Source organism: Platalea leucorodia (genome assembly GCF_965183815.1).
Source record: "Platalea leucorodia genome assembly, chromosome: W".
In the NCBI taxonomy this organism is placed as follows: domain Eukaryota; kingdom Metazoa; phylum Chordata; class Aves; order Pelecaniformes; family Threskiornithidae; genus Platalea; species Platalea leucorodia.
Genome location: NC_138859.1, coordinates 10,045,145 through 10,162,874, shown reverse-complemented (window position 1 = coordinate 10,162,874; position 117,730 = coordinate 10,045,145). Strand labels below are relative to the sequence as shown.

The 117,730-nt window shown below is 40.8% G+C and overlaps 2 protein-coding genes across 4 annotated transcripts; one reads left to right on the top strand and one right to left on the bottom strand.

Annotated features, from left to right (window-relative positions):
• Positions 1–7,044: 7,044 nt before the first annotated feature.
• LOC309601795 (kinesin-like protein KIF2A) lies at positions 7,045–80,810 on the bottom strand (the record flags this gene model as incomplete). 3 transcript variants are annotated; one of them, XM_082334923.1, is made up of 21 exons in its annotated part: positions 7,045–7,130; positions 12,504–12,639; positions 15,010–15,111; positions 16,722–16,872; positions 17,997–18,110; positions 19,910–19,977; positions 24,516–24,626; positions 27,966–28,170; positions 28,848–28,990; positions 29,229–29,320; positions 29,729–29,792; positions 29,937–30,027; positions 30,806–30,968; positions 34,254–34,308; positions 37,273–37,368; positions 40,386–40,486; positions 41,064–41,186; positions 52,411–52,465; positions 52,930–53,049; positions 54,359–54,453; positions 80,747–80,810. In XM_082334923.1, the coding sequence occupies 21 exons, from the start codon at positions 80,808–80,810 to the stop codon at positions 7,045–7,047; spliced, it is 2,235 nt and encodes a 744-aa protein (XP_082191049.1). The 3 variants fall into 3 exon arrangements, with proteins under 3 accessions (XP_082191049.1, XP_082191050.1, XP_082191051.1); XM_082334924.1 differs by lacking the exon at positions 17,997–18,110; XM_082334925.1 differs by lacking the exon at positions 17,997–18,110 and having other exon boundaries at positions 41,121–41,186.
• LOC309602037 (kinesin-like protein KIF2A) lies at positions 48,000–50,125 on the top strand (the record flags this gene model as incomplete). Its single annotated transcript, XM_082335323.1, has 5 exons — positions 48,000–48,154; positions 48,933–49,023; positions 49,168–49,231; positions 49,640–49,731; positions 49,970–50,125. The coding sequence occupies 5 exons, from the start codon at positions 48,000–48,002 to the stop codon at positions 50,123–50,125; spliced, it is 558 nt and encodes a 185-aa protein (XP_082191449.1).
• Positions 80,811–117,730: the final 36,920 nt, after the last annotated feature.

Genomic DNA, 117,730 nt, shown 5'->3' with positions numbered 1-117,730 from the left:
GAAATAATTCTAGCTGATCATGTACAACAGCGTAATGCTGAATGTTCTGACCCAGAGAAATTTAAAAAAATGTTTATTTTCTCTTTCCCCTTGTTATCTGTTCTCCCTCAGGTTTTTCCTGCCTTCTACTCATCCACAGTTACCTGGAATGGGTATTATTCTGGGTTATTGGCCTCTCTCTCAGTATCACCCCTCACCACATGGGAATAAAACAAAGCCTAAATAGCCAATGCAATTGACTTCTCACTTACTGTTTATTAAATAACATGTATTTAGCTAGGAAAACATGCTGTCATTCTTTATGACATTAGGGCTGTGTATATTCCCATATTTAGGTGCTCTTCCTAGTAACTCCTGAAGAGTCTATTCTCCAGACAACTTAGAGATCTCATGCTACGTGCTATATTTGTAGCCCTGCAGCTGAGCTTTTTTTAACCAAACAGGGTAACGGTGCTGCAAAGCACACTTGCAGCTTCTGTGGGAGCTTGTTTTGGGCACAGAGGTCTTGCTTTTGTAGGGAAGATCATGCTCTGCTCGTAAAAACTGCGATTCTTAAGCTAAATCTACCAGCAGAACCCGAAACAGCAGCAGCGAGAGAGCCTGCCGCAGCTGCCGCACGGTCTCGCCCCACGAGTGACCTGCTCAAGGATCTCTCATAAATTAGTTTTCACTGTTTCCCTCCCATCCCTTTCTAAATGACATTCACACTCCTCTGTTAGCTGATTTCAGCTTTTTATTGAGCTGCATGTACCTTTCATTTTAAAATTAAATGATTGCTTGAAACTGGTTCTAGAAAAAATACTGAAATGCCATTTGTTCTTAGGCTGCCTTATGATGTACAAATGTCATTCTGGAAGTAGGTCCGGGAACCGGTAACCTGACAGTAAAGATGTTAGAGAAAGTTAAAAAAATAAGTAAGTGTGAATTTCCCCCCCCCAAGCTCAAACTACATTGTGGCTTAGACTATGGCAAACAGAAGGATCTTCAGCTATCTGATTCAAATAAATAGAATTACTCTATGGATATTTTTCTTAACATTTTCATAATTTCAGTGAGTTTTTAGCTGCTCATGTAAATCTTGTATGGTTTTATCAAACTATATTGCTGTTATCCATTTATGTGATGTCTTGCATGTTTTGTGGTGGTGGGGGAAGGTGCATAGCATAATAGGAAATGTTTCAGAATTATTTAATATTTTAGCAATAGTTACAGGGTTTTTTTACAATTTGAATTTTAATCCCAGTTAGGAGGAGTTATATAAAGTTGCAAATATATACTTTGTTTTCAGGTTATTGCTTGTGAAATTGACCCTTGATGTCATATAAGTCACTTTCTAGCTCAAATAGAATCCAATACATAGTGTTAGGAGCAGGGCCTGTTGAAGCCTTAGACTGCAAGCTGTGAACTTTCACCTAGATACGCTGACCGTATGCTGAACTCCTTCCTAGCTACATGAAGGAAGGCCCTGAAACCGGTGCAAACCAGGAAGATAAGGGAAACACAACCATCAGCAGAAGCTGCAGCTAATCAAGATAGCAAACAATCTTGAAATCAAGGTTGGAAATATATTGGCACACTGCCACAGGTCACAAGCTCTTCTGAAGTGAAAATTTAGAATAAAACTAGGGAGCTGTTTAAAAAGAACGGCTCTGTGTAATTATTACAGGTTGGGTTTTTTTTTGTTTTTGGATTTTTTTTGTTGTGGTTTTTTTTAGTTTTGTTTGGTTTTGTTTTTTTTTTTAGTAAAGATTAACAACCACTTGAGTAAAAAAAAAACCCCACAAAACTAGTTGAAGCTCAGTTTTCATTCTAAACTTTTTTTTTTTTTTTTTTTCAGGTCAAGTGCTGTAGAACAGTTGCTGGATCATAATTACTGAATTCATTGTTCCTTACATAATACAGTAAGTTCCTTTTTAATATATTAAATTCTACTTCTGTGTACTGTGACCTAAATACTAACGTTTATAAGAGTAAAAAATTAGCATTGAAAAGCTTAACATGTCAGTTTTTCCAAGAGAGTTTGAGGGAGGGAGGAACCTAACTCTTTTCTTAAAGAAAAATCCAAAAGGGTCACTAAATTACAGTGGAAAAAAAAAAAAAAGAAAACTGAATATATGGTTAATATATTGGCTGTACATGTCTCAAGGACTGGCTTTTACCAAAATCTAGTAAGAAAACGTTTTGTGTCTGCTTAGCAATACTGTTGGTGATTCATTTATAGTGAATGAGCTGAGGTGTAAAAATTTAGACACAGAATACAATAATCCATACAAGAAAAAAATACAACTTAAATCCCTTGAAACAAGAACCATTCTAAAAGCAGGAAAAGAATAGATTATTTAAATATTAACCTTTTTTTCTGTGCTATGAACAGAAAGCAAATTTGTATCCTATTTTCTATTGACATGAAATACTCGAAAACTTCAAAATTGCAGAGAAAATAGACAGTCCTAAAAAATACAGGTTACTTGGAAAAATGAGCCCGTTCAATGGATATAGATTATTTCATTAGTTTTTTTTTTTTCTTTATGCCTTCCTTTTAAGCTTCTTCAAATTCTATCTGCATCTGTACCTATGTAGCACAGATTAGTACTGGGTTACATAGGAATAGTACTAACCCTGTTTTCCTCTCAATCCTAGACACTCCTTGCTTCCAGTCCTGAACATGAAGAAACATTTAAACCCTATATATATTTTAACTGCTGCTTACAGTATTGAGAAGCAACTAGCTAAAGATCACTACTTCTGGTATTTGTGTACTAGACCCTTCTGTGTCTCCTCTAAAAATGGCTCTAATAACAGAATTGGATATTATAATTTCCCTGGAGACTTACTTAGCCCTTCCCTGTCTGTCTGTCTTGAGGATTAGGCCTTAATCTATAGCATAATTTGGAAATTTTAGTAATTAACTGCTATATTCTGCTCTTACTTCTGGTCAGTTAATTTAAGTGGCAATAGGAATCCTCTCCTAATTTAAGATAAAATTTCCTAGCTGCTTCTCAGAGTAACAATTAACATGGCTACTGCTCTTTAAAGAAACATAGTAAACCTGGTAGGATGCAATATATATAACTGCACTGGAAATATACCTGCATCTCTAAACCAGTAAATTTGCTAATAACTTCTAGTGTAAAATTTGTAACAATTCTTTATGGCAGTTGAACAGTGATGGCTGCTTTCATGTTATTTTCATATGTTCTTTGCCAGCCAGCATGTCTTAGAAATTACTTAATCTGAAATATAAATTAGTAGAAATTGTAACATGAGTATTTCACTTTTTCAGACTGCTGCATGGCTTCAATTCAGAAGACATCCATTTCTCATGGATTCTATGAGAAGAATGAAAGTTGTTCTGTATTTTGTCACCTAAGTCTTACCTAAGCTGGAATGTCTGCAATGAGACAAGCTCTTCTCACAAAAGCAATGAATGGAATACAGCGTACACACTCTGGTTCTTATTGAGAACATGCAATTTTATCACAGATAATAGGCAAGAAGTTGCCGCTCTGTATTTTAAAAGCATTAAATTCTTTCAGGACTGAAGTGAGGTGCTGGACTTTGATATGACAGCATATTTTTAAATATACCAAATAACACATGGATTGATGCTGCCATAATTGAAATCTCTGTTCTCTGATCATGGACTTCATCTCAGTATATTCTTGTGCAATACTTAACAGTACAACCTTTAAGTCTGGTCTGGGCAACAAAAACATATTTGTAGTCATTCCATTTGTTTGGGATTTTTTTTGTTTGTTTTAAAGTATATTTAAACACTTTGTTGTTGTTGTTTTGGGGGGGGTGGTTTTTGTCAACTGTAAATTCAGGCAGCTATTTTTATAAGAAAACTACTTTGCCCTTCAAGGCAATGAGGAGTTTTAGCATAGATCAAAGCTTTCAGTGAGTCTTAGAGCAATTCATGCCTGTGTCCTGACAGAAAGACTTATTGAAGTGTCTTAATATAGTTTAGATTATATATATTTGTTATTAAGGACAAGGCAGAGTTTTTTGCCAAGTTTGCATTAACTCTGCATAGCAGCTGTCAAAAGAAAAATCCACTTTGGTCTGTCTTATGATTCAGGAAAACAGTAACTGTTAACTCTGTAGCATCATATAGGGGGGAAGGCCTGACTCTATGTATTAACTACCATAAGTCATTTTTTCATGTATAGCAGCATATATCTTTCCATCAGACCACAGTAAGTGGAGAAGAGGCAAATTCGCAAAAACTCCTCTAAGATATAACTTTATTTTATACACGTCCAATGTCAATACTTTAAAAGTCATTGGGGAAAAAAAATGTACAGAAACATGTACTTGAATTTGCAGGCATCCTGAGAGATTGTCTTGGAAAACTGAATTGCTCATTTATTTTATATTTTAACGATTCTAGTGCTGCTTCACTGCATATAGAACCAATTTATGAGTGAGTATAAGTAGCCGCAGCAATATGCACAGACCAATACAGAAGAAACAAGTGTTGGAGATTTGTGTCACATGTCTTAAATGCTTTTGTTTTACAGGACAGGAATCAAGATAAGCTTGTCTGAGTCCTATTCAAGTAATTCCAGTCCATCATAGCAGTGGGCTACAGGAATTCAAGTGCTGTAACCAGCTATATCAGTTTTTTTTAATCTCAATTCTCACTGATTCAGTATCAGTGTAGATCTGATCTTTACAGCAGGCTCTATTGAAAAGGCTGTCTCTTAACATTCTTCCCCCCCCCCCCCCCCCACCCAGTAGATGCAATTTCAACTCACATCTGCTACCTGACATGACATGTCATTTACAAGGCTTAGTAAAAAGTTGCTGAAATCTAACTGCCTCTGTCCTTCCTGTCCTCTTTGGTACCCCTATAAATCACATCCTGCTTGTGGTTCTAGGCTTGCATGGAGGAATAGTAGGGAAGCCATTGTTTCTCATGTAGGATGTCTCAATCTTCAGAGGCTTTTTAGAAAGTAAGATTTCTCTAGAGCAACTTCAAAGAAACCTTCTGGTATTATACAATAACCTGTACCATCACCTACTAACAAAAGCTGCTGCCTTCTATTTCATTGTTTGTTTGTTTTTTTTTTTTTCCTTTTAACTGTGATGGAAGACATTCTTAAATGTTCAGAAAGATGCGTGACGTTTCTTTTAAGACCTGTTGCAAAACTTGTCAGGACAGTCCTCTGGGGAACTTCTTCCTATATGACAAATTTGTACAGAATATTTAGTTCCAGAAGTAAATATTCATTCTGAAATCAGAGGCCTTTTGAAAAGTAACTCAGATGTGTTTACAAAATGAAACCCTTCCCAAAGCAGAACAGAACTTTCATAGAAGTAAATTCTCATCTGTAATTCATTTGATAGCTTAATTTATTAAACACAGTATGTAAAATCTACATTGTTCTTTCAGTTTTCATGTTTACACACAGGAGGATGTTTTTTTTTTATTTTTAACCATAATGTGACAAGAGCTTCCCATAGCCTACCTTCCTATGGGAGATAGATACAAATATTAAACATTAAGAGAATTCCTGGCTCATTTAACTCTCTTTTCATTGCCTTCCCTTTATTTCCCTCCAGACCTGGCACAAACAGGCTTGTATTACAAAAGTAATTTTTAAACAGTTCCAAGGGAAAGTTTGCTGATATGAACTCCTGGAAACAGGGAGAACTCCTAAAGAGGTCTACAATTCTTCATTTGACAAGAAGTTCTTACATGAAAGGTCAATCTTTTTTGAATACCGACTTGCAAAAATAACTTGAGTGCCACCATCTAAAAAGTGCTGATACACATGGCGCCATTTGTGAGAATTCAGGTACTCGTAGGATTTCTATTACCACTAGGTAGAAGTATTGTGTAAATCCTCAAATGATGCAATTTCACCTCACTTTTCAGCTGCTGGCACTGTACAAAGGGAAAAATGGGTATTAGCTGCTTTTTTTAAAGTATCAGAGCTACTTAAACTATCTGCAAACTACAGTTAATGTACATGTAAGCTTGTCATGCATCAAAAGCCAAATTTTAACAATATGTGAAAGGCCAATATGTATTTCTTTAGCTGGATTCCTGAATTTTGACAGTTAGCATATCCATATGCAGAGGTCAGATCGTACCTTTATTCTGACAGCATTATCACACCATACCACATACTGTATATCTGCGTTATCCTAAGATGCAACTCTCCTCAGTACTTAAACATTACCCTTTATTATACATCAACTAATTTATATTTGTGGGTTTTTTGTTGTGTTTTTTTATTACAGAGAAAATGTTAGATTTATATAACTATTCTTTATCGTATTCAAATAAATCTAGATTCCAGATTTTTTTACAAGGAGGATGGAATGTCCAGCTGTTTGTCCACTCTAACAGCTCTTGCAGTTCCCATTCAAAGGATATGGCACATGCTGTGAAATGCACTAGCCACCAAAAAAGTCTCAAAACATATTAAAAATGTACACACACAAAAAGTAATTTATATTGACAAATAAGGAATGTTGTTTATTAAGGCTGTGCTTCAGAAAGAGGATGTTTAGGGTTAAGTAGCCTTCATCAAGGCACAGAATGGGAAGAGGTAAGCACAGCTGACGGTAGAAGATAAGTTATGTAAAACCACTAGCGAAGTATGCATGCATGCATGCAAACACAATTTAGAACTGCACAGCTGGTCTTTGTAACAAAACTGAACATAGTTAAAAGGAAATACTGTGACTTTTTAATAGCCAGTTTTACTTCATTATTAAAAACATGGCAAATATTTCCAAACATAAAATTCACAATTTGAATAAATGAAATATTTTAAACAAAGTACTTCACAGATCTGAACCCCGCGTGGTTGTACTGTCTGGTCTAGAAGCATTTTGTAGACATCATAGGAGCATTTCACACAAAACTGAAAATGTCTTTCAGGTGAATAAGAAACAGGACATTTCCACAGACATTTCTAACACTTTTACACTTTCAAGTAGTTGAGTTCTTACGGCCACTGGGTTTTGTAACAAATGTGTGCTACAGCAGTATGGGTTCATGGATTCCTTTAGCAGCAAAGGCCCATTTCAAAGGGCACGTGGTCTTTTCGGGTTGATCTGTTTACTGGCCTGTTCTTCCTCTTGTAGAGCTGCCCGGAAAGATTTCACTTTATCTTTAATGAAAAAGAGAGAATGAGTACTGATGTGCCTGTGCTCAACATACATAGATCTTGAAACTAACCCCTGATGCTCCACATCCTGGCCCTAATGCACAACAAAGAACATTCCTCCACAAAAACAGCTGACAATACAAACTACAAGAGGATTGAGATAAGTTTAAATTCAGTACTCACCATACAAGAAAGTTGCTTAGCAACTTAGTCCATTCTTAGATGCTACCCCTGTCTCTAGGCAGGACAGGTTTGGAAACTGCACAGTTGCATTGTGCAGCTCAAGAAGAAAAAGAAATTGTACAATCTCTGGAAGCAAGGTCAGGCTTTGCAGGAAGATTACAGAGCCGTGGTTCATATATGCAGGGAGAAGACACGAAAGGCCAAAGCTCAACTAGAGTTGAAACTGGCCAGAGTTGTTTCAGACAACAAGAAGGGCTTTTTTAAGTATGTTAATAGCAAGAGGAGGTCTTAAAGAAAACATTGGACTGATACTTGTTGAAAATGGTCATCTGACTAATAGGGATAAAGAAAAGGCGGAAGCATTCAATGCTTTTTTTGCCTGAGTCTTTAATAATGCTGATAGACCTTGGGCTGCCCGGTCCCCTGAGTCAGAGGACCACAAGTGCGGGAACAGTGACTTTCCATTTGTGGACACTGAAATTGTAAGGGACCAGCTGTATCAGCTGAATGGTCACAAGTCCATGGGGCCTGACGGGATTCATCCCAGAGTACTGAAGGAGCTAGTGCACGTTACAGCAGGACCCCTCTCGATCATCTACCAAAGGTCTTGGGAGTCTGGGGAGGTCCCTGCTGACTGGAAGCTAGCCAATGTTATTCTAATTTACAAGAAGGGCGTGAGGGAAGACCCAGGGAACTACAGACCTGTTAGTCTAACCTCAGTACCTAGAAAAATTATGGAGAAGATCATACTGGGTGTTACTGAAAGGCATTTCAAGGACAATGCAATCATCAGGCACAGTCAACATGGGTTCACAAAGGGAAAGTCCTGTCTAACTAATTTGATATCCTTCTATGATAAGGTCACCTGCCTAGTGGATGAAGGGAAGGCAGTGGATGTAGTTTTTCAGGATTTTAGTAAGGCTTCAGTAAGACACCTCAATGTCTGTCTTGTAGTGAGGGGCCCAAAACTAAACACAGTATTCGAGGTGCAGCCTCACCAGTGCCGAATACAGGGGGACGATCACTTCCCTAGTCCTGCTGACCACGCTATTCCTGATACAAGCCAGGATGCTATTGGCCCTCTTGGCCACCTGGGCACACTGCTGGCTCATGTTCAGGCAGCTGTCAACCAACACCCCCAGGTCCTTTTCAGCCAGGCAGCTCTCCAGCCACTCCTCCCCAAGCCTGTAGCGTTGCATGGGGTTGTTGTGACCCAAGTGCAGGACCTGGCACTTAGCCTTGTTGAATCTCATACAGTTGGCCCCAGCCCAACGATCCAGCCTGTCCAGATCCCTCTGCAGGGCCTTCCTACCCTCCAGCAGATTGACACTTCCACCCAACTTGGTGTCATCTGCAAACTTACTGAGGGTGCACTCAATCCCCTTGTCCAGATCATTGATAAAGATATTAAACAGGACTGTCCCCAATACTGAGCCCTGGGGAACACCACTTGTGACCGGCTGCTGGCTGGATTTGACTCCATTCACCACCACTCTTTGGGCCCAGCCATCCAGCCAGTTTTTAACCCAGCGGAGAGTGCACTTATCCAAGCCGTGAGCAGCCAGCTTCTCCAGGAGAATGCTGTGGGAGACAGTGTCAAAGGCCTTACTAAAGTCCAGGTAGACAACATCCACAGCCTTTTCCTCATCCACTAAGTGGGTCACCTTGTCATAGAAGGAGATCAGGTTAGTCAAGCAGGACCTGCCTTTCATAAACCCATGCTGACTGGGCCTGATCGCCTGGTTGTCCTGTACGTGCCGTGTGATGGCACTCAAGATGATCTGCTCCATAACCTTCCCCAGCACTGAGGGATGATGAGCAGGTACACAACACTCTGGGTGAAGAACTGGCTGAAGGGCAGAGCTCAAAGGGTTGTAGTGAATGGGGCTACATTTGATTGGCGACCAGTCACCAGCAGGGTTCCTCAGGGTTCAATTCTAGAGCCAGTTCTGTTCAATATATTTATCAATGATCTGGATGCAGGAGTTGAATGCACCATTAGCAAGTTTGCTGATGATACCAAACTGGGAGGTGCTGTTGACTCTCTCGAGGGACAAGAGGCCTTGCAGAGGGATCTACATAGATTGGTGCATTGGGCTATGATTAATGGGATGAAATTTAACAAGTCCAAATGCCGGATTCTGCACCTGGGACAGAGTAACGCCAGGCACAAGTATAAATTGGGAGAGGAGTGGCTGGAGAACAGCCCAGCAGAAAGGGATCTGGGGGTGCTGGTTGACAGCAGGCTCAATATGAGTCAGCAGCGTGCCCTGGCAGCCAAGAGGGCAAACCGCATCCTGGGGTGCATCAAACACAGTATAACCAGCCAGTCAAGAGAGGTGATTATCCTGCTGTATTCAGTGTTGGTGCGGCCTCACCCTGAGTATTGTGTGCAGTTCTGGGTCCCACAATTTAAGAAGGATGTGAAGGTCCTTGAATGCGTCCAGAGGAGGGCAACAAAGCTGGTGAAAGGGCTGGAAGGCATGTCCTATGAGGAGTGGCTAAGGACTCCGGGTTTGTCTAGTTTGGAGAAAAGGAGGCTGAGGGGCGACCTCATTGCTCTCTGCAGCTTCCTGAGGAGGGGAAGTGGAGAGGGAGGTGCTGAGCTCTTCTCCCTGGTATCCAGTGATAGGACGCGTGGGAATGGTTCAAAGCTGTGCCAGGGGAGGTTTAGACATGACATTAGGAAGCATTTCTTTCCCGAGAGGGTGGTCAAACACTGGAACAGGCTTCCTAGAGAGGTGGTCGATGCCCCATGCCTGTCAGTGTTTAAGAGGCATTTGGACAATGCCCTTAACAACATGCTTTAACTTTTGGTCAACCCTGAATTGGTCAGGCAGTTGGACTAGATGATTGTTGTAGGTCCCTTCCAATTGCAACTATTATTTTCTATTCAGTTCGATGCTATTCCCAGCATGTAACCTGTTCACACTTAAATTCTGCTTCTAACTTACAGAGTATAGGGAGATACACACCGCATACTTCCTTTTCCTTCCCAGCAGCTTGCAAACCATCCTTAGATGCATACAAAATTGTATTTAGTGTACAATCAGTCACTTTTGTACATTCTAATACCCAGCAGAGTAAATTCTACTCCCCCCAATTTTTCATAGAATCATAGAATCGTTTAGGTTGGAAAAGACCTCTAAGATCATCAAGTCCAACCATTAACCTAACACTGCCAAGTCCACCACTAAACCATGTCCCTAAGCACCACATCTACATGTCTTTTAAATACCTCCAGGGACAGGGACTCAACCACTTCCCTGGGCAGCCTGTTCCAATGCCTGACTACCCTTTCAGTGAAGAATTTTTTCCTAATATCCAACCTAAACTTCCCCTGGCACAGCTTGAGGCCGTTTCCTCTCATCCTATCGCTTGTTACTTGGGAGAAGATCTTCTCCTACGGTGGGCGGTACTTCATTCTCCCAGTCCCTGCCTTTGGATTTTGCAACTTGGGCGGTGTGGCTATAGCACTTGCCGGTGAAGACCGAGGCAAAAAAAGTCATTGAGTACCTCAGCCTTCTCCATGTTGGTTGTATCCAGGTCTCCCATTTCACTCATTGGGGGGGGTACAGTTTCTTTCATCTTCCTTTGTTGTCCTATGTGCCTGAAGAAACCTTTCTTGTTATTTTTCATGTCCCTAGCCAAGTTCAGCTCCAGCTGTACCTTGGCTTTCTTGATCCCCTCCCTGCACTCCCGGGCCATATCACTATAATCTCCCCAGGATGTGTATCCCTGCCTCCACTGCCTATGCATTTTGTTTTAGCGACAAGGATGTTGTGTGGGACAACTTTTCTGTGAATATGAAAAGCATTTGTGATTAAATTTTGGAAGTAAATAGATAAATGCATCATTCATTTGTTTCATCATAACTAGCACAAGAATGGGAGAAACCTGAGAAAGGAATTATGGCATCCTTTCATATTTCTATTCCCCCCTCCCCATTCCCCAGTAATATGCCAAAGAATGGGAAGAAGGAAACCAAAATAATAGCATAAAAAAGTCAGTCCCAAAGTGACAGGAATAAAAGCTGAAATATTCAGTGACCATTATGTGTCATGAGCATAACACAGAAGTTACTGGGAGAAAGAATCTTTGACTTAAAACAGTTCTTCCCTCCTGTAAAGCTATACATGTATCATGCTGCCTGTAAAGATGCAAGGATCTCTTAGATATCCTTTACCTCCAGTATCTTGTTTCAAAAGCAGTATCTAATAAATTTTGGACGAACAGGGAGTCACCTAAACTGTTTTTTTACTGCTGGTGTCTCAAATTGTCTTTTCCTGAAGAGGAAGTCATCATCTATAAGAAGCAAAGGAATGTACATCTAATTCTTTGCTATAGTATACTGGTGCCAATACATACTTACAAGGCAAGCAGGCCACATCTGATTTGCTTAATGTATTCTTCTAACTTACAGCAGATACTCAGACTGAGTAAAAATAAGATTTTTATCTTATAAGGAGTTTTCTAACACAGATCAAAAAAAAAAAAAAAACCACCCTTGAATTTTTACCAGTATAGCATGTCTGCTGAAAACCAAATAGATACAGAAACTAAAATGAAAAATTCATCTCCATGAGGTACCAAGCTGACAAGCTGATTTTAGAAGACAAGTGGAAGAGTTAATTTTGGGAACTAAGAATTATCTGCATTTTTTTTTTCAACAAAGAGCGGCTGACAAAATTTTGACAGAAAGGCTGCTGAGGAAAAAAGTAGGCTAACAACAGCCAAGCTACTCAGAGCTCGACGCCACTCAAGCACAGACTGAAAAACAACAGCAGGCTCCCTGCTACACTACAGAGTGCAACAGAGCAGGAACTGGGAGTTCCTACTACTTTTTCCTCATTGCATTACCTTCTTTTTTCGTACAGTTCTTTTGGATTTTCTTTTTCCTTCCTTTATTGTTTTGGAACGAAGGAAAAAAAAAAAACAACAAAGTTGCAGGATCAAGTTTATACTTCCTAGAGGTAAAGCAGAGACTTTTCCTTTAAACTAGGATGAACTGAACGCAGATGTGAACTTGTTCTTAGGCAGCAGAATAAATGTTCCTTCCACAGAACATTACAGGACATCATAAGGTGAAAAAAGACCCCAAAACATAACCACACTCTTTTTTTTCTCCTCATTATTACTGCAAGTCTCCATGGCATATGAAAATGCACACAAAAGTGATTAAAAGCAATCTACCTCTAAGTTCGGTCAGAATATCAATTTTTTGCTCTAGAATTGCTTCAAGTTGGGTAGCATAAGAATCCACATCATAGTCTACTTCTTCTGTCATCTCAAGAAGAGCTTTTTCATCTTCCAGCCATCTAATAGATTCCTAGATAAAAGTTAAAAAAACCCCAACTAAATACATTAGCAAAGTTTCAAGACAAGTTTCAAGACAACAAGCTGAATTACTTACTCCTTTTCTCAAGATGACCACACTTTTACTGTCTAGTCACCTCACTATAATAGATTTCAATCCTAAAATGAATCCTTATTCCTAATTCAGCAAAATTGTATGTTTTCTACATAGTTTCTTAACTCCAGTGGTCACATCAGCAACAGATAAACCTCAGCTACCCCAGTTCTCTTCAAATTTAGAACATTAGGTGGTTGTAAAGCTAAGAAACTCAGAACTTTATGTCATGGTTATGTCCCCTTAAGCAGGTATCAAACTTTGAAGCCAGGCTTCAGTTTTAAGTATGGGCTAGTTGCCACTGACTATAATCATAGTATCATTACTACAGTCAAGGAGCCAAGATAATTCTGGCCATACTCAAAACCAGTTTTGAGAGAAGCTGTATAAAAGATGACCTATTTTAAGCTATTGCATGAGCTAACTACCCAGACAGATAAGAGTACTGTAAAAGTTGGTTAAAGCAGCTCTTAGGCATCCTTGCACTCCGAATATTACAGAAAAAAAAGAGGGGGGAAAAAAAGAAAAAAGTCTTGCAGCAAAGAAGAATGCAACCAGGAGCTTAAAGCTTACAGAACCATGCAAAGTTGTGATGAGGAGAACTGATCCCATTGGAAATGCTTTGATTTAAAAAAAAAAAAAAAGCAAGCAGCTGACAGTTCTATGCATGCTGGGCCTGAAATACTAAAATTAAGTCTTTCCCTCTGTGCTCAGTAGTCCAAGTAATATTGAAAGCATAGTCCAAACCCCATGTATGTTTTGTTGGCTTTCAGGACAGATAGAGCTCACATTGGGATAGGATTCATCTCATCTAATGTAAACTCATATATCTAAGAAACAAAGGAAGACCAACACCTCTAGAGCACGATTCATTCAGTTGCTCTATTTTAGACATTTTTGTTAGGATAGGATGTTTTGTATCCCAGAATCAACAGCTTCCAGGAGAAAACTGACTGAAGACAACTTCTGCGTGTTACAGCTTGTAGATTTTGTATTGGTGCAGCCCATCTCCATCCACGGCATAAACTAACATGCTATGCTGCAAAAGAAGGGAGCTGAGGCTCGGACACTTTTCCTTCTAATGACTGCTGTGAGGAGCAGTTATCTCCAGCATAAGGCCAAATGGACACACAGAGGCAGTAACATCTTAAATTAATGCAGCTCGTCTCTCCAGAAGTCGCAAGCATTAGGACACAGCTACGGCATATGCCATAAGACTTTCACACTTCTGCATGTTTTACTTCAGGGCTAATGTTTCATAATAACTATATCTCTACATCTGTTGTAAAATGTGTTATTTAGCATCCTACTGTATTATATGAACACACATCAATGTTCCACTAAGTTAGATACCTAAATTGAGGAGATGTGTGTATTCCCTACAGGTTTAATGTTTTGCTGTTTTCTTGCAGCAGATGCACCAAATGGACAGCCTGCCTAAAGACTCTAAGGTTATGAACAGAAGCAACTCACATTTCCTTCTGAAAACTAGTAATTCATACTTATTATTACAATTTATTTTGTGAATGTAAAAGGCTCCAAGGCGCTGACCAGCATTACACTGTGTGGGCAGTATTCCTTCCAAAGACCCTGACTAATAGCAAGTGAAAACCTTTATGTATCTGTAAAAAGAAAGCAAACAGGCAGTTAGAAATATATTTGTTTCTTCTGGATCTCAGTATCTCAGAGGAAGATGTCACAGAAGGATATTTAGAGGAGATACTTGGAGGGAGTATCACAGTATCTTAGAGGGAGATGACCAGAGATGGTGCTGATAGAGACATTACTATGTAGAGACATTACTATTAATTACCAGCTTTGGCATAGGAATATTGGCATAGATTAGACAGTGAAATTGAAAATTTCAAGACCAATCTGAGTAAGCTCCCTGCAACTAGAAAAAACAGTCACTAATGCTGGAAAAGGACTAACACAGAAAATATAGTAAATAGTTAAAATAGTAAAAAGAAAATAGCAACTTCTCTTATGACAAATACAGTCTATTTAGGAATGTTTGTTGAGAAGAAAAGGAAAATTTTATTAAATTTCTGGGACGGTAGAAAAATATGCTTCTCTTTCATCATGGGGACAAAGATTAATGGTTATGGGATCTAAACATCTGTTCCTATTTGTTTGCTACAATGGGCTTAGCATAATAAAACAATTTAGAAATCTCTAACAGCAGCGGAATGACCAGATGATATCCTACATCTTCAAGAGTATGCACTTTCATTGGGAAAAACTGAGTTCCTGGATTAGGATAAAACAGAGTAGAGCTCCATCTTTTACCTGGAAGACAGCCCTGTGGTCTTCTACTACTTGCTCTTCCATTTCTACCATTTGTGACACAGCTTCATGGAAAGTAAACAACTGTGGAGAAACTTCTTCTTCCTAAAAACAATAGTTAAGCTTGTTAGTCTGGAATGAACTGTTGCTACAGGAAATATATTGAATGTGACCCATCCCATCACAGAACATGAAAAGAAATATGCAGAAAGCAGAACCTGTCAAAAATAGAACTTAATACTTCTAACAAGAAAATCTCCAGAAATGAGTGGACAGGGCAATAAATTCAAAATGTTCACAGAGTTAGATTTAATTCATATTCATTAAAAATTTCCAGCCACTAATCCTAGTGAATACTGGAAAACAGAATATTCCACATGAAAAAGAAAACAAGTTAAAGTAGTGGGAGGAGGAAGTCATAAGGGAAGAATATTAATTTCTAGTAGGTTTTAACACCTACAGAAAACTCATTTTCCGTCAGGGCTTTTTGTTGTGCATACCGCAATAGACAGACAACAATTTTCAAAAAAGAGAACAGCAATTACATTCAATACATTTCAGGAAATCAAAATTAAATTAATCCTTTGGAAAAAAAAAAGTGGAATAAATGTAAAGTGAAATATCTAAAAAGTATATAGTGATTAATACATTAGAAGAATGCACAACATGGATTTACAAACTGGGACAAACAGGACTTCTTTAGACATAAATAGTTAACAATCAAAGGGGAAAGTGCTAGGTAGGCTGCAATTAATGTTTTAGCAAGACAGTATGGTTCCTTATACCATGCCTTTAAAATCTTTTTAAAAAACACATTGTAAAGCTTAATTGAATTCCACATGAACAATGAAAAAGTATGATATGAAAGGATATCTGGCTGGAAGGACTATCCAGTGGGAAGCTCTAGGAATCACTAGCATGTTCTTATAAAATAGAGTCCTGGAAGAAGAGCCAGTTACTAAAATGAGAAATACAGCAAACACCATGAAGAGGTGTCTGAGAAGGCAGAGAGTCTTGAGAAAAATAAGTTAGGGTAGTAAGGATTTTTCTTTTCTGTCTTTCATCAGCATTTTCACAAACCAAATTTTAATCCCTGTTGAACATTTAAAGAACCAGGACTAGAGCTGATAATCAGCAGTGAGGGAAAAATGCCCTTTAGAAGATGCTTCTCAGTCCCAGCTCTCCACTCATGCAGCCCAGGGAGACATCCTGGGAACATGATGTGGCTCTCTCCCAAACATTGCTCTGGGGTTTCACTCCATGAAAATCAGGATGTTGGGAAGAGGAATGATGGGTAGCCAGATTTCTAAATGCAGAGAAAGGCAAACTCGCTTGAAACAGGTGTTGCATGCAGGGAAAGTAATAGTCAAAAACACAGGAGTGTTAAATAAAATGGACGGATTTCCCAGGCTACTTCTAACTACCTAACAAGCACACTAAAAAATGCGAGATCCTAGAGCAGACCCTGCCTAGACATTAAAAGCCCTAATCAGCAAGGAAGATAAAGAAAAGTAAAACATTCTCCTCTCACCCTTCAAGGAACCTTTTTTTTTGTGTATGGGAATGAACATAATACCATAAAATGAAAAGGTGAAGGGGCATGCTGTATCTACTTAATGATATTGCTAACAGGCTATAAATACACATTACTCTGGATTTGTTCTGCCACTGTATTTATCATCATCTCTTTCCATGTAATGCTGTAAACCACTCACGTTTTGTTCACAAAGCAGTTTGAGATCATCTCTCTGAGGAGAGCTCCCCACACCCCACTGTGTCTCTAAGTCATCGATCTGATTGGGACCATGGTGTTTAATGGGACAGATATCTCCTGTAGGACTAGGAGCAACCATCAGCTCCTTTACCCTACAATCAGAAAATATTTAATTTGTAAATTAGCAACTTCCTGTGCAAAAGAGTCACAACAAAAAATAAAGCTCTATGGGTTTATGTGCAATTTAATTCATTTAATAAGGATGATAATGTCAGCTTCACAAATTTAATGTACTTTCAGTGACAAAAAGATGTTAGTCCAACTCCTAAAAAGCATGGACCATTGAATTTCAACTACTTGCAGGTGGATTACAGTCCATCTTCTAGCAAGAGGCATTTTTTGATTGAAATCTTACTACTCATTAACTGCTAAGAGGGCAAAAATCTCCAAACCCTCAATATTAACTCCTTAACAATGAATAATATTTGAAAGAAAAGTTCATTCAGCACCCTAAATCTGACCATCTTTCTTTTTCTGTGCACACAATTGTGCTTTAAAAAAAACAATACCCCACTAGCTGTTATAAGCAAATCCACCAAGGATTCTGAAGAAAATAATAATTTGCAACCAAGTATCCCAGAGAATGAATAGATCCTTTAATTAAAATAATTTCAACAGTGAAAATATCTTATTAAAATGTTAGGCTCTTGCAGCATGAAAATAGTTTAAAAGATTTATAATGATTCTGTCCAAAAAAGCCCATTTAAAAGAACGTTTATGAAACAGACACATCAAAGTCTGCAAGTATAGCAAGTTTTAGAACAAATTCTTCATTTTTTAAGGGGATTTTTTTTTCCAAGTAGCACATATTTACTACAATGGAAACTGTATTTCATTCATCTTTGGAGTGATGAAAATTTTAAAAAATATATACGTATTAAAATTTTTTTCTTTTTTAATTAGACATATTCAAATTACCCTAAACACAGACTTGTCAGCTTTTGTCCACTAAATGTACAAAGGTGACATCACCATTTTTTTTTAAATGTATGAAGGAAACTAGCAAGCCTGGATAAAGAGTGTAGATGTTTAAGGAGAGGGAACAAAATAGTGAGAAGATGATTGCAGATCATGCAGAACCATCACCTGCCAAACAAAATAAAAACAAAGTATGTGTGACTCAAGGCAAGAGGACTAATGAAAGGTTGGTCTGTAAAATTACATTGTCAAAAAGAAAACTTAAAAATAAAGATTCCATGTATAGAATGAAGTAGACCTGGTGATTGAAGGAGAAAAGTCGTCATACTCATAGGAAGGAGAGAGATCAGAGCGACTGCCACTACCCTGTGAGAAGGGAATGTCCGAAGGACTAATTCCAAATTCCTTTACTCTGCAGCAGCAAAATACAGCAGCAAATTAAAAGAAAATGTTCTCATAAACACAGTTAAAATGACAACTCTTTGTTTTGCATTCCTCTTTAATAGTTTAACAATAAAATTATTTTTATATTAAAACACAAGAGTGTCAACATATTTAAACCTTCTGCAAATAGAGTTACACTAACAAAATTGAACAAAACCAGTGCTGCTAATTTGCAGGAGACTATAATATAGCAATGTTTTCAGAAGAGTAATTCCAAATTTCAGTTTGTGCAGTTAATAAAATTTGCTCTACATTCAATATTCCATTAAACTGCTCCTTTTAACATATCAAACCACTACAGTACTTTAAATTCTATACTGCCCCCTGTCTTACACTGTGCAGACACTGGTGTTCATCACTTAAAAACTAATTGTACTATGAAAATGATATATTGCTAGAAAAAATTAAAATACTACACAGAACACATGAAGCAACTTTACAGTGATAGGCATTTACTCCATAACAACATACAAATTTAACACCAAGGAGAAGAAATAGTTTCAGCACAACGATTTAGTATAGTAGAAATAGGTAATTAATTTTTTTTGCAGTGTCTTTTTCTGGAGTCACTTCAGCAATGTGTATTCTATAAGGGATAGAAAGATTCAATGAGTTCTGATGAATGTGCAACATCCTTTGTTATGTTACTGTAAGCAGGGGAGTAGATGCCCCTTTCTCACCAGGAAGGAAATCCCATAGACTGGTCCAAGCCAGGCAGATTTGCTACTAACTCCCTTGATCCAAACACAAAGACATTCGGATAGCAAGAGGAGCAGGCAGTAAGCTTCCCTAGCAGCCCTTTGTGCTCAATTAGCCACTGGCCGGGGGTGCCCAGCCAAGCAGGAGCAGACGTGGTTCTGCCCTATCTTTCACTGGGGCAAGCAGGCCACTAGGTGGTAGCCTCTTCTGGCAAAAACAGGCTTTCTGATGGCCCAGAAGCTTGTTTGCCTCCTTCGTTCTTTGCAGCAAAGCGGGAGGTGGGTCTCTGGGTCGCAGGTCTGACTGCAGGCACATGCAGGACCCCATCTCCACAGACATTAAACTAAGGAGAACTGCAGCTGGGGAAGGCTCCTTTCACATTCACTGAAGAGACAAACACTTTCAGAGAGCAGTACAGGTCTCAGAGGTGCTGCATCAGCCTCTGGAGGTGCTAATTTCTCTACACTGATTATAATGTCACTGTTGGATTAACTGACTCTTTACTTAGGGGTCTCAGATATTTGCCTGAAGTTGGGAAGTATAAAATTTGGGCCACAGCAACTGCAGAATTTGCATAAGAATAAACTAGTTGAGATAGATATAGATATGATATGATATATCATATATATAAAAGAAACAGGCTGGCAACTGAATGCAATTCCACCAAGAGGATGAAAAATCACATTGCAAAAAGGTATTTTACCTAACACCCCAGGGAATCATAATGAAAACTGACTACCCCTAATGCAAGAGAGGATGCCTCCAGAGCAGGGGCAAAACTAATAGGGGCATCTCGCACATTCCTTGCAATCCACACTATATCCATCTCTGGATAATGGCTTAAATGCAGTTTCTATTGATTCTCTTGTAATGGCTGTAAAAAGTGACAAATTAAATTAAATGTAAGCCTGAATCAGTAATCAGTATTTTGGTTTTAATCTTATTAAGAAATGCAAGTATGCTAAAATTATTCAATTAGTTAAAATAATTATACATCATGGAACAACAGTATTACAAACATCAGTGATCAACAGCCAGTATAGCTATAAGCAATAACATTTTCCATACCTATTTGCGTATCTCAGCGTATTTAGAGTGTTTTCACATGATGCCATCCCTGGAGAAATTGTAGCAATCTGGAGAAAACAAGCCATGCATTAATAAATTGCTTTGTACAGATGAAAGGGTAGATGAATTCAAATTAACTTTTGGAGGAAATGCTATCATTATCTACATGTTACCTTCTTATAATAGTATTGTACAGTATATAACAGCATTGTACCTAAAAAGGTCTTCTATGCTTTAATTTACTTCACATAAAGTAGACACTCTTCTAGACAACATAGCAGTGATCTCTACAGTCAACTGCAGAAGCCTGAAATGAAACTACTCATTATTAAACTATTTTTTAATTAATTTTTAGAAGTTCGAAGCACCACAGTTAATTACATGGCTCTGCTGCAAACAATCAGTCAGTGTACCTACAGGATAAGTACTCTTTTAATTTAATAAAATATTCAACTTTAGCTATTATAAACCATAATGACTTGCCCTTTTCTTTCCCTGTATATTTTATCAGTAAAATTTTGCCAGTGCATGATATAAAACCTAAACATGAACATACTTACAAACCAGACACAACCTGCCAAAGAGCCAAATGTAAATACCACACTGGAAGGCTGAATACATTTTCTTGATAAAAGAGGCAAAGGAAGAACCAGAAGACTGGTAAAGCTGCAGATCATTATCCACTGTTCTCACCACTTGCCCACTGGAGTGCAAATCTCCTCTCCTCTTTCCAGGGAACTGGGGAGGACTGGAGGTAATTCCAGGCTAAGGTATCTCCTACACCTCCCTCAGTTCAATATACGCTGTTCAGAAACCTGTCTGATCTCTACAGGCAGCTTTTTTTTGCATCCATCTAGTTATCACAGGAACAAGTGCTGCAAATGCGAGAGCTCAATTCAAACAATTGTAAAGATGCACTGTAGGTTTCTTTTCCTTCCCTCCTTCCTTTCAACTATAATATATAATATATAATATAATTATGGACCATATGATGGGGATCGGGGGGCAAAGTTCCTCCCACTGTAAGTGAAGATCAGGTTCGAGACCACCTGAGGAACCTGAATGTACATTGCACCCATTTTTAAAAAGGGTAGAAAGGAGGACCCTGGGAACTACCAACCTGTCAGCCTCACCTCTGTGCCTGGGAAGATCATGGAACAGATCCTCCTAGAAGCTATGCTAAGGCACATGGAGGACAGGGAGGTGGTCTGAGACAGCCAGCACGGCTTCACCAAGGGCAAGTCCTGCCTGACCAACCTAGTGGCCTTCTGTGATGGAGTGACTGCATCAGTGGACGAGGGAAGAGCTATGGATGTCATCTATCTGGACTTCTGTAAGGCCTTTGACATGGTCCCCCACAATATCCTTCTCTCTAAATTGGAAGGATATGGATTTGATGGGCAGACTGTTCGGTGGATAGCAAACTGGCTGGATGGTTGCATCCAGAGGGTAGTGGTCAATGGCTCGATGTCCAGATGGAGATCAGTGACGAGTGGTGTCCCTCAGGGGTCCATACTGGGGCCAGTGCTGTTCAATATCTTCATCAATGACATAGCAGGATCAAGCACACCCTCAGCAAGTTTGCAGATGACACCAAGCTGAGTGGTGCAGTTGACACGCCTGAGGGATGGGATGTCATCCAGAGGGACTTGGACAAGCTAGAGAAGTGGGCCTGTGTGAACTTCATGAGGTTCAACAAGGCCAAGTGCAAGGTCCTGCACCTGGGTCGGGGCAATCCCCTGTATCAGTACAGGCTGGGGGATGAAGGGATTGAGAGCAGCCCTGAGGAGAAGGACTTGGGGGTACTGGTGCATGAAAAGCTAGACATGAGCCAGCAATGTGCTCTCGCAGCCCAGAAAGCCAACCATATCCTGAGCTGCATCAAAAGAAGCGTGGCCAGCAGGTCGAGGGAGGTGATTCTGCCCCTCTACTCTGCTCGGGTGAGACCCCACCTGGAACACTGCATCCAGCTCTGGGGTCCTCAGCACAGGAAGGACATGGACCTGTTGGAGAGGGTCCAGAGGAGGGCCACAAAAATGATCAGAGGGATGGAACACCTCTCCTATGAGGAAAGGCTGAAAGAGCTGGGGTTGTTGAGCCTGGAGAAGAGAAGGCTGCGGGGAGACCTTATTGCAGCCTTTCATTACTTAAAGGGGGGTTATAAGAAAGATGGGGATAGCCTTTTTTAGCAAGGTCTGCTGCGACAGGACAAGGGGTAATGGTTTTAAACTAAAGGAAGGTAGATTTAGACTGAACACAAGGAAAAAATTTTTCACGATGAGGGTGGTGAAACACTGTCACAGGTTGCCCAGAGAGGTGGTAGATGCCCCATCCTTGGAAACATTCAAGGTCAGGTTGGACGGGGCTCTGAGCAACCTGATCTAGTTGAAGCTGTCCCTGCCCATTGCAGGGGGGTTGGACTAGATGACCTTTAAAGGTCCCTTCCATCCCAAAGCATTCTATGATTCTATGATAATTCAGAGTAAGTCATAACCACCCAAGTGCTCTTCTTCCTACATCACTATCTTAAGAAAAAACATTGCTGATTAGATTCTTGATAAAAATTACATGTAAACAAACACTAAAACCAGAATTTCACAAATGGTCCTAGTACTAAGAAACTACATGAAAAAGTAACAGGAAGAATGAGTTTGAAAGCAGTATCTCATCATGAAAGGGTTTTCTTATTCTCAATTATAAAGTGACTGTAGTTATGTGAATGAGAAAATAAAAAATATTTCAAGCATATTTCCTCTCACTTTCAGAGGGGATTTTTTCCTTCATTTGGAACTATACTGAATATAAAAGGAAGGAATGCAAGCTTTATCAGAACTTAAATACCCATAGATCATGGATTATTCTTGACGGCATTCTCATGCATTTAAACACGAAAAAATGTTATGTCAGCTCCATGAGAAGAGTAATAATTAAATAAAAAAGCTTCACCAAAACGAACACAGCTTGTTAGCACTTTAAAGAGTGGCAAGGGTGATGGTGAGAACTTCATGAAACATTCACAAATGTTAATCCTTCTGTGTACAGAGAGCAATTCCCAACAGGCTAACTTTCCAAACCTTCTTCAGCAGTGTGGATACATTGGCTAGAGATGCACAGTTTAGCTTTCTGATCCTGAATAGGATTTATGAAGTCATGTCTCAGTGGAAAGAAAACAATCTTGTGTTTTCATTAGAAAACTGAAGAAGAATAAAAGATTAATCAAAAATGCTATTTTACCACCATTTTCAACCATACCTAACATCTGAAGAGAAGACTAGGCTGCCCTAACACCATGGTTTTCATGTTGTGGTCTGCAGACTTCTGTGGCCTCTAGACTAATTCCAAGGAGCCTGTGAAAAGTAACCAACACAAATGTATTGGGTCTGCCTGGGATGGAGTTAACTTTCCCCATAGCAGCCCTCATAGTGCTGTGCTTTTTATTGGTAGCTAGAAAGGTGTTGATAACACACCAGTGTTTTGGCTACTGCTGAGCAGTGCTCCCACAGCATCAAGGCTGTCTCTCCAACATCCCCCCCTCACCCCCAAAGGCCAGTAGGCTGGGGGTGGGCAAGATCTTGGGAGGGGACATAGCCAGGACAGCTGACCCAAACTGACCAAAGGGATACTCCATACCATATGATGTCTGCTCAGCAATAAAAGCTAAGAGAAAGGCGGAGGAGAGGTGGCATTCATTATTACAGTATTTGTCTTCTGGAGCAACCGCTACTCATACCGAAGCCCTACTTCCCGGGAAGTGGCTGGACATAGCCCACTGATGGGAAGTAGAGAATAAATCTTTTGTTTTTCCTTTGCTTCTGCACACCTTTGCTTTTGCTTTATTAAACTGCCTTTATCTTGACCCATGAGTTCTTTTCCATCTTATTTTCTCCCCCCGTGTCTTGCTGAGGAGGGGAGTGATCAAGTGGCTTGGTGGGCACCTGGCAGCCAGCCAAGGTCAACCCACCACAGCAAACAAGCCTAACAGTCGGTGTCTACTGCAGAGAGTTTGCATTTCCATAAGGAGAAACGTTAAGGATGCACAAATAAAACCACTGGACATCTGCGCTTTTATCTGTCCTTTCCACCATCTGACAGAAGAATTCTTTTTTTCAGATTGATGCAAATGCACATTTATACAGTACACAACTATTCATCCCATCTATCCCAACTACTTCTCCCCTCAACAGCCTAGAGCATATTCTGATGCCTTTGATACCAATTCTAAACTTGCCTGTCATTTAAAGATCATAACTCACCACTATACTTCCAGTCTACACCACATTTTCCAAAATTCTCATTCAACAAACAATACTCTCATATAATTAAGACATTATTTAAAACAAACAAACAAACAAAACCTCAAGCTAGAAGTGCTTCTAGCTAGGTGCCTAGCTAGAAAACTAGAACAAGCAATAAGAAAGGCCAATAAAAAGTGAGAAGGGAGCAAGTTATCTGAAATGTCTCTGCTGAAAGACTCACTCCAAATATCATGTCAGTTAAGTCTAACACATTGGCAGTAGCAAGTAACCAGTTCTAAACAGAAGATCCTAAATTCCCAGCTTCTTTTCTCTTTGTAATTGGAAACATACAGTTAACTAAACAAACTTACCATACAGGTACGGGAGTTTTCTCCTATGAATGAATCTCTTAGCACCTGAGTAAGTTTACTTGCTCTGAATGGTGTATGAGGTTTATTTCGGCCTAAGGCTCTAATGCACTCCTGAAAGAACAAACAGGTTTATATTTATTCAATCCATGTTAAAGAAAAATACATAATACAAATGCAATTCAAAATCAGAAAATATATGCCTTAGTTATGCTGCTGTCCTCTAAGATATAATTAAAATTTACTATTAAAGCTTGAATTCAAGAAGTGTTAGGCTTTTACCTCTCATTAAGTTCAGTAGAGAGGTAAGAACTTAAAAAGGACTTGGGAGCCTAAAAACTTTCTGAATCTCATCCAAAATGTTTACATATATTGTATCCAACAACAACAGCAAAAAATTCAGTGTTGATGTTAAATCTCCAGACTAACAACTATTTCTGATTATGAGCTGCAAAAGCCTGAATGATCTACAGCCTCTGCCAGCAGAAGAAGTGTGGACAGTGACTCACATTAACTCTATCAGTTAAAAGCAGTAGCTTTGATTCTGGCTCTACCACTGACTTTCTTTACAGCTCAGAAGAAAACACTGGTGTCCAAACTTTCTGAAAGCTTCCACAGGTCACAAACCTAGTCAGTATAGCTCTGTATTGATGTATTCAATATTGGAAGACACTTGAAAATGTAAGTCATTCCCTGTTTTAAAATATTCTTCATGTGAAAAAACAGGGATAACATCTCCCCTTTCACTCACAGGAAGGGTATGGGGCTAAACTAATATTTGCAATTGGTTGGAGAGTTCCAGAGAGAAATACTGTACAGAAGTAAATATTAAGAAATTACTATAGAAGTTACAGCAGCAACTAAGTACAACAGTGCAAACCAAGATCGCACTAATCTAAACATCACTTCTGCCCACTCAGAGTTCTAACATCAGCTAATAAATTACTTCTTACAGAAAGAAAGTTTAAATTTAAATTTCTGGTTTTTTGTTGTTGTCCTATTTTGATCATTAATTCCAGTTTCTGGCTTTGCCTTAATACTTTGTGTACAGGCATCTCTTCAGATTCAGGGCTTCCTTGGTACAGTTTTAACACATTTACACAGAGAACTTCTTCAAACAACCGTACATCAAAATCTTTTCATGTTATAGCTTTGCTTTTAGCAGGACTAACAGATGGAATGGCTTTTGTGTTACATGAATAGTTCTACAGTAGTTCAGCTAATCCTCCAGCTGCAGCCATATCCTTGTGGCCTTTTGAAATTTCCTAGAAACAGCTAGCCAGGCTAGAAACTGTGGGATGATAATCCAAGAAAGCATTGCAACTGTGAAACAACATAAAACAGAACTAAACAGGCTCAGAATAAAACTGCCATGATACAAAACAGAACAAACACAAGGGCAAGTTGGCTTTAACTAAACTGATTATTTAAAAACTCACCAGATTAATTTTATAGAATGGACACAGCTCAGATAAACAGAAAGACTGAAGCTTGTTGAATGCGAATTTCACATGCAAATGCTAACGAGAACTCAATACTTACAGGTGAGCAAGGCAGTGCATTCCTTGAAATTTTTTAATTTGTTTGTACATTACTACTATATTTACATAAGGAGAAAAGCAGATTAGACAGGAAGAGGGGCAACAGATTTTCACCAAGTGACATTACAAACTAAAAACAGTAACAAATGTGTATGTTGAATTACTGATATGGCGACCAACAAGTTTAATTAAGATATTTTAATTTACTATAATGATTTTTAGTTTTCTCACTCTTGAAAAATTAGAATTGGATTGTCTCCTTAATAGTAAAAGGATTATGGGAGGATACTGCCAGCTTCTAAATTAATGGAGTTTTTAACTACTTTTGCTTTTCATCACAGCTCAGAAAACCAGGTAACAAAATGACAATACTACTTCCATGTAGAGACATTACAGAAATAATTTCCTGTACCAAAAATCTGAACAGGTAAGACAGGACTGATATCCTCATGCAAATAGCAAATCTTGGATTAGCACCAAAAACCACTCCTCAGAACATACTAGTTTAATTCGAACTTGACAATAACTTCAAGGATCTTGAATACAAATGGAAAAAGCTGTGTAATGTTTTTGGGGATAGATGAAAAATGGAAAACTAATATATCATTGAGAAACATTTATATCTTCTTGTATCGCTGTTTAGACCTCTGCAAGACCTCCACTTATTTTTATTTCCCCTTCCCCATATAATTTAGATCACAACCACCAGTACAGCAGCCACAGAGCCTTTCACTATAATTAAAAAGACAAGTTGTATGAAAATGAACTAAAAGTATGTTGTATGGGTATTGTATTGAAGGCGCTAGACAGCACAAAATCAGCAAGTAAACTAAAAAAACAAAACCAAAACAGCTTTATTCAATTACATTTCGAAACAAGTGATAACGTCAACACAATGTTGTTTGCATTATTTATTTTGATACTAAATCAAAACAGGCCACAGTTTTGGAACTGCTGCTTCCATTTTTCAACATGGCATACAATTTTGTAATGACACATTACAATTTTGTGGTGTCTTGTGAGATCTGCTTAGAGTCTGATACAAGTCTTCTCCCAAGTTTATACTGGGATAAAAAAGTAAGCACGGTGATTTTTGGGTTTAGATTCTTTATATAAAACCACAGTGCTGGTGCATAGAGTAGTAAACCTAAAGCAAAGCTAACCAACAACAGAGATAAGTTTTGGACCATTCAAAACTACTGTTTCCCCAACTGAGACCAAAAAATTACTTTCCCTATTATAGACTGAACCTCTTTTGAGCATTATACAACAAACAAAAAAAGCATTTGAATATTTAAATAATATTTCTTAGCTCCCTTGATGTGTTCTGGATTAATGTATGAAAATCTGCAAAGTGATTGTATCAGACAATTTGCTATAAAGAATAGTCAAAAATGGATTCCACCTTTCAAGGGTTATTTTAATTGATTTGTTAATTCTTTCTGGATATAGTGCTGTTGTGTTGTTTTCTTCTTTAGTTAATTAAGTGGCAAATAAATCTGTCATAAAGGTAACTTTATTTTTTATATTTTCTTAAAAAAAATATATACTGAGATCAGTAAGAATATTTCCAGTTAGCATTTCAGACCTTGAGTACCAAAGTAAGTCATCTCTCCTTCCATTTTAGGTGTATATCAGAAAAGTGTTCAAATTCAACTACTGGGGATTTTGTTTTGTTTTTTTTTTAAACTACATGAAAGTTGATAGCACAATGTTTCTGCAATGATTCTACTTGGTAATTACCAAGTGTTTCTTCAGGCATTTAAAGAAAAAATCAATACGTTATTTTACCTGTCACATCAGTAGACAATGTAGACAAGCAAAGCCTGCAAAAACACTCATTTTAATAGTCATTGCTATTATATGTAGAAGGCTTCCACCTACTCAAAGGCAATGGAAACATTTCAGTTACCTTGAGTGCTAAAAGGCTCTTGTTAATTTCCGCACCTTCCAGTCGTGTCTGCCTATCTGCACTGGAAGTATCTGCTCCTCTTTCATTGCCAGCCAAATCAATCAGAGAAAATTTACCATGCAATTTCCCTTTCCTTCTGAGAATAATCTGAAACACTGCATGGCTTCGAGATGAGTGTGCATTTGCAGATGTCTGGCCAGATGTCCTTTAACAAAAGGAAAGAAAGGAAGGACACATGAACAGGCGAAGGACCATAAATGTTAAACACTACCCTCAGAACATTAGTTTTTTCAGGGCAGAGTCCTGTATTTACCCTAATAATTTGATGCACATAGTATAATTATACCTATTTTTCCAATTCTTCAAACAGAAATGGAAGATTAATAACATTTTACCTCCCTCTTAAAAGCAAGAATAATCAGATCTCCAAAGATTTCAGACTATCAGAGAGCTTACATGTAAAATGCCGCCAATGGCTGATCAGGCAGCAGTCTATGCAGAAGGCTAATTTCAAAAACAATAAAGCTGGATCTTAAAAAAAAAATAAAAATTTTATGCTTAACTTCTGTCACTACATATCAAGGCCTTTTAGAACTGAATTATCCGGCAGTATTCCAGATTATAAATTATGTGAATTTAAGTCAGTAAACTGGTTATATAATGCATGCAATTAACATCCTGTAGAAAAATCAGTTCATATTTCTCTCTAGGAGAGAAACTCTAAATTATCTTTATTCAAAAGATAGGCAGATTCCTTATTTGCAGCCAACATTATAAAAAATACCACTGCATTTTAAAAAGCCACCACTATGTAGAGACAAAAAAATCTTGTTCCAATTCTTTAATTTACAATGAAAAATTGGTGGAAGCTATGGGAGATACCTGCAGCTGTTGCCTATTTCAATAAGCTTAAGAACATCTTCAACACATTTGACTTCCCGTTCCTGTAATCCCACCACCTGGACTTGCTGTTTACCATCTTCTAACACTCTTAATTTTGTCTTCCTGTTCAACAAGTCAAAAACCTTAGGGAGGGGAAACAGAACAGTTAAAGAGGAGCTTTAAAAGACATTTTTTCTTCAAATCTCGTATCAAAATATGCAAAGCATTTCATGAACAAACATGATTGGAAGGGAAGTGTAAAGAATTATTTGAAATAAAGCTTTCAGTACAAAAAAGAAAAAAATCTTTTATGTGACAAGCTCACAATCTTGTTTGTGAAAGAGAAATTCCACCTTCCTCAGAAAAAGATCGGGTACTTACCTTACCACTGTAGATCTCAAAAAATGTTGCATATACTTGAAGTTCTAACTTCTTATAGTTTGGCTTCTTTAGCATTAAAAAGACATCTCGAGCTGTGAATACATTTCCAAAATAAAAAGAAATCTAGTTATGCATTTTCATTTAGTGAAGACACATTAATGCATAACAGTCTGTTTTACAGCATCTCTCATATTTTGCAAGTGTAACAGATAGGGTCAGTCAATCAAGTAAAAAACACTGCAGTTTAAACTGCCACATTACACTGGAAGATGCAGAAGACCCCAAAATTGTAAACTCAGTTAATCATCAGTTATATTTCTTATGTTTTTGAAGCTATCTATATATATATTTACTTCACTGTGTAAAGACTACACACCTAGGAACTATTTTTTATGTTACCAAAGCTCCACTGTAATGCAAAATATGTTTGTATGACAGGGAGTAGAAATGTATTGACCTCAACTAATTTGCAAAAAGCCAACAGAACAATAAAGTCTCACCTGCAAGTGCATATATTCCTTTAGAACAATCTTGGTTCTTTCCTGAAAAGTCACCACCCATAGTCTAAATTAAAAAAACAAAAAAGACCAAAAATACACTATAAAGATCACAGAACTGTAACTTACATATTTGTGACTTATTAGAATTTATCAAAGTGTATCATACATAAAAAGACGTGTATTGCTGACATGTAGAAGAAATACTTACATGGGTTTTTCCACTGCCTGTTTGTCCGTATGCAAAACAAGTGGCCATTCCCCTTTCAAATATGGTCTCCACTAACGGTCGAGCTGTAAACCTAAATGCAAAAAAAACTCCAGTACTTAAGAAACTTAATTGCTTTAAGATGCAACACTACCACAAGGACACTATAAATTTTAAGGCCAGAAGTGACAAAACTGGTTCTGTACTTTGAGAGGCCAAAGGACATCTCCACATTAATTCCTGAACTAAAGAGGCTACCAGCTCTAAGGCATTAAAATATCCTAAACAATTAAACAAAAGCTACAAGGTGTCTCCCATTTATTTTACAACAATATTATCCTCCTTCAAACCCTGAGAAAAAAAAATTCCTTGTTTTAATGATGCAACATGGCACAGCTTACTACATGGAGTTTGGAGCTCCATAAAGAAGACAGGATTAGAAAATATGGAAGTAGGACAATGCAGCAGATAAATACTTAGATTTTGCCAATACAAAAATTCGGCTATAGTTTTGTTTTTGGGTTTTTTTTCCCTAAATCAGCTTCCAAGAATAAGTTTAGAAGACAGGTGGCCAAAACAACATTGCACGTCTTGCCTCCTGAGGAGGCAATACATGCTAGAGCCTGGAAAGGCAGGGCTTGGAGGAAGACTGAGAGCAGGACTGAGGTCAATAGAAGTGGAGATGATACTGCAGATGAAAAATTCAGGATAAACAGAGATAAAACAAAAGAAAACAGGCAAAAGAATGGAGGTAGCAATATACGTATCTGATAACACAGAGAAGTAAAGTCCATGACCAAGGCAAGCCCACAGTTATTGACATGGGAGATACATGAGAAAAAAGATTAAAAAAAAAAAGCATATACACATACCTGTAAACCATTTCATTAGGAGCCGTGTCATCAAAGGCATAATCAAAACGAAAAGTTTGGTTTTCTAGGTACCTTGTTAAATCCACCTTTTGTTTTGGTTCATGTACCATCACAACATCTTTACTAGGAATTGTTATTACATCAAGGTCTTTCATTAAAGTTTCTGTAAAATAAATGAAATATATATATTTAAGTAGCAACACATCACTATTTTTTACATTTCTTCATTGTTTACACTCTTATAACATCTCAGATAACACAGCTCCTCCAAGTAACAACACTGCAATGGACTTGGGCTTCTGATACCTAGATAGTAATCTGCTAAGTAAGAGATTTCATTTTGGAAGTCTAGTCATCCTATCCTACCAAGTGCTAGAAAGTAAAGAGAGGTTGTACAAAGTTGTTTAGAAAAACTAAGATCATTAGTTATAGCACTATCGTTATAGCTTCATTTTAAAATTTTGTCTTTTTATTTTCCCTAAATCCTTAAAGTTATAGTCATATGTTCACAGCTTTCAAAAAGAAAAAAATTGTTTTCATTCTACACAGACATTTTCATTTGTGCATTCCTCCTGGAATCTAGAGTATACATCTTTAATATAGAATTTCTCTAAAGTAAAATCCTTTCTAAAAATTACCTTGTAAGCAGAAAAAGCTGAAAATGCTAATGCTGCTTCCTATCACTGGGAATGAACAAAAGCCATCTAGATGTGATTTCAATAGTGAGTTCCCAGGTTATAATTACTACACAGCACTACAATTTATTGCTAATTGTTGTATGAGAAACGACTCGGCAAAACAGAGAACCCAGCGATCCATGATATGCACAAAATCCTTTCTGTGTACAGTCAGGATCACTAATGTGTCCTACTTGCATTTCTATGTAAAATTTCTTAAAGGCATGCAGTTCAAGAATTTGATGTGGCTTTATACAATCAGATAGAAATCTTTTCATCAGTTAACGTACTGATCAAACAGTACAATGGTTACCATTGCATGACATTACACACCAACAGAAATATGCATTCAAGTCACTATATAATCAATTTTTTAACTGCACTGCAATAAAATAAAATGCAATTATTCTGCAGTAATCACAGAGAAGAAATAAGGAATAGTGGTGAAAAGATATATATAAAGGTCAATTCTTTGCAGCAAAAGCTTTTTAGTTAAAGCAGTCAAAAGCTGGTTTTTCTTAAATGATTGTTTGGAGTAAGACATTTACCTGCTCCCAGCTATTTGTTATGACAACCTGTATTCCTTGCTGATGAAAATTTGAAATAGTGTCTCTGAAACCAACCACACAATTATATAATTTCTCAATTATAAATATATGTCACTGAAATAAAATCTTAAAATGTCAATCTGAAGACCTACTTCCTGCAAAGTCAATCCACAGAACGATTGGTACTGAGAACACCTAAAACTTTGGTGATAATTCTGTTTGTGAGACTGACAGAAATTGATTTGTACACTTGATTTCTATTAAATTATTTGAACATCTTACAGAATTTCAAAATACAGAACACGAAAGGGGAAAGATAATATTTTTGACATGTTATATTTTTTGACGTGATATTATTGCAATAATAAAGGAAAAAATATTTATATTTTTTCTCTTCAGGGGATTACACACTAATATCTTTGATTCCTTTATACTCTTCAATTTTAAAATGTGGCATGAGAAATATTGTTTCTTATGAACTTTCAAAATTAAAGTGCATGTTCTCAGAGATTGTATTATGTGGGTACTAGATTATCTCTATGGTTCATCCCCAGCATAGATTATTTCATTAATAACTTTTTATTATAGCTTATTCTTAAAAATGCAAAATAACTTTAGTGCCAACCTCATTTTTACTTAGACACTCATCTTCCTACCAACACCTCAGAACTATTTTTTTAATAGCTGCAAACCACTAATACCCAAGATATGCAACTTGCATAGAATCAAATCCCACTTCTGAATACCAACTCATGCCTCATGACAACTTGCTGTCATTTACTGTAATTTCACTTTGTCCACCTTCAGTGCAGGTAGAAGGGAACATTCCCTCGAAATGTATCACATTTCTATGTCATATTTTATTAAAGATAACCTCCAATGCTAAAACAGAAATTGAACTGCTACCAGACTTGTATATTGAATGCCCTTATTACATAGGTTGTGCAAAATAGTTTTAATCAACCAATTTTTGAGATTATGCATTCCATTCAGAACAATAAAAGAAAAAATACAGGGAATAAGAAAACAGTAAAAGTAAAAATAAAGAAAAAAAAAAAGGTAGGGGAAGCAGCAACACGGAGGGAAAAATTAGAAAAAAAACCCCTAACTATATACTGACATCAACATATGTTTTCCCTTCCCCTTTCCCATACAATTCTCCCATTTTCCTCTGGATATGCTCCAGATAATCCTCAATGTGCAGTTCTGACAGTACAAAAATAATAAATGCATCCCATGTTGTTTCAGAGTCAGAGTGATGTTCTTTGAGTCCTTTAGCTAAACAAAATATAACAAAAAGAGAAGGAAAGAAATATCTTTCAAAATGAAAGTCAGCTTACTTTAGTGCTGGATTCAGACAGGCTGCAATCCAGAAGCATTTGTGGTTTTTAATTTCCCGCTGAAAGTAAAGAACTTCATAGAAAGATTGAGATTTAACTGGAGTTGAAAACCTAAACGTTTGTTTTTTTGGTTTTTTTTTTTTTTTAATACAGACTCCAGTCCGATCAGCAGGCAGTAAGAAAAAAAGTTGTAATACTAATTCTACATAAAAAGAAGTCACTAGGGAGTGATTCCAGTACCTAAAAATAGTTGTTTAGTGCCGTTTCATATGCCCTAGGGTATCCTGTCCAGCCCTGAGCAGCAACTCCAGGAGATACAAGTCTCCAGTTTGTCTGTAACCCATCAGCCCTGCGAGGATGTCTTGGACACCCTTGGGCACCTTACATGTCAGAAGACACCAACATTCAGGCACCTGAATTGTTCCCTTGATGTCTGATTCAAGACCACTTGAAAGTGTAAATATGCATGTATAAAAAAAAAGTGTAGAAAATTTTTCATTGGGTAGCTCACTGATCAGAAGATCACTTAAAGGATAGTTTAAAAGAATGGTGATCCTAACACAATGTAAGAATACTGAAGAAATTACAGTAGAATTAATTCCTTGATCAACTAAATACATCCTAGATGACCTTGGGAAAAAATTACAGTCTTTCTGTGCCTCAGCTCCCAGTCCATAAAATGGTGACAGTTAAACTACTTTTCTCCCTGTCTTTATCCAGGTTATGATAAGTCTATGAATTTTCTGGGTCCCTCACACATATTGTCTAGTATAACAGAGTTTCACCTTTGATCAGTATTTCTAGATCTCTTTAATACAAATAATATTACTATCAGAAGCAGCTTTTCAGAGAAAAAATTCTGCAAAATCTTAAATGGCCATACCTTTTTTATTGAGTGGTCGTTTTCGTACACAAACACATATCCTGTGCTCATCAGTCTACAAAGGAAACAATCATTCAGTGAACTATACCCCAATTCTAGTTATACGATATTTTACTTCTATTCTTGAATTAATTAACCAATCATTTAAACAAAGAGAAATTTCCAAGACAGTGAGTCATCCTAACGTGTAAAAGCCCCTTGTGTCTGCACAATAACCAAGAACCCAAAAGGGAGAACCATACATTAATAAAACTCCCTGCAGACAGTGATCTGATCCTGCAGAATACCAGGTATATCTTGGAACATTGCAAGCAAATCCAGCTGTAACAGGGTAGATACGCTATTGACAGAAATTGTCAAAATCTCCTTGATCATGCCCTGGTAGAATTCTCAATCATGAGGGGTACAGGATGGGTAAAAAGTAGAGTCAGGACCCTAAACCTCAGAAAGGCAAACTTTCAGCTGTTTAGGGTGCTAGTGCATGGGATCCCTTGTGAAACTGCCCTCAGAGGTAAAGGAGCGAACGAAACATGGGAGATATTTAAAAGACATGTTTCTTAGGGTGCAAAAGCTCTCAATCCCAACATGCAAGAAGTCGGGCAGGGGAGGCAGGACGCCAGCTTGGCTAAGTCAAGACCTCTTAGCCAAACAAAACCACAAAAACAAAATGCATAGGCAGTGGAGGCAGGGATACACATCCTGGGGAGATTATAGTGATATGGCCCGGGAGTGCAGGGAGGGGATCAAGAAAGCCAAGGCACAGATGGAGCTGAACTTGGCTAGGGACATGAAAAATAACAAGAAAGGTTTCTTCAGGCACATAGGACAACAAAGGAAGATGAAAGAAACTGTACCCCCCCCAATGAGTGAAATGGGAGACCTGGATACAACCAACATGGAGAAGGCTGAGGTACTCAATGACTTTTTTGCCTCAGTCTTCACCGGCAAGCGCTATAGCCACACCGCCCAAGTCGCAGAATGTAAAGGCAGGGACTGGGAGAATGAAGAACCGCCCACTGTAGAAGAAGATCAGGTTCGAGACCATCTAAGGAACCTGAATGTGCACAAGTCCATGGGACCTGATGAGATGCATCCGCAGGTCCTGAGGGAACTGGTGGATGAAGTTGCTAAGCCGCTATTCATCATATTTGAAAAGTCGTGGCAGACTGGTGAAGTTCCTACTGACTGGAAAAAGGGGAAACATAGCCCCCATTTTTAAAAAGGGAAAAAAGGAAGACCCAGGGAACTACAGGCCAGTCAGCCTCACCTCTGTGCCTGGCAAGATCATGGAGCAGATTCTCCTGGAAATTATGCTAAGGCACATGGAAAATAAGGAGGTGATTGGTGAGAGCCAACATGGCTTCACTAAGGGCAAATCGTACCTGACAGATTTGGTGGCCTTCTACGATGGGGTTACAGCATTGGTGGATAAGGGAAGAGCAACTGACATCATCTACCTGGACTTGCGCAAAGCATTTGATACTGTCCCGCGCGACATCCTTGTCTCTACATTGGGGAGACATGGATTTCATGGGTGGACCACTCGGTGGATAAGGAATTGGCTGGATGGTCGCACTCAAAGAGTTGCGGTCAATGGTTCGATGTCCAGACGGAGACCAGTGATGAGTGCTGTCCCTCAGGGGTCTGCATTGGGACCAGTATTATTTAGTATATTTGTCAGGGTCACAGACAGTGGGATTGAGTGCACCCTCAGCAAGGTTGCAGATGACACCAAGCTGAGTGGTGTGGTTGATACTCTAGAGGGAAGGGATGCCATCCAGAGGGACCTTGACAGGCTAGAGAGATGGGCCCGTGTGAACCTCATGAGGTTCAACAAGGCCAAGTGCAAGGTCCTGCACATGGGTCAGGGCAATCCCAAGCACAAACACAGGCTGGGCGGAGAATGGATTGAGAGCGGCCCTGCGGAGAAGGACTTGGGGGTATTGGAGGATGAAAAACTGAATATGAGCCGGCAATGTACGCTCGCAGTCCAGAAAGCCAATCGCATCCTGGGCTGCATCAAAAGAAGCGTGGCCAGCAGGTCGAGGGAGGTGATTCTCTCCCTCTACTCTGCTCTCGTGAGACCCCACCTGGGAGTACTGTGTTCAGCTCTGGGGCTCCCAGCATAAGAAGGACATGGACCTGTTGGAGTGGGTCCAGAGGAGGGCCACGAAGATGATCAGGGGGCTGGAGCACCTCTCCTATGAGGACAGGCTGAGAGAGTTGGGGTTGTTCAGCCTGGAGAACAGAAGGCTCTGGGGAGACCTTATAGCGGCCTTCCAGTACTTAAAGGGGGCCTACAGGAAAGATAGGGAGGGACTCTTTATCAGGGAGTGTAGTGATAGGATGAGGGGTAACACTTTTAAAGTGAAAGAGGGTAGATTTAGATTAGATATTAGGAAGAAATTCTTTATTGGGTGGTGAGACACTGGAACAGGTTGCCCAGAGAAGTTGTGGATGCCCTCTCCGTGGAAGTGTTCAAGGCCAGGTTGGATGGGGCTTTGAGCAACCTGATCTAGTGGAAGGTGTCTCTGCCCATGGCAGGGGGGTTGGAACTAGATAATCTTTAAGGTCCCTTCCAATCCAAACCATTTTATGATTCTATGATTTCCACAGAGATCTGATAATCTTAATCATTTAAAGATTCTGTTCCTCTGACTTCTCTGCAAATCAAAGGCCCTCATCACCTTCAAAGATCAAATATTAATCTTTATACTCAACGGGGTTTTTCAGAGAAGGTTAATGGTTTTGTGTGCACATCCCTTAGCAACCCAGGAAAATCTATAATATAGAGGCTGACTGACTACTTAGTACATGTTGGTACTATTTTATAGTCAAAAGATATTTAAATGACATAAAAAATGACTGAAAAAATACACCCATGTTATAAAGAATACTAATATGTATTAAATTACTTATTTTTTATTTTTACAGAAAGAAGTATATTCATACATTGAAAAAACTGGAAATAAATAGCAAAATTCAGAATAAAAAATTTCCACATCACTGGGGTACTTACAGGATCTGCAGATGTCAGTGGTCTGTAATCCAAACTTCCCCTGAAATCTCTTATCATACACATAATTTCATAATTTGGGTTTGTAGCATCAACATCCTAGGGAAGTAAGCAATGGCATTTCTAATACATTTTTTTTCCTGAAATGAACTCATTAAAATATCTTCTAAATTTACTTGTAAAAAAAATACACATTAACTGAAATGTTAATTTTTCTCCAAAGTGCCATAAATGTCTCAACTGCAAGTTTAACACTTCTTTCCGTTCTGATGTAGCTAATTTACTGATCATAAAACAAAACAATTATATGCCTTCTATTTCATATTTTTGGTTGACATGTAACAGAAAATACTTTTTAACTGGGGACTCATTAAAAGTCTACTCAAGAAAGAAATGACTCCTGCCTTTTGCCAGAATCTTCACATTAAAGAAACGCAGCTGAACAATTGCGCAACAGATAGTGTATACAGTCAACGTATCTTAATCTGAGATAAGGCGGTCCAAGAGACAAATGGATACACTCTATTATACAATGTCCTGGTTTCGGCTGGAAAAGAGTTGATTTTCTTCCTAGTAGCTGATAACTAATAATAGTAGCTAATAATGTTGATAACACACTGATGTTTTAGTTGTTGCTAAGTAGTGCTTACACCAGTCAAGGACTTTTCAGCTTCCCATGCTCTGCCAGGTGCACAAGAAGCTGGGAGAGGGCACAGCCAGGACAGCTGACCCAGACTGGCCAAAGGGATGTTCCATACCATATGATGTCATGCTCAGCATATAAACTGGGGGGAGTTGGCCGGGGGGCAGCAATCGCTTCTCGGGGACTGGCTGGGCATCAGTCAGCAGGTGGTGAATGGCTGCATCACTTGTTTTTCCTGGGTTTTGTTTCCCTCTCTCTCTCTTGTTGTTTTCCTTTTCATCATCATCATCATCATCATCATCATCATCATCATCATCATTATTATTATTATTATAATATTTCAATTATTAAACTGTTCTTATCTCAACCCATGAGTTTTCTTACCTTTGCTCTTCCGATTCTCTCCCCCATTCCACCGGGGAGGGGGGAGGGTGAGCGAGCGGCTGTGTGGTGCTTGGTTGCCAACTGGGATTAAACCATGACAAGTCCTTTTTGGCACCCAACGTGGGGCACGAAGGGTTTGAGATAATAACAGATTAACCAGAGTGTATTAAGGAATTTGTATCTGTTAACAGCTGCCAGTCACAGAAAAATAAGAAGCAATATGTCCTGTTCACTGATGGGTCCTGTCATCTTGTGCATCGGAGGTGGAAGGCTGCTGTATGGCGTCCTATACAACAAGTTGCAGAAACTGCTGAAGGAGAAGGTGAATCGAGTCAGTTTGCAGAGGTGAAAGCCATCCAGCTGGCTTTGGATATTGCTGAACGAGAAAAGCGGCCAGTACTTCATCTCTATACTGACTCATGGATGGTGGCAAATGCCCTGCGGGGGTGGTTACAGCAGTGGAAGCAGAGCAACTGGCAGCGCAGAGGCAAACCCATCTGGGATGCCACATTGTGGCAAGATATTGCTGCCCGGGTAGAGAACCTGGCTGTAAAAGTGCGTCACGTAGATGCTTGCGTACCCAAGAGTCAGGCCACTGAAGAACATCAAAACAACCAGCAGGTGGATCAGGCTGCTAAGATTGAAGTGGCTCAGGTGGATCTGGACTGGCAACATAAGGGTGAATTATTTCTAGCTTGCTGTTCCCATGACACCTCAGGCCATCAAGGAAGAGATGCAACATATAGATGGGCTCGTGATCGAGGGGTGGACTTGACCATGGACACTATTGCACAGGTTATCCGTGAATGCGAAACATGCGCTGCAATCAAGCGAGCCAAGCGGTTAAAGCCTCTCTGGTATGGAGGACGATGGCTGAAATATAAATACGGGGAGGCCTAGCAGATTGATTATATCACACTCCCACAAACCCGCCAAGGCAAGCGCCATGTGCTTACCATGGTGGAAGCAACCACCGGATGCCTGGAAACATATCCTGTGCCCCATGCCACCACCCGGAACACTATCCTGGGTCTTGAAAAGCAAGTCCTATGGCGACATGGCACCCCAGAAAGAATTGAGTCAGACAATGGGACTCATTTCTGAAACAACCTCATAGACACCTGGGCCAAAGGGCATGGCATTGAGTGGGTATATCACATCCCCTATCATGCACCAGCCTCCGGGAAAATCGAACGATACAATGGACTGTTAAAGACTACGCTGAGAGCAATGGGTGGTGGAACATTCAAACACTGGGATACACATTTAGCAAAAGCCACCTGGTTAGTCAGCACTAGGGGAATTCAACATAAGTGATTTTAGGTCAACTTAGAAACATCATTAAACCATGAAGTAAATTGCCTGAATTATTTACGTGGTGGTGGCACTTCTCATGTCAGTAGCAGATTGGTAGTATCTCTTTAGAGAGACTAACACATACACGCAGGCCTGCCAACAAGATTACGCTACTAGTTTTGCTAAAGCTTTTACACTACTGTGACAGAAAGTCGTTTAATATTAAGAGATTTTCTCAAAGGATTAACAACTTCATTTCTTTCACGCAAGTTTCTAACAACTTGCTGCCAAGCTGTTTGTATGATGCAAAGCTAAACTATAAATGCATAGACAGGTGTAAAGGAAAAAAAAAATCACTGTTCAAATTTGAGCCTCAAATAGATCTCCTACGAAACATCAAAGATCATAAAGAACACTTTATCATAATGTAATACCTCCTGTAGAATAACAGCCCTATCTAAAAGCCAAAGATTTGATTATTTTCATCAATATATTTTCCCTAAGAAATAGCTATCATCAGTACTTGATTTTTAAATAACACACAGAAAGATAAGCAATTTTAAGCAATTATTTCTGTAGGAAGAAAAAGAGGGGAAAAACTGTCTAAAGAAATGGTTATCAGAGCGATGCAACCATGCACCAAAATATTTATCAAAATTGTATACAGGATGAAAACATTTAATTTTAAGATTATTACGGTTCATGAAAATTATTGAAGACTGAAAAAAAGCACAATAATTTTGCAAACATCTCTTCCTGACATACGTTTTCCATCTGAGCTAAAAATACTAACCTGAGCTCTTTTTTCTCTAAGTTCCTGCTGCTGTAACCTTCTTTTTTCACGTTTCTCTTGCAATTTTTCAACCTCTTTTACACAATTAGATTTTCTACGTGCTTAAAGAAAATGATATAATTTTAAAATATTTTTAGTGCTTCATGAATTTAGTATTTACACTATAACATTTCAATTCTACTAATTTATGAATAATTAGAATGCATTTATTTATATCAACTATCTTTTCAAGCAAATTAGTATTAGTACAGAATAATAACGGCAATTTAATTTCTAAAATTTATAGAATAAATGAATTAGAAAAAAACATAGGAACGGGACAATAATTACACAATCGAAAATATAAGAACAATGACCCTCAAAAAATATTTGGACATGTGATGATATTTGGATAGATGTGATCTCTTGGTTTGAATTAAAAGAAAGCCCAGGCAAACTGAAAAAAAAAAACAGTGTCATGGTTAAAAAAAGATAAAGGAAAAACAAATTCTAAATACTAGAACAACTATGACAAAAGTGAACATTTGTTTAGCCACAGCACTCTGAAAAAGCTTCTTGAGGAAGCCTACAGGCAACTGCGTATATAGACCATTTGTCATTTATGGACAACAACATAATCCAAGAGAATGTACACGTAATGCCCAGAATGAATGAATCCTTGATACACGGTTTACATACAAGGGGGTCCAAATTCCTTTTTTGCAGCTTGAACTGGAGATATATCTGAAACACTACCATTCTGTTGTGAGGAGGAAGACTGTTCAGGAAGCTGAGTAGGCCGCGCGCGTGCAGAACCAACCACTGCAAAAGAAAAGCACAAAGCTCATCTAGATATGGAAGAGTAACGTTTCTATCCGATTCTGAAATACTTTATTATGACAAGATAAAACAAGGCCCCTTTCAAGACACAATTTATTGGGGGCAGGGTGGAGCCATACATGTAGAAAGTCTATTAATAAAGACAGACATTTGGTATGCAGCTTTTTTTATCCTAGTGTTATACACCAACACAACATAATTATTAAGTACCAATGCTGCACGTACATATTTTTAAAAACTCTACTACAGAATTAGTAGAACTTATTAGGTGCATAGAACGAAGTACGTACTTGGAGATATTCAGTTTTGAAGTTTAAAGTGTTGAAATTTTATTTATATTTAATTATACCCAAAAAAACAGTAAGAAAAAAGGACCCAGTGTTTCACATTCTCTAGATGTTACAAAATGGTCCCACCCCATTGAACCTATAATCTGTTGATGAGTACAGGGATACAAATGAAAGGCAGCAAAGTGCAGTTCAGTCTATGAGTGGAAGAAACAAACCTTTTTGACACTATACTGAAAGGGATATGGATACTATCAATATGTCTACCTAAATTTATTGATTTGATATATGATAAGGATGCCAGTTTCTGAAGATGCAGAGTGATGTCTGTTCCCAGTGAATGCAGTGGGAGTGGCATGCATGCAAGCCTCTTTGGTAGAGCTGAAAGTTTTAAGTTGTTTTTCAAAGAGTCGCTTCAAGCAGCTCTGCTTCAGCTGGGCAGTTTCCTGTACATGTTCCTAACGAGGTCTGCCAGAAGAGTACGAAAGTGAAGGTAACAACTTTGATTAGTAGCCTACATTCCAAATGAATGCCAACTGTATGAGGTTTAACAAGGCTAAGTGCCGGGTTCTGCACTTGGGTCACAACAACCCCATGCAACGCTACAGGCTTGGGGAAGAGTGGCTGGAGAGCTGCCTGGCGGAAAAGGACCTGGGGGTGTTGGTTGACAGCTGGCTGAACATGAGCCAGCAGTGTGCCCAGGTGGCCAAGAAGGCCAATAGCATCCTGGATTGTATCAGAAACAGTGTGGCCAGCAGGACTAGGGAAGTGATCGTCCCCCAGTACTTGGCACTGGTGAGGCCACACCTTGAATACTGTGTTTAGTTTTGGGCCGCTCACTACAAGAAGGACATTGAGGTGCTGGAGCGCGTCCAAAGAAGGGCAGGGAAGCTGGTGAAGGGTCTAGAGCACAAGTCTTATGAGGAGCGGCTGAGGGAACTGGGGTTGTTTAGTCTGGAGAAGTCTCTGGGGTGGCCTTATAGCAGGCCCAACTCTCTCACCCTCTCTTCACAGGAGAGGTGCTCCAGCCCCCTGATCATCTTCGTGGCCCTCCTCTGGACCCACTCCAACAGGTCCATGTCCTTCTTATGCTGGGAGCCCCAGAGCTGAACACAGTACTCCCAGGTGGGGTCTCACGAGAGCAGAGTAGAGGGAGAGAATCACCTCCCTCGACCTGCTGGCCACGCTTCTTTTGATGCAGCCCAGGATGCGATTGGCTTTCTGGACTGCGAGCGTACATTGCCGGCTCATATTCAGTTTTTCATCCTCCAATACCCCCAAGTCCTTCTCCGCAGGGCCGCTCTCAATCCATTCTCCGCCCAGCCTGTGTTTGTGCTTGGGATTGCCCTGACCCATGTGCAGGACCTTGCACTTGGCCTTGTTGAACCTCATGAGGTTCACACGGGCCCATCTCTCTAGCCTGTCAAGGTCCCTCTGGATGGCATCCCTTCCCTCTAGAGTATCAACCACACCACTCAGCTTGGTGTCATCTGCAACCTTGCTGAGGGTGCACTCAATCCCACTGTCTGTGACCCTGACAAATATACTAAATAATACTGGTCCCAATGCAGACCCCTGAGGGACAGCACTCATCACTGGTCTCCGTCTGGACATCGAACCATTGACCGCAACTCTTTGAGTGCGACCATCCAGCCAATTCCTTATCCACCGAGTGGTCCACCCATGAAATCCATGTCTCCCCAATGTAGAGACAAGGATGTCGCGCGGGACAGTATCAAATGCTTTGCGCAAGTCCAGGTAGATGATGTCAGTTGCTCTTCCCTTATCCACCAATGCTGTAACCCCATCGTAGAAGGCCACCAAATCTGTCAGGTACGATTTGCCCTTAGTGAAGCCATGTTGGCTCTCACCAATCACCTCCTTATTTTCCATGTGCCTTAGCATAATTTCCAGGAGAATCTGCTCCATGATCTTGCCAGGCACAGAGGTGAGGCTGACTGGCCTGTAGTTCCCTGGGTCTTCCTTTTTTCCCTTTTTAAAAATGGGGGCTATGTTTCCCCTTTTTCCAGTCAGTAGGAACTTCACCAGTCTGCCACGACTTTTCAAATATGATGAATAGCGGCTTAGCAACTTCATCCGCCAGTTCCCTCAGGACCTGCGGATGCATCTCATCAGGTCCCATGGACTTGTGCACATTCAGGTTCCTTAGATGGTCTCGAACCTGATCTTCTTCTACAGTGGGCGGTTCTTCATTCTCCCAGTCCCTGCCTTTACATTCTGCGACTTGGGCGGTGTGGCTATAGCGCTTGCCGGTGAAGACTGAGGCAAAAAAGTCATTGAGTACCTCAGCCTTCTCCATGTTGGTTGTATCCAGGTCTCCCATTTCACTCATTGGGGGGGGTACAGTTTCTTTCATCTTCCTTTGTTGTCCTATGTGCCTGAAGAAACCTTTCTTGTTATTTTTCATGTCCCTAGCCAAGTTCAGCTCCATCTGTGCCTTGGCTTTCTTGATCCCCTCCCTGCACTCCCGGGCCATATCACTATAATCTCCCCAGGATGTGTATCCCTGCCTCCACTGCCTATGCATTTTGTTTTTGTGGTTTTGTTTGGCTAAGAGGTCTTGACTTAGCCAAGCTGGCGTCCTGCCTCCCCTGCCCGACTTCTTGCATGTTGGGATTGAGAGCTTTTGCACCCTAAGAAACATGTCTTTTAAATATCTCCCATGTTTCGTTCGCTCCTTTACCTCTGAGGGCAGTTTCACAAGGGATCCCATGCACTAGCACCCTAAACAGCTGAAAGTTTGCCTTTCTGAGGTTTAGGGTCCTGACTCTACTTTTTACCCATCCTGTACCCCTCATGATTGAGAATTCTACCAGGGCATGATCAAGGAGATTTTGACAATTTCTGTCAATAGCGTATCTACCCTGTTACAGCTGGATTTGCTTGCAATGTTCCAAGATATACCTGGTATTCTGCAGGATCAGATCACTGTCTGCAGGGAGTTTTATTAATGTATGGTTCTCCCTTTTGGGTTCTTGGTTATTGTGCAGACACAAGGGGCTTTTACACGTTAGGATGACTCACTGTCTTGGAAATTTCTCTTTGTTTAAATGATTGGTTAATTAATTCAAGAATAGAAGTAAAATATCGTATAACTAGAATTGGGGTATAGTTCACTGAATGATTGTTTCCTTTGTAGACTGATGAGCACAGGATATGTGTTTGTGTACGAAAACGACCACTCAATAAAAAAGGTATGGCCATTTAAGATTTTGCAGAATTTTTTCTCTGAAAAGCTGCTTCTGATAGTAATATTATTTGTATTAAAGAGATCTAGAAATACTGATCAAAGGTGAAACTCTGTTATACTAGACAATATGTGTGAGGGACCCAGAAAATTCATAGACTTATCATAACCTGGATAAAGACAGGGAGAAAAGTAGTTTAACTGTCACCATTTTATGGACTGGGAGCTGAGGCACAGAAAGACTGTAATTTTTTCCCAAGGTCATCTAGGATGTATTTAGTTGATCAAGGAATTAATTCTACTGTAATTTCTTCAGTATTCTTACATTGTGTTAGGATCACCATTCTTTTAAACTATCCTTTAAGTGATCTTCTGATCAGTGAGCTACCCAATGAAAAATTTTCTACACTTTTTTTTTATACATGCATATTTACACTTTCAAGTGGTCTTGAATCAGACATCAAGGGAACAATTCAGGTGCCTGAATGTTGGTGTCTTCTGACATGTAAGGTGCCCAAGGGTGTCCAAGACATCCTCGCAGGGCTGATGGGTTACAGACAAACTGGAGACTTGTATCTCCTGGAGTTGCTGCTCAGGGCTGGACAGGATACCCTAGGGCATATGAAACGGCACTAAACAACTATTTTTAGGTACTGGAATCACTCCCTAGTGACTTCTTTTTATGTAGAATTAGTATTACAACTTTTTTTCTTACTGCCTGCTGATCGGACTGGAGTCTGTATTAAAAAAAAAAAAAAACCAAAAAAACAAACGTTTAGGTTTTCAACTCCAGTTAAATCTCAATCTTTCTATGAAGTTCTTTACTTTCAGCGGGAAATTAAAAACCACAAATGCTTCTGGATTGCAGCCTGTCTGAATCCAGCACTAAAGTAAGCTGACTTTCATTTTGAAAGATATTTCTTTCCTTCTCTTTTTGTTATATTTTGTTTAGCTAAAGGACTCAAAGAACATCACTCTGACTCTGAAACAACATGGGATGCATTTATTATTTTTGTACTGTCAGAACTGCACATTGAGGATTATCTGGAGCATATCCAGAGGAAAATGGGAGAATTGTATGGGAAAGGGGAAGGGAAAACATATGTTGATGTCAGTATATAGTTAGGGGTTTTTTTTCTAATTTTTCCCTCCGTGTTGCTGCTTCCCCTACCTTTTTTTTTTTCTTTATTTTTACTTTTACTGTTTTCTTATTCCCTGTATTTTTTCTTTTATTGTTCTGAATGGAATGCATAATCTCAAAAATTGGTTGATTAAAACTATTTTGCACAACCTATGTAATAAGGGCATTCAATATACAAGTCTGGTAGCAGTTCAATTTCTGTTTTAGCATTGGAGGTTATCTTTAATAAAATATGACATAGAAATGTGATACATTTCGAGGGAATGTTCCCTTCTACCTGCACTGAAGGTGGACAAAGTGAAATTACAGTAAATGACAGCAAGTTGTCATGAGGCATGAGTTGGTATTCAGAAGTGGGATTTGATTCTATGCAAGTTGCATATCTTGGGTATTAGTGGTTTGCAGCTATTAAAAAAATAGTTCTGAGGTGTTGGTAGGAAGATGAGTGTCTAAGTAAAAATGAGGTTGGCACTAAAGTTATTTTGCATTTTTAAGAATAAGCTATAATAAAAAGTTATTAATGAAATAATCTATGCTGGGGATGAACCATAGAGATAATCTAGTACCCACATAATACAATCTCTGAGAACATGCACTTTAATTTTGAAAGTTCATAAGAAACAATATTTCTCATGCCACATTTTAAAATTGAAGAGTATAAAGGAATCAAAGATATTAGTGTGTAATCCCCTGAAGAGAAAAAATATAAATATTTTTTCCTTTATTATTGCAATAATATCACGTCAAAAAATATAACATGTCAAAAATATTATCTTTCCCCTTTCGTGTTCTGTATTTTGAAATTCTGTAAGATGTTCAAATAATTTAATAGAAATCAAGTGTACAAATCAATTTCTGTCAGTCTCACAAACAGAATTATCACCAAAGTTTTAGGTGTTCTCAGTACCAATCGTTCTGTGGATTGACTTTGCAGGAAGTAGGTCTTCAGATTGACATTTTAAGATTTTATTTCAGTGACATATATTTATAATTGAGAAATTATATAATTGTGTGGTTGGTTTCAGAGACACTATTTCAAATTTTCATCAGCAAGGAATACAGGTTGTCATAACAAATAGCTGGGAGCAGGTAAATGTCTTACTCCAAACAATCATTTAAGAAAAACCAGCTTTTGACTGCTTTAACTAAAAAGCTTTTGCTGCAAAGAATTGACCTTTATATATATCTTTTCACCACTATTCCTTATTTCTTCTCTGTGATTACTGCAGAATAATTGCATTTTATTTTATTGCAGTGCAGTTAAAAAATTGATTATATAGTGACTTGAATGCATATTTCTGTTGGTGTGTAATGTCATGCAATGGTAACCATTGTACTGTTTGATCAGTACGTTAACTGATGAAAAGATTTCTATCTGATTGTATAAAGCCACATCAAATTCTTGAACTGCATGCCTTTAAGAAATTTTACATAGAAATGCAAGTAGGACACATTAGTGATCCTGACTGTACACAGAAAGGATTTTGTGCATATCATGGATCGCTGGGTTCTCTGTTTTGCCGAGTCATTTCTCATACAACAATTAGCAATAAATTGTAGTGCTGTGTAGTAATTATAACCTGGGAACTCACTATTGAAATCACATCTAGATGGCTTTTGTTCATTCCCAGTGATAGGAAGCAGCATTAGCATTTTCAGCTTTTTCTGCTTACAAGGTAATTTTTAGAAAGGATTTTACTTTAGAGAAATTCTATATTAAAGATGTATACTCTAGATTCCAGGAGGAATGCACAAATGAAAATGTCTGTGTAGAATGAAAACAATTTTTTTCTTTTTGAAAGCTGTGAACATATGACTATAACTTTAAGGATTTAGGGAAAATAAAAAGACAAAATTTTAAAATGAAGCTATAACGATAGTGCTATAACTAATGATCTTAGTTTTTCTAAACAACTTTGTACAACCTCTCTTTACTTTCTAGCACTTGGTAGGATAGGATGACTAGACTTCCAAAATGAAATCTCTTACTTAGCAGATTACTATCTAGGTATCAGAAGCCCAAGTCCATTGCAGTGTTGTTACTTGGAGGAGCTGTGTTATCTGAGATGTTATAAGAGTGTAAACAATGAAGAAATGTAAAAAATAGTGATGTGTTGCTACTTAAATATATATATTTCATTTATTTTACAGAAACTTTAATGAAAGACCTTGATGTAATAACAATTCCTAGTAAAGATGTTGTGATGGTACATGAACCAAAACAAAAGGTGGATTTAACAAGGTACCTAGAAAACCAAACTTTTCGTTTTGATTATGCCTTTGATGACACGGCTCCTAATGAAATGGTTTACAGGTATGTGTATATGCTTTTTTTTTTTAATCTTTTTTCTCATGTATCTCCCATGTCAATAACTGTGGGCTTGCCTTGGTCATGGACTTTACTTCTCTGTGTTATCAGATACGTATATTGCTACCTCCATTCTTTTGCCTGTTTTCTTTTGTTTTATCTCTGTTTATCCTGAATTTTTCATCTGCAGTATCATCTCCACTTCTATTGACCTCAGTCCTGCTCTCAGTCTTCCTCCAAGCCCTGCCTTTCCAGGCTCTAGCATGTATTGCCTCCTCAGGAGGCAAGACGTGCAATGTTGTTTTGGCCACCTGTCTTCTAAACTTATTCTTGGAAGCTGATTTAGGGAAAAAAAACCCAAAAACAAAACTATAGCCGAATTTTTGTATTGGCAAAATCTAAGTATTTATCTGCTGCATTGTCCTACTTCCATATTTTCTAATCCTGTCTTCTTTATGGAGCTCCAAACTCCATGTAGTAAGCTGTGCCATGTTGCATCATTAAAACAAGGAATTTTTTTTTCTCAGGGTTTGAAGGAGGATAATATTGTTGTAAAATAAATGGGAGACACCTTGTAGCTTTTGTTTAATTGTTTAGGATATTTTAATGCCTTAGAGCTGGTAGCCTCTTTAGTTCAGGAATTAATGTGGAGATGTCCTTTGGCCTCTCAAAGTACAGAACCAGTTTTGTCACTTCTGGCCTTAAAATTTATAGTGTCCTTGTGGTAGTGTTGCATCTTAAAGCAATTAAGTTTCTTAAGTACTGGAGTTTTTTTTGCATTTAGGTTTACAGCTCGACCGTTAGTGGAGACCATATTTGAAAGGGGAATGGCCACTTGTTTTGCATACGGACAAACAGGCAGTGGAAAAACCCATGTAAGTATTTCTTCTACATGTCAGCAATACACGTCTTTTTATGTATGATACACTTTGATAAATTCTAATAAGTCACAAATATGTAAGTTACAGTTCTGTGATCTTTATAGTGTATTTTTGGTCTTTTTTGTTTTTTTAATTTAGACTATGGGTGGTGACTTTTCAGGAAAGAACCAAGATTGTTCTAAAGGAATATATGCACTTGCAGGTGAGACTTTATTGTTCTGTTGGCTTTTTGCAAATTAGTTGAGGTCAATACATTTCTACTCCCTGTCATACAAACATATTTTGCATTACAGTGGAGCTTTGGTAACATAAAAAATAGTTCCTAGGTGTGTAGTCTTTACACAGTGAAGTAAATATATATATAGATAGCTTCAAAAACATAAGAAATATAACTGATGATTAACTGAGTTTACAATTTTGGGGTCTTCTGCATCTTCCAGTGTAATGTGGCAGTTTAAACTGCAGTGTTTTTTACTTGATTGACTGACCCTATCTGTTACACTTGCAAAATATGAGAGATGCTGTAAAACAGACTGTTATGCATTAATGTGTCTTCACTAAATGAAAATGCATAACTAGATTTCTTTTTATTTTGGAAATGTATTCACAGCTCGAGATGTCTTTTTAATGCTAAAGAAGCCAAACTATAAGAAGTTAGAACTTCAAGTATATGCAACATTTTTTGAGATCTACAGTGGTAAGGTAAGTACCCGATCTTTTTCTGAGGAAGGTGGAATTTCTCTTTCACAAACAAGATTGTGAGCTTGTCACATAAAAGATTTTTTTCTTTTTTGTACTGAAAGCTTTATTTCAAATAATTCTTTACACTTCCCTTCCAATCATGTTTGTTCATGAAATGCTTTGCATATTTTGATACGAGATTTGAAGAAAAAATGTCTTTTAAAGCTCCTCTTTAACTGTTCTGTTTCCCCTCCCTAAGGTTTTTGACTTGTTGAACAGGAAGACAAAATTAAGAGTGTTAGAAGATGGTAAACAGCAAGTCCAGGTGGTGGGATTACAGGAACGGGAAGTCAAATGTGTTGAAGATGTTCTTAAGCTTATTGAAATAGGCAACAGCTGCAGGTATCTCCCATAGCTTCCACCAATTTTTCATTGTAAATTAAAGAATTGGAACAAGATTTTTTTGTCTCTACATAGTGGTGGCTTTTTAAAATGCAGTGGTATTTTTTATAATGTTGGCTGCAAATAAGGAATCTGCCTATCTTTTGAATAAAGATAATTTAGAGTTTCTCTCCTAGAGAGAAATATGAACTGATTTTTCTACAGGATGTTAATTGCATGCATTATATAACCAGTTTACTGACTTAAATTCACATAATTTATAATCTGGAATACTGCCGGATAATTCAGTTCTAAAAGGCCTTGATATGTAGTGACAGAAGTTAAGCATAAAATTTTTATTTTTTTTTTAAGATCCAGCTTTATTGTTTTTGAAATTAGCCTTCTGCATAGACTGCTGCCTGATCAGCCATTGGCGGCATTTTACATGTAAGCTCTCTGATAGTCTGAAATCTTTGGAGATCTCCATATCCTGGGTAACTAGGTCTCCCGTTTCCTTCCAGAGAGGACCCACATTTTCCCTAGTCTTCCTTTCATCACCAATGTACCTATAGAAGCTTTTCTTGTTGCCCTTGACATCCCTGGCCAAATTTAATTCTATCAGGGCTTTAGCTTTCCTAACCTGATCCCTGATTGCTCGGACAATTTCTTTGTATTCCTCCCAGGCTACCTGTCCTTTCTTCCACCCTCTGTAGGCTTCCTTTGTGAGTTCGAGTTTGTCCAGGAGCTCCTTGTTCATCCATGCAGGTCTCCTGGCATTTTTGCCTGATTTGCTCTTTGTTGGGATGCATCGCTCCTGAACTTGGAGGTGGTGATCCTTGAATATTAACCAGCTTTCTTGGGCCCCTCTTCCCTCCAGGGCTTTATCCCATGGTACTCTACCAAGTAGATTCCTGAAGAGGTCAAAGTCTGCTCTCCTGACGTTCAGGGCAGTGAGCTTGCTGTGCACCCTCCTCGGTGCCCTAAGGATCTTGAACTCCACCATTTCATGGTCCCTGCAGCCAAGGCTGCCCTTGAGCTTCACATTCCCCACCAGCCCCTCCTTGTTGGTGAGAACAAGGTCCAGCATAGCACCTTTCCTCGTTGGCTCCTCTATCACTTGGAGAAGGAAGTTATCAACGCATTCCAGGAATCTCCCGGATTGCTTATGCTCTGCTGTATTGTCCCTCCAACAGATGTCGGGGTGGTTGAAGTCCCCCATGAGGACCAGGGCTTGTGAACATGAGGCTGCTCCTATCTGTCTATAGAGGGCCTCATCCGCTCGGTCTTCCTGGTCGGTAGCCTGTAGCAGACCCCTGCTATAATGTCATTTGTCCCTGCCCTTCCTTTAATCCTGACCCATAAGCTCTCGGTCAGCTCCTCATCCATCCCCAGGCGGAGCTCCATGCACTCCAGCTGGTCATTGACATAGAGGGTGACACCCCCTCCTCGTCTCCCCTGCCTGTCCTTCCTAAAGAGCCTGTATCCTTCCATTCCAACGCTCCGGTCATAGGAGCCATCCCACCACGTCTCTGTGATGCCAATAAGATCATAGCCCTGCAGGCATGCGCATGTCTCTAACTCTTTTATTCCCCATGCTACATGCATTTGCATAGAGGCATTTAAGTTGGGCCCCTGATGAAGCTGACTTACTGGCTGGAGTGGCTGGAATTCTTTTATGCTGCTCTTCAGGTGCTCTCTTGCTGACCTGTGATCCTTCTCCAGGCTCTGGGCATCTATTGCTGGCACTGGCATCAAACTGGTAGGAGTGGGAGAGATTGAGGCTCCCCTCCCCCGGCAACTTTAGTTTAAAGCCCTCTTCACCAGCTTGGCAAGCCTATGACTGAAGACACTCTTCCCCTTCTCTGACAGATGGACCCCATCAGCCCCTAGTAGACCAGGTTTCTCAAAGAGAGTCCCATGGTCTAAGTAGCTGAACCCCTGGCTGTGGCACCAGTCCTGTAACCATTTGTTGATTCACCAGATTCAACTGGCCCTTTAAGGATGCTTTAACTTGGAAAAGTCCATATATGATTTAATGTAGCATAATTAATTAACTTCAAATTTTTGCACCTTCAGTTCATTCAGCTTAACTTTCCTAATGCTATATTGCTTAAACTTGCATATAAATACTATTCATACAGTATGCATTCCTAAATATACATAGGAGTAATTTTAGGAATGATGTACCATTTCTTTTACATGTCACACGCATACATACTGAATTAGAAATGCAGAACTATTAAGGAATGTTAGATGAGCAGAAGATTAAAATGTTCCCATATTTTTTACTTCCTTGAAATGGAAAGAGAGAACATTTACCTCTGTTATCTCTGGCAGGAGCGTCATTCTTAATAGGTGCCACGGTTCGTCGACTCTATAAAGAAAGAAATCTCAGTTATTTGGTCACCTTATTATTGAAAACATAAACTGCAGCCCCACCTCTGCTTCTTTCCAGGGAATAAAAATAATACAACATCAGCAATACAGAGAGGTGATTGCTGCCAAATCCTTCCCTGAAGAGCCTAGGGTGAAGACTGCTTGAACTATATGTACTGTTTCAAAACAACCTCCAAAACCTTTTTTATATTTTTCCTTGAGATATATTTAGTTATATAAATATTAGTTCCCAACTCCCTCTCTGCCAAACCTGTTCTTAGAATATTTTTAGAAACCCCTGTTCACCATAGGGAAAAGAAAGGAACACAGTTATCAAGTAGCTCCACAGACACAAAAGTTAGATTTAAAAATTCAAGCATAACAACATGTATAGGAGTACTGTAAGTTTAATATGAACATGTTGCATAGGTATTATCATATGGTATTATTCATATTACCAACCTTCACAATTTTGTTTACTTTGGCTGCTGGAGTAGGTGGTGGTGGTGTCTCTGGACTAGGTTCAATATCTTCATCAGGTGCAAGATCTGGGTTAAGTGAAAATATGCTCTCCAAGTCAATCTGTGTAAAGTAATATAAAACGCATTTATGAGTCTTAGAACAATATTCTCCCTCTCCATTTCTCCTGTTATGTTTGAGAATAAACAATAAATATATTTAGTGTTTTTACCCCACAATTTGTTAATTCTATAACCTGAATGATCTTATTTTATATTAACTAAAAACGATGTAAGCTTTGGTCTTCATATTAGTTGAAAACACATCCTTCAGAAAAGGGATTAATTAAAAATGACCAATAGATATTCATAATTTTGTAAAGTGATTAAATTAAAACAGTATCTAGTATTACTGTGGTAATTTGACAATTACTGCAGAATATGAAAGACATTCTGTAACATAAAAAGAGAGAGATCTCAATTATTTGAAATTTCCTAGACAGCACAAAAGAAACAGACGAATTACAACCACTCAAAAAATAAAAGCGCAGTTGAAACCATGTTAAATTTATCATGCTATTTTTTTTCCTTGTAAGTGTTCCTCATTGAAAATGCTGTAAAATGTAATCGGGGGAAGGGCAGGATCTTAAAAATAGCTGTCTTCAGATCTATTGAAACTTGGTTTCCTAAAAATCTTCAATAGCTTTGGTCTCTACAGACTGCCATTTCCTCTGGCTGGACCTTTCAAAGACCTCACTACTGTACAGATTCTGTGTGTCCAGAGGGATGAGCTCAGCTGATGAGATCACCAGGACAGTCTCACAACTTTTTTTTTCCTTTTTCCTGTTTTCACAAAACTGGTGAAGTGTAATTATTTCTGAGCTGCTTCTCCAAATCTCAGCTGAAACTGGCTAACATGGTCCAAAATTTACAGGAAGAGTGGATAGCAAAGCATAACTGGGACACACACAAATACAGTTTCTTAAGGAAAGCAAGGCTGGAAAATTATTGCCTAAAATAAATAAACAAACAAACTAGCAGTTCAATCCCTCAATAATACAAACACAAAAAGATTTCTAATCCAGCTCTCCTACTAGTCTCCTGTCTGAACTGCAAGTCATTCTCCCTCTCAAAAATTTGATTTTTCTACTTGTAAAAAGGGGTAACAAGGTCAGCCTTTGCAATCTGGTTCAAAATCAAAACATGAAAAGCACTATTTAAAAGCTATGACACAGAGTTCGGGAAGTCAAATTTAATACAACAGAAACCAGCATTTGCCCAATAACTCCCATTCAAAACAGTCTATAACCAAAGAATCATCAAGTAAATTAAGATTTATATTTTCTCTTTGTTTCCAGTGCAAATTCCAAAGCAATATTCATGTAGATTACACATTTTTTAAAAGAGAACAGTTCTAAAATAATTAGGTTTACCTCTTTGCCTTTAGTATCTCCATTTTCAATCCATTCAACAGTTACACTTTCATTATCTTCATTTAGGGATGTTACCATAGCTTGGTGAATTCGGCCTAGAAAGGAAACACAAATGATCAATTAACAGATGGAAAAATTTTCCAGAAGTTATTTTAATCCCTGCACTGAGAAATGCAGATAGAGGTAGGAATAAGAGGGTTTAAAAAAAAAAAAAAAAAGTAATAAATAGAAGATGATTCCTGGCCACATACTGTAAACTGGCTCAGATTTGATCCACTATCGGAGGCTCTAACAGGACAGTCAGTGTACAAGTGAAAAACTCAATGAACAGAAAACTGAGTGTAAGTAAACAAAATACCATGTGAAAGCCACACCACTTAGACTCTCTTTTCTGAGAGTCTCCCATGGCTGGGAATGTTTCCTGAGGTGCACTCCACAAAGGCTTGCTTGTCTCCCTTCTAGGCTGATTAAACATTAAATGTCCCAACATAGGAGGAAAGCCCCCTGAAATTGTATTCTGATATCCATTTCTTATGGGCACTCAATCAGTTGGTAATTCAACTAAAATTAAATTGCCTGCAATTTAATACAAATATTCATTTTAAAAACAATTGCTAACACAGACTGTTAAGCTGGAGTTAAGGTGTCATTGCTATGACTTCTCCAGTGAAAGATCCAAAGCCAGCAAGCCCCCATAAGGTACAAGAAAACCAGTAAACTTTCAGTAGGAATAAGGATTTTCCTTCTCACATATGTAGTGCACCGCATTTTTTTAATATGTCATCTGTCATACTTTATCCTATTTCCTACACGTGGTAGCGAGGAGCAATTGGAAGAGCAGAGCAGCCATGCACTGACACAGAAGTGTATGTCACATGGATTTCACATCTGTGCTTTGCCCGAAGAGTACCAAGAATTGGGGTTTCTAAAGAACACAAGTCCAATGAGATTGCTCCTCTAACATCCTCCTTTAATGAGCCATAGCACAAACAAGCAACCCCTTACTCCATTGCATTTGAGAGGGAAACACAAGCGATACAGTAAAAAAGGAAACCTAAATAATGTTTTGTTATCTCCCCAAAGGAAAAAAATGGAAATGTAAAGCTTTATACACCCAGCAAGAAGTATTTTCATTGCAACTGTACTTAATCCTTCCATGAACTCCCTGAAAACCACACAATTTAAACTTGTTTGTAGCTTGCAGCCTGCAGCCCACACACACCCACAGCGGCCCCTGCTGGTGTCTCTACCAGGCCACCCTCGGTCCCACCAAGCTCACCTGGGCACACACCACCAACACAGCTCCCCAGCAGCTCTGCAGGACGAGCGCAGTCTGGTAATTCTCACATCCACACACCACAGTGTGCACCTCCTCCTGCAGCACCGTCAGACATATCCACTCCTCCAACGCCAGCACGTCCCACCTGCCTGCCGCCCCTGAGCCACCCCCCAGAGACCACACTTCAGCACCCACCCTGAGCCACCCCCCAGGAGCCCAAGGGCCATGTGTGCTCCAAAAGCACAAGCCAATTGTCCTGGACAGTCCATGCATATGCTGCTGCTGCTGGGCACCTGCTTAGGGGCAAAACATAGCACAGTCCTTACACATCTGCTCTTGTCTGGGTCTCCACCTTGCATCTTCTCTTTTCCTAAATCTCCCAACCTCCCAAATCCACCCCAGTTTTCTCCTCCATCGATTGTTTCAAACTTCTATTTCAGCCATTTCAGTCACAATTTGACAGTTTTCCAAAGTTAATCTTTTTATACAGTCTAAGCCTCTTAGGGCCTGCTGAGGGACAGGAAGGAAGAAAAACCTTAACTGGTATCCCAAATTATCTCACCTAACAGCGCAAGTAACAGATGTATATTGTTAATACATCTTTTATTGCAAAGGCTGCATAAACATTCACATCTAGTTAAAATTAAGCAAAAAGAGAGGCTACTGGGAAGTGTCATGGAAGGTAACAGCAAATCTGTGTACTCTAATATAACATGCAGAGGAAGAGACTAACTGAAACTCAGGCAAAGCATAGCACATGGGGGAACTCGTAGAGCTGTCGGCACCCCTGGGCAGCACTGCTTTCGCATCTGTGGTGCTTACCTCACTGGCAACAGTACATTACATACACATTTCTAACCTCCACACTTCTTGCCTAAAGCATAAGATTCAGTCCACCACTAAAGAAGGTTAAGTAGTTTTTTTACTTAAAAAAAAAAAACAACAAACCCACAACACTTCCCCCTTTGCTTCACTTGGCTCCTTTCCTCTAGCATTTGCTAGCTTTTATTTCCCCGACCTGTATTTTGTCTGAATAAACCCTTCCATTTGTGCTTCCTGAGCATCATTCTCCCAGGCGCCCCAGCTGTGTGCACTGCAGGGATGGTCTGGATTCCTCACCGAGGCACTGCCAGCAGGAGATGTGCAAGCAGGGATCACAGCCATGCCCTCCCCTCCGTGCACAAGCATTCCTCCATTTCCCCCCATCCAAACGACATTGTGCAGGCACACATCCTGCCTTCAGGATTGTGCCTGAATTCTGCTGGTGGCTGGGCTGAAGCAGACTCACTGAGCATGACGTTCCCACACCTCATTTCCTTGGACGAGCATTTTTGTGTAAATTGTCTTTGTGCAAGGTCCTCAATACACCTCTCCATTATTTTTTCTGCATTTAATAACCTCTAGTGACTTAATTTGATGCAAGAACACTGTCATAGAACTGTTTCAATTAGCTATCTATCTATCTGGTCTGTTAGCAAAGTAGCAACAGAAGCCACTTTCTTCCTGTAGCAGTGCCACTTCTACAAACAGCATGCTGGGAAGCAAGGACACAAGAACTTTTCAGCACTATGGGAAGTGGAAGACTCTTCAAGCTTATGTTGGTATAATCTTCTGCTATTGTTTTGAGGCTTGGCCCAGCTGTCAATCCGGAATCAATACTATAATAATCTTTTGCATGTTAACAGATTTTATAAATTTTGAAGAAAAGCACTATTCACAGCCTGTGACACTGTATTAGTCACAGAGCCATCATGCAAGTCCTATTACCTACTCCTGTGCTCTATTCCTTTTGACAGAGAACGAATAATTAAAAAAAGGTTTAATCTTTGCCATAACAAGTGAGATTAAAGCAGGCTGATGAATGAATAGAAAATACTGAATCCTCTCACAAACACAGTAAGCCAGCATGCTGTAACAAAAGAATCACAATAAATCTTCCATCTTTGTGCCAGACTTTATCCGCTCCCTGGCCAAGAAAGTCAGGATTGAATTAAAAAAACACTAACAAAAATAAAAGTTATGTCCATCTTCCAAATATTCTCAGCTTAAATAGAAAATTTATACTATGTTTAAACTGGCAATATACCCATACAATTTGTTCCTCAAAATCCTTTATGTTACTAAAAGTTTACATGTTATTGAACTGCCAGAAAGCACACGTACATCTTTATAATTGCCTCTTGCTCTCCACAAACAGTATTTCATTATATTTTTCTAGTACACAGCTGAATACAGTAGTTGTGAAATTCAGGAATGCCAGAAACCAATTAAGCTGGCATAAACCTTGTCTAGCATATAAAGCAAGACCAAGCTGCAAATGCTAAAGCATAAGAGCCAAATCAATCTGCAGAGAGTGGTTGAAGGCAATGTCCCTGATTTCGGGTGCATTTTCTGTAGTTGGTATCAAAATCTGAAATGTAAACATGTTCATGTAAACATGAACGTGCATTATGACAAACTGAAAAAGGAACAAGTGATTTGAGAAAGACTATCTTCACATACATAAAAAACAAAAGAAGAAAGTAGAGTCATAATGCTGATATACACCAATTCTTCACTCAGCATTTCTTTAATTTTTATTGCCTCTCCTCACATGATTAGAATTCACATCACAGGCAAATCTTTTCCTGGGAAGTCGATCCATTGCTACAGAACTCAAAAGTAATGGAGAAGTTTTATTTGAAAAGGCTATTATTTGTGTAAATAAGTTCTGCTATACAGTGTGTGGCATCTGGAGGGCCTGATGGGCAATGTGGTGGCCAGAGGCTGTCTTGGGCTCAGTGACCATGACATGATAGAGTTTTCGATTCTTGGAGAGGTAAGGAAGTGGGTCAGCAAAACCGCTACCCTGAACTTTAGAAGGGCAGACTTTGGATTGTTTAGGAGTCTGGTTGACAGAGTCCCTTGGGAGGCAGTCCTGAAGGGCAAAGGAGTCTAGGAAGGCTGGATGTTATTCAAGGAGGAAGTCTCAAAGGCACAGGAGCAGGCCATCCCCATGTGCCGCAAGTCGAGCAGGAGGGGGAGAAGACCGGCCTGGCTGAACAGGGAGCTTTGGCTAGAACTCAGGAAAAAAAGGAGAGCTTACCACCTTTGGAAGAAGGGGCAGGTGACTCAGGAGGACTACAAGGATGTTGTGAGGTTATGCAGGGAGAAGATTAGAAAGGCGAAGGCCCAGCTAGAAATTAAACTGGCCACCGCCGTTAAAGACAACAAAAAATGTTTTTACAAATATATCAGCGACAAAAGGAGGGCCAGGGAGAATCTCCCTCCTTTGCTGGATGCAGAAGGTAACCTTGCCATGAAGGATGAGGAGAAGGCTGAGGTACTTAATGCCTTCTTTGCCTCAGTCTTTAATAGTCAGACTGGTCATCCTCAGGGTTTTCAGGCCCCTGTGCTGGGAGATGGAGATAGGATGCAGAATGAAGCCCCAGTTGTTGAAAAGGTGGCAGTCACTGACCTGCTCCTCCACCTGGATGCGCACAAGTCCATGGGGCCAGACGGGATTCACCTGAGGATACTGAGGGAGCTGGCAGAGGAGCTGGCCAAGCCACTCTCCATTATTTATCAGCAGTCCTGGTCAACCGGGGAGGTCTCAGATGACCGGAAGTTAGCAAATGTGACGCCCCTCTACAAGAAGGGTCAGAAGGAGGATCCGGGGAACTACAGGCCTGTCAGCCTGACCTCGGTGCCGGGGAAGGTCATGGAGCAGATCATCTTGAGTGCCATCACGCAGCACATGTGGGACAACTGGGGGATCAGGCTCAGCCAGCATGGGTTTATGAAAGGAAGGTCCTGCTTGGCTAACCTGATCTCCTTCTATGACAAGGTGACCCACTTAGTGGATGAGGGGAAGGCTGTGGATGTTGTCTACCTGGACTTTAGTAAGGCCTTTGACACTGTCTCCCACAGCATTCTCCTGGAGAAGCTGGCTGCTCACGGCTTGGATAAGCGAACTCTGCACTAGGTTAAAAACTGTCTGGATGGCCGAGCCCAGAGAGTGGTGGTGAATGGAGTCAAATCCAGTTGGCGACCGGTCACGAGTGGTGTTCCCCAGGGCTCAGTATTGGGGCTGGTCCTGTTCAATATCTTCATTGATGATCTGGATGAGGGGATTGAGTGCACCCTCAGTAAGTTTGCAGATGACACCAAGTTGGGTGGAAGTGTCAATCTGCTGGAGGGTAGGAAGGCCCTGCAGAGGGACCTGGACAAGCTGGATCGATGGGCCGGGGCCAACTGTATGAGATTCAACAAGGCTAAGGGCCAGGTCCTGCACTTGGGTCACAACAACCCCATGCAAAGCTACAGGCTTGGGGAGGAGTGGCTGGAGAGCTGCCTGGCGGAAAAGGACCTGGGGGTGTTGGTTGACAGCCGCCTGAACATGAGCCAGCAGTGTGCCCAGGTGGCCAAGAGGGCCAATGGCATCCTGGCCTGTATCAAGAATAGTGTGGCCAGCAGGACCAGGGAGGTGATAGTGCCCCTGTACTCGGCACTGGTGAGGCTGCACCTCGAGTACTGTGTTTAGTTTTGGGCCCCTCACTACAAGAAGGACATCGAGGTGCTGGAGCATGTCCAAAGAAGGGCAGGGAAGCTGGTAAAGGGTCTAGAGCACAAGTCTTATGAGGAGCGGCTGAGAGAGCTGGGGTTGTTTAGCCTGGAGAAGAGGAGGCTGAGGGGAGACCTTATTGCTCTCTACAACTACCTGAAAGGAGGTTGTAGCGAGGTGGGGGTCGGTCTCTTCTCCCAAGTAACAAGCAATAGGACGAGAGGAAATGGCCTCAAGCTGCGCCAGGGGAGGTTTAGGTTGCATATTAGGAAAAACTTCTTCACTGAAAGGGTAGTCAGGCACTGGAACAGGCTGCCCAGGGAAGTGGTTGAGTCTCCATCCCTGGAGGTATTTAAAAGACAGGTAGATGTGGTGCTTGAGGACATGGTACAGATGGACTTGGCAGTGATAGGTTAACGGTTGGACTCGATGATCTTAAGGGTCTTTTCCAACCTTAATGATTCTATGATTCTATGACTCTCTCTGGCTTATCTCCTACTGACTAGAGCATGCAGAAAATATTGCTGCAAATACAGCAGTAAGACAACACAAATGTATGTGAAGCCATCACTTTACAATTACCTTAAATACACATACGTTACGATATTCTCACACCTATCAATACAAGTGAAGAACAGAAACTCTCCGTTCCCTCTCTTCCTAGTCATCTTATGAAAATTTGACAAACAGAAGAAAGCAAGCATAAATATCTGCAGAAATAGCAGATAAATCCCCTCTGTTGTAAGAGTTCCTAGGCTAGCTATTGGTACAGAAAAAAGGTTTAGGAAGCAGTAGCAAAAGCAAATAACCAGGGCTAAATCAAACATTTTGACTAACCCTCAACCTAGGCAGCAATGGCAACTGATAGAAATACCAAGCTGTACTTAGATACTTACCTTTAAGCAAACTGAATATTTTCTACTTGCAAAACTTCTCGGAACTACCACAATTTTGTAGCAGTGATCAATGACAGTACTAAAACCATGCCCTTTTCATCTCTCTAATACTTTTTAGAAACTTAAGTTATCAGTGTTAAATATGGGTTGGTGGTTTTTAAATTACTGTCTGGGATAAAGCATTAGCTGACATGTGACTCAAACCAGTTTGCGCTCTCCTAAGTGACTCAAGAAATAAGGCTGGGAAAAGACCACAACCTTCCCCGCCCTTCCAAATAATTAAAGTGCACTGGCCCCAAAAGACACTGTACTCACACTTCTCATGCGAAAGTTTTGTGAAGTCTTAGAAATATCTTTGAGCCATAATAATTAAAATCTTACACACAGGCTCTGGATCAGGGTATAGAGAAGAAAGGTTCGTAATTTCCACTATGACCCTCTCATTCCTCCTCCAAAAACAGCAGCAGGACTCTGCCTGGCAGCGTTAACCTATCACCATCATACAGTTGATGGTGATCAACTCATCATATAGTTGAGCCGTGTCAGCTCAAAACCAGGCAATTATTTTTAGCAGGACCAGGCTATGGCAATGTTAATGGACCCAACATTCAGTAAAGGAAACTCACAGCTTATGTGAGTTGAAGTTGCCACTTCTTTAGGAGCACAAATGTGTTATATTAGCTCAGGCAGTGGTCTGGTCAGCCGAACACTTTTTCTAAGTGCATCAACAGTAGATGTTTCATAGATGAATACAAAAATATAGTACAAGTTAACATCTGCTACAGAGCCTCACTGAGAATGACCACTGCAACAGCAACTACCCATCCCTTAAAGGATTATAATGGACATTTGTGAAATAGCCATGATTTTCCTAATCACGTTCATGAGGGACTAACATGAATGTTATCTCATCTAGAAACACCTGGACCTTCGCCCTCTGCCATTTGATATTAAAAAATTAAGTAGAACTTTCTTCACTCTCTTTTAAAAAGAATACAAACCACAAGTTTAAAAAAAAAATATGTTTAGGAGAGACATGAGAAGAAGCAGCATTTACCAGAATTACCATGGTCCAGAAAATTGTCTCCTGCGCTACAGGCTCCAATCCTGGCAATTCTGGTGGAAGGACTTTCCTGCTCTCACAGAGCTCAGGGAGGAAAAAAATAATCCTTTACCCACCAAGCAATGTCTATAACAAACTTTCAGGAAAAAATCCCAAGGAAAAAGAGAATTTCAGGCTCAGTGTCTCCAGCAATGTTACCCATGGTGACATCCCTATTCACGCGATCAGCACTTGTTATGGTTCTCCCTGTACTATATGGACAGTCCTGCTGCTAATCCCCCAAGGAAAAACTGGAAGTTACTAGTGACTGACGTTTCTTTCTCCACAACACTAAACATGTTTGATTTTATTTTGTTTCAAAGTTTCATTTATCCATAAACAACTAGCCTTTTATTTTCTTTGTATCTACCACAGTTATGCTTTAGTTTTGTTTTACTTTATCATATAGTTTTGTTTCTTTGTTTCATTTTTGCCATGCCACCCTTCCTTATTGTCTTGTCTCTTGTTATAGTGTTATCACACTGTTGACTGGGTCACTAAACATACATGGTACCTACCATATTTCTAAAGCAAGTTCTTAAAATATTTTTTTTAAAATCCATATAATTTTAATTAAAGATATATTTTAATATTTATTTTTGTGAATGATCCCTAGCTACCAACTAATTTTGTTTTATTCTCTAAATTATCACAGCAACATCCAAGTCCTTCAAATGACAAGCTTGTTACAACTGCATTTTATGATCTCCATAAACCTCCACAACATAACAGACAGGAATTTTGAGAACAGAAACTAACATTAACCAAATCAAGTTTCCCATATCTGCCTGTATATTTCAGTTTTTAATTAAAAACCAACTTAATCTACTCTTGCTCCATCTAGAAAGCTACCAAACTCAGAAAACTCCCCATCCAAGATATGTATCTAATTTCTGTGCAAAAACCAATCAAACATAGTGCTTTAGAAAAACAAAGTTCACAGATCTTACTGACAATCCCCTAATAAATGGGGGGGTAAGCTCACACATGCTACTGAACTGTGTATAAAACTTAGCTTCAAAATACAAAGAGCACATTTAATGTTCTTCATACAGCAAACAGGACACAAGCAACTTTTCAGTCCTCCTTGCATTCAACACCAACAACATCCTCCACCCCCCGCCCCAAACCACTAAATTATAGTTTGACATGCTCAGTCTAGCTGAACTTGTTAGCTGTCTATTCTGATGCACCTTCTCTAAAGAAGTTACCTAGAGCTGCATCCCAGTGCTGCTGTCACAGTTTTTGCTTCTCTAATAATTGTTAAATCTCCAATCTTTTCACATTGCAATTCACTGATTTTTTCTGCTGACCTTTCATTTTCCAAGCCGATCTCTAAAATTTCCCTTTACATTCAAAACAAGTTTCCTGTGGTTTCCCCAGTTAGAGGAACACTTTGGTTTTTACTTCCCTTCAAGATAGGTCCAGTTTCTTTTGGGGATGGGGAGCTAATACTCTTTTAAGCACATTTCAAAGTGCATTATTTCACATTAGTGAGCTCCTCCTAAAACATCTTCCCTTTATTTGGTTTCAGAAGCTTCAATTGCCAGTGAAATCAATGGCAGTCAGCCCACTGGCTTCACAAAATGTTAAGAGTATCTCACCGCCGTAGCATTCAGAAGCTACAGCTACATATTGCTTCTGTAGGTGTCATTGTCAGAGCGAGAGAGGAGACTTGTTTCTAAAGCAGCTCAATTCATAAAGAAGTATCACATCACAACGGCTAACAGATGCACTGATATTTAGATATTTATTAGTAAGTAATTTCAGCTATACCATGCCAGTGAACCTATCATTTTTAAGAGCAGATAAGTTCTCCACATATAACTTAGCCACAGAAAAAGATATTTGAAGGAAGCACCTGTCCAATCATATCTAATACATACTACCATAAGTCCCCTATAAACCGAACACATTTCACCTTTATGTTATGAAGTGGTCTGTCTCTGCTATTCACCCCAGAAAGTTGCACTAGCACCTCACTGTCAACATATACAAACTTTTTTCCAGATTACATGTGTTCACAGTCATTTAGTACTCTCTGCTTTCTTTTATGGCTTGTATAAAGACATCTGTACAAGAACGGTGAGCCTATCTGTACCTGTTTCAGTCTGAGTATCTCCTTTTCCAACACCGGCAACCAGGATGAGGTGCAATATCCCACACGGGCTCCAGACTGCTTTCCACAGGAACACTCACTGCCAAATTACAGTAATTCTAAAATTGCACTCACTTTTCCCCTTGTCACTTCACCCCGGTAGTCCACATTTATTTTGTGATTAACTAGAATATCAAGAATTTTCTGCTGTCATTTACAGTTTATGATCTTCCAATTTATAGCAAAAGCACATTTAATTTGTGCCATGTTTTACCCCAGTTGTTTCATTCCATATTTCCTAATCTTCCCGCATGATATAAATCTCCACAGAGATGATACTTCCACTCTAGCATAGTAATGAAGTTTCCGTAGAACAATGTTACTTTCTGTGTTATGACCAGGAACTAATAACTATAATGGATGGAAAACACAGCCAGCCAGTCCCAAAACTGATCCCAGAAGGCACACTATTAGTTAGAAATTATTAGGTACGCTATCATCACCTGTCTTAAATACATTACCATTCTTGTATTAAACTTCATCTGAATAATTTTTAATGCTCTACGAAACATTTTACTGAAATTCAGAGAAACTTATGACTGACCTTCACAATGGGTTGATACCGGTAATGCTGCACAAAGCCTCTCCCATACTAACGCATTGGCGGGGCCAAGCTCAGGTCATGTCATCCTGCACTCAGCTCCAGGATTCAGCACTGCATTTACCTGCTCCACCTCTAGGATGCTAGTTTGGGATACAGAGACTAGAAGCACTTCAGCATCTGTCCTCCACTGTTTGCTACTACTTTTAGTTGAAGCACTTAAGTTCCTAGAGTGCTTCAATTAGATTTGTAATTCCCCCCTCCCGCCATTTTACTGCAAAATCAAGCAGGATGAGCTAAAATCACTTCCAAAACTGATGTTAATGATGTGATGGCTGATTGCTCTGTGACCTAAAATTCTTTTATTCAGTTATGCTGGTTTTGTCATTGGGGTACAACAGTGGTCTTTTTTTTTGATGGGGAGGGGAGGCAACTCCTACGAAGATCCATCATTTGCTGTCAAGTTAGACTGTGTCATGCTCTTACCAAAACATGGCATAACCCATGACCAACCTTCTCATTCTCAAGCAGCAGGCAGTACTAGGTTATAACAGAAAAACTCAAGTACTGGAGATCACCTCCATGCCTTTTTTCCATACCACACCAGGGACAGAACCCCTAGGACAACTGGTACAGGCTGGCTCATGTCCACAACATCCTTGGGGCAGCACCTTTCACGGCACATCATTGCTCACAACTACAGCACTTGGTGCTCATAGTCCAGGTCCCTCAGCTGTGCCTATGGTAGCAAGTAGCATACTGCAACAGGAGCAAATTTGCAGAGCAAAGCAGGTAGTGCTGAGGATCCAACATTCACACCGCATGTTTTGGAGGGGACTGGGGGGGGTCTAGTGCCACAAACTGAACACCCCTTGTTAGAGTGCATCACATAGATTTCTGGAGTGCACCCTCCAGCTGAATTTCATCCAAAAGGAATTTAGTGTGCTCCAAGACCACTTTCAAAACAAAACTAAAGCATAGCACAAGGACATAAGGGATGATCAGAAGATACATGTCCAAAGCCCATTCTTGATCTGAACTGAAATGCTTGTACAGGTGCACCCCTGTGGTCCCAAGAGGCATGCCTAGAGCACTAAGACTTAATTTTTTATGGTTATTCACTTTGACTTACACAAAAGTGAGAAAACTACATTGCAGCCTCCCACTATGATGCTTTTAGAGCATGAAGAGGAACATGTGCTGCATGTCCTGGGATGTGCAAGAGAATTTGAAAGTGCAATGCCTACTAAAATGCAGGACTGTCTGAGCAGTGATAGCCAAAACAATACAGTTCAGGTCTCTTCTCATCAACCAGTCAAGGAAGTTTAGGTTTCCTGTAGAAGGTAGGTCATCTGGTTCACTCCAGATGGGAGCGTGGAAATGAACTAGCACGTGTGAGATGAGAATAATCATGGTACCAGGACGCTAGACTAAAATGAGGTGCAAGATAAATTCACAATCAGAACAGTCCAAACCATGAAATACTTGAATTCTCTCTACAAGAAGATTACATGCAAACAAGTGCAAATGAAGGAGGGGATTGGGAAAGTGAAGCACTGTTTTCTTTTATGATGTAGGCCTTTCAAAACATTAGCTAGAAACTTACGCATCGTCTTCCAGCTTGATGTTCAGTTGCACTCTGAATAACACCAAGTTTGGGGTCTGATCCTTTGGCAAGACAGCTTTTTGGGTAGTCAGATGCCATGACAATTGTGAGGAACTTCAAAAGGGCCTCTTAAAAATAAGGGAGTACACAAAAAGGTGGCAGATGAGCTTCAACATAGACAAAAGAAAGATAAGGCAACCAGAGAAAAATAATAATTTATGGGTACACAATGCTGAAACTGGAATTAGAAGTTACAACTCAAGTAACAGATCCTTAAGTTAACACTTACAGTTCTCTAAAATCACCAACTCAATATGCAGCTGCAACAAAAAAAGAGACAATGAAACATTGGCCATCATCAGGAACCCAGAGAATAAAAGCAAGTGTCATTTTCAAACTATAAATAAAACTTTGGTGCCCCCACATCTCAAGTACTGTGTGCATTAGTCTTCACACCTTAAAAAAGCTGTAGTGGAATTAGAGGAGGTAAAGAGAAGGACAATGAAGAAAACAAAGAGAATGAAGCAAGTAGAGATTAAGGTGGGTGAGATTATTCACTTTTGAGGAAAAGGCTGCAGGTGGATTTGGTTGAGCTTTACAACCATAAAGGACAAAATGAGTGGAAACTGTTATTCACCAAATCCTGCAACACTAAAACTAGGAGCAGTCTCTTAAGGCAGATTGGTTTCAGGCAGATAAAAGTAATAATGTACTTCGCTATGCAGCAAGCAGGGAACTTCCCGATCTTGCTTCCACAAGAGGTTTTGGAGGCAGACAGTGTAAGTTGGGTCAGAAAAGTATTCAATAAATTCACAAACAATAGGTCTATAAATGGATATTTAATAGGACTAGGCAGAGTTGTACTTCTAATATCCCAAATATAATTCTGGATACTGGGGGATGACAAAGGCATGAGACTGCAGACAGTGACAAGGCTGACCTGCTTTCCCTAAATAGCCTCTTCTACCACCGTTGGGCTAGATGAACCATCAGTCTGATCCACTGGGGCACTTCTTATGGTAGTGGTGAGCATACTTTAAGGAGAGGGAGGAACCTCCAAAAAGGCAGAAACACTTCATAAGCTTTTAAAAAAATTCCACATTCCCCATTTTCAGTAAAAGTCTTATAGAGAGAAAACCAGAAGTTTTCATTCACTTTTCATAAAGTAATCTTCATTTTGTCATATATTCACAAGGCAATCTCCCTTCCAAAGTGTAAAGAAAGCCCAAACCAAAAAACCAAAAATACACCCATTTTCAACATTCCCGCGAGGCTTTCCAACATCCACAGGTCCCTTTCATGGCCTATATGAACCCCTGCAGTTCTCAGATTTAAGGAAGATTAAGCAATTAGAGCTGCAAACTTTATTCAAATGAGAACAAGACGTTGCTCACTCAACGTATTAAGGACTTGTCTAGCTGTATGCTGGACATTTTGTCCAGGAGGATACTGTGAGAGACAGTATCAAAAGCTTTGCTAAAATCCAAAAATACCACATCTACTGGCTTCCCTTGGTCAACTAGATGGGTGACCTTGTCATAAAAGGAAATTAAGTTAGTTAAACAGGACTTTCCCCTCATGAACCCGTGTTGGCTATGACCAATGACTGCATTGTCTCTCAAGTGTTTTTCAGTAACTCCCAGAATAACCTTCTCCATAATTTTACCAGGCACTGAAGTGAGACTGACAGGCCTGTAATTACCAGGGTCTTCCTTCTTACCCTTCTTGAAAATCGGGACAACATTTGCCAGCTTCCAGTCGACTGGGACCTCTCCAGACTCCCAAGACCATTGAAAAATAATGGAGAGAGGTCCTGCAGTAACATCGGCCAGCTCTTTCAGTACCCTGGAATGAATCCCATCAGGCCCCATAGACTTATGTGCATCCAGCTGGAGCAGCAAGTCTCAAACAAGTTCAAGGTCGGCTGGGAGTTTATCATCCCCCCAGTCACGGTCTTCCAACACAGGGCTCTGGAGGTCCCAGGGCCCATCATCAGTGTTAAAGACAGGCGAAGAAGGCATTAAACGTCTCCGCTTTGTCTACGTCCCTATTTGTGAGGTGACCGACCTCATCAAGTAACGGACCAATGTTATCTCTGATCCTCCTTTTGCTATTAACATATTTTTAAAAGCCCTTTTTGTTGTCCTTCACAGTGCTGGCCAGCTTGAACTCTAATCAAGCTTTGGCCACATTAATTTTCTCCCTACAATGGCGAACAGGATCTCTGTAGTCCTCCCATGTCTCCTGTCCTTGCTTCCAATGTCCATACACTTTCCTTTTCCACCTAAGTTCTAGAAGAACCCTGCTCAGCCAAGCCGGCCTTCTGCCCTGCTTGCTTGACTTCTGACACTTTGGAATTGCCGGCTCCTGCGCTCTTAAGAGATGGCTCTTAAAATGTGACCAGCATTCATGGACCCCAATACCTTCAAAAGCAGATTCCCAGGGGACCTTACAAACTAGCTCCTTCAGCAGCCCTAAGTCTGCTCTCCCCATATCCAGGGACAAAGTTTTGCTGGCAGTTTTTCTCCTATCGCCAACGATTTGAGACTCAACTACTTTGTGGTCACTGTGACCAAGACAGCCACCAATCACCACCAGAGTTCTTCTCTGTGGTTTGATGAAAGCTTATTGTAACTTAAAAATCATCAGGTTGTGATTTATATTTACCTCATTCATCACCAACTGAATTCCTATCCTATTAAAATGTCAAGATGAACTGGGAAGTTCAATTCATAAATGCAGTATAGAAGAACATGCAAACATAACCCAAAATTGAATCAGAAACTTGGAGTATTCCAAAATCTAAGTGTACTTGTGCTTTTCAAACTTAATTCATTTCCACTGCCCTCTTCCTAGAGCCAAAGATCCTCATCACCACATCATTATGCATGCCTGCATCTCTAGCAGACACTTTTATAGATCAGTTGGAAATACACCTCAAACTCCTTATGCAGTTCAGCCACAAGGGGAAAGTAACACATTTTAGTGATCGCAAGATGTGCAACACTGTGCAACAAAAATTCTAGATCCAAACTCTGTAAGGGCACAAGTATGCTACGTACCTTGCTTCTAAAGAGAAAACTTTAAACAAAGCTCGTGCTCTACCTCCCTCCACTCACATACACATTCAGTGTGTTCATCCATTGAAGGCAACTCTTAACATACTATATTCCGTAAGTAACGGAAGAGACTGAAAATACTCACACTTCCGATACCTGGGATTACACAGAGCTTTCAGTGCCTGATGGGAGCCATGAGAAACTCAAACTTGCACTTGACAAAGCTTCAATAGGATTATTGATAACTTGAAAGCAAATAACATTCCCCTATGTGAAAAGCATGACCACCCACCAATAAAAATGCAACCAAAGTCAAAGATTTATTGTTATATGCAAGTTACTTGAAGACACTTTGTTACTGCTTGGGATTGGACAATTATGTTTTACAGAGTCAGCGTTGCAGAAGGAATGCAGCAGACTTGTCCCTTTACAAGTCTGGGAAACTTGAAAGCAATTTATGCCTGATGCAACTAGAACTGCCACTAGGTAAAAACAATAAGCTATACTGAAAGCAGTATTATTTGCATAAAGCAAAATAAAAACCTCCACTACCACATTTAAGCCTTTAAGCAGCAAAATCCCTCATTCTTCTTTTTCAAGAGTCAAATATAAGATCAGACTCAGTGTTGCTGAACAAGACCCCATTCCAAAAAAAAAAACAACCAAAAAACTGATCGAGTGGCTTAATTACTAAATCTAACTGATAATTCACATTTTTAAAAATGTCACGAAGTTTTGGTTATAGCACACAGTTATACAGAGTTATCTTCAAGAACCTCTACTCGTTTTAACTAAGCAATTCTAAAATTAACTTGGGTTCCTAGCAAATTAAAACAACAACTGAATTTAGACTGTAATAGTAGAGTTATCAAGTTTCTTCTAGGTATATTCTGCTCATGTAAATGATTCAGTGCACTACAGACATTAAAAAAAAAAAAACCATAAGTCTGATAAATTCATTCCCTTTTCCAGCAAAGGTAATTTTAATGTAATTTTTCACACAGCTTTATTACCTTTTGTCTAACAGATGTAAAATCTAGTTTTACATATTTAGTAATGACCAAATTCAAAGACAGCAAAATTAACTCCACAGAACACTCTTCAACAGAGAAATGGAAATGCCATCTTCATAATACCCTCCCAGAGAACTACCTGCAGCTGCTTTGTTTCCCAGGAGCGATTACAAGGCACAGAGAAGAGTGACACAAGACAAGAAGATCTAGCCCTGTATTCTGACACTATTCTAAACACTTACTACAGAATTCAAAGCGTCCCTTTACAGAGGTCAAAGTTGTAGGAAAATCATGTCAACCACCTGTCTATCTCTCTATTGGGAACACTATAGTGAGCTATAGGCTTTTTAATTCTTCAAGTGAAAATAATAAATAGTACTCAAACAGCAGTATAACAACTGTGAACATTTTAAGGAGAGGAATGAGGACAGAAAAAGAAGAAACAGTGCATGTGTCTGTGCATATACAATATGAACAGGTTCACAGATATAACTAACAGCAGTTTAAGACAATCTACATCTGGATTACCATAATTTTAGTTCCCTACCCTCCCTCCCTCCCTCCCTTCCCTCCAACACATTTAACTAAAAACTAATACTGATGCAGTGGACAAACAAAAGCAGCCCAGAGTTAAACATCTTAAACAGCTGTGGAATCACACCAATAGTCAAAATTAACTGTAGCTAACTTAATTATGATGAGTGTCTAACAGTCTTACGTAAGTATCAAAATCTCTACCAAAACCCAGGAAAAACTGGTCCAAACACTGTAGCTAGGAACATTTGTTTTAGTGTCTATGTTCAGTTCAGTATTGAGAACAATTTAAATAAAACCCCAAATACCAAGTCACAATAAATCCCAAAGCTTTGGAATATACAACTGCAAGCAAGTTTAAAAAAAATGACATTAGAAGGAACTGTAACTATTCCCTCCAAAAAACTAAAAAGAAATGCAAGGAAATGTTCACTTCTGAAAAGACACAAGTGGTAAAACTGGAAAACATAGATAAGCTTTCAAGCAAGCAAAAAGAATTGCTCGTATACCTGAAAGTTTGTTCATGTCTTTGAAAAGGATGAACAGAAATAACAAAAAATGTATTACAGCTCCATAAAAACCTTCTACCCTACATCTGGAAATATACACTGAAAGCATCTAGGCTTCCAAATAACTCTATGCTACAGAGGCATTATGAGAAATTGATTATTAAAAGCCAATGTCTTCTTAAAAACTCTTTAATTTTAAATTACAAACACCATCATGCTTGACCATATATTTTGTTTACTACACATTCTCACTACTGGACAAAGTTAAGACTGCTTGGGAGTCCTTATTGTGGACTTCCGTATCTTACTTTTTGCATTACGTTAGAAATTTAACTTAACTCAACTCTGAAAAGTTAACATAAACCTTTAATTTATCAAAAGTCATTTTCCTCTATGACTAAACATGTTGTGAATATTTATAGTGAACACCATATTTTAGTGTTCACAATGGGTTGACCACAGCATTCTCTTCCTGATCCCAAGAGTCCAGCCATACAGTATGGTGAGGAAGACAAGATAACCCAACAAACAATAAGATGGGAAAAAAGTTTAAAAAGAAAAATCAAACTTTATAAGCAGTAAATGTTTACAAAGGAAGAACTTAAACAAGAACACCACAATGAAGTGAATTTACTCCATTCTGTTACTTATTTCTCAAGCACAAAAAAAAACCACAGTGACACATTCCACAGGTCAAGCCAACAAAAAATGCTACAGATTTTGTGCTCCAGGAAAGGAGCTCACCTGCTAAATACTTCATACTGTTCACTCATTTCTCTACATTGGCCTACAGTAAGTGGATGTATTAAAAGAACTCAAATGGCTAATTTATCTTCTAGAGCAAACAGAAAGAGATACTTTTGCAATGACATTACTCTTCAGTCAGGCATGACCTCTTCCCAATGATTTATCATCTCTTCCCACCTCAGCAAGGTAGGAAGCCATGCTTGGTGCCATGCTGCCAAGCAGCAGCACGGCAAAGTCTTCAGTTCATAAAGCCATAGGAAGAAAACACAAGTAAAACTGAGCCCAGGCAACAGGCCATTATAGAGAGTGGGTGGAAAGAGCAATAACTTTACCTACCAAACAGAAATAAAGGATAGATTCCCCCATAACATGATGAGAGGGGAAAAAACATGCAATACAAGCTGTGTAATCCTAGTAGCCATATATAGCTCTAAAGACATTATTGCAAGTATGTAATGCTGTATTAAACATGCTTATGGAACAAAGATGAGAAGATTCTCTGAAGATCAGGACTTCAACTCTTGTCATTCAAAAGTTATTTATACAAAATACAGAAGACCTACATAAATATCTGAGAATCTGCGAGTTACAGTGAAAATACACTTACTGCATGACAAAAGCTGAACACTTAAAAAGTGATTTGAAAAAGGACACAGAAAATTTAACACATCCTCCTGGTCAACACTTCTGTGTTGACCAACAATCTCCAGAAACTCTGGATGTAACAATATGAGAACCTACACTGGATAAGTAAGCCTAAATGTTGGACCCATTAGCTTGACCAGCAATAGCAGACTTGAAACCTTGTGTGTGATCTGGCCACTATGGAAGGACAAAGACACACTGTGTTCATATGGCTTACAGAGGGATTAGGTAATTGAGTCAAATGATTTAAATGTGCTAACAAAGAAAATGTCTTAATCACAGGGAAAGAATAGATGTATGTCACAAAAGGAAAGAGTAAAAGCACATTACCATTTAAATCTACCCTCAAGAGCTTGTAAAATAGGGTGACTACCCAAACCTGAAACAGAATTTGTATAGCATCATTATACCTTCTACCTTGCTATAAAATCATTGTTGCTATTGGGAGTTGTACGTAAAGATCAAGATCATCATACAGGATTACCCAGAAGACAAAGGATGGTATAGACTTCTCAACACTGAGAAACACCAATTTCGACGGAACTTTGGCTTTAAAGAAAAAAATTACAGCCCTTACCGTTATAAAAAGTTAGTCTTGTTTGTGTTTGAAGGCGAAACAGTTACAATGATGTTTCGGCAAGCCTAAGGAGACAGGAGCTGCCAGTAGGTTTTTGGACTAGATGGATTATCTTTGACCATGACCAGTTCCAGCTGCTTCAGAGACAACTGAAGAAAATTCTTAAGTAGGCTGTATTGGGTTTGCGTGGCAAGGTTTTGGTAGCGGGGGGGAGGGGCTACAGGGGAGGCTTCTGTGAGAAGCTGCTAGAAGCTTCCCCTATGTCCGATAGAGCCGGTGCCAGCCGGCTCCAAGACAAACCCGCCACTGGCCAAGGCTGAGCCAATCAGCGACGGTGGTAGCACCTCTGGGATAACATATTTAAGAAGGGGGAAAAAAACCCTGTGCAACTGCAGCCGGGAGAGAGGAGTGAGAATATGTGAGAGGAACAACTCTGCAGACACCAAGGTCAGTGAAGAAGGAGGGGAAGGAGGTGCTCCAGGAACCGGAGCAGAGATTCCCCTGATATCCTGCAGAAAGTGAAAATTTTCCACTGAGCAAAACTACGAACCACCTGTGCTTTGGGAAAGGAATTTGGGAGGGAGCTAAAAGATATAAGAGCATTTGTTTAATTAATGAACTGTGGAAAACTAACGGCTATACCCTTGAAGAAGAGCTACTGGACTGATAAAAGGGAACATTTTGGCACCAAAGACTGGATGGTGGCCAGAAAAACATGAAGTCTGATAAAACTGCAGTAACTGGGTGAAAGGTAAATGTGGCGAGGGGAGATCGCGACCACCGACTCAATTCAGGACCGAAAAGACTTGCCCCCCACACCTGAAAGGAGCACGCGTGCTAATTTACATAGCAAGCAACGCTAATTTTAATACAGTAAACCAATAGCATACGAAATGTTAATCACTAACCAATAAGTGTAAAATTAGGCAGGATTATACTAATCATGTAGCAGGATAAATATGCTATAGTTTTGTACAAAGGTGTGCTAGCTTTGTGGATTTACCACCTAGCACCCATCTCTGCACAGACATGAAATAAAATACCTCTGCTCTGTGTGTTAATTGGCGTCTGCACACCAGGCAAATGACCCCGCTTTCGGGACAACACCCCTGCAGCCCCTGGTGAAGACCATGGTGAGGCAGGCTGTCCCCCTGCAGCCCATGGAGGTTAATGGTGGAGCAGATATCCACCTGCAGCCCATGGAGGACCCCACACTGGAGCAGGTGGATGCCCAAAGGAGGCTGTGACCCTGTGGGAAGCCCACGCTGGGGCAGGGTCCTGGCAGGACCTGTGACCCCATGAAGAGAGGAGCTCACGCTGGAGCAGGTTTGCTGACAGGACTTGTGACCCCGCGGGGGACCCATGCTGGAGCAGTCTGCTCCTGAAGGACTGCACCCCATGAAAGGGACCCACGCTGGAGCAGTTCATGAAGAACTGCAGCCCATTGGAAGGACTCACATTGGAGAAGTTTGTGGAAGACTGTCTCCTGTGGGAGGGACCCCACGCTGGAGCAGGGGAAGACTGTGAGGAGTCCTGCCCCTGAGGAGGAAGGAGCGGCAGAGACAACGTGTGATGAACTGACCGCAACCCCATTCCTCATCCCCCTGTGCCACTCAGGGGGAGGAGGTAGAGAAAATCGGGAGTGAAGTTGAGCCTGGGAAGAAGGAAGGGGTGGGGGGAAGGTGTTTTTAAGATTTGGTTTATTTCTCATTACCCTACTCTGATTTGATTGGTAATAAATTAAATTAATTTCCCCAATTCGAGTCTGTTTTGCCTGTGACAGTAATTGGTGAGTGATCTCTCCCTGTCCTTATCTCGACCCACAAGCCTTTTGTTATATTTTCTCTCCCCTGTCCAGCTGAGGAGGGGGAGTGATAGAGTGGCTTTGGTGGGCACTTGGCGTCCATCCAGGGTCAACCCACCACATCATAGGCAATTACAAAATAACATAGCCACAGGCAATATTTCTTCCTACCTCCTGTCAGTTAGAGGTTATTTAAACTACAGACTCAGGTAGAACAGAAACTACTTGCAGACGACACCAAGTATGGGTGGAAGTGTTGATCTGCTGGAGGGTAGGAAGGCCCTACAGAGGGACCTGGACAGGCTGGATCGATGGGCTGAGGCCAACTGTATGAGATTCAACAAGGCTCAGTGCCGGGTCCTGCACTTGGGTCACAACAACCCCATGCAACGCTACAGGCTTGGGGAGGATGGGCTGGAGAGCTGCCTGGCAGAAAAGGACCTGGGGGTGTTGGTTGACAGCCACCTGAACATGAGCCAGCAGTGTGCCCAGGTGGCCAAGAGGGCCAATGGCATCCTGGCTTGTATCAAGAATAGTGTGGCCAGCAGGACCAGGGAGGTGATAGTGCCCCTGTACTTGGCATTGGTGAGGCCGTACCTCGAGTACTGTGTTTAGCTTTGGGCCCCTCGCTACAAGAAGGACATCGAGGTGCTGGAGCATGTCCAAAGAAGGGCAAGGAAGCTGGTGAAGGGTCTGGAGCACAAGTCTTATGAGGAGCGGCTGAGGGAACTGGGGTTGTTTAGCCTGGAGAAGAGGAGGCTGAGGGGAGACCTTATTGCTCTCTACAACTACCTGAAAGGAGGTTGTAGTGAGGTGGGGGTCGGTCTCTTCTCCCAGGTAACAAGCAATAGGACGAGAGAAAACAGCCTCAAGCTGCGCCAGGGGCAGTTTAGGTTGGATATTAGGAAAAACTTCTTCACCGAAAGGGTAGTCAGGCATTGGAACAGGCTGCCCAGGGAAGTGGTTGAGTCTCCATCCCTGGAGGTATTTAAAAGACAGGTAGACATGGTGCTTGAGGACATGGTTTAGTGGTGGACTTGGCAGTGCTAGTTTAATGGTTGGACTCGATGATCTTAAGGGTCTTTTCCAACCTTAACGATTCTATGATTCTACCTTTTACAGTTACTGGCATATTTTTTTTAATTTTTAGTGTAAAATTGGATATTCCTACCATCCAAATCAACATCCTTCTTAAAATTCTGCTATGCTTCTAGCCTCCATCTCCTCTGGTAACAAGCTCCACGTGATAACTGTACCTAGTTTATTCTCCTTTATCAGTTTTAAGTTTTCTCTTTCAAACACTGACAGCTCTCCTGTTCTTGTATTTTGAAAAAAAATGGGCACAAGCTCATGATCTTTCTTTTTTACACTATTTGATAGTTAATCCCTAAAAATTCACCATTTTTACCTTCCTGGAAGTTCTGTCAAATATTCAGTCACTCTTCCAATTACAAGAACATTCCTTCTCCTCATGCTTGTTACATTATTTCTGACACAGTGAGACCAGAAGTGTATTCCCCCTGCTTTCCAAATGAGCAAATATATAATTAATTTCTCTGTCCTCTAGGTAATATTTCAGATCTACAAAGACAGAGAGAATAGGAACAGCCTGAGGAGGAAATGGACGGAACACAATTGGACTGAAAAAGTAAAGGAAATACACTAATCAGCCTACTAAAGGGCTGCAGGGCATAAGAGATTTATCCTATTTCAGCAAAAGACTGAATTTATGGGAAAAAAAATGTGAGATGTTCTTTCTCCAAGTAGTTATATAGGTTTTTGTCGTCATTAACTGGATAATGCACAAGAAGTGGAGATACAGGTGTAAGTTCACACGTAAAGCAGTGGGCTATTATTATTTGAGTAAAGGGAATTCACCAACAGACAAATGCCCATATTTAGACCTCAGCAAGGAGCATCTTCTGGACAAGAGGAAACACCATTACAGCAGATCTCGCAGGTACCTTCTGGCCACCTCTCTACTTCCCTAAGGTTCCATGTGATAAGGCACATTTTTCAAGACTGGAAATGCAGTCCATTCTTAGCAATTCACAACCTAAAACAAATGAGTTCTTTCCCGTTTCCAAGATAGATTACCAAGGCATAGTTCAAGCAACATACATAAATTATACTGAAATAAGTAGTAAATTTCAGTATCAGAAATGATTATAAAAAGCCAAACTAGCTGACTTAATACGCTCTTACATTACATGAACATAACTAGTTATTCCAATTATAACTGGAAATATTATCTGCAACTCTAGACAACATTTATACCAATGTTTACCCACTGAGAAAAACCAGATACACAGCAGCTCTGCAGCATCAGTCCTTGAAAATGTTGGGTTTTATCCAAACACTGTTTTTCATGTGTGTTTGGCCACGAGTTCTAATAATGCCTTTAATTTCTACAACATCTATTTTCTATTCAGTCCTATAAGAAATCTCTCACAAAACACTTAAACCTAATTAGAACTTGTCAAAATGACAGAATATGTAACTTCTTTCCAGAATGTTCTGGTCACATTCTCACATTTATTGTGTTCTACATGTCTTTGCAATTTTGTTGTAATGAACAAGTATGACTTAACAGTGATGTTTCACCAAAAAAATGTTATTCTGTTAGTTTTTCTTTTTATGTAAAGAAAACTAGAGTTATCTGGAATTAATAAAGCTCTGTATTCAGAAAACTGTTTAACATAACTGGTGGACAAATGGAAAAAAATGCATACTTTTTCAAATGACCCAATTAGCAAACTAAAACTTTATTCTTCTCTGGATTCTGCAAATAAACAGGTAAATAAGGAAATTTTAAAGAATTATTATACTTACCTCTCAAAACAATATTTAGTTTTAAAAAAAGACTTACTGCAGACAAGACAACATATGAAAAAAGCCCAGACCAACACACCACTTTCTCCAGAAGTTTCTTAAACGGTTTTAATCATGCTTTCAGCCTAGGGTAGCTGGTATGATACACAGCCCTGATTCTACCTAGGATATAGTTCTGGGTAGAGCAGATCCAGTTAGCTCACTGTTACTGAACCAGAAGATCATACTTCTCACCTCCACTTCATCCTGGCCATGCATTTCCTATATGCTGATACTGTTGGGGTCACAGATCCCTCCGAGTCATTTGAATGCACTAATCCTGCAGAAAACTAGCACATCCAAAAGTTTTCTACTGTGTTTAGTGAATCAAATCATCAATTAATGATGTATTAAATCAACAGAGAAAAAAAAAAATCATTGGCCACACTGGATGGGAGAGAGAGTTTGTAGGAACAACACAGCTGACAGAGGCACAGGCAGCAAGACCTCCCCTTGTTAGAAGCAGCTAGATCAATCTCAGTTGCCTGTGCAACCACAGCTCAGGTTGGAAACCTACTTTCTGAAAGGCAATGCAATCTAAATGCAATCTAGTGCTGGCTGTCCTTCGATATCTTTCTCAAAATGCTCCCTTCCACATACCTAGGACAGTTCCTCCTACAGTTTACTGGGAAGAGAATGACAGAACACTGCAGTAGCCTGAGCCATAACAGGGCATCTCCTCCTCCAGTCCCAATGAAAAACAAGCAAACCTCACAATAACCAGGACCCACTAACTCTGGTATGACACTGCAGTGCAGTTGCTCACACAAGGACCAAGTTAACCACAAATGCTCAAAACCTTATAGTTTGAATAACTGCTGCGAAGGCATCCCCCTAGTATATTACCAATGTGTAATATATTTCATGTGCTGCATCACATATGTGATACAGCAAAATATGTAAACCATTAATAGTAATGAAAATAAGTATTATGTTCAAGAGTTACTGTCCTCACTTCTGACATTATAAGTGAGCAGAACCCGGGGGGAGGGGGGGAAGAAGCAAAGCCTTATTTTCCCAAGGCATACAAAACAAACAATAACATTTATTAGAAGTTCATGCAGGCCTTAGAAAAAAGTTTTACAAGTTGCTACAGTGAGGTTTTCTGAAACCTCAGACAGAGATCTGCAGGAGTTATGCAAATAACTGCCAGACCTATCAGATTCTTCACGTGACACACAAGCCATTAAGCACAAATTGAGGGGTTAGGTTTAATATAGTGTCCAGCCAACACCAACCATTATTTTATTGTAGGGTTGAACTGCAGTATGGGACATGAGAAGACAAGATGCATAAAGCTTGCTGGCCACTTGTTTCCTGCCTCATGACAAAACCATGCTAACTTCAGTGCCTTTGACCTCCAGGTATTTCTTCCCTTAAAAACATCTGCTTATTCTTTAGCAAGCTCCTGAGCCCTGGAGAAAAACAAAAAAAAGACTTTCCAGAAAATCCCAGCAGAACCCCACCCCTGTTTAGGAGGCTTCATAAATCTCACAGAGGCTGATAACAGATGACATATTCCCACTCAAATTGAAGAGCTGAAGTCACGAGTGACTTGCCATTGATTCAGTCAGTGAACTTCCCATTTCAGTTCTCTCTTTCCAGACAAATATGAAGAGTTAGTACCCTAAACCTAACACACACGCTTCCTTTATTTACATGTATTTCTAGACAGCACCATACATCCTCCCATCAAAAGATGCTGGGCAAGATGAGAAACACTGGATCCCCAATGGAGAAATAACAACTCATAAATAGCAAGCACTCTTCTTATATTTTAATCATAAGGAACATCTGAAATAATAACATCAAGCTTTTTTGTCAAATGATGGAAGTGTCCAAAGGCATTTCTGTCAGAACATGCTGTTGTGTCATTTTTTCAGAACACAGCTCATATGCCAGAGCGAACAAGTTATTACTTTGCATTGAAGGCCTTTCCTCCCTCCATCACCTCATCCCCTCCCCTAAGGCCCTCCCACCTCCCCGCCAAAACCTCTCCAGGCTTTCCTCCCCACCCACGCCCCTCTCCCCCCCAAATCACCTCATCACCCCCATCCACAGCCACCCCGCACGTCTCATTGCTCACCCCACGCTTGTCCTGTTTTCCCCTCCCCCATGAGCCCATCCCATCCCTGCTTCATCCCCCTCACACCCACTTCTCCCTCTTCTCCCCCATTTCAGCCCCCCGCCCCGCCGCCGCCCCTCCCCGCCGCCTCCCCGCCCTGCTGCAGTCTCCCCGTCCCCAGCGGCGGCCGCCGCCGCCGCTCGCGCCCCGCTCAACCGCCCTCCGCCGCCAAGCGCGAGCGCTCCCCTGACAACCGCAGCGCGCCAGGCCCGGCCACTCCCCGGCCCCGCGCACACAATGAGCCCCGTGCACACAATGGGACCCGCGCGCAGCCCCCTCCCCGCCCCCCCGAGCCGCGCACCGGGGCGGCGGCGGCGCCCGGCCAGGGCTGCGGCCGCTCCGCCGGGCTGGCCCCTCCCGTCGTCCCTGCCCCACTGACCATCGCTGCGCTTGATCTCCACGTAGATCCCTATCTGGATCTTGCCGAAGTTGGCCGCTGCCATCACTTCATGGGGCAGCCGGGGAGATCGGAGGTGCTGCCGGCCGGGCGCACAGGGGGCAGTGAGGGCGCGCGCAGCAGCAGCAGCGGCGGTGGCGGTACCGACCGCGGCGGCTCCGGGAGGGCGGGAGGGAGGGGAGGAGGGAAGGAAGGAAGGAAGGAAGGAGGGAGGGACGGACGAACGAACGGGGAGAGGGAGGAGGGGGGAAGAGAGAAAAGGCGCTGGCCGGATACAACAGGCGCTGGAAGCTGCTGCGCCTGTGCGGCTCGCCGCGGCGTCACGGCAGGACCGGCTCACGGGGGAGGCGCGGGTAGAAGCGCTGCCGCGGTCGTCCTCGGCCTCCGCCCTTCGCGGCACCTCGGCGAGGCTGGCACAAGATGGGCGCCCTCGCTACCTTGGGGCCGCCTCCCCACTCGCTCGGGCCTGGGCCGGGAGAGGCTCGTCCCAGCTGCCGGCCGCCTGTGAGAGCATCTCTTCTTGGCCCTCTCCCCAACTTACAAACACACACATGCGCCTATTTGGCACCAGATGGTGACTGAGCTGCCTTGAAGTTTTAATGTAATAGCTTTATCTACCTAATATCTGCTCATAAGGCTCCTGCGTGCCAAGTAGAGCAGATTAGAAGCATGCTTTGTACTTGCTCCCCAACCTGCCAGCAGCTCTTTAGTCCAAGTAAGGCCACGCTGTCAACAGCATCCATCCATTCTTACCTCACGACTGCCTTTATACAACTTAAATAAAAACTAAAACACACTTAATGTTCCTCATTTCACTATAATGATTCCTGTACCTTAGGCAAGCCACTTCGTTAAACATTGTCCCTTGGGTTTCTCCTCTGAGGGCAGTTCCTAACATGATGAAGCCAACATGGGTTTAAAATTGTCCTTCCTGTACAATTTCCTAGTCACCTTGAGCAGCATCACAATACGCCTAAACACACAACCTCTTCTTGCCCAGCAAAGCCAGTCTTATTAAAAATAATCCCCCAATCCATTCTTCAAATGGTAATACATAATGACAACTGACACTGCGCCACCCCCCCTTAGAGCTGCACTGTCCTGGTTTCAGCTGGGATAGAGTTAATTTTCTTCCTAGTAGCTGGTATAGTGCTGTGTTTTGGATTTAGGATGAGAATAATGTTGATAACACACTGATGTTTTAGTTGTTGCTAAGTAGGGCTTACACCAGTCAAGGACTTTTCAGCTTCCCATGCTCTGCCGGGTGCACAAGAAGCTGGGAGGGGGCACAGCCAGGACAGCTGACCCAGACTGGCCAAAGGGCTATTCCATACCATATGGCGTCATGCCCAGTATATAAACTGGGGGGAATTAGCCCGGGGGGCAGCGATCGCTGCTTGGGGATGTGCTGGGCATTGGTCGGCGGGTGGTGAGCAATTGTATCACTTGCTTTGCATATTATTATTGTATTATTATTATATTATTATTACTATTACTATTACTATTACTATTACTATTATTATTACTACTATTCTATTTCATTTTACTTCAATTATTAAACTGTTCTTATCTCAACCCACGAGTTTTCTTATTTTTACCCTTCTGATTCTCTCCCCCATCCCACTGGGGTGGAGGGAGTGAGCGAGCGGCTGTGTGGTGCTTAGTTGCTGGCTGGGGTTAAACCACAACAGTCATTTTCAAGACATCCCACTTCTGAACCATGTTGTTGAACCATGGTCAACAACATACAGCTTTTTTGCATGAAGTTTCAGTGCATTCACACAAATATATTTTATTTGTAATAATTCCTGATAATGACCTGTTACTGCACATACAAGCATAAAGCACTGGCATCAGAATAATTTGTAAAGAAAACTTGGGTCACTGCTAGATACCTGCCACAGTGGAGGACTGTGATAATAACAGACATTGTAGGACTACGGGAAAAGCTTATTTCCAATGAGCGACAAAAATGGCAGCTTGAAGCAAGCTGTACCAAGGGGATGGCTCAGCACCACCAGATGCAGGAAGCTGCCTGGTAGATATACCTAGTTAAATAGAAATCATTGTTGCTGTATGGAAACAGAGTGATCACTAAGCCTGGATAAAATATAAAATTAAGACATCCTCTACAAGTTGATTTTTACTTAGACCAATGATGCTTGGACTAGTGATCCTAACTGGTGTTAGGACATCAAGACTGTGCAGAGTTATGCCCCCAACTAGATCAGCATTCAACAGACCTCCATGGAGCCAGACAACACAAGACCATTAATGCTACTGTTATCTCTGCTGTCCCATTTCTGCACTTGGAAAAAAATGAAGCTAATTATTAAATTTTCTTGTATCCCAGGAAAACTGAGGCATGAGGAGTCCCCCAGTCTAAATATACCGAATAAGAAGAAAACACGAGCACTTGCACAAGGCCAGCATTTCACATATTCCTTATGCTACGCGGGTTTGTCCCAAGGATTGAGCATCCATAGAATTTCATATACCAGTTGATATGTCCTTTGGTGCAGAATTGTTGTTCCATATAAAGTTGTATGTTCAAGACTGTGATCATCCTAGTGACGATATAACCTGCTATTGTTGCACAGTCAGTAATAGAAATAGTACAGTGCAGCACTGTTTGCCGAGATAAATAATCACATATCATAGTCTTGTGTTTTACTAAGGAATCTCACTAGTCCCAGCTAATAAATGTAGTACCTCTGTTGGTTCAAGGCTGTGATTTATTACCTGAGAGGTTTTTCACGTTTTCTATCTTTTCCTTATCAAGAGATTCCACTTTCAAAGCTCAGCAGTTTGTACTGAGCATTGCTATATTATATCATTTAGATAAGATAGGATCCTTCCTTTTAATTGAAATTCTGTCAACATTTCAAAGATTTCTCTGAAAAAAGGATTTCTGTGAGACAAATTGCATTTTCTGACATTCTTTCTTAGTCTCTTTGTGGATATAAACCTTCAGCTTGATCCTCATTTGAGCTTTTCCTGTGTGGCTTTCATTTCTTTCACTGCTACTAGAAGTGCATCAGCAGGAATGCATTTCCAAATGATGGCACTTTTCTGTAGAAAATGTAGATTTCAACCAGATAGAAAAAAAAATGTAACTCCTCCCTTGAAAGAAGCTCTCTGGTCTTGCTCTACAAGCCTCTCCTTTACCCCATAGCTCAGTTACTAACACAACAGGAGGCATGAAAAGGACAGGAACTTACCTGCACAACTGACTCAGATTTGTAAAAATCACTGAGGAAATTGCACAGAAGTACATAACAGAAGGAGCTATTGTCATGTGAAGAATAAAGAATCACAAGCTTGTTTTTTTTTCCCAAAGAAAAAGAAGGGACTTATCAAAATGGTATTATCTTTGCCACTACTCAGTCTTTATATGTACCTGGTTTATTCCTAAAATGGACTGTATCCTTTTCTAGGAAATGTTCTGAAACAGTCTTAAAGGAACTCTATCTTTGTCCTCACATCTTTCTTTATGTTTTGTGTTGAAACAATCTCAAAAGTAAATCAATAACTTCAGGGCTGTCAAATTTTGTTGTTTGTTTTTTGTTTTTTTTTATTGTGACTGCTATCATATATAGGATTTTCCTTATCAACTCATTTCCTGGACTTACATAGTTAAAGGAAAAATAATTTAAAAATAACACATGTTGCTTCCCTGGTTTTATATTTATACTAGTACTTAGTATTTTTATAGGACCATAAGTATTCAAAGTACAGTGCAAACATTTATCACCCCTTACAAAATTACTGGTATTGGATAGGAGAACAAATGAACTATTGAATACCAGTAATAAAACTGGAAAATACAGAGATTAATGATATGTTTCTAACAGATGAAAGTAAGCAATCAGAGATTCAGTACATGTGACTTCTCGGCTCTTAGTCTCCACTTCTTTCAGCTTACAAGCGCCTCTGCAGCATGAAGTGTGGCAGGCTCACCCTCGTCCTAAAGTGTCCTGAAGGTGCCCCATCAAGAAGACATCCCAATCCTTTTCTGTGATGCCCACCAGGAGCAACTCTTTGTGTATTCATTTTACCCTCCTTAGTCTGTCACTATTTAATGTGACTCCCTCCCTGAAAAAGTGTGACCGAGATCCTGCAACCTGTCCTTTCAATAATATACCATATCACCAAATTATTGTCTTCTCCAGGCAATTTTGCATTAATTAAGGAAACACAGTGATTTGCCAAATCCTCAAACATGCTGATAATATTTTTGAAACTGGGTTGTCTTTATGAGAAGTGCTAAATATTTAAATTCAAATTTAATCCTTGAAGTGTACTATTTCTGTCTTTTAAAGAATTTGATAGTACTTGCAAGGCAAAGTCTAAGCACTATTAAAGCAAAAAACTATCTGAATTAAAAAATGAAAACATATTCCTTAATATAAAAATAACAGGAATCTTGGCAAGATGAATAGCATCTTTTTACTCCAGTATGGAGTTAAACTCAAACCATACCAGTAGTTTCACATTTAAAATCAACAGTGATTTCCATGTAGGAGAGACGAAGGATAAATTGGTGCAGTTCTCCACATGCCCAATTTATAACAGTAACATATTCATAATCAGCATTCCTTAAGCATCATTTTTTTACACTGAAGTGTTTAGATTTGACTTCTGAATACTATAGAATCTGTCACCGAGGACAATTTATCTCTGTGTTACATACCATTTTTGTGTCATTAACAGGCAAGAATCATGAAAAGAAGATGGCAACGGCTGGAAGAGGAAGAAAAATAATTCATAGGAAGTACAGCAGAATTAGTGTCCTTGTTCATAAAATTTATGGCAAGGATAATTTTGTTTAGTAGAGAGGTGGTATTGGGATGACTTTAATATAAGAGGCATAAATAGGTGAGAGATGTACAAGAAAAGTTTATATAATGTATTTCTAAGACAGTAGTTTAAGGAATTAAATCAAAATTCAGCATGTTCAAAAATTATCTATTTTTAATATTTTAAAAATTTTACATGTTTAAATTGCAATATATTGGCTTGACCAAAGTGATAATATTTACCGCTGCTGTGATAAATTTTGATGAAATGCCACTACTGAGTGTGGGTACCAGTTCCCCTTTCACTTGGCAAATATATTTGGAAGCAGTGGAGCTTAGGAAGACATGGCATCTCCCAAGAGATGATTAAGAGAACCTTAAGACAGTCCACTTACTAGTTAATATTTTAGAGAAGGATTTGAGAGTTTTACTCTTTTTTGAGAAGAAAAAGCTGTTGAATTTTAAAGCTGAACAGTATGGTATCATCTTCAATACATGAAAAGAAATCTTCTTTCATAGATGAAGAAGAAACTGTCATTGCCTGGTCGCATTATTTAGTTGTTGCCATATCGGTCTTTGAGGGACTTGGCCCAACAGTGACACCTAGACTCTTATGCTAGGGACCCATTTTTCCTGCCTACCTCAAAGTCACAAGGTTTCAGCTCAGGACAGCATATAAACCCGCCACCTCCTGGGCTAGGTGGTTATGCTAGCGGTGTTTCTGGCAGACACACCAGAGAGCACCCCGTTATTCTGGAGTTTAGCAGTGAGCCCAGTTCACAGCCATCCTGTTTGGGACAGAGGGAGTATGTTTAAAACACTCCCTCACTGCAGTGCAAGATTGGTCTTAATGCAAGCTTTTTTACAGAGATATTTATTCATAGGATCCCTCAGAGCATCTACATTTTTGGGACATCATGAGTATCTGGATCACTTTTTATCTAAAATTATTGCAGTACCAAAAAGATATATTGACTTTTAATCCACTGAAACCAGCACTGAGTAGTCTTTCCACTTGACATGTGAATTCTGTCTATTTTAAAGATCTTTATGCTCACTAGTACCTAAAATGTATGCCATTTATTTATGGATCTTAATTTTAAATGTTTTATAAGAATACAAATGAACTTGGCAAACTCTCTGTGTGTGTAAAAGGCACTCGTATTCGTATGTCACTGTCACAACTCACCAAATACTAGCCAAGTGCCAGTCACTACTTTTTCAACAAATTAGCACAAAAATATATAATATATAATATATAATATATAATATATAATATATAATATATAATATATAATATATAATATATAATATATAATATATAATATATAATATATAATATATAATATATAATATATAATATATAATATATAATGAGTCGGGGCAATCCCAAGCACAAATACAGGCTGGGCGGAGAATGGATTGAGAGCAGCCCTGCAGAGAAGGACTTGGGGGTGTTGGAGGATGAGAAGCTCAACACGACTCGTCATTGTGCGCTTGCAGCCCAGAAAGCCAACCATATCCTGGGCTGCATCAAAAGAAGTGTGACCAGCAGGTCGAGGGAGGCGATTCTGCCCCTCTACTCCACTCTTGTGAGACCCCACCTGGGAGTACTGCGTTCAGCTCTGGGGCTCCCAGCATAAGAAGGACATGGACCTGTTGGAGTGGGTCCAGAGGAGGGCCACGAAGATGATCAGGGGGCTGGAGCACCTCTCCTATGAGGACAGGCTGAGAGAGTTGGGGTTGTTCAGCCTGGAGAAGAGAAGGCTCTGGGGAGACCTTACAGCAGCCTTCCAGTACCTGAAGGGGGCCTACAAGAAAGCTGGAGAGGGACTTTTTACAAGGGCATATAGTGACAGGACAAGGGGTAATGGCTTTAAACTGAAAGAAGGTAGATTTAGATTAGATATAAGGAAGAAGTTCTGGTGAGGCACTGGAACAGGTTGCCCAGAGAAGTTGTGGATGCCCCCTCCCTGGAAGTGTTCAAGGCCAGGTTGGATGGGGCTTTGAGCAACCTGATCTAGTGGAAGGTGTCTCTGCCCATGGCAGGGGGGTTGGAACTAAATGATCTTTAAGGTCCCTTCCAACCCAAACCATTCTATGATTCTATGATTCTATGATTCTATGATTCTATGATTCTATGATTCTATGATTCTATGATAATATTTCATTTGTTTAGCACAGAATGTGATTCTTTAATCCATGTAACAATTATATTGCAACAATAGATCAATTACACATAAGTTCACATTAAAAAAAAAAGGATAATCCATTCTTAAACTCCTTTTTACTGGCCTTTAATATGTTTGGAGCAGGTCTTTGGAGTACACATAGCATTAATCTTTGTAAAAAGCTTTTGATGTTCTGCGATGCTGACAGCTTTTCTATTACTTTGAGAACAACCTAATGATATTTAATTATGTATTGTTCTAAAGGTTCTGTACATAGGTAATGGGCCTTGATGTCCTCATGGTGCCTGCAGAGAGAGCAAGTCACATCCTAGTCAATTATTTGCAGATAGAGTTTTCAACAGAGATATGATTCTACTGTAGCTAATGTAGGTTTCTAATTGACTTCTCTGGGAGCTGAATCGAATGCCAACAGTGGGGATTGGGAGTATTGCTTAAATCAAGCATAGGAGTAAAATTATTCTTTGCTAAAGAGAAACTCAAGGAAGCTGTGAGGCTTTCAGAAATTCTAAAAATGGTGTTTTGTTGTGGAAAGTATTTTGTTCTCATCAGCGCAAACTTTACTCCGTAATGCTGATGGATTAACATCATGAACATTACCAGTGTAACTGAGTACAAAATTTGACACAAAATCAATAGAGCCATTGCATTGTTGGGGTCTGTTGAAGATCTGATCTAGTGTATGTAAAAACAAAGGTGGACTGATGCTGACGTGTCTAATATTAAACTTTTCAAGTTTGGCACTGAAGCCACTATACAAGTTTTGAGATAAATTTGCCTGTGTAAAAGACTAAATGGTACAACTTTAGTAAGAGTCACAAGAGAGGCAAAGAAGAGTTGTTGGAACAGGGTAAACAGAAACTGCAGAAACTGTTTGGATCTCTTCTAGCACTTCCACAGACAGCATTTCTGCAGTTTGTTGTCCCCAGAAGACAAGAACCAAAAAGAGTCCATGCTGGAGTCTGACACTTATTTTTATGGCGAGCCACAAAAAGCATCTTTGATGTTTACAGAGGGAAGCAAGATTAGAGTTGATCAGACAGCTGCTGACAAGCTTCCCTGAAAGCACAGCACAATGAAGTTGCTATATCCAAGAGTCTATTTCCGTTTCTGTTATAATGAAGCTAATTTGTTTTGTTGTTTATTAGGAGAAAAATCTTCAAAGTGAAGTCTGGAAAGTTCCATTTCCTGCTTTCTGCCCTTGGTTAGCTGTCTCATAATAATTAATAAAACTTGTGGTTAAATAACTAGCTCCCCAATATACCATGAATTTACATTCCAGAAATTATGTTTTGTTTAAGTATAATAAAGAGCTTTTTGATAAGCTTGATTGCTTCTCTTGAGGTGCTGATCTCCTCTCTGGTGACCAGTGATAGGACACGTGGGAATGGTATGAAGCTGTGTCAGGGGAAGTTCAGATTGGACATTAGGAAAAGGTTCTTCACTGAGACGGTGGTCGGTCACTGGAACAGGCTCCCCAGAGAATTGGTCACAGCACCAAGCCTGTCAGAATTCAAGGAGCATCTGGATGACACTCTTAGTCATATGGTTTAGTTTTAGGTAGTCCTGCAAGGAGCAGGGAGTTGGACTCGATGATCCTTATGGGTCCCTTCCAACTTCTATGATTCTATGATTCTATGATTACTGTCTTTGCTTAGAGTAAACAAGGAAAACTGAACAAGGAGCCTTTAAAAGAAGAGGAAGAACACTTTGAAAGCTTCCCCGTCCCTTCTTTTCTAAAGCTCCATAGATAACAACTCAGTGGGCACAGCAATTTCATAGTAAGTGAAAAAAAATAACCAAACCAAGTATCAGTCTAATAAAAACATCACTGTGGTGGTTTTTCCTGTTACAACAGGTCTAATATGAGTCAAAACCCAGTCTTTTTGTAGGATATGAAAAAAATACATAATGTTTACCCTTGTCAGAGCTAATTAGCAGTTATACAATGTGAGTCCATAGATTTTGAAACATCCAGGGATGAGTGGTTGGAAAAAGAGAGACTCTTGTGGATGTGCTGCCGTTATTCAGGAGCCTTTTGGGGTGAGAGTGTTCTCTTTAGACCACGACAGGAGTCCATGTAGTAAATGGTAGAGGCCACTGAGTTATTCCAATGATGTGTTTTGATGCAAGTAACTGCTTAGTGAAAGAAATTACAGCGACAGATTAGTGCCAGTAATGCATAACTTTTGGTAATTAATTAATTTTTTGAAAAATGCTACTGTAACACTTTCAACTTTGGAATTGCTATATTATTATTTAAAAATATCAAATCTAAAACCTTCAAAACTTGCACAAAGGAAGTAGGACCTCCCTCCAGCTGCTGTAATACTGACGAGACAGGAAGAACTTGGAATTCACTTTCAGTGTTCTCGATACATGTGATTTCTGAATCACCTGGTATGCGGCAAGAAAGAGTGTACTGGAAGAAACCACAGATGTTAGTATTCTATATAAAGAGTGGGCATTAAATTCTAAGTACAGATTTGCATGCATACTTTGCTGTTAAGCACCTGCATAAATAGGTGATTTAACCTCTGGATGGATGGAGTATAAAATTGCCTCCAGTTGCCCAGACAGATTTTTGCAATGACCTTTCTGTTTCACATGCATTCAGTTAGAATATTTTAACCTGGCATATATATTCTTTAGGCCAAGAATTACAGAAATATGCTTGTATGCTCATATCTCAGTGGATCTTTGTTGACCAAGTATCTTTTAATAAAAAGGTCTTTATTTTCCACCGTGATTATGATTTTTGTTATGCATTCCATTTTTTTACTCAGAAGTCTGTAGTATTCTTGACTTTGTATAGAAACGAAGCTTGACAAAATCTGCTTAAATATAGCCACATGAACATTGAAGTCAGCCTGTTGAAATGATGCTATTCATTTCAAACGCTTGATAAAAATGTCACAGAACAGAGCTATAGAAGGTGTTTTGGCAGCTGCAGCAGTAGCATTTGAAGTATCTTTGTAATTAGTGTTATCTAAAGCTTATTTACTGTTCAGATTCACTGAGATTTGCTGCCAAATTAACAGTTTTTGCTCTCTTAGGACTTTTAAAATAACATGGTCCAGCATGCAGTTTTATTTCCATCTTGCCTCAGTTCTCTTTTTTAATGAAACCGATTATTTGCTTATGTCTTTTGTTCTGTTTTCCTGATGTGCTACCTTTTTTTTGACAAAGTTCAAAGGAAAACATGTACAGATTGGGGTTTAATACGTAAAAATCCCACAATCATGAATAAGTATAAGGGAATGAAGAAGAAATCTTAATCTATATGAGCGTTACTGTTGCCTCTCCTGGCCTGAGCTGTTACCTGGTAGTTGAAGCATTCCATTAGAAGGAGACATTAATGACACAGAAAACCCCATTTATTACCACAAGCACAGTCAGAGTCTTTTTGCTGTAAATGACTTAATTTCTGAAGAAGGGGTAGAGGGTAGCAATATCTTTTTGGCAAAGGCAAATGCCAATAAAAACAACTGCCATTTAATCACAAAGGTAAAAAATCTCCAAAACAGTGGCTGACAGACTAGTTTTGTGGTAGAGAGAGGATTAAGCTAAGAATTTACCACTTGGCTTTTTAGTCCTATGTGGAAAAAAGATTTAACTCATTCCTTCCCAGTTTATTGCTGTATTCCCTCTGTTGGCAGTAACAGTGTAAGGCTGTTAGGTCATTCTATAAGTCAGTCAGTTGGGAGAGAGTCAGTCATTAAGAAAGGCTGACGTCCAGCTTACCTTTCCCAGATTCATCCCTTCCCCTCAGCCCTAGCCAGAATAGATGAAGTTCTAGGGTCTGAGCACACCTGCCTGTGATTCAACACTCACTGTAGTCAGTTTAAGTCTCTTCCCTAACTGAAGTGGTCTTTGGGTCGGGGGGATCTGGGGAGGAAAGCTCTGCCTGTTTGGTTATGCCTTCTTGCGAGGGTCCAAAACAGTTACATGAAACAGCAGGACAGCATTGCCTATTAGCGCTCCTGTCTACTTCCTAATGAAGAAAGATGCAAGGGGAGGGCCATACTTTATCACTACTGGTCATCACCAGAGTTCAGCAGCTGTAGGATAGACCACACATACTTTCCTTGAACTGTCATCATCGGAGAAAGACTGGCTGAGTGAGAAGGCTGTTCCCCTACATCACTCCCCAATTCTGACTCCATATGAAAAGCCATAATGAGGTCCTCTGTTATTTTGCAAGTGGTAAATTATCATACTGTAAGATGTAAGGCTTGAGGAGCCAGCAACTGGAATCAGTCTCCTTTTATTCCTCTGTACTGATGTCAGGCCCTAGCCTTTCTGGTGTGCTGTGTAACACTACTTCAGAGATCATCCATTCCTTCGAGAGGGGTCTAGTCCCTTGATAAAAACTTAAACAGGTATTCTTCAGAAGCAGAAAAACAAAATGTACACTACAACCCCCTGTAGGTTATGTCAGTTTTTTTAATGCCCCGAGTGGAATCTTTTTAAAGTTTGCTGAGATTTTTCTCATGGAGGTTTATTTCTGTCTGAGTTTTGAGAATATAAGTCTGCAAAATGCTTGCTTTTTCCTTCTTGCTGTGATTTGTTAGTAAAGAGAAAGGAATGCTAAATATTTTATTTCCCTGTCCCTAACAAATCCATATTTTATAGCATTCACAGAAGCTTTGTCAGAGTGCTATCACCATTTAAAACAAGGTTGAAAACATGTGAAGCTAAATTGGACAATGTTGTTCAATAGTCCTACATCTGAAAGATGTGTGGGTATTACTCTGAATCCTTTGCAAAAGGCTCTGCTCAAGATGAGCAATAATAAAGGACCAAGAGTAATTCTTTTCCATTTGCTTGTTATCCAAGTTATGGAAGGAGAAAAACAAGAGATTAGTAAGGTGGTTTAATTAACCCATAATTTTCTTAATTAATCTGTAAATACCACCTGGCACTAGATAATCCATTGCAGATCATCAGGCATGGCAGTGAAACACCAACATGGGCTATCTCTGGGTGCTGTGAAATCTCCTTAGAGAAGGGGCTGGACAAGCGCAGGTGAAGGACAGTGCGGCTCCTGCCCCACACAGGGGCGGGTGCTGAAGGGCTCTCCCCACCCCCAGCTCCGTGGTACTTCTCTGGACGACTCTGCCAATTTGGGAAGGCTGCCCTCAGACATCCCTCTTTAAGCGTGACACCAGTCTGTGGCTGGGATCCTGCTGTTGTCCCTGGACTGGTAATGAGGTAGCTGTGCATGGGTGGGTTTGAACGCCATCAATGGAAGGGCATATTCCACCTCCTGTCTCAGATGGGAGGTGCCTCCAACCCTTTTTGCTGTTTCCTGAGTGACATTCCCCCAGTGCCCGTTTCCAGTTGCCCTTCAGGAGTGAGCAGCAGTGCTGGAAACGTGATGTTTTGCATAGTATGTCGGCCATTTCAGAGCAGCGGGCCCTCCTCTCCTTTCAGTGTGCTTTGCCTGGCCTCACTGAGCTGCACCTGGGCCTCGTCATACTTCAGCTGCTAGAAAGCTGCTCCAGAGATGCTGGACATGGGTTGATGATGGACGGCTGGTTATTGGGACGGTTTTGTTTCTCATGCTCTGCATGTGGCAGGGCACTGCAGGGGCCAGCAACTCCCTTGGGGACAGGACTGTGGGGGGGTCCCCAGGGCGGCAGGGCAGGATCTCATGGCCAGGGCTGTCCCACCCCCCAGCTAGGGAGCTGGGCAGGACTGGGAGCAGCAGGGCAGCACCCACCCTTGGCATCGGGCATTTCCCTGAGGATGGACCAATGTCTGCAGCGGGATGCAGCAGCTTTATATATATAAAGCATATGCTTGATTTGAAAGTAAAAAGACTCAGCTTTAATATGGGCATATAATAATTTGTTAAAAAGGGACCTAAAATTTCTAAAAGTGCTCTACTTGCCCACTTTTATTGGACAGCATCACTACTGTCACTGGGAAAGAGGGCCCCAGATACCCTACAGCAACTCTTTGTATCTTTACTGAAAATAAACAGTGCCTTTTAAAAAAAAATAACTTACTCCAGGGACTGTCTGTGACTCCAGGGACTCTGTTAAAGGCCACCAGGCAGTGGACAAAGCACATATTACCAATTAATAAATCAAGTCTGTTCCCGTTTCCTCTGACCATGTTTCCCCTCCCAAGCCCCTCAGGTGCTCTGCTGCTGGTAAAAATCCATTCCTGTTCTCTCAAATGCTCTGAAATCTCGGGGACCGACCTGCAGGTCTCTGAAATAGAGAAATGATGCTTAAGGTGATAATAACAGTTACACAAGTACAAAGACTGATACTTCAAGAAAATGACAGCTGACAAACAGCAATAGTTATAAATCTACTATTGCCTGATAGGGAACAAGCATCCAGCAGTGCACAAGCACCTGACTCCATTTAAATCAGTAACAAAACCCCCATTGACTTGTAGGGAACTGGGATTTCAGCACTCATTTAGCAATTCAGCTGCAGGGTTTGTGGCAAAAAGCAAGGTATTTGTATGCAACACTGACCACCCAAGAGATGGGACAACAGCCCTGGCAGCCAGCACAGAACAAAGGAGTGTTGAGCTGAATCCACATGTGCTGCACAATACACTGGCTGCGTTTGTACAATTAGCCCATAGTGATGTGAGTCATAGTTAATAATGAGCTGTCTGTAATCCCACGCAGCAGCAGCAGAGCATGAGGAGCTGCGCCTTGGCTCTGCAGGCAGGATTCCTTAAAGAAGCATAATCAGGTTGCTTGACATATGTTAGGCATCCGTATGGCCAAGAAAACACCTCAGCCAAACACTTGGAAACATCATGGGATTGGTGAAAACATGCATTACTAACAGGAAAATTCTGCAAGCCCAGTTTCCTCTTTATTGCTTTTAAATGTGCCCATCATTTTCCTCGTTCACTCACTGGGGCAAATATAGATCCATATAAATTATTTTTGTAATTAAATTCATTTTTTTAAATGAATGAAATGTTCTGCTACATCTTGCCGAGATGAGTCACAGATTTGTGTGAATTAACAAGAGCAAGAGGTTTTTCAGAAAATGTTACCTCAGTTTATCAGGACTTCAGTCTCAGCCAGCATACGTTATCCTTTCATACATCTGTGAGAGTGCCTTTTTATTGTTTAGCTTCATGCTTTGTTCATTGTGAACCCTTATAGAGGTAGATGTCATCTTGGTTAGCTTGACAGAAAACCAACAGTTCTCTCTGCCACTTTTATAACAGATATCAAGAGTTCAGAGTGGTGGCTACAGGGTGACAGGCAGGAGGCCATAGAAAATGGTCTACAACTGATCTCTTAAATCATGTTTAAAAGTTCAGTTTTCAAGTTCAGCAGACTCCTGTGACTATCCTGAAGCTCTCTGAGAAATGTTGAGTTTTGGCAGTGCTCCATAGCTTGTGAGAGAGATTGGAAATCACTGATCTGAAGGATTTAAAACCAGCAAAATCTAGAACCTAAGACTTTCTGCTCTTCTTGGGTCCAGGTATAGGTAGCTTGGTTAGTTCAAACTGATAGTCACTTCTGTAAAATTAGCTCGGTGAAGGAGACCATCGCTCCTGCAGCAGTTTCTGTTTTCAGTGATACATTCAGGCTAGTGTTTTTTGGACAAGCCTACTTCCAAGAAATAACCAACTGTATTACTAGGTTTGTATTCCTTCTCACAAGGAAACATTAATAATTTCACTGAGCTGTTAATACAGCTATCATCCCTGTTGTTCTCTGTTGCTTTTTAAGGTGTTTTGATGGGACCTGTAGTGGTGGCTGCTGCTGTCTAAAAAGCCTGGATTAATTTGTCTTTTGATTGAAACAAAGATTTTAAAATAAACAAGGAAAGATCTTTCCAGCAGAGAAACACTGACAAAGTATTAATTCAAAAGAGCTGGCGATTACAACAAAAAGGTTTGATTTGAGTGTCACTTAATATTAGACATCACTCTGCACTTGTCAACTGAACTGGGTTAGTGGGAATTTGCTTAAATAAAGTACACAAGAGCAGGCTCATTCCTAGGGCACGTTCTTTGTTCAGCATCAAGAAAATATCTGTAAGTCTGGATAGGGCGAGCTAGAATTTTTATTGCACATATTCATCAGAGAGAGATTAGAAAGGGATTTAGAAAAAGTGTTGTTTACATTTAAGCATTCAGTACATAAGCCTCCCAGATTGATGCTGTGTCAGGGACTCTCTACTCCCATCTCATGGTGAGCAGAGACCACAGCAGCTCTGGGACCAGAGAGCCTGACCCTGGAATGTCTGTATTTTGTGGGAACTGTAGACATTTCCAAAATATTTTCATTCTGTATGAGATAAATGTCAAATAAAATCACCTCCTAGAATAAGATTTCTCCAAGTCATACACTTTAAAATAAAATGTACCATTCTATTTTACTTTAAACTTTTTAATAACATGTATCACATCATCTGAATACATTCCTTTGCTTTGAAGAGAAGCTCTAGTACTTTAAATCCACTCTCTGCTGGGAAAAAATAATCTGTGAATTATAGTGAATAGTACAATTAAGTGAGAAAGAAGGTGGATCACTGATGGATACTCAAAGGCAACTCTACCATTTATGAATTGCTCCTGCTTGGAGAACCCATCCTTGACATAGTGACATGTCTCTTCTGAGAATGACCAAGAAGATCACTCCTTTCTTCTGTGCCACATCTATGGTTTAGGAGTAACATGGTGAGACCCCATTTACAGCAGCAGATCTTAAGAGAAATGAAACAATTTATTTCCTTCTGAGCAGGAGAATAAACACTTGGATGCTTTTCTATCCCTGACCCAGGGATCCATGGCTGGGCACTCAGAGGCTGTGACAAGACCTGCTTGAAAGCTCAACTGTGAAATAACCTTCTTGGTTCTTGGGAAATGCTCCTGTTGCTATGTCTGGCACGCAGAGCTGTGCTTGGAGGAGATCACAGGTTTAGTCAACATCTTCAATTAACACATCTTTGCTTGCATCAAAGTCCTGCTTTAGTCCATAATCACTGATTGTTTTACATGCCTGCAATTTTAGCTCATCTGGCATGAGCCAACTGACTCCCTCAGTGAGGAAAGCTGGGTGTAGCAAGGGACTGGCTTTCTCTCTGCCATTACAGGCAGTAGGACTACCATTGGCATCTGAGTTTCCAGGCAGCTAACTCACCTGGAGTCATCCAAAAGCATCCTAGCCTCCCTCCCCATATGCCCCTATACTGACAACCCTTCAGGGCTCAAAACCTTACTATTTTCTAGTACAGTCTTCTCATAGGAGGGAAATTCTGTTGCCTTGCCTGGTGTATGGAGGAGCTCCTTCAGTTATGGGAGACTGGCATGTTTGCCTCTTGAGGGGTTTTGTGCAGAAGCACACTTGGGGGTTAGCCACTTGATCAGGTGCCACGGTGTAGGAACTTGGGGGGCTGTGGCTAGCAGCAATGGCTGACCAGGGCGAGAAGACACTAAAAAAGCATGAAGATATTCACTTTAAGATGAAGAACTGAATCAGCCCTTCCACAGGCCCTTTTCTGATGGGGTACGGGCATCTTTTGCATCCAGGGCAGAGGGAACTGGACAACAGCACACTGCCAAGGAGGATGAACCTTGCCCGACATCACATCAGCCCACCGAGCCTTGCTCCAACCCTGCCTAGGACTCTGGAAAAGGGAAATTTTGTGCCAGCTACATCTGTTAGAAAAAGTTGGATGAGGATCCTGGACTAGAGCCTCCTCTGTTTGATTTCTCTGGACTTGGACAGGGATGAGACCTGTCAGTGATGAGGGTCCATGGGCAACTTCTGTATGCCTTTGAAAGATAGCTAAGAGAAGCAGCGCTATTGCCAGGCATCTTACATTGGTATACAGGGCCATGGGAAACTTGTAGAGGGATCTGCAAACTGAAAAAGGCTGGAAACCTGCTCTGTTTGATTCCTTTGGATTTAAACAAGGGCTAAGAGCCCTCTATTTGATTTGTTTGGTCTCAGGTAAAGGTGAGGAGCTTCTGCTTGATTTTTATCTGACCTATTAAAGGCAAATTGACACTACTCACATAAGTTCATGTTATTGACTTATTCTGCTGTAGTAGACTATATGCAGCCTCTCCTAGACCTGAAAACATTTCATTTTATATCCTGGACTCCTCAGGGAAAAGTGGTGGGGTTTATTGACCTAGAAAACATTTATTTCCTAGATTCCTAAGGGAATTGGCATTGGCATCTTCTGGCCTTATCTCGTTGCTGTTACTTTGCCATGATGGCTTGTAATGTGCATGTTGCCTTAAGGTTTCTTTATTGCTTGTCTCTTGGTGTAGGCCAAAACTGGTCAGTTTTGTAATGTTCCTGAAGGAATTAATAAATTTGTCCTGTCAGAATCATGTTACCTCTTGCCTCTCAAGACCTTACTGGGGCCTTAGCTTTACCATTTCCTCCACCATCAGTCTTGCCATTCTATAGAAGAAGGACCTGAAAGGGTTAAAAACCACAAGAGCAAGAAAGATGTTGTAAATACCTTAGTCACTTAATTAGATCAGAAGACACCCTGGTGTGATTTAAGGGTGTTGTGAATGCCTTACAGTTTGATGTGATTTAGGGAGTAGCTAGAAGAATAGTTATAAGATAAGGGGGGCTCCAGGATAATCTCATTACAGACAACTCGGCCTTGGGAGAACAGATGCACGGAACCATGAAGATAGGAAGACACAGAAGAATGGCAACAATAGTCTTGAAGGACAATGTCTACGTGATCCTAGGACCGAGTTTGCGCAGAAGCAAGGGTCAATCAGCGAGCACAGTGAAGAAGACTACGAGCCTTCATCTGAAGACCCCCAAAGACCACTTGAAGACCACCATGAGAGATGACTGTGCATGCGAATTGGATATTTACATATGCTAATAAGTTCATGGAAATCTCATGTTTATGTAAACGAATTCCTGGAAATCCTATGAATATGTATGATTATATAGTATATATTTTCTAAAATTCATCAAGTCGTTGGAGCACTTATGGTGGAGAATCCCCAGTGCTGCCCAGTGCTGCAATAAAGAATACCTGTGAGGTATTCTCCTGTGAGGAGAAGCATCCATGAATTTTTGTATCAGACCCCAGAGGCAGGATGTACAGTAGGAAAGCACATAGGTGGCATGAGGTATGGGGAAGAAGAGAAACTGCTTGTGGATTTGTGAGATTGCACAGCCCAGCATAGTGTTAGGCCAAAGATTATCAGGGAGGAGCAAAAAGGAGAAGGATCCTTTGAAGAGGCTTTTGGAAGTAGGCTAGGGAAAAGGATGGGCTGTGGGAGAGGGAAGCACGTGGGGGCTTGAGCAGACCCATCCAGAGGAATGATGCTTGTGCCATGTAGGTTCAGAAATCATGCGCTTTGCTGATGGACAGTGGAAATACAGCTAGTCCCAAGCATGGCCTTCCCTCACAGAAGCCCTGACATCTGTAGTGATGGTTTCAAGATGGATTCATGAGGTCCTGAGCACTCTGTCCTAGTGACAGGATTTCTCACCAGCATCAGAGAAATTGTACGGCCTGTGATGGGTTGTGATGATGCACACAGTGCTAGGGATGCTGGCAGGCAGGCAGTCTCTAGATCTCTGTGTGTGTGTGTGTGTGTAAGTGCTCCACACCCACCCAGCTCCTGCTGGGTGGGTACCGAATGAGGGCTGGCATTGGGTGAGCAGGAGCACACAACCAAACCAGTATCTGGTTTGTAATGTCACCCACTCTGTAGGCTCCTCTTTGTGAGAAGGAAGATGGCATTGATCTGGCCCAGGCTAAAAAGGCCCCTATATCAGAATTCACCTATATGTCTTGTTTTCAACACTATTAATAGTATTTTCTTCTGAGAATTATTAGTCTTTATTAGTGCAACCCCTATTTGTGGTTAAAAAGACAATATACTAAAATAAACCTTTTTGATTTCTGTAATCCTCTGTTACTTTCTGATTTAAACGAATCCTGCAAGTCCAGGGTTGGTATGTTAAGCAGTTTTCCTCTTGTGTTTCTTTAAATAAATTTTCCAAGAACTAGTTGTATAAGCCCTTTCAGTCATTTTTTTCCTCGATTAATATATTCTAAGCCAACGAGTTATAGGGCTGTAGAGAGATTGAATGATACCAATTAAACTCAAGATCTGACAATCTTTTCATAAGTAGAGCAAAAGATTTGGTTCAAAAGGCACTTCAAGTTGTTTCCTCTTACAGGATGGTACTTGCAGTCAAAATAGACTTTATGAGGCTAAGATCTATTTTTGGTAATGCTGATGTACAGCCACGCTGATGTACAGCCACAAACTCCTGTGAGTTGAAACTGGTGTATTGCAGAGCCATTTGAATCGCTTCACATAGAACCTGGTGTCAAAGCAGGTGTCAGATCTCTCTCGCTTCAGTTTTATATTTGGAATGAGATTGCTGTCTTTAAGCACTCAAGCAAGCATGTGCTTGTTTGTAATATTCTATACTTGGAGCCGAGAGGTACTCATTTCAGCTTTCAGAAACTCTTCCATTATCCTTTTAGGAAAAGTCATTTTTCACAGCTAAATTCAACATTTGGCAGGCTAGATTTATAGACAGTTTAAAGCATTTCTTTAGCTATATCTCAAAAAAGCAACACAGTGGGAACTTAAGTATTTCAGGATCATACTTACAATTAAGTAATTCAGCTTTCTTTTCTCGATATATGACCTAATCATACATGTCTTTATTAAACTGAGTAATTTCATTAAAGCCAAAGACATTTTTTATGTGAATACATTCATGCAAAATTAATTTTATTTTCAGAGATCCATTTCCAAAATTCAGAGTTCCTTTTTCTAAAATGAATTTAAAAATATTTTACAATGTCAATAGTCTAAGCACTCATGAGCAGTGCTATAATAAACCAGCACTTTTACATGCTGCAGATGTTTACTTTAGTGAAGGAATAGATTTAAGCTTTGAGTCTCCAACAGGTCATGTGTAAAAAATAACAGGTCAAATTCAATGCTAATTTGGGGATTTTTTCATGGCATTCATCCCTGCAGTATGTAAGCACTGATTTGTACCATATGAGACTTCCCAAGGCCTTCAGAAAAAAATTTCTGGGACAAACCAAAGCCATACCACCAGCTTTAGGCAGAACCTAATATTATGGGAACACTGCAGGCCTCCCTGGGGAGGGTAAGGCAGTACAGGGAGACTGTCGCATGCACGTAAAGGCAAATGCTAACTTAAACACAGGCAGGCAAACAGCCCTGCCTGCACTCAGTGCAGGAGCCTGACTGCCTGGTGTTGACTGTACCCAGGTAAATCTATGCCTAGCAGTGCAAAGGGCAGCCAGTTCAAAGGACTTTGAGCAATGATTAAGGACAGGTGAAAGTCTAATTGTGTGGGTGACTCAGAGTGAGTGAGAGCAGCTGAGGGCAAGGAGGAGAGCATGAGGAGGTCCAGGCAGACCAAGCAACGTGTGGGTGCCACAATGGGGAGAGGGATTTAACCAGTGTGGTGGGTTGACCTTGGCTGGATGCCAGGTACCCACCAAGCTGCTCTATCACTCCCCCTCCTCAGCTGGACAGGGGAGAGAAAATATGATGAAAGGCTCGTGGGTCGAGATAAGGACAGGGAGATCACTCACCAATTACTGTCACAGGCAAAACAGACTAGGGGAAACTAATTTAATTTATTACCAATCAAATCAGAGTAGGGTAATAAGAAAAATAAAACCAAATCTTAAACCACCTTCCCCCCACCCCTCCCTTCTTCCCAGGCTCAACTTCACTCCTGATTTCTCTACCTCCTCCCCCTGAGCAGTGCAGGGTGACGGGGAATGGGGGTTGCAGTCAGTTCATCACACACTGTCTCTGCTGCTCCTTCCTCCTCATGCTCTTCCCATGCTCCAGCGTGGGGTTCCACACATGGGAGACAGTCCTCCACAAATTTCTCCAATGTGGGTCCTTCCCATAGGCTGCAGTTCTTCACCAACTGCTCCAGCATGGGTTCTTTCCATGGGGTGCAGTCCTTTCAGGAACAGACTGCTCCAGTGTGGGTCCCCCATGGGGTCACAGGTCCTGCCAGGAGCCTGCTCTAGCACAGGCTCTTCACGAGGTCACAGCTTCCTTCAGGGCACATCCACCTGCTCCATCGTGGTCCTCCATGGGATGCAGGGGGACAGCCTGCTTCACCATGGTCTTCACCACGGGCTGCAGGGGAAGCTCTGCTCCAGTGCCTCGAGCACCTCCTCCCCCTCCTTCTTCTTCACTGACCTTGGTGTCCGCAGAGCTGTTTCTCTCACATATTCTCACTCCTCTCTTCTGGCTGCTGTTGCACAGCAGTTTTTTCCCCTTCTTAAATATGTTATCACAGAGGCGCTACCATCATCACTGATTGGCTCAACCTTGGCCAGTGGCAGGTCCGTCTTGGAGCTGGCTGGTGTTGGCTCTATCGGATATAGGGGAAGCTTCTGGCATCTTCTCACAGAAGCCACCCTTGCAGCCTCCCCACTACCAAAACCTTGCCACATAAACCCAATATAACCAGTCTGAGTTAGTGTCCTTTGGAAAGGGGATACTGTACTCTTCATCCATGTGCTCAGCTCTAAGTACAGGAGGATGTTTTGGGGTGGAGGAAACAACACGGCAGACATTGCTGTGATGTCAATGGAAACATCTTTTCAAAGCAGTTAGGATAGGAAACAAGGGGAAAAATGCTGAAAAAGTGCAATGCTATTTCATATTTTATATGTGAACTTCTTGAGGTAAAAGTCTCTGTTTCCCCTTATCCAGCTTAAAAGACCCTAGTTTAACACAGACATCTACTGCAGCAAAGAGGGTAACATGATAGTTAAGAAGTATTAGATATTTCCTTAGATGGGAACATCTATTGCTGCATTAGGCTTCAAAACTGGATAAGATATAAATACTCATTCTCCAAACCATACATCAGCTGCTAAATTGGTGAAGAAACTTCTATAAAACGTGGCTCCCTAACTGTCCAGTACAGATTTTGTGATAATCCATCTCCCTGGTCTGGCCATGGGTGGGATTACGTCCGTTGTGATGTTCCTCTTTCCCAGCTGCAAGAGATCTGCCATCACTCCTGCTGCTCCCCTGCACAGCTCATTCCAGCAGGCTGTGCAAATTGGCCATTAATTAGCCTCAGGAGATTAAAAGCTTAAAAATGAATAATACCAGTAAGAAAAAAACCCAAAACAACAGGTGAAAGCTAAAAATAATTTTAAAGGTGAAAAATTAATTTTGCATAATGCTGACTAGGCATCCACCTGATTCCAGAGGAAATATATTTATATTTTTATTCCTCATTCTATATTGTAACTTAAGTGATTATAAATAAATATTAACAATAGCTTTAAGAGTATCCAAGAGTACTTTATACACTGTCCATTTATAAAATTAATTATTATTAGTTTATTTTGGTTTGTCTTTCATCTGTCTAGATCTTTTGGTATTATTTTTTGCAATTTGAGCAATTTTTTTCACATACTGTGAGACTGTACTTGTGATCTACTGAGAAGTCTAATAGCTTGCGCACAGTCCCCGTAAGAAAATCGGCAGGATCAGCTGTTACAAACTCTACCACATACCCATTAGTATGGTAGACATATCTTAAACAAGCAGTTTTTTTCTGCTGGAGAAAGTGTTGTAACTATTGCATATGATTAATATTTTCCATTGCTACCCACTGCAAATGGTATTTTCCATCACAGTTAAATCACCACGTTCAGTGACATCCTTATGAATTTGGAGTGCCAGTGATGTCGTTATTTTGGGCTTTTCTAAACTTAAGACTCATTTTATATTAAAGGGTGATAGGGGATTTTCAAGATTCCTGCTTGTCGTGGTTTAAAACCCCAGCCAGCAACTAAGCACCACACAGCCACTCGCTCACTCGCCCCACCCCAGAGGGATGGGGGAGAGAACTGGAAGGGTGAAAGTCAGAAAACTCATGGGCTGAGATAAGAACAGTTTAATAACTGAAGTAAAATGAAACAGAATAGTAGTAATAGTAATAATAATAATAATATATTATAATAATAAAATAATAATATACAAAGCAAGTGATGCACGATACAAGTGCTCACCACCCGCCGACTGATGCCCAGCACGTCCCCAAGCAGCGATCGCTGCCCCCTGGCCAACTCCTTCCAGTTTATATACTGAGCATGACGTCATATGGTATGGAACAGCCCTTTGGCCGGTCTGGGTCAGCTGTCCTGGCTGTGCCCCCTCCCAGCTTCTTGTGCACCGGGCAGAGCATGGGAAGCTGAAAAGTCCTTGACTGGTGTAAGCCCTACTTAGCAACAACTAAAACATCAGTGTGTTATCAACATTATTCTCATCCTAAATCCAAAACACAGCACTATACCAGCTACTAGGAAGAAAAATCAACGCTATCCCAGCTGAAACCAGGACAATATCCACCCCTTATTCCATACCATATACGTCATGCCCAGGTCTTACACTTTCCAATACATTCCAATTAATCACCACCACTTTTCCAGTCTTTTGAGATAGATAGATATAGATATAGATATAGATATAGATATAGATATATAGATATACACACACACACAGATATAATTTCCTTAGTCTATAGGCTATCCCTCTAAAACATTTGTTGAGTTCATTTAGTCCATGACTTTGGGCTTCATCCATCATAACAGTCTTTCAGGGCAGGAGAGGTGGTGTTGGATTGTTGCCCGCTGAAGTCAGTTTTGGTTCCATCACCACTGCACTTTGCTTGGTTTCCTCGAAGTTCATTCTTCATTAAATTGGGTGCTTTTAGTGTAGTCTTTAACAGTCCATTGTATCGTTCGATTTTCCCAGAGGCTGGTGCATGATAGGGGATGTGAGATACCCACTCAATGCCATGCACTTTGGCCCAGGTGTCTATGAGGTTGTTTTGGAAATGAGTCCCGTTGTCTGACTCAATTCTTTCTGGGGTGCCATGTCGCCATAGGACTTGCTTTTCAAGGCCCAGGATAGTGTTCCGGGCGGTGGCATGGGGCACGGGATATGTTTCCAGCCATCCGGTGGTTGCTTCCACCATTGTAAGCACATGGCGCTTGCCTTGGCGGGTTTGTGGGAGTGTGATATAATCAATCTGCCAGGCCTCCCCATATTGATATTTCAGCCATCGTCCTCCATACCAGAGAGGCTTGAACCGCTTGGCTCGCTTGATTGCAGCGCATGTTTCGCATTCATGGATAACCTGTGCAATAGTGTCCATGGTCAAGTCCACCCCTCGATCACGAGCTCATCTATATGTTGCATCTCTTCCTTGGTGGCCTGAGGTGTCATGGGCCCACCAAGCTAGAAATAATTCACCCTTATGTTGCCAGTCCAGATCCACCTGAGCCACTTCAATCTTAGCAGCCTGATCCACCTGCTGGTTGTTTTGATGTTCTTCAGTGGCCTGACTCTTGGGTACGTGAGCATCTACGTGACGTACTTTTCCAACCAGATTCTCTACCCGGGCAGCAATATCTTGCCACAATGCGGCATCCCAGATGGGTTTGCCTCTGCCCTGCCAGTTGCTCTGCTTCCATTGCTGCAACCACCCCCTCAGGGCATTTGGCACCATCCATGAGTCAGTATAGAGATAAAGTACTGGCCACTTTTCTCGTTCAGCAATATCTAAAGCCAGCTGGATGGCTTTCACCTCTGTAAACTGACTCGATTCACCTTCTCCTTCAGCAGTTTCTGCGACTTGTCGCATAGGACTCCATACAGCAGCCTTCCACCTCCGATGCTTCCCCACAAGATGACAGGACCCATCAGTGAACAGGGCATATTGCTTCTCATTTTCTGGCAGTTTATTATACAGTGGGGCCTCCTCAGCACGCATCACCTCCTCCTCTGGTGTTATTCCGAAACCTTTGCCTTCTGGCCAGTCCATGATCACTTCCAAGATTCCTGGGTGACTGGGGTTTCCTATTCGAGCCCGTTGTGTGATCAGTGCGACCCACTTACTCCACGTAGCATCAGTTGCATGATGCGTACAGGGGACCCTCCCTTTGAACATCCAGCCCAGCACTGGCAGTCGGGGTGCCAGGAGGAGCTGTGCTTCAGTACCAACCACTTCTGAAGCGGCTCCAACCCCTTCATATGCTGCCAATGTGTCATTTTCAGTTGGATTATACTGGGCCTCGGATCCTCTGTATCCCCAACTCCAAAACCCTAGGGGTCGACCTCGAGTCTCCCCTGGTGCTTTCTGCCAGAGGCTCCAGATAGGGCCGTTCTCCTCGGCTGCGGTGTAGAGCACATTTTTCACATCTTGTCCTGCCCGGGCTGGCCCAAGGGCTACTGCTACTTCTTTCGGGTCACTTGATAGAGAGGGCTTATGATGAGACTGTAATTTGGAATATGCATTCTCCAAAAACCCACAACGCCCAAGAATGCTTGTGTTTCCTTTTTGCTAGTTGGTGGAGACATGGCTGTGATTTTGTTGATTATATCCATTGGGATCTGATGATGCCCATCTTGCCATTTTATTCCTAAAAACTGGATCTCCTGTGCAGGTCCCTTGGCCTTACTTGGTTTTATGGCAAAGACAGCCTCCAGAAGGATTTGGAGTATTTCCTTCCCTTTCTCAAAAACTTCTGCTGCTGTGTTGCCCCACACGATGATGTCATCAATGTATTGCAGGTGTTCCGGAGCTTCATCCTGTTCCAGCGCAGTCTGGATCAGTCCATGGCAAATGGTGGGGCTGTGTTTCCACCCCTGGGGCAGTCGATTCCAGGTGCACTGGACGCCCCTCCAAGTGAAAGCAAACTGTGGCCTGCACTCTGCTGCCAAAGGGATTGAGAAGAACACATTAGCGATGTCAGTGGTGGCATACCACTTGGCTGCCTTTGACTGCAGTTCGTATTGAAGTTCTAGCATGTCTGGCACGGCAGCACTCACCAGCGGCATGACTTCATTCAGGCCCCGATAGTCTACTGTGAGTCTCCACTCTCCATTAGACTTTTGCACTGGCCATATGGGACTGTTAAAGGGTAAGTGAGTCTTGCTGATCACTCCTTGGCTCTCCAGTCGACGAATCAGCTTATGGATGGGAATCAGGGAGTCTCTGTTGGTGCGATATTGCTGCTGGTGCGCTGTTGTGGTAGCAATCGGCACCTGTTGTTCTTTGACCCTCAGCAACCCCACAATAGAAGGGTCCTTTGACAGACCAGGCACGGTGGACAGCTGTTTAATTTCCTCCGTCTCCAAGGCAGCTATGCCAAAAGCCCACCGGTACCCTTTTGGGTCCTTGAAATACCCTCTCCTGAGGTAGTCTATGCCAAGGATGCTTCTGCCACTCGTTCCCGGTTAGGCTCACTTGAGCCTCCAATACAGTCAGCTCTTGGGATCCCCCTGTCACTCCAGAAATACAGATGGGTTCTGCCCCTTTATAGCTTGATGGCATTAAGGTACACTGTGCACCGGTGTCCACTAGAGCCTTATACTCCTGTGGGGCTGATGTGCCAGGCCATCGAATCCACACAGTCCAGTACACCCGGTTGTCCCTTTCCTCCACCTGGCTGGAGGCAGGGGCCCTCTAGTCCTGGTCATAGCAGTCATTGCTCACTTCTTGTAAATGCAAGTCAAAAATCCCTTTATTAAGATCGGAAACAAAATCAGCCCTTCTGCTCTGCCTGGGGAACTGCTCACTGGAAACTGGAGCAGCAATTTTCCTGGGAGAACTGTCTTGTGTGATTGTTTTTCCTTGCAACTCACGTACCCGTGCCTCTAGGGTCAAGGTAGGTTTTCCATCCCACTTCCTCACATCTTCTCCGTGGTCATGCAGGTAAAACCATAGGGTGCCTGGTGGTGTGTACCCTCTACATCCTCTCTCGAGCAGAAGAACACTGACTCATAATAGCTGAGATACTGGTCCATACAGGTGGAGAGTAGGACCTATCCTCTTTGAGTTGCTGGACCTTCTGGGACAGATTCTCCACAGCCGAGACAAGGGAGGAAGAGATACTTTCTTTTTATTCCTGGAGTCGGCTAGCCACTTCATCCACCGTTGATGCCTCTTCATCTTTCCAGGTCAGTATTGCCAAAGAGTTGGCATACGACGCTGGTGTGCTCCATACCAACTTCCGCCACATGGGTCGTGTATTCCTGACTTCATCTGGATCTTTGGATAACTGCTCATTGTCCAAGTCATCATAAATCACCTCCAGCACAGCTGATTCCCTCAGGTACTGGGTACCTCTTTCCATGGTAGTCCATTTTCCTGGGCGATATATAACATCTTCCTTGAAGGGATATCTTTCCTTCACACCTGACAGGAGTCACCTCCAGAGCCTGAGGGCTTGTGCCCCTTTTCCAATCGCTTTGTCAATGCCCCCTTCCCTAGAAAGGGATCCCAGCTGCTTGGCTTCCCTACCCTCTAATTCCAGGCTACTGACCCTGTTATCCCAGCATCAGAGCAGCCAAGTAATGATGTGCTTACCTGGACAGCTGAAATCTTTTCACATATCTCACAGCTCACTCAGGGACAGGAATTGGATAGTTACCGCCTCATTTATGAGTTCTGCCTCTTCTTCCTCCTGAAGGAGTACTCCTTCGGAGTAGTCTGCCTCATCCACTTCTTCCCTTAGTAGGGGAAGAGCTTCTTCCCTTACCAAACAAGCTGACTGTTGCTTCCAGCATTTCTTCTTGTGTATAGGGGTGACTGATACCGGCACGGGTTGGTTCTCTGGTTCAGCTGCAGTGCCTGTGGCTGGGGTTAGAGTAACCTCAATGCCTGTCGTGGTGGTTGGAGTAACCACAGTGCCTGTTGCTTTGTCGTGAGATCCAGAGACCTTCTCTTCCCCTTGAGGGTACTGAATAGTGTTGAATAGGGCTCGGTAGGCATGGGCCAGGCCCCAGCACATTGCAGTGATTTGTGTCTCCCTAGAATTGCCAGGGTGACAGCATACTCTTTCCAAATACTTTACTAGTTTTTCAGGATTCTGCACTTGTTCAGGGGTGAAGTTCCAAAACATTGGAGGGGGCCACCATCCTAGGTACTTACCCATACTATCCCACATACCCTGCCACTCATAACTATCCACCTTCGGGGCAGATCTCTGGGTGGTATTCTTAAATAGTTGTTTAACCTTAAACAAGACCTGAATCACATTCAGGAGACATAGCAATAGGAACATTCTAGTTTGAACATTCCAAGGATATTAAAAATTTTCAAGAGCTATTGTAACTAGCCTGGAGGAGAAGGGGAAGGTGAAGGAGCAGGGGAAAGTGTCCCCCCTTGTCTTCCCCATAAATTGGCTCTTGGAGGAGAAAAGGTAAAGAGTGTAATTATTAATAGTTTCCAAGAGATGGTTCCTGAAGTAGGGAGATGATGGCAATGCTGAGTACAACTACCAGATTAGTCTCTCGACCAGTAATTTTATCATATCATAAGCCAGTGTTACACAGTACAGCAAAATGATAAACTTAATCCAGCCCCCAGAGGTGATAAACAGCACAACAGGGAAAATATATGGCAAGTAAGGTGTTACATAACACAACTCTGAGAACAAGCACAACAGCTCTGAGAGCAAATAAATCTTCTTTGTGACCAGCGACTATTAACCTAATAATGAATGCTTATCACAAATTTGTTTTAACACGCTCTGGTCAGATCTGTCATTATCTCAACCCTTCGAGCCCCACGTTGGGCACCAAAAAGACTGTTGTGGTTCAACCCGGCAGGCAGCTAAACACCACACAGCTGTTCGCTCACTCCCCCACAGTGGCAGGCACGAGAGAATCGAAAAAAAGAGGTAAAACTCATGGGTTGAGATAAAGACAATTTAACAGGACAGAAAAGAAAGGGAAAATAATCATAATGATAAAAGAATATACAAAACGAGTGATGCACAATGCAATTGCTCACCACTCACTGACCAATGCCCAGCCAGCTCCCGAGCAGCAGACCCCCGGCCATCTTTTCCCCTAGTATATATACTGAGCATGACGTCATATGGTGTGGAATATCCATTCGATCAGTTTGGGCCAGCTGTCCCATCCGTGTCCCCTCCCAACTTCTTGTGCGCTCCCAGGCTACTCGCTGGTGGGAGGTGTTAGAAGCAGGAAAAGGCCTTGACTCTGTGTAAGCACTGCTCAGCAATAACTAAAACATCAGTGTGTAGCACTATACCAGCTACTAGGAAGAAAATTAACTCTATCCCAGCCAAAACCAGGACAGCAAGCAAACCAAAGGGCACAGAAGTCTAGAATAGGTGTGATGATAGTTTTCCTAGTAACCACATGCTGCACCTTGCTTAGGGCTCCCTTTTATTAAGGATTATGCAGCCACAAAGATGGATACAGCCTCTGCTTATGAGGAACTGTTAAATATGACAATATCTCAATGGAAGGAGGATGTATAAGTGAGTGTGAATAAGAGCAAGAGTGGAAAAAGGGACTGAAGTAACAGTAAAAAGTGCAGTGTTTTACCTGAATCCATAGTGCTCTTCCTTCAAATCTTTCCCTATGATTCACATAGCACGATGACCTTTAAACATTGCTTGCTTATTCTGAGTTGGGCAGTGATAAACTAAAATACCCATGCTTGACATGTTCCTTTGTCTCTGCTAACACCATCATAAAAGCTCTTTATCTGGCATACATCACTAGCCTTCCCAAAAACTGGTTGTGTGACTACTGGAGACCTTTGTCTACACTGTCTTGTGTGATTGTTTTTCCTTGCAACTCACGTACCCGTGCCTCTAGGGTCGAGGTAGATTTTCCATCCCACTTCCTCATGTCCTCTCCGTGGTCACGCACATAAAACCACAGGGTGGCCGGTGGTGTGTATCCACTATATCTTCTCTCTTGAGCAGAGGGACGCTTACTCCTATTGGCTGAGACACTGGTCCGTACAGGTGAGGAGTAGGATATATCCTCTTCAAGTTGCTGGACCTCCTGGGACAGTTTCTCCACAGCCGAGACACAGGCCCGTAGGGAGGAAGAGAGACTTTCTTCGTATTGTCGGAGCTGGCCAGCCAATTCATCCACCGTTGGTCCCTCTTCATCTTTCCAGGTCATTATTGCCAATGAATTTGCGTGTGATGATGGTGCGCTCCGTACAAACTTCCGCCACATGGGTCGTGTGCACTGGACTTCGTCTGGATCTTTGGGTAACTGCTCGTTGTCCAGGTCATTATAAATCACCTCCAGCACAGCTAATTCCCGCAGGTACTGGATACCTCTCTCCATGGTGGTCCACTTGCCTGGGTGACATATAACATCTTCCTTGAAGGGATACCTTTCCTTCACACCTGACAGGAGTCACCTCCAGAGGCTGAGGGCTTTTGCCCCTTTTCCAATTGCTTTGTCAATGCCTCCTTCCCTAGAAAGGGATCCCAGCTGCTTGGCTTCCCTACCCTCTAACTTCAGACTACTGACCCTGTTATCCCAGCATCGGAGCAGCCAGGTGATGATGTGCTCGCCCGGACGACGACTGAAATCTTTTCGCATATCTCGCAGCTCACTCAGGGACAGGGATCGGGTGGTTACCATCTCATTTATGGGTTCTGCCTCTTCCTCCTCCTGCTCTCTTGATGGCCCTGGCTCATCATCAGCCCTTGGGGGATGAGATAGGGGAGAGAATTGGAAGGGTAAAAGTGAGAAAACTCATGGGTTGAGATAAGAACAGTTTAATAATTGAAGTAAAATGAAATAGAATAGTAAGTAATAGTAATAGTAATAGTAATAGTAATAGTAATAGTAATAATACTAATATACAAAGCAAGTGTTACACTATACAATTGCTCACCACCTGCCGACCAATGCCCAGCACATCCCCAAGCAGCGATCGCTGCCCCCTGGCCAACTCCCCCCAGTTTATATACTGAGCATGACATCATATGGTGTGGCATAGCCCTTTGGCCAGTCTGGGTCAGCTGTCCTGGCTGTGCCCCCTCCCAGCTTCTTGTGCACCAGGCCGAGCATGGGAAGCTGAAAAGTCCTTGACCAGTGCAAGCACTACTGAGCAACAACTAAAACATCATTGTGTTATCAACATTATTCTCATACTAAATCCAAAACACAGCACTATACCAGCTACTAGGAAGAAAAATCAATGCTATCCCAGCTGAAACCCGGACACTGCTACAGATTAGTGTTCCCAGCAACTATTGCCAAACTGCAGAAAGACAAAAAGAGGAAAATGTTCCACTTAATAACTAGTTCCCTACCCCAGAATTCAGATTCATCATTTCCGTACCATATCTTTACAAATGTCCGCTATTTAATCATCTCCGATCTCCACACGAGCTGTGTAAGTATGACATACTGTAATCCTCATTTTACAGCTAAAGAAAATGCTATCAAGTGATTAAATTAGTCATCTGATGAAGCTGGGTAATGAAAGGAATCACTATTAAGAGCCTCTCCTGCATTTTAGCAGACTACTCCACTTTGGCTGTTCTCTCATGGTGGCAGGTTGGCTTGGCTGGTCCTGAAGGATCATGCCAGCACAGACACCCCATACACTCTGCGTGGGGAGAGGTATAGGGCAGTGATGCCCAAGCCAGTGCTGGCTCCCTAAGCTGGCTCAGGTGTGGGTGGGCAGAAGCAGTTGAGGGGCTCAGCGAGGTGGCTGCGGGGGCATGGCCCCAGCTCCTGAACCTGCCTAGGAGCCCTCTAGGAGGGTGCAGGCTGGTACAGGCCAGAAGCGCACCGGGGGCTCTTGTAACAGTTCATCACTGCAGATGACCATCTTCCACTTTTGGGGGTGTTTTGTGGTACTTCTGAATTCAGACGTTACCATGTAACTCATCTCAGAACTGTCCCATCTATAGGTTCTTAGATATCATGATGGTCCACGATATGGTGACTGACACTCTCAAGATTATCTAAACAATTAAAAAATAGAAAATTTATTTTCTAGATAGGGAAAGGGGAAAAAAGCCCCAACAAACCAATCCTTGACAATTTTGGCTTTCCCAGAAAATGGAAATATCTCGTGCGTGTTGGTGGCGCAGTCGCCCAAAAGTAGCCTTGGGATGACTGGGTGGCAGCATTGCTGTCTGCCTGTGCATGTGCAACTGCTGAATGCTATGGCTTTTAGTCTTAATAGATAATAGACATATACAAACTAAGAGCAATTAGGTTTTAAGGAGACTCAGCTTAAAATTTTCTTAACAGATTGAAGACTATGCACACTTGGGATAATGGTCCAATAAATGAAAGAAATAAGTTTATGATGGTTTTCTATCATATACAAAAGCAATAGGTTTCCATTACTGGATTAGTAAGAGCAATTAACCTTGTATGGCATTGATGTGCTAGGTTTGAAATGTTTGTAAACTAGGAAATGGGACTGTTTAAATGTCAAGTGTCCTTATAAGACACTAATGAAGTTATTTTATGCTTTAAGCTAATCAGCGTTGTCAGTCATTCATTCCCCCAGTATCTGGTGATCTTATAACATAGGAGCATTGCAAGTGAAGTGGTAAACAGGAGGATTAGCTGCAGGAAGTACAGAGTAGTTGTGGCTAATACATGCGTATGTAAATACCACCAATGGGGATAAAGGCAACATGTTTACGGATTTGGTTGGAAAACTGTTTGCCTCCAAAAATATAGCTGATATCTCTCATTCATTTAGTCTCTGTTAAGCAACATATAAGCCAGATAGGCTTATATGAGTCCTAGGCTAGTATTACTAGCCACTAGGCTTATATGAGTCCTTTTATGATGTTAGAAACAGGGTGAGTTACAACTCCCAGGCATTTGACCACCTACAAGTTGAGGTATCTACTGTGAGCTGGATGTCAGTGAGAACTTCAGATGTGGAGTATATTCAACAACATGAGAAGGAACAGAGAGATAAAGGTAAGGGATGAGGTGTTTATCTCTGTCTGTGAGGTGGCAGACCTCAGTCAGAGGCAGGAAGGGCAGAATGAGGGTTCAAGGAGAATCTAGGGCATCTGGAGGAGAAAACTTCACAACCCCAGCAGAAATCGCATATTCAGTGAGGTGGCAGCCAGTGGCAGGGAGACTGCAAAGCACTAAACAAGCACTTTCTAAAGCTAGCCTTCTGCTGAAGTCCTACCCTTTATGCTTCTCCATTTTAAGCATAAAGTACTGCACACAGGTGATGTATTTGTACTTTCAAAGTATCTTTATAAATGCATTTCCAGATGTATCTGCTACCTGTACTCTCCATGTTCTTGTTCCTGCTGTCAGAACCGTGGACTGGATCTGCCTGCTCCAGAGCCCTCATCGCCTGACAGGTCCTCCATTGCCCAACATGGTTGTGTAGCAGTGTCTACCATTTTTGCCACTGACTAAAGGTCACTCAAAGCACAATGTTGTGTTTTGCTGGCTTCTTGATCATATTTTGAAACATGCTGGGATGCTCACTCAATCGGATCATTCAATTAACTGTACACAATTGGACAACTTGAATGAGAATTATTGTAGCCTACGTTATTTGCATTTACTGTTTGGGGAGAAGTGTCTTTATTTTTTAACCTCTGTAAAATATTTTCAATGGTATAAAATAATTTTGGATACCATATTTATACATTGAGGAGTGTTTCTCTAGAAGACATTCAACCTATGAAGGTGTCACCACATTGTTCATTTGGAAGGTTTTGCTCCACAGGTTTTCTCATGAGCTGTTAATCGCAAACAGGGTTAATTTGCTTTTAAACTCGTTCTGTTGTCTCACAGTGCCCTTTTTTTCCTTATTGCCTCTGTCATCAGCTAGTGCTCTCCCTCACGTTCCACCCAATTTTGCCCTGCTGCAAAAGGGAACATCAAGCGGATCAGATGTGTCACTTCCAAATTGAACAACTTTGTGAACATATTACTGATGTGAAGCACAGGATATCTAACACGCAAGATGACACATTTGTCCATGGCTACAGAATTGGTGAGTGAACAGCTAAAGCTGGCGCTGAAGAGATCCAGCCATTCCACAAAAGGGACAAAGACTAAACTCGGACCAAGAAGCTTTTCTAAAATGCTCAGAAATCCCTGACACTGGGAGTCTTGAATTTTAACACTCTAGAGAATGCTTTATTAAAATGGAAGATTCCTCAGTTATGTATATGTGGAAACTGCTTTCCACTAATTTGCTATTCTGTGGATGGAAGCACTTGTGTATCTTTATATGAAAAGAAAAGAGGTGGTGACCTAGAAAGTAATTAGCAGGAAAAAGTAGGATAAAGCAGAGTTTGCTTTACTCTTCATTGCTTCCTTGCAATTTCTCCTTCTGTTCCCTCAACAAATAAATTGCAAACCAATAATAGTTTATTTCAGATAAAAATTAAGCGGAAGAAGGAATTATGGGATAGTATCAATGCAAATGTGCCTCACAATGAAATAAGATCGGAGAAACAGGAAAAAAGTCTGAAAAGCCATGTATTTTCAAATTCAATGAAACCAGAATTTTGCCAAAAGATATTATTGTTCTCTATAATATGAAATATTATCATATATATTTTTTGTAAAGAAATTAAGTAATTTACTAATATATACTTCCAAAATTTATTTTTTGATGTTCATAATGCTTCTGTGGAAACACAGGACCTGCAATATCAAAGGAGTATGAGAGATACAGATTGAGTCTACACCGGAGTATTCAGATCAGGATGACTTATGGCAGATTTCTTACTGCAAAACAAATTGCAAAATCATTTCCTCTATTACATAAAATCCATTACTATATGCCAGTTATCAGAATAATGATCAGGGAGAAAATCTCTAATTGGCTTAATTAGTTGCATTTATGTATAACCAAACTTTTGCTGTGAATATTTATCTGAATTCAAGCTTTGCGTTTTACAGACTAGAACACCATGACAAGTTATTATCATGATTCTCTTATATAGTAACCTGCACTTCATTTTAAAACATGAGTATTTTAAAATAAAGTGCCTAACATATTGTGCAAGCTTTCATGCAACATCAAAATCATACCATGCTCACAAATAAACATTGATTTTTTTCTGCTACTAAGTTATTATGTCATACTGTGAGGGAGGGAAAAATCCTTATTCTGTGGAAGGCACTGGAAGCATTCAAGTGGATTTTCAAAAGCACTGGACCTTCACTCAGCTCTTCTCCTTGGTATGCATGTGTTTAGCTGCCTGGAGGCTTTACATTGTCACCCATCACCTTTGTCTCTCAGTGCCTTCCAAATCAAATTTTAAACAGTGAAATTCCTAAAGGGAACTTTGGAGTGTGGAAAACTCAGCTTCAGTAAGACAAGAGTTAAGTCAGGTGTCTGTTTCTGAATGTCTCGATCTTATTACAGTACCATTGTAGTTTAGGGACATTTTTGTCCATGGCTGTTACTCTGTTGTGAGACACATTTGACCCCTGCTAAAGTTGATAAGAATTACTTGCAGTTCTCACACATGAGGAAGAAAATAAGCTTCCTTTCTCATTTTCTTATTCCTTTAGCTCTTTAACCTGTGCAAAACATATGGAATTAAATTCTCACTGGGTAAAAAATGATGCATTCCCATAGCATTGTTTTCTAGCTGTTGGATTATCCAGAGACAGCTACATGAGCTGCCTGTATCCCAGATCTGGAATTCAGCAACAACATTTCATGCAGTGCAACCAGCTTCTTTCTGCTGTCTGCCCTGAAGGTCACTGCAAATGCCTTAAAAATAAAGCTTATCATTAGTATCCAAGGTAAAATATTTATAGCAAGAAATACCTTGACTAAAGGTATTTCATTTAGAAGAGGGCATTTCATCTTAGTTCAAACATCAGTTTGTGAATTTACATTGAGGGCTTCAGATTTTTTTGTCTTTTACATCGATCTCCTGTTATCTGCCTTTTTAATATCACATGCTTATATTCTGAAAAATATTCTATTGATACAAACTTACACTAGGACCCACAAAGGTACAAATGTTGTATTCTTTAACTGTCACTGGTGATCTTTATTATTTAATCTTACAGGGATACTGTGTTTTTACAGCTTATCTCTTTACTGAGCCAAATCAATGAAAAGATTACCTTAAACTCAGAATACCTGGAAACACCATTGGAGAAATTTCATTTCCTCAGCATTTCATTTCTAGTAATATTGGCTTGGTTGTACCACTCTGCAGCTGTGATTTGTGAAGTAAATGGCAAGGCTAAATGTGCTGAAAATTTTGGGTGAATGTAACAGTACATGTGATCAATTTTTAAAATGTATGTCCCTAAAAGTGGAGTTTCTCAAACAGAATTCGAACTGATTGTCCACCCTTTTAACTGGAGTTTTGCCCAAGACTCAGCTGTAAATCTGTGGAGTCCCAGCAACTATCAGAAACTTGAAATCTGTGAACAATATTGCTGCAGCTCTCCAGGTGGTGGCACCCCAGCCCTGTTTTTCTCTAAGGCAAGAAAGTGCCCTGAGAAGTTGTCCTGGTTTCAGCTGGGATAGAGTTAATTTTCTTTTTAGTAGCTGGTAGAGTGCTGTGTTTTGTATTTAGGATGAGAATAATGTTGATAACACGCTGATGTTTTGGTTCTTGCTGAGTAGAGTTTACACTAGTCAAGGACTTTTCAGCTTCTTGTGCTCTGCCAGGTGCATAAGAAGCTGGGAGGGGGCACAGCCAGGACAGCTGACCCAGACTGGCCAAAGGGCTATGCCATACCATATGACATCATGCTCAGTATATAAGCTGGGGGAAGAAGAAGGAAGGGGGGGACGTTCGGAGTGATGGCGTTTGTCTTCCCAAGTAACCGTTACGCGTGATGGAGCCCTGCTTTCCTGGAGATGGCTGAACACCTGCCTGCCGCTGGGAAGGAGTGAATTAATTCCTTGCTTTGCTTTGCTTGTGCGTGCGGCTTTTGCTTTACCTATTAAACTGTCTTCATCTCAACCCGTGAGTTTTCTCACTTTTACTCTTCTGATTCTCTCCCCCATCCCACCGGGGGGGAGTGAGCGAGCGGCTGTGTGGTGCTTAGTTGCTGGCTGGGGTTAAACCACGACAGAAGTCTAGGGGAAGCTGGCTGCTCAGGGCTTGGATAAGTGCACTCTGTGCTGGGTTAAAAACTGGCTGGACGGCCGAGCC